The sequence below is a fragment of the Natator depressus genome, chromosome 26 (assembly GCF_965152275.1).
Source record: "Natator depressus isolate rNatDep1 chromosome 26, rNatDep2.hap1, whole genome shotgun sequence".
In the NCBI taxonomy this organism is placed as follows: Eukaryota; Metazoa; Chordata; order Testudines; family Cheloniidae; genus Natator; species Natator depressus.
The window spans coordinates 3,031,485-3,175,663 of record NC_134259.1 but is presented as its reverse complement, the minus strand read 5'-3'; the positions used below and the strand labels follow the sequence as shown (position 1 = coordinate 3,175,663).

The 144,179-nt window shown below is 42.9% G+C and overlaps 1 protein-coding gene across 1 annotated transcript; it reads left to right on the top strand.

Moving 5' to 3' along the window:
- The first annotated feature begins 58,097 nt into the window (after positions 1 to 58,097).
- KCNU1 (potassium calcium-activated channel subfamily U member 1) lies at positions 58,098 to 135,387 on the top strand. The gene is given in 27 exon segments (XM_074939899.1): positions 58,098 to 58,169; positions 59,309 to 59,370; positions 62,946 to 63,036; positions 64,624 to 64,735; positions 66,224 to 66,299; positions 66,667 to 66,742; positions 67,735 to 67,905; positions 69,573 to 69,664; positions 71,394 to 71,504; positions 73,174 to 73,279; positions 73,723 to 73,805; positions 75,825 to 75,894; positions 76,947 to 77,102; positions 80,635 to 80,747; positions 81,115 to 81,183; positions 85,157 to 85,243; positions 85,380 to 85,480; positions 91,591 to 91,690; positions 107,281 to 107,386; positions 110,922 to 111,140; positions 111,750 to 111,927; positions 120,256 to 120,333; positions 127,544 to 127,674; positions 132,351 to 132,545; positions 133,807 to 133,913; positions 135,230 to 135,346; positions 135,348 to 135,387. Coding segments are annotated over 27 exon segments (2,886 nt in total). The 5' UTR covers positions 58,098 to 58,130.
- The last annotated feature ends 8,792 nt before the right edge of the window (positions 135,388 to 144,179 follow it).

Here is a 144,179-nt window from a genome sequence, read left to right as displayed (position 1 = left end):
CCATAACCTGAATTACAGGAAGGTCAAGCTCCGGAAAGTATCAAAGGGCTCAACAGGTCCCATTCTGTAGATTCTTGTGACGTGCACCCTGATTACAGGGTTGTCACGCTGAGTAGTGGGCCCGAGCATGGCATAATGCCAAACGAGCAAGTGTGTTAAGACCCTTACCCTAGTTACAGGGCGGTCAAATGGCTCAAATTACCAAACAACTCAACGTCCCTCGAAAGCGAGGGGAAGGTGACTTGCACCCTGATTACAGGGCAGTCACTCTCACTAGTCAGCTAACGGAGCATAATGTCAAAAGGACAAAACAGCACAGACCCAGACCCTGCTTACAGGGCGGTCATGCTGCTCAAGGTTTAAAAGGGCTTGAGATCCCCATACAGTGTCATTACATGACCTGTCCCCTGATTACAGGGAGGTCACTGCGTTTAGCCGAATAGCCGAGACCATAACCTGAATTACAGGAAGGTCAAGCTCCTGAAAGTATCAAAGGGCTCAATAGGTCCCATTCTGTAGATACTTGTGACGTGCACCCTGATTACAGGGTTGTCCCGCTGACTAGTGGGCCCGAGCACGGCGTAATGCCAAACGAGCAAGTGGGCAAAGACCCTTACCCTAGTTACAGGGCGGTCACACTGCTCAGGGTTCCACAGAGCTCAATATCTCCCAGAAGCCAGAGGGACACAAAGTCTCCCCTAATTACAGGGTCAGGACTCAAACCAACCGGCTGAAGTAGCGTGGTGGCAAGAGATTGAAAGGCAGAGACCTGAACCCTCAATACAGGGTGGTTATGCTGCCCAAGTACTAGGGAACACTGCTCCACCTGTGAGTCACAGGCACGTGACTTAAAGTGCCCTCCTTAAAGGCCAGTCTTTGCCATCAGCCCACGAAAAGGAGCTCAACCTCAACAGAGCAGAAGGGGAGAGACCAGATCCCTGTTTACAGGGCGGTCACTCTGTATGAGGCAGTAAAAGATGATGTCTGAGCCCTTACTCTTCCCTTTTGTGGGGAGGAGGAGGATAAATACATTAATACACTTTGAGCTCTTTTTCTGATTCTGAGAAGAGTAAAGAAAAAGCGCTGCAGCGATTTAACTTAAAAAAATAAAAATAAGTAAATAAAGAATAAAAAGCTTGCACACCCACAGTTATCACGTGCTCTCACAAACGCATCTGTACAAAACAAAGGGGGACTTCCCAGAACAGAAAGAGAGCTCATCACAACAGGTCACTCGACCCGCAGTGTTAAACTCGACCAACCTTCCTCCCCTCAAAAAAACAAAGGGAAAAGGGACAAGACCTGCACCCTGATTACAGGGTGGGGTCCAAGTGACTAGCCCAACAACCCAAAGGAGCCAAAGGGGAAAGGACCTGAACCCTTCTTACAGGGCGGTCCCTCGGGCTAGCCGATTAATGGAAAATACATCACAAGAAAGAGAAAAGGAGGAGACCCTGAACCCTACTTACAGGGTGGTCACTCAGCCCAAAGCACTAAGGGGACCCTAGTCCTCCCTAAATAAGAGGTGCATGACCTGCACCCTAATTACAGGGCAGTCAAACCGACCAGGTAGAGAACAGGACACAATCCCAGAAGAGCAAAGGACAGAGACCTGAACCCTAGTTACAGGGAGGTCACACGGCTCAAGTAACAAAGATATCAGTAGCTCCCATAAGCAAGGGGAAGGTGACTCTCACCCTGATTACAAGGTGGTCACTCTGACTAGCTGAATTAAGGAGCATAATCACAGAAGACAACTTTAGACCGGAACCCCAATTACAGGGTGATCAAGCTTGTAAGGGCCCTAAAATAACCCTAATCCCTGATAAATGAGAGGGATTTGACCTGCACCCTAATTACAGGGTGGTCACTCTGATTAGAATGATAAAGGTGTATAAAGCCAGGGAGCAAAAGGGCAGAGACCTGTCCCCGAATTACAGGGAGGTCACGCTCTGCAAGATATCAAAGGGCTAAGTGTTTCCCATATTACAGAATGGTGTGACATGCACCCCAATTACAGGTGGTCACACTGACTAGATTGCCGGCAGGGCATGATACCGAAACAGCAAGAGGGCAGAGACCTGACCCCGAATTACAGGGAGGTGAGTCAAACTGCTCAGGGTTCCAAAGAGCTCAGTATCACCCAAAAGCAAAAGGAATATGACTTGCACCCCGATTACAGGGCTGTCATCCTGATTAGAGGCATAATGCCAAGGCATAATGCCAAAAGAGCAAATGGGCAAAGACGCAGACCCTAGTTACAGGGTGGTCACATAGCACAAGTTACCAAAGAGCTCAATGTCTCTCGAAAGCGAGGGGAAGGTGACTTGCACCCTGATTACAGGGCAGTCACTCTCACTACTCAGCTAACGGAGCATAATATCAAAAGGACAAAACAGCACAAACCCGGACCCTGCTTACAGGGCGGTCACCTGCTCAAGGTATGAAAAGGCTCGAGATCCCCATATAGTGTCATTACATGACCTGTCCCCTGATTACAAGGGGGTCACTGGGATTAGCCAAATAGCAGAGACCATAACCTGAATTACAGGAAGGTCAAGCTCCGGAAAGTATCAAAGGGCTCAACAGGTCCCATTCTGTAGATACTTATGACATGCACCCTGATTACAGGGTTGTCACGTTGACTAGTGGGCCCGAGCACGGCGTAATGCCAAACGAGCAAGTGGGCAAAGACCCTTACCCTAGTTACAGGGCGGTCAAATGGCTCAAATTACCAAACAACTCAACATCCCTCGAAAGCGAGGAGAAGGTGACTTGCACCCTGATTACAGGGCAGTCACTCTCACTAGTCAGCTAATGGAGCATAATGTCTAAAGGACAAAAAAAGCACAGACCCGGACCCTCCTTACAGGGCGGTCGTGCTGCTCAAGGTATGAAAGGGCTCGAGATCCCCATACAGTGTCATTACATGACCTGTCCCCTGATTACAGGGAGGTCACTCCATTTAGCCGAATAGCCGAGACCATAACCTACATTACAGGAAGGTCAAGCTCCTGAAAGTATCAAAGGGCTCAATAGGTCCCATTCTGTAGATACTTGTGACGTGCACCCTGATTACAGGGTTGTCCCGCTGACTAGTGGGCCCGAGCACGGCGTAATGCCAAACGAGCAAGTGGGCAAAGACCCTTACCCTAGTTACAGGGCGGTCAAATGGCTCAAATTACCAAACAACTCAACGTCCCTTGAAAGCGAGGGGAAGGTGACTTGCACCCTGATTACAGGGCAGTCACTCTCACTAGTCAGCTAAAGGAGCATAATGTCAAAAGGACAAAACAGCACAGACCCGGACCCTCCTTACAGGGCGGTCACGCTGCTCAAGGTATGAAAAGGCTCGAGATCCCCATACAGTGTCATTACATGACCTGAGGCCTCTTTACAGGGAGGTTACTGTGCCCAGAGTCCCTTTCCTTCTCCTCAATCTTCAGTGACATGTCTTCTTTTCTCTTCTTTGGTTGACATTCCTGACACTCCCTTCTTGTCCACCTGTGCTCGGAGTTGCCTGAAAGAGAGAGAGAGCGAGCGAGAGCACACAGGAGTGTGTAAGTCAGACGCCCTTACTGCAGCCCTATGTCCCTGATGCAACCTGAGTGTAAAGTAAGGACACAGTGTGGTTTTCTGGGTCTGCAGAGAGCCTGGATATTCAGCTCCAAGACTGTTCTCTGAGGTCCTCAGACACTTCTGTAAGGACTGGCCCTTCCTCCCCAGCCCCACTGGGTGAGAAGAGTACCAAACCCATCCAACTCCAGAGCCACAATCTCCGGATTTCCCCGTGACAACTATTACTCCAGGCTGTCTCTATACAGAATCAAGAACAACTCGATGATTAAGGGCAGTATGGAATTAACTGACAAGTATTCCAAAATCAATGTCACGAGGTATACTGCCTGGATTGACTTAGTCCAAAATTGTAACAGGACCCTCCCTTGGAGCTTACCAGCAACACCAGCAGGATGTCGGTCTTCAAGAGCACACTATATGGCGAAGAAAGCAGGAGACTTGGCAGAAGGAATTCCAGGCAAGTTGGAAGTGTCGTGCGAAGGGCCAGGACTCTGGACACAGTTACAAGGGGAACCAGAAAGAGGGTCTGATGAGACCTGTACCCTGTTTACAGGGTGCTCATTAAGACCAGCTGGCTGCACGTGTCCTAGTGACAAGAGACTAGAGCGCAAAGACCAGATCCCTGATTACAGGGGGCTCACTGGGATTAGCCAAATAGCAGAGACCATAACCTGAATTACAGGAAGGTCAAGCTCCGGAAAGTATCAAAGGGCTCAACAGGTCCCATTCTGTAGATTCTTGTGACGTGCACCCTGATTACAGGGTTGTCACGCTGAGTAGTGGGCCCGAGCATGGCATAATGCCAAACGAGCAAGTGGGTTAAGACCCTTACCCTAGTTACAGGGCGGTCAAATGGCTCAAATTACCAAACAACTCAACGTCCCTCGAAAGCGAGGGGAAGGTGACTTGCACCCTGATTACAGGGCAGTCACTCTCACTAGTCAGCTAACGGAGCATAATGTCAAAAGGACAAAACAGCACAGACCCAGACCCTGCTTACAGGGCGGTCGCGCTGCTCAAGGTATAAAAGGGCTTGAGATCCCCATACAGTGTCATTACATGACCTGTCCCCTGATTACAGGGAGGTCACTGCGTTTAGCCGAATAGCCGAGACCATAACCTGAATTACAGGAAGGTCAAGCTCCTGAAAGTATCAAAGGGCTCAATAGGTCCCATTCTGTAGATACTTGTGACGTGCACCCTGATTACAGGGTTGTCCCGCTGACTAGTGGGCCCGAGCACGGCGTAATGCCAAACGAGCAAGTGGGCAAAGACCCTTACCCTAGTTACAGGGCGGTCACACTGCTCAGGGTTCCACAGAGCTCAATATCTCCCAGAAGCCAGAGGGACACAAAGTCTCCCCTAATTACAGGGTCAGGACTCAAACCAACCGGCTGAAGTAGCGTGGTGGCAAGAGATTGAAAGGCAGAGACCTGAACCCTCAATACAGGGTGGTTATGCTGCCCAAGTACTAGGGAACACTGCTCCACCTGTGAGTCACAGGCACGTGACTTAAAGTGCCCTCCTTAAAGGCCAGTCTTTGCCATCAGCCCACGAAAAGGAGCTCAACCTCAACAGAGCAGAAGGGGAGAGACCAGATCCCTGTTTACAGGGCGGTCACTCTGTATGAGGCAGTAAAAGATGATGTCTGAGCCCTTACTCTTCCCTTTTGTGGGGAGGAGGAGGATAAATACATTAATACACTTTGAGCTCTTTTTCTGATTCTGAGAAGAGTAAAGAAAAAGCGCTGCAGCGATTTAACTTAAAAAAATAAAAATAAGTAAATAAAGAATAAAAAGCTTGCACACCCACAGTTATCACGTGCTCTCACAAACGCATCTGTACAAAACAAAGGGGGACTTCCCAGAACAGAAAGAGAGCTCATCACAACAGGTCACTCGACCCGCAGTGTTAAACTCGACCAACCTTCCTCCCCTCAAAAAAACAAAGGGAAAAGGGACAAGACCTGCACCCTGATTACAGGGTGGGGTCCAAGTGACTAGCCCAACAACCCAAAGGAGCCAAAGGGGAAAGGACCTGAACCCTTCTTACAGGGCGGTCCCTCGGGCTAGCCGATTAATGGAAAATACATCACAAGAAAGAGAAAAGGAGGAGACCCTGAACCCTACTTACAGGGTGGTCACTCAGCCCAAAGCACTAAGGGGACCCTAGTCCTCCCTAAATAAGAGGTGCATGACCTGCACCCTAATTACAGGGCAGTCAAACCGACCAGGTAGAGAACAGGACACAATCCCAGAAGAGCAAAGGACAGAGACCTGAACCCTAGTTACAGGGAGGTCACACGGCTCAAGTAACAAAGATATCAGTAGCTCCCATAAGCAAGGGGAAGGTGACTCTCACCCTGATTACAAGGTGGTCACTCTGACTAGCTGAATTAAGGAGCATAATCACAGAAGACAACTTTAGACCGGAACCCCAATTACAGGGTGATCAAGCTCGTAAGGGCCCTAAAATAACCCTAATCCCTGATAAATGAGAGGGATTTGACCTGCACCCTAATTACAGGGTGGTCACTCTGATTAGAATGATAAAGGTGTATAAAGCCAGGGAGCAAAAGGGCAGAGACCTGTCCCCGAATTACAGGGAGGTCACGCTCTGCAAGATATCAAAGGGCTAAGTGTTTCCCATATTACAGAATGGTGTGACATGCACCCCAATTACAGGTGGTCACACTGACTAGATTGCCGGCAGGGCATGATACCGAAACAGCAAGAGGGCAGAGACCTGACCCCGAATTACAGGGAGGTGAGTCAAACTGCTCAGGGTTCCAAAGAGCTCAGTATCACCCAAAAGCAAAAGGAATATGACTTGCACCCCGATTACAGGGCTGTCATCCTGATTAGAGGCATAATGCCAAGGCATAATGCCAAAAGAGCAAATGGGCAAAGACGCAGACCCTAGTTACAGGGTGGTCACATAGCACAAGTTACCAAAGAGCTCAATGTCTCTCGAAAGCGAGGGGAAGGTGACTTGCACCCTGATTACAGGGCAGTCACTCTCACTACTCAGCTAACGGAGCATAATATCAAAAGGACAAAACAGCACAAACCCGGACCCTGCTTGCAGGGCGGTCACCTGCTCAAGGTATGAAAAGGCTCGAGATCCCCATATAGTGTCATTACATGACCTGTCCCCTGATTACAAGGGGGTCACTGGGATTAGCCAAATAGCAGAGACCATAACCTGAATTATAGGAAGGTCAAGCTCTGGAAAGTATCAAAGGGCTCAACAGGTCCCATTCTGTAGATACTTATGACATGCACCCTGATTACAGGGTTGTCCCGCTGACTAGTGGGCCCGAGCACGGCGTAATGCCAAACGAGGAAGTGGGCAAAGACCCTTACCCTAGTTACAGGGCGGTCAAATGGCTCAAATTACCAAACAACTCAACGTCCCTTGAAAGCGAGGGGAAGGTGACTTGCACCCTGATTACAGGGCAGTCACTCTCACTAGTCAGCTAACGGAGCATAATGTCAAAAGGACAAAACAGCGCAGACCCGGACCCTCCTTACAGGGCGGTCACGCTGCTCAAGGTATGAAAAGGCTCGAGATCCCCATACAGTGTCATTACATGACCTGAGGCCTCTTTACAAGGAGGATACTGTGCCCAGAGTCCCTTTCCTTCTCCTCAATCTTCAGTGACATGTCTTCTTTTCTCTTCTTTGGTTGACATTCCTGACACTCCCTTCTTGTCCACCTGTGCTCGGAGTTGCCTGAAAGAGAGAGAGAGAGAGCGAGAGCACACAGGAATGTGTAAGTCGGAAGCCCTTACTGCAGCCCTATGTCCCTGATGCAACCTGAGTGTAAAGTAAGGACACAGTGTGGTTTTCTGGGTCTGCAGAGAGCCTGGATATTCAGCTCCAAGACTGTTCTCTGGGGTCCTCAGACACTTCTATCAGGACTGGCGCTTCCTCCCCACCCCCACTGGGTGAGAAACGTACCAAACCCATCCAACTCCAGAGCCACAATCTCCGGATTTCCCAGTGACAACTATCACCCCAGGCTGTCTCTATACAGAATCAAGAACAACTCGATGATTAAGGGCAGTATGGAATTAACTGACAAGTATTCCAAAATCAATGTCACAAGGTATACTGCCTGGATTGATTTAGTCCAAAACTGTAACAGGACCCTCCCTTGGAGCTTACCAGCAACACCAACAGGATGTCGGTCTCCAAGAGCACAGTACGTGGTGAAGAAAGCAGGAGACTTGGCAGAAGGAATTCCAGGCAAGTTGGAAGTGTCGTGCGAAGGGCCAGGACTCTGGACACAGTTACAAGGGGAACCAGAAAGAGGGTCTGATGAGACCTGTACCCTGTTTACAGGGTGCTCCTTAAGACCAGCTGGCTGCACGTGTCCTAGTGACAAGAGACTAGAGCGCAAAGACCAGATCCCTGATTACAGGGTGGTCCCTCGCCTCAGGCTGTGAAGAAAGCACAGTTCCAAGAGACCTAAGGGCCTCAGAGACTCAAACCCTGGTTACAGGGAAGTCAAGCTGCCCATGTTACACAAATGGTTCTAATCCTCCAGATTTCAAAAGACAGATGCAACCTGTCCCCTGCTTACAGGGGGGTCACTGGGATTAGCCAAATAGCAGAGACCATATCCTGAATTACAGGAAAGTCAAGCTCCGGAAAGTATCAAAGGACCCACTAGGTCCCATTCTGTAGACTCTTGTGACATGCACCCTCAATACAGGGTTGTCACCCTGACTAGTGGGCCCGAGCACGGCGTAATGCCAAACGAGCAAGTGGGCAAAGACCCTCATCCTAGTTACAGGGCGGTCAAATGGCTCAAATTACCAAACAACTCAACTTCCCTCGAAAGCGAGGAGAAGGTGACTTGCACCCTGATTACAGGGCAGTCACTCTCACTAATCAGCTAACGGAGCATAATGTCAAAAGGACAAAACAGCACAGACCCGGACCCTGCTTACAGGGCGGTCACGCTGCTCAAGGTATGAAAAGGCTTGAGATCCCCATACAGTGTCATTACATGACCTGAGACCTGTTTACCGTAGGTTATTGTGCCCAGAGTTCCTTTCCTTCTTATCCATCTTCAGTAATTTGTTTTCCTTCCGATTCTTTGCTTGACACTTCTCAGACACTTTGTTCTTCTTGTGTTCAGAAGTGCTGGAAATAGACTGATATAGTAGAATAAAGACATAAGAACAAGTCCAAAGTTCTCCCAGCAAAAATCATGTGTTCATTTTATCATTATTTTTGTTAAAAACCTTTTATTGTACCATTTATTAGGTAAAGCTGTGTTTATTTAATTATTCTAAGAGTCTCATAGGAACTGACACATTTTATTTTTCTTAACATCAGTGCAGATTCTCTTCACTCCTGGTAAGTTATGAAAAAACATGAGCATTTCCACAGTGTTTAGACTACCCTTTTTCGGTATCTCCTCAGCGTTTTCCACGAGGTACTAAGCCCCCTCCTCCATCCTCACCTCAGCGTTTCCCGCCCACACCCTGAGTCTCTTCTTCTGTGTCACTTCAGCCTTCCCCGCCCAGACCCTGAGTCTCTTCTCCTGTGTCACTTCAGCCTTCCCCGCCCAGACCCTGAATCTCTCCTCCGGCATCACCTCAGCCTTTCCCATCCAGACCCTGAGTCTCTCCTCTGGCATCACCTCAGTCTTTCCCGCCCAGGCCCTGAGCCCTCCTCCGGCATCACCTCAGCCTTTCCCGCCCAGACCCTGAGTCTCTCCTCCAGCATCACCTCAGCCTTTCCCGCCCAGGCTCTGAACCCTCCTCCAGCCTCACCTCAGCCTTTCCCTCCCAGACCCTGAGTCTCTCCTCCAGCCTCACCTCAGCCTTTCCCGCCCAGACCCTGAGCCGTCCTCCAGCCTCACCTCAGCCTTTCCCGCCCAGACCCTGAGCCCCTCCTCCAGCCTCACCTCAGCCTTTCCCGCCCAGACCCTGAGCCCTCCTCCAGCCTCACCTCAGCCTTTCCCGCCCAGACCCTGAGCCCTCCCCCAGCCTCACCTCAGCCTTTCCCGCCCAGACCCTGAGTCTCTCCTCCAGCATCACCTCAGCCTTTCCCGCCCAGGCTCTGAACCCTCCTCCAGCCTCACCTCAGCCTTTCCCTCCCAGACCCTGAGTCTCTCCTCCAGCCTCACCTCAGCCTTTCCCGCCCAGACCCTGAGCCGTCCTCCAGCCTCACCTCAGCCTTTCCCGCCCAGACCCTGAGCCCCTCCTCCAGCCTCACCTCAGCCTTTCCCGCCCAGACCCTGAGCCCTCCTCCAGCCTCACCTCAGCCTTTCCCGCCCAGACCCTGAGCCCTCCCCCAGCCTCACCTCAGCCTTTCCCGCCCAGACCCTGAGCCCTCCTCCAGCCTCACCTCAGCCTTCCCCGCCCAGACCCTGAGCCCCTCCTCCAGCCTCACCTCAGCCTTTCCCGCCCAGACCCTGAGCCCCTCCTCCAGCCTCACCTCAGCCTTTCCCGCCCAGACCCTGAGCCCCTCCTCCAGCCTCACCTCAGCCTTTCCCGCCCAGACCCTGAGCCCTCCTCCAGCCTCACCTCAGCCTTTCCCGCCCAGACCCTGAGCCCCTCCTCCAGCATCACCTCAGCCTTCCCCGCCCAGACCCTGAGCCCTCCTCCAGCCTCACCTCAGCCTTTCCCGCCCAGACCCTGAGCCCTCCTCCAGCCTCACCTCAGCCTTTCCCGCCCAGACCCTGAGCCCTCCTCCAGCCTCACCTCAGCCTTTCCCGCCCAGACCCTGAGCCCTTCTCCAGCATCACCTCAGCCTTTCCCGCCCAGACCCTGAGCCCTCCTCCAGCCTCACCTCAGCCTTTCCCGCCCAGACCCTGAGCCCTCCTCCAGCCTCACCTCAGCCTTTCCCGCCCAGACCCTGAGCCCTCCTCCAGCATCACCTCAGCCTTTCCCGCCCAGGCTCTGAGCCGTCCTCCATCCTCACCTCAGCCTTTCCCGCCCAGACCCTGAGCCCTCCTCCATCCTCACCTCAGCCTTTCCCACCCACTTCATCTACCTCAGATCTTTCCTGCCTCAGCTTGAGCCCCATCCCCGAACTCGTGCCACCTCAGGTCTTTGCCCAGCCTGCTGCCTCGAATCACCTTCCTCTCCCCCTCCAGTGACATCAGCATTTTCCGCCTGCTGGCAGCTCCGAGTGCTGGGGCAGCCTCCCTCTGCCACTTCTCCCCATTGGGCTCCCCCTTCCCTGAGGGCCTGGAGCAGCGTCAGCGCTTCAAAGACCTGGGCCCCTGCTTGGGCTCGTGCCGCCACAGCGGTTCTCTCTCAGTGTCACCTCACAGTCGGCGCCCGCCATCCTCTAAGGCTAAGCCCCGGCCCAGGCTTGAGCTGACTCAGCCTCCCTCATGCCAAATGCCCTCCCTCTCCAACCCGTTCCAGCACGGCCCGAGCCCTGCCGCTGGGTGGCCCCCTGTGGGCTCCGTCCAGCCCTTGTGCCCGGGGCTGTTTTGGTGCCTGGTCCCGTGGTGGCAGCAGGGTCAGAGCTGAGCAGAGCTGGCCCCGGAGGTGCAAGGGACAGAGCTCACCTCTCAGACCATCTCCCACTGGCCTCTTCCTATGGGGAGAGGGGACCAAACCATCCCCTGCTGTCCCTCAGCAGCTCACAGAGCCTGCCTGCACCTGCTTCCCCACAGCGCCACGCCTGGCCCCATCCCTGCTGCCCAGGCTCTCACACCAAGCCCACCCTGGCTTCCCTCGTCCCCAGCACCACGGTGCCACCCCAGGCACTTTGGCAGAGCCCATCACCAGCCCAAGGAGGAGTTGGGCCTCTCCCAGCTTTAGGCAGCGATTTCCCATTTGCACAGCCGGACTCCACTGATGGGAAAGAGAAGCCAAGAGACAGCGGCGCAGATCCTCAGAGATATTTAGGCCCCTCACTCCCATAATGGCTAAACACCTTTGAGGATCTGGGGCTGTATGGCCAAAAGATTCAGCAAAAGTTTCTAGTGTAAATAGATATCCCCTGCATGGGCATCAGAAAGGGAATTACCTGCTCACTGAAATGTGCTGAGGTGCTATTAACACATCAGTGTAGTGTGTTCTCAAGGTTATTATTTTTATCCATAGAGGTTTAAATGAATCTTCTAGGCAAAAAACTTTCAACCTTGATTTAATTATATGGATGTGTTTTATTGTATACAAAAATAAAGAGCTTACAGTTTTACAATTATATCTGCAAAAGACAAAATGTCATAATCCAGTACCTTTAATTTTAGACCATGCTAGAGTTATGTGGAAATGCTGTTCTTTATTCCCCCTTAATAAATAGAATATATACGGTTTGTGTGTGTATGTGAATCTTTAGTGATAACACAAAATACTATCATAATAATCCCAATAGATAGCAGGGAATAAGTGTTTACAGACTTGATTTGTTTAAAAAATCACATTCAAAATGGTTTGCAAACTTTGACCTTCCTATTTCAAGTAGTAGTCCTGCCTGAAGTACAGTGGAAAATAGGGTTAGAAAACCGCAGCTGAATACACAGCCACAGGTGCTGCTTTGAATTTCTTCAGTTTATCTCAGAATGCCTGTCATGTTTAGGTCACCTACTCTGCAATTATATTATCAAGCAGAATTCAGCTTGAACTATAGATAATGGGTTGATAGTGTAATTTATTTGTCCTGTTGGTAGTTAATAATGGATTTATGGAATGACTTATTATGCTAGCCTTCAGTATTAAAATTGCATGATATCAGAAGGACCTGTTTTCTTATTCCTGTCCAAATGGCAATCCTTTGAATTCCCTTCTGTTCCCTTCCAGCCTAACCCAAGGGATCACTTCCACGGCCCTGATTTACTTTTGCACCTTTCGTAGGTATGTTGATGAAGGTAACAGCCTGACAAGGAGAAGGAAATAAAGACACTTATCACAGTGCATATTGTGTGTTGCACAATCTGAGACATGTTAAGGCTTCAAGGATGTTTTTTGGTCCAAGGTAAATTATAGCCATTTACATTTGTATTGCAACCAGGCTCAAGTACATTTTGCTTTTCTCCCTTGGATGATAAAAAATGAAAATGACAGTTGACCTTTGGGAAATGAGATAGAAGGTCCTAGTCCACTTCCTCATTGACAGGTGTCCAGATCACGGAAGTCATAATTGAATTTGGCATTAATTAGTATTTTTGTTAGCAGTTCCTGAAATACATTTACCTGTGTGGTGAAACATGACAACTATTTAAGCTAATGTATAGAGCTGAGTGGAGAACAGTTATTTTGCAGAGGATTTTACTATTTCAAAATCAGATTTCATTCTGGTTCAGAATGATAACCAAAATTTTTGAAATTCTCTGTGAAATGAAATTACTGATCTCCACCGAGCTCTAAAGCAGCCTGGAGGGCTGCCCCAGAGCTGGAGAACCTGGGAGCCTTTGAAGCCCTAGATCCACAGTAGTACAACCTGGTGGGCTTTGCTGGAGTCAGGGACCCTAACAGCCCTGTCTGGTGAGGAATCATGAGCCTGGGAGCGGGGGCTCCTGCAAATTCCAGGCTCCCAGCTTCCCATCAGCCCACCAGGCAGGCAGCTGAGGAGCTGGGAGCCTGGAGCCTGGTTCCGCGCATCCTGCCAGATGGTCTGCCAAGGAGCCAGTCAGGTGAGTTGTCAGGAAGCCAAGCAGATTTCTGATGGAATCCTGCCTGGCAGGCAAAGTTCCATTGGAAACATGCTTGGTTTCTTTTGGGATTTTGTCATGTGTGGTTGGTTTATATCAGTGTAGCTGATTTGATCCAGTGGAACTAATCACTTGAGTAATGTAAGCATGATTTGGCTCAGTGTATTGGACAACTAGCTCCTACTTTTATTTGTTTTATATATATATAAAAACCCTAAAATGGTTTAATTTGGGGTCCCTAATGAGATTAAATGATAATGGAGACTAGGATGATGGATTTTTGAGATTCTCCTTTGTTGGCTGCCCTCTGGGGTGAAACATGGTAGCTATTTAACAGTGCACTTAAAAATCAAAATATCTTTTGAAAATTGAATTAGCAGCTCCTGAGGGGAGGAGAGGTTGTGTGTGTGTGTGTGCACGTGCACGTACCCACGCACAATATATCTAGTACTTAGAGCTGGGAGTCAGGGCATCTGAGTTCTTTTTCTGGCTCTCTAACTTGGACAAGTTTCTTGCCTTTTCTGTGCCTAAATTTACTGTAAATATGTTTTACATATTTCCCTGCCAAATGGGGATATTGTGAGGCTAACTTAATTGTGTTCCTTCAGATTAAAGGTGCTATATAACTGCAAAATATTATCATTATTTGATATTCTGATGAATTAAGTTCTTAGTTCAAGTTTTAAAAAGTTGAGGGAAATAATTCTAGATTTATTGTGTTTGTGGGGGGAGGGGTGTAATTCATTGCAATTAACTTTTAGCCTTTAACAAGCAACAAATTATTGTAACATAATGGTATTAAACTAATATTTTTGGCTTTGAAATTTCACTTTGTTTGAAACTTTATAAATATAAGTAACTTTTCATGAAGTATTAATACTCCCTCTCCCAGATCAGGAAAAACAGGAGTAATGGGTAAGTAAGGGAGAACCAGACAATATTTGTGCTTCCATGCTCTTAAAAAGGGGAAAACCCATTAAAAAAAAAGAAATAATTGTCAGGACTTTTTAAAAATATAGACACAATTCTATTAAATAACATAAAATCTCAGCCATCACAACACCAAGAATTATTCACTGTGGGTGGGATTCTCCACTTGTTCACTTATATCACTCTTACACTAGGGTACTTTTGGTTTACATCAATGAGTAAGAGAAGAGAATCAGGCCCTATCATTCTTCTCTTCTCTTTCATATATACACACAGAGAGACAAGGTGGGTGAGGTAATATCTTTTAATGGACCGACTTCTGGTGGTGAGAGAGACAAGCTTTTGAGCTTACCCAAAGTTTTTCAGGTCTGGGAAATATACTCAATAAAGGTGTAAATCTGTGTTATATATGTACAACAAAAGGCATTACACATTTTTTTTTTCTAGCACTGGTAACAGCCCTGCAAGTCAGGCCCTACGTTTAAAATAGCCCTGGGCAAATTACAAATTATCACAGATATTTTAATAATTCTCTGTAGCCCATATCTTAATGATACCTATCTGTATTTTCATTTGAGAGGCTCAGGAGAGAAATTAGGACATCAAACTCATTATAAATTAGCATGAAAAAATAAGAGAGACCTCATGTGAGACTGAAGACCTAGAAACTCAGAGAATGGAGAATGTTACTCCAGATAGAAAAAAATCTGCCTAATTTAATGATGAAATTATTGCATATTAATGACGCTGAAATGACCAGGTCTAAAAATCTTCCAACACAAGGCATGGGAGACAGACATTAACATTTGTTCCCTATATGGTTAATTATTGAACAGGTGACTTGTTCTGAGAGACCAATTCTGAGTGAATTACTACAGCAAAAGTGTTTGACCCTGTTTCTTCTCCGCCACATCCTGGATTTACTTTGGATGAAATCCTCCTTGACTTCAGCTACTTCTGATTTACATATATGTGAGAGGAGAATAAGAGCATGTGAGTTAATGTTGCATGCATCTTTCATTTTAAAGGATGAATGTGAATCTGAATATTGGCAGAGTCAAGCTATGGGAATACATTGGTACAGAAGAAACTTGGATTTAGAGCCTGATCCAAAAGTCATTCAAGTCAACAGGAGTCCTTCCATTCACTTCAGTGAGGTTTGGATTAGACCTATAATCTGTTCCTTTCAAACAGCTACATATAGTGTTTAATTTAAATGCTTGTCTTCATTGTGTCCGTGTTTTTTTCTGTATAGAACCGGGAACAGGAATCCAGGATTTCTGCCACGCATTTGCTGTATGATTTGGGCAAGTCACTTCCGCTCCATGTTTACTTCAGTTTACTGATCTGTAAAGTAGGGATAACGTTACTTACCACTTACAGTTATTAATTAATTACAGGTTTTATAAAGTGCTTTTACTCATGTAAATAGCACAAGTTGGAGACAATAGCACAGCTTCCTTGTAGCACCCTGTGAATTTATTGCAGCATTTGGAAAAGTCTGACAAAGGAAGTTCTTTATTAGGGTACAGCAGCCCATATCACATATGGCAGTCCTTACACACATCTCCTTCCAAATCCAGATTTGGTTTCAGTAAGTCATGTAAATGGTATGGTTTGTGTCCTTTGAGGTTTTTGCTCTGTGGCTACAGCAGCCCTCACATTGCTTCTACAGCCTATACTGTTCTTCTCCAACTCCTCTGGGGCAATTCCTTCATACAGGGCCACCAGGAAGGAGTCACGAGGGACTGCTACACAGAGCACACTATACTGCTCACAAGGTAAACCCATCAGATGAACATTTCAGTGTCAAGGTGAGGAGTCAATTCAGGATGCCTCTAATATCACCTCCAAAGAGGCTTCAGTTCTTTACTTCTTCTCCTGACTCTCTCTTCTCTCCTGACTTACCTCCTGCATCCTCTCTGCTCTTCCCAGCTCCCCTCCCGCATATCACCCCCCTGTCAGGGCTCATCTCTCACATTCCTCTCCTGACTTGCCCCTTACTTCACTTCTGATCATAATGGTCTCATCATGCATAATTTCTGACCCCAGAGGGCTCCTAAAACAATTGTCGGTGGGAAAGAAAAGTCATCTACACCTTTCACACCTTTATCACAGTTTGGAGGAAGTGTGATGGAGGAGGAGAGAAGATTTTGGTTGAGTTCTGGCCCAAGGTTCAGCTTGCGTCTTATTTTATATGACCTGGTTTTCCCCCAAGCATGGAAAGAAGAACAGCTGATATCAGAAACTAACAGAACTAGAGGTTTTCAAGCTTGAATGCACAGCCTGGCTAACACTAAACAGAGCTGGAAACAATGCAGTAATAATGCTCAATTTTCAAACAGCAGATTTGATTAGAAGGAAGAAATCTGTTCTGCAGATAACAGCATTTCCCAGTTCCATGTCAAACAAGGACTAAATAGCATGAGTTAATGAGCATGAAAAAAGGAGCATGAAATCAGGAAAGAACGTTATCCGGTAGGGAGGAAGCATAGCGGGAGAAGGAAAACAAGGTCCTGTGTGACATCGCAGAAGGAGATTGTTTGCTATAGCACTCCCGATGATAAGTATGCAGGTAAAGGATTCCTGGAGTACCATGTGTTTGTTGTCATTATTGTTATTTAATAAATATTTAGCCTACCATAGAATCAGGATCAAGGGCCTGTAATTAGAGTACAGAGCATGCACATGGTTGGTTCCCATCCAAAGAGCTTACATGTGTAGCCCCCCCTCCTGTCCACTGGCCCAATATGAGGTTGCTCAAGATAGGGTAAGTGTGCCTTATGGCTTTTTACACAACTTTGAGAACTTGGGCCTGAGGTTCCTCTGTATGCTCTGCGTGGTATGTCAGTGTGTATTCACCTCAGACCAGATCCACTCAGACAAACCACCAAGGACAGTTTTATTCTGCCTCCCCTGGCACTGCCACATCTGCCAGAATTTGGGGGGACAAGTTTTTGCTTCATTATGCTCATGCAGGTTCTGTGGCAGCTGGGGAGGCGGTATTTGCTACTCAGCTTCCTGGGTTCATCAGTAATCTCTCTGGAGTCCAGGGAGATTTACTGATGACCCAGGAAACTGAATAGCACATACCACCTCCTCAGACACCCCAGAACTTGCATGGGGCATATCAAAAGCTTCTTTGCGAGAGTGAGAGCTTTTCCCCAGGGCTTGGGGTCTGGGGAGGGGAGGCACGGCTGGTCCATGGCAGGGGGTCTCGGGGCTCTGGCTGCGGGGAGGAGGAGAGGGAGCATGAGAGGAATTGGCGGAGCCAGGGGCTAGCTTCCCAGAAGAGTGTCTCCACCCGCCGTCCATGAGAACAGGATCACAATCCAGCGGCCTCCTCTCTGCTTGCTGGCCTTGTGCTCCCAGCTTCGGTCAGTGCTGAAACTTCCTGCTGGGAGGGCAGAGCGTACTTTCTGGCAGGAACCAGGAAGTTCTCCCAACATGCTGCAGTTTGTAGGTCTACCACTTATAGGTCCCACGACTGCTGTTGAAGCACACTGGACCTTGGGCTACACGTGCTAAGAAGTTCCTGGTGCCACACTTCAGTGCAAATATCTGTGATGTGTGACAGGGTATTTACTTGAGGTGCTCAGGAAAAATAAACACACAAGAACAATCACAAAGAAAAATTAACTTATTTCATGGGTTATAGTTATGCTGACTCACTATGAGTGAGAAGTAGCCATACAATCATGGAGCCTTAAAATTTCACGTGTCTTGCAGTGTGACTGCCATTGAATTTCACTGAGTTTTTGTAAAAAAGAGATAGTCAGTAATAAAGAGGTAGAATTTGTGAGCTTTTGAATAGTCATTCAAATCAGCAGAGATAATTTCTGCAGTATCTGGTGCTGGGCACTCTAGGAGACAGCATTCTGGACTAGATGGACCTTGTGTCTGATCCAGTCAAGAATTCTTCAGTTCATTCATGTTAATACCTCCTCCTGATCTGGAGAAAATGCTGATGCTGATTGAGAAATACTGATTGGTCCCTACCCAAATAGCACTCTCTTTCTTTGATTTGAGACCCCCAGGAATGACATACTGCTGGGCATTTATTAGGCCACCCACATATAGCACTCACTGATGTCAAAGTGCCTCTCATCTGTCCTGAAGGATCCGCCATGAACCATGCCTTGACTTCTCTGATGGTAGTGCCAGAACCAGTGACAACACTTACAGTTCTGATTACGGGGTTTTCTTTGCAGACAATTCTCTGGGAAGAAACTGACCTGAGAACCCCAATTGAAACAATTTACCAAATTTTGCGATGGATTGTCAATCACTGATAATGTTGAAATCAAAATTGGAACTGTTTCTAAACTATCTGCACTAGTTCAAATAGGAATAATTTTGGGGAAGTTCTCTGGCCTGTGTTATGCAGGAGGTCAGAACAAATTATTGCAGTGGTCCTTTCTAGCCTTGGAATCTATGAATCTATGAATTCATTTCACACAGGTCAGCAAAGAATTAATCTTTTGATACACAAGCTCTTGGTCTGAAAGGATTCCTTTTATATGCCTTGGCATAAAGGCAAAGATACATTCTGTGAGATCCTCCGTGTACACCTATTTACCATGATTTGCATTGACAGATTGCAGGGAGTTACACTATAACATAGGAGACAGAATGAATCCTCACAGGCTGCTGGATAGTGAAGGAATCTCACAATGAAGCAGATGAGACCGGGGATGGGGAGAAAGTGGCTTCTGCGTATATTGTATATTAGGATACCATAAATAAAGTAAAATAATAATAATAACAGTACTGTGTATTACTATACTATATATATATGAATATACACACACACATACATACATACAAACACACACGTAATAATAACAGTATACACACACACACACATCCCTGAAACAATATGGTTCAGTGGATAGCACACTGTACTGGAAGTCAGGAGATTTGCCTTCTATTTCCTGCTCTACCACCAACCTGCTGTATAATCTTGATATCTAAGATATTTGGGGCACAGACTGTTTCTTACTGTGTGTATGTACGGCACCTAGCACAATGAGGCCTGGTTTTCTATGGGGACTTTAGGTGCTACTGGAATATTATTAATAATAATCCACACAAACCTTCATGCGGAGGCATGCAGGTTTATACATGTAGACAGGTAGTTGTATAGGCTAATAGAGTACGTAAATATTGCATAGACATATTTTCGTGCAGTATTTTACCCCGCTTTCACATTCAGCTACCTATCTTCTTCACTACATTCATTCATTCTGAGCATAAGTTAAATCCAGAGATGTGGAACGCAAGATATCTCTTGAACACACTGCATCTATATTTTGGAGCTGTATGTCATGTGCTCAGTGTGTCTCTTTCATTCACTCCTTGTTGCACATCCATCCATTTTTTTCTATTATTTGCACTGCTGCTTTTGATACAGACAACAAGCACCTTGTACATTGTCAGAACAGAAGGCCATTCTGATTCCAGCCTCTGACTCACTGCTGGCTTCTCTAGCAAGCCAGGTCGCTAAGTGTTTATATGATTACTATGAAAGGAGAGGTTGATGGCTTTCGTCATTCATTTGTCTCAAACATTCTACCATCCGCCTACAGTTGGCATTTCTTAATTATGTTTGATAAAAGCTGAGGCAGAGACAATATCTGTCCAATTAGGGGTATATCCTTGAACATACACATAAGCTTTTTGGGGACAGCAACTGTCTCTCTGTCACAATGGTGCTCTGGCCTATATTTACAGTAATGAAAATAATAATTATTATTAATAATAATAATAACAATAAATAATTTATCTTGTACTTATTACTTCTTTTTGCAATGGTAACATGAGTGAAAGGCACCAGATGGATCCTTTATTTACCCACAGGACTTGTGCAGGCCTAATTTTCCAAAGAGCCCAGGACCAGATTTCCATGTGCTCAGCATGCACAATTGGGACAATCTACAAAAGAGCTCAGCTCCCATTTATGCACATAAATAAGGGTTATTTTTTCAAATGGGTACTGAGTTTGTTTGAAAATTCTGGCCTTACAAGGCAGAGTACCAGTTCTCTCCACACTGTCCTGCTTATGTGCCTCAGCCCAGTCCTAGAGGGAACATTGCTAGAAGTGAAATAAATAAACCTAGCCATGTGCGGAGCTGGACTATGTTAGCACATGGTCTCATTGCTGCTACCGTCATCCTTCCTAACCCTGTTAATGCTCTAAGCCACCACAAGTTCTTTCCCCACACTGATAGGAGCATCTTTGCTGGCTTCCATTGTACATATTAAAATCCCAAGCACATTTAGTAAGCGGAGGACAAGCCATTTGCTAAAACACCATCATAGTAACAACAGCTGGTTTTTAAACTTGTTCTTTTAGAAAAAATAATAAATTAAAAAGTCTTTTTTAAAACATTCCTGGCAGACTTGCCATCTCCTCAATCCAAGTGACAAGTCAGTTCTACAACGGGGCTTCACAAAGTTCAAACCATATTGCATGGCAGATGCTCTGATAATATTATTCCATAACTCTATATAGACTCCCCTCTGTCATCTCCTTCCCTTGAGGCAATTTATGACCTGCTCTCTGTTTGCAGCATTACATTATGGTTGCATTAATTGTAAAGATGCATTAACCTTACCTCTGGCTTAACCATTTGTTTTCTGATTTTCACATCATACCCCCTCACGCCATGTCCTTGCAGTTGGCTTGTTCTACACTATATTTTCTTATTAGCTCTAAAGTAATTCGTTTGATATATTCTCAAAAATTTACCCCCTTAATTCATTAGTTCTGGTCCTTTCAGATTTAGCTTTCCCATAAATCCCACAGCAGCAGAGTCTTAGAAGATAACAATCCTGCACCTTTTCCCATTTTATCTTGTTTCCCAGTCCATCTCACCTTAAAATTAACATTGGTTGGCACTTCACATGGCCTCCATTCTACATAAAATACCAGATGTTGTCCATCATCCTATAACAAATCTTTGGAATTAGTGAGTCTTTTTTTTTTTTTTTTGAAGTCAGCTGTGATCTAAGGGGTTGAACATGGACCTAGAAGAAAGATGCTCTGGATTTGATTCCCAATTCTGCCAATGACCCACATAGTTTGGATAAGTCACTCAGCTATCCCATCTATAATATGAGGATGATAATAATGCTAATCTACCTTTCCAAAGCATTTTGAGATCTACAAGTGAAAAGTGCTGTATAAGTGGAGAATGAATTTATTATTTATGATTCATTCTTATTGTTATATATTTTGATTAATATTGAAAATCTGCCCTTGATATACAGTATCTGTATAAGTCAGGTCCATTTCTTCTGTACAACAGTGAATGGTAAATTAGACATAAAGAAGGCCCATTCGGTCATTTATTATTTGTGTTGGTAGCACTGAGGAGACTCAGTAACAGACCAGCAACCTATTGTTCTAGGTGCTGTATAAACAAGAGACAGTCCCTCTCCAAAGTGTTTGCAATCTAAGTAGTCATCTGGCCTTTCCTCTTTAGCCAGTGCAGGATTTTTCCTTATAATATATTATTGTATTTATTCTACCTATAAAGTTGTAACGTCCATTCAGGGTGCTGGGGAGGGGGGGTAATAGGGGGAAGGGGGAATGTGAGGGAAGGCGCGTCAGATGGTTGGGTTGGAGCAGAAAGTCTCTTGTGATGTTTTTTTTTTCACAAGTTGACTTGAAACCAGACTGCCCATAGAGGGATATCACCTGAATTCATCTAAACAGGATGCCCTTGACCCACTACAGAAAATGCACTTTGGCCTGTCGTTCCAAAGGGCAGAACATCTGCTGACTGTCCCAGAGGGTGGAAAACCTGCTGGGTCACTGCTGTCCCAGTAAGTATTAAGCTGCCAAGTCTGTTGCAGTGGTCCCAGCACAACTTCGTGCAAAAGAATGGAAGGTCTTTAGCTGTTTCGAAAAAGAGCAACAGCAACAATTTGACTGTTGCCCTTTGAGCCTAGAAAACCTTTTCTGTCCCAGTGCCCCAGCTCCCACCTGTCAGGAACTCAGCTGACTCTGGGCTCAGCAGCCTAGCAACCCAATGATCTGGCAGGACCCAATAAACCCTCACTAATTGACTGTGCTACCTGATTGGTCAGAAGGGCCAACAGATCCCCAATTAGGCTTTGTAGCAACGGTAGCACAGTGAGTGTTCAATGTGTTCCATATCTGCAGCTGTGCCAATCCTGCTTCCTGCACTGGTCCTTGCTCCAGGCCTAGTTCCTACCATCCCCTGAACACCTGGCTCCAACCATTGGCTTGTCCCCTGACCGCACCTCTGGTTCTTCCCTGTGATTCTGCACTGGCCAATAGGCAAGACTCATGTTCTGCCCACTAGATTGCAGCACCTATATTCTGGTGTGCGATACCATGCAACTGCCTCTGGGTCTGCCACTGTGGTTTGATTTGAGTATCTATGTAGACCAAAGGGCTGGAGTGAGGCTTTGCCATATACGCAGTGCCTACTTTATGACACACCTCTGAGATGCACAATTCCTTCCCGCTTGCCTCCTTGCTCTTGAGGGAGGGGAAGGAAGTAATAATTTGCTGGCATGTTGGGAGTGGAAGGGGTGGAGCAGGGGGCGGTAGCAATTGTACTGCAGCCATTTACTCCTCTGTGCTGTACCGAGGTTTATATCATGGAGGTTTCTGCTACCTCCTTGAGCTCCGGTCAGGAGTGCAAGCCTAAAGGCATTCTAAGCCTGAGCTGTTTGGGGCAGCCACTTTGTCTTCTTCTGTGCTTTATGCTCAGCAATATGCTATTAACAATAATAATTGGGTGGGGCAGTGGCAGGAGTGGGGGGAATACGGATCAATAATTACCATACTGTGCTGGGGCTAGGAACGTGAGTTCCCAAAAGAAGACAAGTACCAGCAAAAACCCCACAAATATTAAGTGGTTAGGCAAGTACCACATACAGATATCTGCCTCCAGTATCTCCAAAATCTTGTCTCTTCTGAGATAAATGAAGGTTGATCTATTATTTACGATGACTGGGCTAACATTTCTAAAACAAGCTTATTAACATTTATCTTTGGCAGTTCTTTGTTTCAGTTTTAGCTTTTTGAGCTTTTTTTTTACAAAAGATTGAAGAACTCTTGTAATTTTCTACAAAGCAATGGGTAGGAAATATGATTAAGGTACTAGGATAGGATGCATAAAGATCTATCACTTACCTCCGATATAATGCTTGTCATCCATAGATCTCAATGTGCTTTATAATGGACGTCAGCATCCTTACCCCATTTGACAAATGAGGAAACTGAGGCACAGGGACAGAAGTGACTGCCCCAGTTCATCCAGCAAAGCACTGGCAGAAGCTGGAGTTCAGCTCAAGTCTCTTGAGTGGTAGTCTAGCGCCCAAGCTACTATGCCACACTGCCGGTGTGGGTTAAGTTGTTTAGGGCCAGATTGTCAAGTGTTAAGAACCCAAAACTGGGTCCAAACTTTTTTTAAAAAGCACATCTCCCAGTTAGGTACCTAAATAAGTGCCAGATTTTCAAAAATGCTCAGCACCCAGAAGCTCCCCTTGTGAAACGTATAGTCAGATTTTCGAAAGATGACAACACTCAACATGCTGAGCTCTTTTGAAAATCTAATCACTTATTTCGGAGCGTAAATGGGAACTCAACTGTTGAAAATCTGTCCCCTTGCATCTCTGGTGCCTTAATTCTCCATCTGCAAAATTGGGACACCACCATTCTGTTTGTCTGTTTCATCTGTTTAGACTGTAAGTTTTTTGGGTTAGACTGTGTGTGTGTACAGTACCTAGTGCAATGGGATTTTGTTTGAGGCCTTTATTAAACACTACTGAAATACAAATAATAATAAAGAATTCTGAGAACTTACTTCAGAAACATATCCAAACACTTTGGGTCAGCAAAACTGAACTGTATTTCTTAGAGATGAAGTGATGCTGGTGCATTTCAGCCCATCCCACATTCAGTCGTGAACAGAAGCAAGAAGCAAAAATGAGAAAATAAATTTCTTCAAACTTTTTGGAAGTTTTGACTGAAGTTTCCCTGGAGTTTCCATAGAAGCTTCGTATTGGTTATGATTGTCTCTGCACTGCTTCAACCATTCCTAATCGAATCTCTCTGAACCAACCATTAAACTTGAAATTTAACATGCCGCCCTCCAGTTGATCTCAAGAATGGTATTATCCCATCAATTTCCTATCAAATTATAGTGCTTTGCAGGAATGCATTAAACTATCAGATCTTTCTCATAATGGATTTCTCATAGGGCTTTTAGTTCCAAATGAGCTTTGAGCCCAACTAAATCTCTAATGAAGCCGCTTCTCTCTCCCACTGCACAAAATGAAAAGTGCTGTAATCTGGAGACTGAGCAGCTTTTGTAAAGTTAGGCAGCTGTAGGTACAGGTTACTACATCTCAGTGAGTAACTGAGATGGAAAGACACAGTTAGCATTGCTAAATAGTGAGTTGGGTAGGAATCCGGAGGCCTGCTGATATGATAAAAATATTGAACTAGTATATGCTTAATATTTTCTTTCTCTCCTTCTTCTTCACGATCACCCCGAGGGGAATTCTATAGATATTTCTGGAAGCCTGGAGCTTTTGCCAGGTAATTATTGGGATTGGTAGCTAACGTAAATACTCCCGTTCCAGAGGGGACGTGAATCTTTCCCAGTCAGCTCCTGGCACCTTTAAGATTTTGGAAGTATTTAAAATGTAAGAAGTCCCAAATTGACAATGCAGATTGATTTAGAGTCCACTTTAAATATCTGCTCCAGCTAGCGGTGTTAGCTTTATTGCTTAAAAATAACAGCTATTTCAAAATGTGCAGCTATGGAACCATTGCAAATTTGCTGGGGCGGGGGGGGAGAATGGAACCCACTCTAGGATCCTGCTGGTCCATGCAAATTACAGGTTGCGCAGGTCCTCACATTTCATCTTCACTGGCAGCTTACAGCACAAGAGCTGCATATTTGTGGGAGCTGCAAAACTAAGAGAGACAAAGAAAGAGGGGGCTGTCTGCAAGATGGATGTTGCATTTGCTCTGGGCCTGATCCTGCATGGTGCTGAGCACCCACTGAAGCCAGTGGAAGCTGAGGGGGATCAGTATGTCTCAGGAGGTGCCTAGCACCTCAGAGGATCAGGCACATTGTTTTGTTCTTATAGTAATGATGACGGTGCTTAGTGGGCTACGTCCTCAGAGGGGCCAAGCACCTGCAAATCACATGGGCTTAAGGGTTGTGCCCAACACTTTTCAGGATTTGGTCCAAAGTGCTGTATATTTCTACAGTGCTGCACAAGCATTTAAGGCTTTATTGTACCTTTTAAGGCACAGCCCAGTGGTAGGGGCAGTGCAACAGAGGCAGAATTCCTCCCTGAGCTCTTGGGTATGCAAGAGGAGCACACCATTGTTAAAAGGGGGCTCAGCACACTCCCTACTCTACACCCAGCCAGCTTTGCCATGACCTGATCTCCTCATAGATTCATAGAATCCTAGAATATCAGGGTTGGAAGGGACCTCAGGAGGTCATCTAGTCCAGCCCCCTGCTCAAAGCAGGACCAATCCCCAACTAAATCATCCCAGCCAGGGCTTTGTCAAGCCTGACTTTAAAAACATCAAAGGAAGGAGATTCCACCATCTCCCTAGGTAACCCATTCCAGTGCTTCACCACCCTCCTAGTGAAAAAGTTTTTCCTAATATCCAACCTAAACCTACCCCACTGCAACTTGAGACCATTACTCCTCGTTCTGTCATCTGGTACCATTGAGAACAGTCTAGATCCATCCTCTTTGGAACCCCCTTTCAGCTAGTTGAAAGCAGCTATCAAATCCCCCCTCATTCTTCTCTTCTGCAGACTAAATAATCCCAGTTCCCTCAGCCTCTCCTCATAAATCATGTGCTCCAGCCCCCTAATAATTTTTGTTGCTCTTCGATGGACTCTTTCCAATTTTTCCACATCCTTCTTGTAGTGTGGGGCCCAAAACTGGACACAGTACTCCAGATGAGGCCTCACCAAAGCTGAATAGAGGGGAATGATCATGTCCTTCGATCTGCTGGCAATGCTCCTACTTATACAGCCCAAAATACTGTTAACCTTCTTGGCAACAAGGGCACACTGTTGACTCATATCCAGCTTCTCACCCACTGTAATCCCCAGGTCCTTTTCTGCTCCCCTATTCTCTGGAGACTGCATTTGTGCAAAGGGTACCACTCTGTATGCCTTTCCCCTTTGTGCACATGGGGTCATCAGGGCACAATTTGGACCTAGCTACCCTCAAAAAACTCCAGAGAGGGAGCAAAGGAGGGGAAACTTAGACACAGAGAAGTTAATGCTTCAGGACTACACAGCTAGTCAGTGCCAGAAGAGATTAGAACTCAGGAATTCCTGGGTCCCAGTCCCATGCTCTATCCAGTCAGCATTCGCTAATGTATGCATAGGGCAGGTAGACTGTACTCTGTACAGTGTGCAAATACTCCATACTCCTACGTGTGCACAGGCACAGGTGGTAGACACAAGTACATTTACACATTTATTCTCAAAGTGAATGTAATGTGTAATAAGGGGAGCAGTGATGTCCAGTGGCTGGGGTACAGTCTGGAAATTCAAGGGATCTGGATTCTAACCCCAGCTCTGTCCCTGACTTGCTTTAAAGTGCTTTCATTTAAACTCTCAAGGGGAGATTTTCAAAGGCACAACTGAGAGTCAGGTGACCTTTCATTGAGCGCGGGGAGCTTCAGGGCCCTTTGTGCCTTTGGAGTCTCCTCCTGCATTGCAGCCTCCCCCTCGGCTAGATGGGGATAATGAAGAGCACTTTGCAATCCATAGTGACTAGCCCAATAGAACTGCTAAGCATTATTATTAGTATGAAATGATATATTTGATGGATAATGTGATCTAGAATATGTGCATTACATGAAATATGCAGTGTGTGGCAATACAATCATGGGTAATGGGTGTCTCACTTTTTATGGGTCCATTCAACAGACTACATCTCCCCTTACTGTGAGCTAGATAACAATCCTGCATTATACCAGCTCTGGTAACAGACACGCAAGATGGGATGATTTAAATCACTCTCCATGAAATCTCCCCAAGGTTTTCAACTGGTTTAAATGAAAAAAACACAAGAAAAAGCAATAACAATTTAAAAACTTTTAAGTCAAAGCCATAAATTCCCCTCAGCTTGTTAAATTTGCAGAGGCATTGTGCTGTGAAAAGGGACCAAATTAAAGAGTTCAGCAGCCAGACGAATCTAAGCAGGGTCACCTATTAAAATATCTCTTAACTGTGTAGAGAGCAGCACACACTTGACTCTTGAGAGAGGCATGAGGGGAGCATGCTGCTCTGATTTCCTTTCTGGCTGATGCTCAAAAGCATTCTCCACCAGCCATTCTCTGATATCATGAAGCAGGGACGTTACATCCTTGGGAGGAATAAGTGCAACAGCAATCCTCTGGATCATCACTGGGGAATGGATGCAGGCTCTCCAAAGCTACACACAGAAGTTCTATATGTTGAATTTAAACTGGTTTAGTTAAACCAGCACAACTTCTCTGCGTAGACTTTCTTATATTGGTTTAAAACTGGTTATGTCAGTTTAGCTTGCAGCTGTAAATATAGCAAAGTAAACTAAGCTGCTATAAGCCAAATTGAAATCAGCATAAAAGCATTCACCACAACATTGCACAAGTTTAACTACATTAGTATTCAGTCACTCCTTTAGTTAAAATGGCACAACTTTGTGAGTAGACTGAGCTTTAAGAGCTAAAAAACCAGCTCCCTAGTTATCAGTTGTAGCAGACTCATATCCTCTGTCTATCAGGCACAGGGACATGAGCAACACACACTGAGCAATGGTTTACATAAAGATGGGGAAATTGTGCAGTACCCCTCAATACAGACAAGAAAAAAAACATACCCTTTGTCCTCTTTTAAGAGCTTTATCCAGGGAGGTCAAAGCACTTTTCAAACTTTGAGAAGCACAATCGCCCAGTGGATGAGGCATTCAACTTTGTTTCAAAAGGACCTGGATTCTGTTCATAGTTATGTCACTGGCTTGCAGTGCTGGGTGACCTTGGGAAAGTCACTTCCCCTCGATGTCTTTAGTTTCCCTGTGAGTAAAATGGGCAGAATGATACTCCCCCCCACTTTAAGAGCTATGGATGAAAAGTACTATATGAAAGCTTGGTATAGTTGCGTAAGCCTTGTAACAGTGCCCTGTAAGGTGGGCATCACTCCCACTTTACATACTGGAAAGTGAGGTGCTTTAGAGGCCAAGATTTTCAAAAGTGACTAGTAATTCTGGGCACCTCCATTTTTGGGTGCCCAACTGGAGACACCATAAAAGCACCTGATTTTCAGGAAGTGCTGATCCCCCACCATCTGAAAATCAGGCCTTTTTAAGGGGTCTCCAGTTGGGCATCCAAAAATAAGGCACTGTAAATCAATAATAACTTCTTGAAAATACTCCCAAAGAGGGAGATTTCCAAAAAACAGAAATTACAGTTAGGTGCTTATTTCCCATTTACTTGGGCTGTGTTCACTTCAACTTGATTTTCTCTAGGAGTTAGGTACTAACTGCCATTTGTGACTTAGACAATCCCCCCCAATGGACTGGCACTTGTGGGAGTGGAACCCAATTATCCTGACTGTGCAGTGCCATGCTCCAGCTGCTAGACTGCTCCCCACTGTGTCAATGCAGTTTGATTCTTTCCTTGCATGAATCTGAAGGGACTGGCTCGTAGTGCCTGATGTGATGGGTCAAATCATTAGGAAACAAGGTTGCGGTGTGCAAAGCTCAGCAAGTTGGTTACATCTACGTGGGGTGCAGACACGTCGACTCTAGGATCAACAGCACTGGCACTTCATTACTCCTCTGCTGCATATGCCTGTGCGCTGCAGGTATGATCCCCTCACTCAAAAAAGCCAGAACCTGTACTGAACACTGCCTGCCCTTATATCACAGGATGCCTTAAGCCTAGACACATCAACAGACTCTCTACACATATTCCAGGAAGTTGTTAGTAGAGTCGAGCACAGATGCAAGACATTCTCACGATATAACGTGACACTGAGTTGACCAAAGTCACAACAAAGTTTTCTTGCAACCATTAAACATGTAACATTGTCACCCAAACAGAAAAGGCAAACAAGAGTAGAGAACAACTCTGTAGACTGTGCACTCCGGCTCCCACCAATTGAGCACCTCGCATCCGGTGCAGATCAGCCATGGACTACAAGGCATTGCCTTAATCAATACTGCACTGGAGTTGGCTAGCTTAGAGATGCGATGATCAATACCTGTGACTGTTGCGAAATATGAAGCATGCCTGTGATGCAGCTGCTTGAGCGTGAATGCTCTTCCAGTGACCTGGCAAAGTGCAGTGATAAGGCAGTCGTATGTGCACAAATGTGGCAGGAAGCAGTATGAAGACACAACAAGAAGTGTGCAAAATTCCAACTTAGTTGACCTGCATGTTATAAATTAAGCATCTGTTCCTCAAACTGCTTTTCATAACATCAGCTGCTTGGTACAGACACTGAGATCTTTCATTCTGCTGGTCCGTTCATCAAGCTGACAGGCCCACTCATCACCGAGGTGATGCTCACCAGAATCAGGCACTCCAGACAGGTTTCATCTGCTCCATATTACAACAGGCTGCACTCACCTTAAGGTTCAAAGATTTGTGCCATGCTGTCACCCTATGGGAATTGAGGGGGACCTCTAAACACAGGCCACAGGGCACTGGTACCTTGTAATCACTATGGAAAGCTTTGTGGACTCTTTAACTACAAGAGAGTTAAGTAGCACAGTGCCTGTTCTGCAGCTTCGCACATACCCAGAATGGATTGTGCTTTGCTCCTCTCAGTCAGGACACAGTAGCAGGTGGGCTCTGCATAAACTGGAAATGGAACCAGGTACCATGAAGAGCTAGTGTGGGCATTCAGGCATCATTCAGTGTGTAAGCAGCTGACAGGTCTTCTGGGGTTCATAGCCTGTGTAATCACTGAGCAGTTTGCTTGACAGTAATGCTTGGTGCAATATCCCATATATAACACTGGTTTGAGTCGGTCTAAGGGGCTGTTTAATTGCAGAGTAGACATTTGGGCTCAGACTGGAGCCCACCATGAGTGGGGAGGATCCCAGAGCTCAGGCTCCAGCCCAAGCCCAAACAGCTGCACTGCAATTAAACAGCCCTTTAGCCTGAGCCCTGCAAGCCAAGGTCACCTGAGACGGGCCATCCATTGGTGTTTAACTGCAGTGTAGACATATCCTTAGTTTTCTTCCAGAAACTGAGGCAGCCTAAATCAATGTCCCCTTTGGAAAAGTTTGCTTTTACTCATTCAAGTATCAACCCACCACAGTACCTTTAAACAAACCTACAGTATTGGACCCTAATTGACAACAGTACTGTCTGGGCTAGTGAATGGATCCGGGGAGTCAGATACTACAGGATGAGGGCCACATGATTGGATGGAGGGATAGATGGAGAAACAGACCACATGGCCTTTTCCCAGGTGACAATGTTATTGCTGGTATTTGTTTCAAGTAAAGACCAGAAACTGAATCCCAATGACTTTGTTTAATTTTACATGCAACCTACTTAGATTTGCATTCTGTTTGAGCACTGGAGAAGGTTCAACCCTTTGATGGTTTGATAAGATCTTTTTATAAAGTTAACCTGCAAAAGCAGATACGGTATCTGGCTTTATGGTAATTAGCTTTACAACTTAATTAAAAATAGTTCTGTTAAAAAAAAATCAAGCACCTCCTGGTTTCTAAATTCCACCTTGAAAAGCCTCCTCATTCCTTCCTTCCCCGGGCTGCAATTGTATTGTAAAGACAAGCTTTTTAAAATCTAAAAGCAGGGACAGAAGTGAGCAGAATGCAAAGTCTTCCTTTCTGGAGCTAGCTGAAGAGATTGATGAAATAACAGATAGTCTTTAACAAAATAGCAAGTCTACCTGACAGGAACCACACATCCATTCAAAGGGTAGAACAGCAAGAGTGATGCATTTTAAACATACTCCCAACTGGTCTGTCAGTAACAAATTAGACTTGTCACATTCTCCAAACAGATTTAGTGAGAACATTAACAATGTTAATGAACTGTGGTCTCAGCAGGAGAAAGAGGTATGAGTAGTTCCAGGAAGGTGCAGAATGGATCACAATTGTTTTGTTGTTGAGGTTGTAGGGTTTTTTTAAAAAAAATTAAGCAATTTCTTGGTTTGGAAACTTAGTGTAATTGGAAATAATCATCGTTGCTGAAATCCTACAAACACTTAAGCATGTGTATAACTTTATTCACCGTGGCAGGCCACATTTTCAAAAGAAGGCAACTCCCTACTAAGCACTTAAGTATGAGTCAGATTTTCAAAAGTTCTCACCACCCAATTCTGGATTCTGAGCTCTTTTGAAAAAATCTGGCCAGTGTGTATTTTTTTTAAAGTGCAGAGCAGGGGCAGAGTGGCGTGTGTGTGTGTGTTGGTCAGTTTGGATTCATGTGGGTTCCTACCAAGTTTTCAAGGAGGAGATGAAACAAATATATCATGGGTTGATTTTACACATGCAGAGATTCTTCAAAATACGTTTGGGCTAATAACAATAGGCTAAATATGTTCAGGGCATCTAGTGTTATATTGCTAATACTGATTATAAAGATTTGTATAAGTGTGGTCTCATTAACAGACCAGTGGCTAGTAATCACAGTTTAGACACAACAAATCCTGCATCTTGGCAGGGGGTGAGACTAGATGACCTTGTTGTCCCTTCTAAACCTATGATTCTATGATTTCTGGTTTGTGGCTCTGACTTGACATTGATTTGCCATGTCATTTTGAGCAGGTCACATAAAATTATTGTGCCTCAGTTTCCCTATCTGTAATGAAGTTTAGTAACACTTAGCATATGGTTGTAAAATACTTTGAGATTCTCAGATGAATAGGACTACATGTGCTAAGTCTCTGAATCAGGAGGGCATCCCAATGCAGCACTTAGTCAAGTATATACTTAACTTTAAACATATGCTTATTGAAGTCAATGGGACTTAAGCACATAGTGAAAAATAAGTACATGCTCAAGTTCTGTCCTGAACAGGAATAGATTTAGGCATGTGCTTAAGTGCTTTCCCAAACTGAGGCCTACATGCAGGATGTAAATTTTATTTGCATAACTTTACAAAGCACCATTTGTCCTTGAAATGTGTGTCTCTCACCGATCACATTTAATTTACACAAGGAGCACTCTAAGGCTAAGTTGGAATGTACTTGTGGCTGGAAAGAATGAAACCTACACTAGTGTCCTTTTGTCCTGATGTGGCCATGAACTCCATACAAGCAGAGGGATCTTGCCTCATGGTCCTCCCTGCAGCACTGGGGCTCAAGACTACAAGCTCTTTGGGGCAGAGATTTTTTCATAAGTGTTCCTACAGCACCTAGTACAATAGGCCCTGATTCTTGATTGAGGCTCTACAATAATAACATACTAAGAATAATAGTAGACAATAATAACAATAATCTCTCACATATTTTTTCCCATACCTGAGTCAACAGACCTCAAAATATTTGAATAGCAGTTAGTAGATAAATGTTCTGTATAACCTTCCAAGCTGCTTAAAGCCTACCTTAAAAAAGAGATATTTTGCCTTTCTTCTTTTAACAATCTTATTACATAACATTTCTTGCCCAAGGATCTAATTCCAGCTGGAGTCTTTTATAAGAAAATATGTTTATTGTCAAATAAAGTAGACCACACACACACAAATCTACCTTTTCCTTCTAATCTCCGGTAATTATTGCAATGATCTGGACGTAGAACTCATAGCTAGGGGAAGGAGAGAAGAGGCTGGAATGATGATTTTTTCAGATTGAAGTCGGTTGGTAATTAATTCTGCAAAACAAATGCTGTAATTGCTAAAAAGTAATAAAACTTTATATTACATTAAAGAGTATAATAGGTTTTCTAAGAGGATTCTATTACATTTAGCGCTCTGGAAATATGCTATTTATAAAAGCGAGTCTTGCAAAATGTCAATAGTTTGGTATTTACCTAGGATATTTGGCAACTACATAAAAAAATTAATAATTATATTAAAAAACACATTTAGAGATTCTCTCATTAGTTAAATTAATTACTTAATCTTAATAGCGTGGGTGGTACATAATGGGTCTGATTTCTGAAGCTCTGAAAAATAAAAAGTGATCAAGGGAAAATGGGAACAAAAAAATGACAAGCTCTTTCCACCTGCTCATTTCACTTTTTAAAAAACTTGTGCTTGTTAATTTAGTTTTCAGTTCTGCTCCTAATGAAAGAAACAGCAACACTCCCACTGGGGTTGCAGAATCAGGGCCTAGGAAACAGTGAAAGGTGTCCACCTATGTGACCTGAGTAGAGGAAAACAGAAGAGGCTCCTGAAGTAGGGCATGCCTTGGTACAACAACTGCCATCCCCTTAATTAGAAGGCAGGGGTCAAAAAGCATTGGGGGCATCAACTGAGTTCCAAGGTTGTGAGCAGTCATTAGGAGAGTGCCAATGAGGGACACCAAAATGACAACCCCGGGGTGAAAGACTGACAGCCTGTCTCCACAAAGCAAATATAGAGCAGTCTCCATGCCCATTCCGTCTTGGGACTCTCTGCTGAGGCTAAATATCAGGGGGTAACCGTGTTAGTCTGTATCCACAAAAACAAAGAGGAGTCCGGTGTCACCTTAAAGACTAACAGATCTTCTGAGACTGAGAGTCAAAGAGTGTGTTAATTGTGGTGGGCAGTAATTTGTGTAACAGGGGCACTTGTTCACTAGGAATAGGATTGAGACCCAATCACATGGGCCACCACGCACTTATATAATAAAATATTTTGGTCACCACTAATCCTAGCCTAAATCCATCAGCCTAGTGGAAAAAGACTCTATAATTCATTACTGGCCCTTGGGGCTTTGCCTTCATTACCAAAAGGGGTGTGTTTTTACATCCAGATAGCTAACTCGAGTAGGCTATCTTGATGTAAACCACTGGAAACAAGGCACAGGTAGTTTTACTTCTATGTAGCTAATTGAGGTCAACCCTACATCACCATGTGGAGTTTACCTTGACTACCTGCGACAAGGTAAAATCTACAGTACCTTGTTTCCACTATAATTTTATATGAAGAAAGCTGTCTCGAGTGAGCTATCTCTATGTAAAAAACACACCTAGATTTTGCAATGGAGAAATAGCCCAAGCTATCCAATACGACACATGTGTAACTTTGCTAGTCTGTTTGCATTCTAGTTTTGGGTAATCGTTCATTTCTAACAGGGCTTGCATTGTGCTTCACTTTGAAAACCACAACAGAGGAGGAGACAAAGGAAAGCCAAAAATAATAATAATACAAATATACGAACAGTTACCTAGCTGTACTCACTGAGTCTTCAGGATAACACCACTGTCACTTTGATTCCTGCACTTCTGAAGTGCTCTGTAGAACTAGCCAAGGAAGCTGAATTTCTGCAGGGCACACTTCAGCTGGCTTGTCTCTCTCTCTCTCTCTCTCTCTCGCTGCTTGTGCTTTTGTTTTTGTTTTAATAGCTGTCATTTCTAACCAAACATTGTTAGTAAAAAGATGTTTAAGTTCAGTGAAGTGTCTCTTGTGGGGATGCTGGCCTATGTTAGTTTTAAATGTGGTCAAGCACATCCCTCAAACATGACAAAACCCAAAGCAAGCTATTTGACTGATATGTGCCGAGTTGTTCACTGAGGCCAGGAGAATGCTGGCTTGTGACAAGGTAAATCAGCCAGGAAAGGATGAAGGGCTACCTGCCTGTCATGTAACCAATAGGGGATTTAAAGGGAGAGCTGAGAGAGGCCGGGGTAAAGCAACTGACAAATTGTTCTGTTTTATGTTATTCAGGAGTATTCTGTTTAACCAGTAAATTGTGTCCTGAAGCAAGCAGCTGAAACAGACTTTGTCTTAGCATTTGTTCCTTCCTGAACTGGTGAGAGAGCTCACCAACTGACATGGCTCCACCCTCTTCATTATATATTCACTGATTCTGATTAGTCACCATGCCTGACCAAGCCCCCTCGTCACTTGCACATCGTAAGGTCCTGGTTTAGCACAGCGCTTACACACACGCTGAAGGGAGAGATATTCAAAAGCAGAAAAGGCAGTTAGGTAAAGAACTAGTTAAACATTTTCCATCAAAATTTGTTCTTTATTTTCATGAGAAATGTCTTTAGGACAAAATGAAAATATTCATGAAAAAAATCCATTTTTGGGGAAAATTCTCATTGAAAAATGTTCAGGTTTTGTTGTTTTGATGAAAACCTGAAAAATGTAGGTGGAGAAAATGTTGTGTCATCATTTCTTGCAGGAAAAAAAATAAACAATTTCCCTCCCGGCTCTAGTGAGGGAGCCAATTTCCCATGCTCAGTCATGAGTTGTGGACCTAGCTCCCCCTTGAGTCTTTGCAAATCTTCCTCTAATTTCTGTGATGAATTGGGGCCTCCAGGCTAGATCTTTAGATCACTGGGTAGGCAGCCAAGTTTCTTAGCTTCTTTTGTCTTGAGTTTTGTTACTGTATTACTTGTCATGTAGCCATTGATGACCTTGTGAGGAACTCAGGTTCGAATTGATTGCCATTTGTGGGGTTGAGAAGGTATGTTCCCCTGGGTCAGTTTGGGTGACTTGTGTTTTGGTTTGGGTTTTTTTTTTTTTTTACCTTTCTCTGTAGCACGTGAGTTTGGGTCACTTGCCATATTATCTTGCTATTTTTCACTGAATCATTTCCATTTCTATTGCAGGGGCCTAGGGCACCTCAATTCCTCCTATACACTATCTGTGGCATATAATAATTTAGTTTCCTATGGGCTGTGATACTTTGGTCTAATTTTGGTTGTTGGATTTAGCGTGAAGGTGCTGGGTGTTGTTGGTGGCCTGTGATATACAGGAGGTAAGTCCAGATGGTCTGATGATCCCTTCTGGACATATACTCTATGACTAAACATGAGCAGGGACAAACCATGATGAAGAATCAAAGTCCAGGCCAGCTACACACATACACAAACATATACACACAAAGCCATTGCATTAAATACAACAACAATACCTTCTCCCAAGAAACTACAGGCACTTGCCTAAAATGAGAGTAGTGGAACCAAATGGAACCTTGATCCACTTTCTGCTTAAGATTGTCTGTTTCCCCTTCCCTCATGGACAGGAAGTTGGGTCATATGGGAAAAAAGAAAAGGAAAGAGAGTGATGTCAATTAAATTAAAGATTTAAATTAAAGATACTTCCAGCATGGAGTGAAGTCAGGTGAACTATACCAATTTACACTGGCTGAAGATCTGGCCCCATGTCCCTGCTGTCCAAGAGCATTACAGCATTCACTGGAAATCCACATTTTTACCACTGATGCCTTATAAAGTTTCCAGGTTTGTGACAGGTAAGAATACGAGGGATCCAAGTGGATTGTGTTAGCCTGTTAGGGCCTGATCCAAAGCCCACTAAAGTCAATAGAAAGACTCCCACTGACTTCAACAGGCTTTTGATCAGGGTGTTAACGAGTCTGGCTATATATTTTTCAGGTTGCAGGATCTATCTATCTATCTAAAACCTATATACAAACAAATTGCTTTGCCAATAATTGCCCCATGTGCATAGAGATCAAATAATGTACCAGTGCCTGCTATTTACGAAGAAATGCAGAAAACTGAGATGCCAAGTCTGTTAGGAAGGCTAAATATATTCACGGGCTGCATAGTCATTTGTTCTGGGAACAAGTCCATTGCTTCCTTTGCAGGTGTGTGAAGGAGCTTCCAGAAAATATCCGAAGTGCATCTGATTATTAGTTGTTTAATTTGATTTTTTTATATTTCCAACCAGTCATAACTTTAGGGAATGCAAATGCTTTTGTTGTTTATTGCAGGCGTGAGCAAGTATGTCAGTCCTGCACATGAGCTACCAACTCCATTGCTGTTGATCAGTTAGCTTGCTATGTTGTATTAAAGATGCAGCCTAGGTATTAGGGGGCAGATTCTACTAGTCTTTGTCCCTATTCACCCAACATAAACACCTTGCCAGAAAGGGAAGATGGAGGGAAAATGTTCTGCTTTGTTCACTGATCGCATAAAATCCATGCTAGGACATAGGGCAAACCCCATCATTGATCCCATACCTAGGTTCATTTCCTTGTTTGTGGCACAGAACTGACATGCTAAGTTGCAAAATGTACCCCGAGTGGGTGTAGCAATACACAAAAAAGCTAGTCATCAAAGCTACTTGGGTTTCCTTTATAACAATACTTTACACTTGTACAGCACCTTTTATCGGAAGCTTTACAACTATTTACAAACATTAATTAGTTTTAACTTCAAAACATCCCTGTATGGTAGGTAGGATCTCTTCGCCTACAACTACAGTGCAGCTACCTTTGGTACTGGGCAGGGCAGCTGTTTAGCCGAGTGAAACAATACCATGAAACACTTTAGGACAGGAAATGAATAATACTCTATCCACTTTGAAAGTACAGCAGCAGGGGGTAGGAGATGTCAAGGAAGAAGATTACAGTTATCTAGAGAGGATTTAGACTGGCACACTGAGGCAAACCCTCTATTCTTCCAAAAAGTGCCAGGGGATGTTTAATAACTTAAGGTGGCCAGAGTCTCAGTTTTATGTCTATGTAAAGGACAACACTTCCAGCAGGACAGTGTCTCCTTGCACCATTGCTAAAATGCTTACACAGAGAGAAGAATGACACACATACAGTAAATCAACACCAGTACCCAGAGGTGCTTTGGAAGTCCCCTGTGTTCAGAGTCCTAGTCCCATTCTGCTTAGGCCCTTATTCAGTAAAGCACCTAGAATCAGATTTTCAATGTGCTGAGTGAACTCTTTTGGAAAATCTGGTTTATGCCACCCTAATCCAACACCCTTGGATGCCAGTGGGAGTCTTTCCATTGATTTCAGTGGTAGTTGGATCATTGGAGCCAGTGGGACATCTCACATGCTTAAAGACATACATATGCTTAAGTGCTTTAATTTATAAGGGCCTTAGTTTTGGGGACTAGATGGAGAGGAGCATCATCTGGCATAGCTGCAAGAGAGAAAAAACATCAGACACTTATGAGTTTAAGGAGTGTGTGTGGGTGTGAGTGTGTGTGTAAACACGTAGAAGCAGAGCAGGAGGAGTGATTTACTATTTCTCTGATTAGGCTTGGAAGGGGGAAAAAAGAGCAGAGAGTCCTTGTAATACTGGAGAAAAGCAGAAAGAGGAGGCTGAGGAAGGAAAATTATAAACCACAGAACCCCATTCTGAGCAAACATATCATCCAAGTAGAATACCTTGTAGTTCTTGCTCAGAGACAATAAATGTTACAGCTTTAGCACTGAGGAGAAATGAGAACTGCCATTCCCAAAGGATACAGAATACATCTCCACATATGACAAGCAGTTAACATTATGGATAGCATCTGCCTGGGCTTTTATCATGATTTAAATTTGTTTTCCATTCACCAGGCTGAATTGCAGGAAATTATATTGAAATGTGTACAAACCACCGGTTACAAATTTTATTATAGCCTCTGAGGTGATCCTACTGCAGGGAGAGAAGTTTATGAGTGAACATGAGTGCAGGGTACTTAGTCACCTCTGGTATTTGCAGTCCGGATTGGAAGGTGTAATTGATTTTCTAATAACAGGGAGAATTCTTGGCTAGAAGCATAGTATTGTGGTTTAGCCAGTGTCTAAGTGATGTAATCCTCATGATATAGTCACTGAACTGCTTTATAGTGACTGGCTTGCAGGATTATTTGCTAACAGTCTTTCAGATGATATGTGATGCCAGGGGCCTCCCAGCCATCAGGGTCATTAAAGAGTCCATGTTATTTTTCATAGGGACAAGGCTGTCAGGCCCTTTGAAAAATGCCACAGCCCTGGTGGGCAACTGTCTTACCGGGTAAATTCCAGAGAATATCACTGAGTCCCTATATCATTAAGAAGGCACCCATTCCTTCAGGGCATACAGCCTGATTCTCCTCTCCTTCACAAGGGTGGCCTGAATTCTCATTCACACGAAGGCCCTCTTATCCCACTTCTGGGGTGAAATCGGCACCTACTGATGTCAATGGGAGTTTTGCCATTGACTCGAGCGGGCCCAGGTTTACACCTGGCAATGGAAAGGGGCATTAGAATGGGTGTAAGTGCAAGAAAAAGGCTTTAGTGGAACTGAGGCTTGAGCATGCTGTTGGTGTCAGTGGTGTGACTCCTGATTTACACTGATGTGAGCAAAGAACTGGGCCCCTTGTCAAGTAAATATGAGCCTTTACTTCATCCCACTGAAGTCCGTAGACAGCCAGGCACTGTACCTGAAAAAGAAGGGGTAAATACAATGCATGGTGAGAAATAAATAGGAGTAGAGAAGGTTGCACATTCTGGATTGGTTTTGTTTCTAGTTTCTACAGATAAACAATCCCCCCCCCCCCTTCTTTTAGAGTGACTGTTTGGGTCTGGGTGAAAGTTGCATGACTGACAATGCTGGAGAAGGACGCTGGTTCCTTTTGTTGACTGATTGATTGATTTCAGTTTCAGTAGCACCAATCTCAAACGCCAGACAACTTGCAAAATTTAAAAACCAGCACTATTTGTACATATCAAGAACTGACATTTCACTCTACAGAGAAATAAATGCAGCTCAATCAAATGATTTTCAAAAGACAGACTGTGAAGAGTCTTCCCATGGATTTTAACGAGCTTTGGATCAGACCCTATATAGACTGCTGCCCTAAATGCAGCCAGTGGATCAATATTTGCATGTTCACATTTGGTCAAAATGCTCTTATTAATATGTTACACATTTACTATAATTCTGCTGTTGGCTAACTCACACAAACAGGAGTCAGGACTCCTGGGTTCTGCACCTGGCTCTGCTACAGACTTGGCCGTGCAACTGTTTGCAGGAGTGGGAGTGGAGGGTGCGGGGTGGGGATGGGGTGTCTATCTGTATGTACTTAACTTAGCACAATGGAATTCTGATCCTATTTGGGGGTCTTAAGTACAATAATAGTGCATGCTATTTTCTTCCCTTTCCAGCTATACATAGACAATTGACTCTCACAATTTGGCCTCTTAGGCTCTGATCTTGCAAGTGATTCCATGCAGGGATGTGCCTGTGCAGTCACTTGCAGCTTCTGGCCACCACTGAGTTCCTCTAACACAGCGAACCTCAGCAGAGACAAACTCTTCAGTACAGCTTTTCAGCCTTCCTTTGGGCTTCTTCCTTTATAGTCTAATTTTTTATTGCCAGCAATGGTCAGGAAGTTGATAATGAAACAAACAAACACTCTTTCCTTCCCCCCTACCCGCCCGCCCAGTGATTAACTGGCAATGAGGACCCAGGGGAAGAGGGCAGGAGAGAAAAAGCAGAAAGCATTCAAACACCTTAATATAAATTCATGGCATCCAATTAGGTTGTGCTCTGAGGGGCAGCTGTTAACCGAGCTGCATCTAATGGGTATGTCTACACTGCAATTAGACACCTGCCACTGGCCCATGCCACCTGACGTGTGCTTGTGGGGCTCAGGCTAAGGGGCTGTTTAATTGCTGTGTAGACTTCTGGGCTCAGGCTGGAGCCTGGGGTCTAGGACCTTGCGAGGTGGAGGAGAACACCTTTCCACCCACTCCTGCTGGCTTTGCTTTGTGGGGCCTAAAGAGAAACTGGCTGGATGGAGACTCTGCCTTCCAAAAAGGCTTCCTTATGGAAAGCAGCAGCTTCATATGGCCTCTCCCAGTACATATGCCTTTGTCTTCTTAGCCTTGGGCTCCTTATGAGCTCCTCCGAGCAACCCACAGTATGTGGTATGGGCTTCAGTTAAAGTTATCTATCTAAGTTTTTAATTGTATCTGAGCATAAGCCAGAGTGATGAGTTTACCACAAAAGGTTCATGAGTTAGGTCTGTATAAAGCATCCAGAACATCTTTGACTGAAAAATCAAAGCTAGAATAATCGTGTGTGGATAGTTTTATATTTTGGCTTTGATGGCACACGTTCATATCATCCAGGGACGGTGATAATCCCAAGAGCATCTTGAGCGGATGACCAGATATGGTATGTTGGCTTCTCGTCTTAGCTGAAAACAGAAGTGCAGACATAAGTACAACCAAAATTTTAATAAAAGTAACCAATTTCTTTCAAACCTCAGACAAAGGTTCTCTGAGCCACTTGGTCTGTGACCAATATCTTTGGGCACTGAGTAGAGTCGAGGCTGTGGGGTTCTGTGGTGTCAGGGCTATATAATTCTTTTGAGTCATTGGGTTTATAACAAGCAACCAAGCAGCTCTGCACCAGTAGCTCCCTGAACCCACATGTAGCCCCATAGCTTTTAGATTTGGTTGCTGCTGATGGAAATTTCTCTTTGAGCACCACCTCCAATTGTTTATGTCTGAGTACAAGGCTCTGTGAAAAATTGCAGAAAAATTATACAACCCAGTCACACCCTCCCCACTATGCCTCTTCCTAATCCAGCTCTGCAAAACCTTCCATTCTTAGGGAAAGAGCTGTGGTTGCAGTATGAAACTGACAGCCAGGACCCCAGGCTGACATTTGTACTGGCTTCACCACCACATGCCTCTTTCCCTCTCTGTATAATGGCATAACAAGATATTGTCAGGGTGAATTATTTAAGGCCCAGTTGCTGTTGGTAAGCACTAATATGAGGAGTCCACAGTGAAGGAGGGACTATCCTAAGCATTTGCAAAGTGCTTGAAGGGATTCTTAGATGAAAGGCCTAGATAAGGGGGAAATGTTATCATTAGAAATTGCATTGAACTGGGTTTCTGTGATGGTTTTCTATAACTTGCTGGATTCACACTGGTGCAGAGAATGAGGTCTACACTTGGATTTCCTGGCCCCATCCACACCCAGATATGGGTTCTCATCAGTATTCCTGCTACACGAGTTGGTATCAATATGGTTCTCATTCCCTGAGCTTAAAAACCTCCCTGTTTCGTCTGCTGACAGCTTTATGCAAGCCGCTGTAAAGTTTTTTTCCAGTGCTCATCTTACCTGCATCAGTGAACCTGCATCTCCTGCTACAGAAAGATGGATAGTGGGCTATTTTTATATTTTGAGCCAGATTTATGCATGCCTCAGAACTGCATGAAGCCAACCACGTAATAAAAACATGTATCAACGAACGTGAGAAATGTTATGCCAAGTCTTTTCTGAACCTCTCCATGTATATTTCTGATATTTCAGGTTTTAACCTTAAACTCATAATGGGCAGTTATCAGTGTCATGAATGTGGAAGGCATGAAATAAATCATGTCTCAAGTGAATTATACATAAACATATACACACGTATATATGGATGTAGCCACATGTATACATACACACACACATTCAAATGCACATACACTCATGCATAAATATATGCACATACACACATAAACATATATATGTGTGTGTATACAGGTGCATCCATGTAACACATGTATATGTACAGATATACACACAAATACATATACATACATGCACAAATATGAGCATTTGTAAACATAAAATGTATGCATGTGTATACATGAGCATTTATATATACACATACATATTCTTACAAATATAAATATATATTCACATATTGATTGAAACTGATCTGAGCCATTCTCAATGAAATATAAAGTAGTTAGGGGGAGAATATCTTTAACAAAAAGGTTGCTTTTCATAACCAGTTTAAAACTCTGTCAGTAACTCTAGCATTAGTGCCAAATAAAAAAGAGAAAAATAAGATTAGGTTGCAGGGTGTAGAGAAGAAAAGTTTCTCTTTTCCCCCCAGCATTAATCAGAAAAGGCTGAAATGCAGAATATCATTTCTCTTGAATAAAATTGACAGAATATAAATCACTCTTAATACCTCCAATCCACAAAAAAAAAAAAAAAAAATCCAAACCACAACCTGAACCAGGGAATAACATCTTCTCTGCTTTGCCCACACTTTGTATGCTCCAAAGCCTCTCGCCTTGTCTAGCGATTCTGAATAATACAAGAAGCTGAGGCGTGTATATGAAACCTGGATTAATGCGTGAGATTTAATCTGTGGTTTGCAAGTACCTGGCAAATTCTGGGGAAATCAAGTCTAAAAATTGCTCCCAAACAGGAACCAGGTATCAGATCTAGCCATAATATGTTGTTCATGACACATTCCTTCTTCCAGGCCATTGTTTTCATTCTTCACTGAATTTAGGGTAGTGAAAGGTGGCAGGTGGGCACTTTAGAGTACTATGTAGACCAAGGTCTTAAATTTATCAGCACAACAAATATTAATCTTATGATGGAAGCTCCTAAAGGCTCCACTGGGGAAATCAGGATGGTATTGTGCCAGGCACTGTACCCAGGTAATGAAAAGACCCAAACAGCTTACAGCCTCTCCAAGAGATATGACTGACCATCACAGGAGATTAAAAGAAATAAATGGGCAGGAGGTGAGGGACAAAGTAAACAGTGGAAAGCTTTTTGTTGGCTTAATAAAAAGAAGTGTCATCAGAACAACTGCATAGCCACTGTTGAGTGATTTGCAGGCATCTCTAGAGATGTGAATTTTAAGGGAGGGATGTGAAAAAGATACAATGCAGCAACTGCTTGGGGTTTTTTTTTTGTTTTTTTTTTACAGGGAGATCCCTCTATGTCTGAGTAGAGGGCAGCACAGGTGTGAGCATGAAGGTGCTTGAAAGAAAACTGGAATGAGGAGGAATGATCTTCAATTGCCACTCTCTCCGCAGTCATTGATGAACTGTTACGTGCTCTTGTTAGCCAAGAGGAGGAATGGACCCCTGGACTCAGTCTCATGAAAATCCCCGTAGCTCTGACATTTAGCTGTGGTTAGGCAGATCCTAGAGCTGACTGGAAATTTTCCAAGAAGTTAAACTTGATGCAAATCTGTGAAAAAAACATTATGTGTGTGTGTGTTCCTCATTTCTGATCAACTTTTCCACACCCCGATTTCAGGGGAGACCTGTTGACAAGAGTACAGTAGCCAGAGAGGACAGGTTTTGTACCACGCTTCTGGGGTACAAAGCTTACCCTAGAAAAATTATTATTCTTCAAAGTTCCCCAAGAAACAAGCGTTTAAGGTGTTTAATGATTAAAAACCTGATGCCCTTGAATATAAAAGTCAGATAAAGGAACTGCCAGGGACCCTAATGCAGCTGAAATGATAAACATAGAGGGGGCAATAATGAGTCAGCCTGAGGTGATTACATTCTCTAATTAGAACACATGTATCATTTAGGCATGTTAATCTTTGTCTGTCTAATGCAGTTTGGTTAGACTAACCTCTATGCACTGTAAGTTGTTTTTCTTTTTATTAGCATAGCAGTATATGTAGCAGGCCAAACCATTACATGTATGGATGTTCTTCCAAACCACTCTGTTCTAAGTGAACAGCAAGACCAACAAAAACATAATGGAGGAGGTTTTCAGAAGGGACTAAAGTGATTTAGGAGCCTAACTCCCATTGCATTTCAGTGACATATGAGCAGCTGACTACATTAGTCTCCTTTGAAACCCCACACCAGTATCTCTGGAGCAGGGAAAGGGGTTTGATTAAAAAGAAGGACTGACCCAAACTTTCATCCCAAACCTCAAACTGAACGTGATGTAAAACTTGTGCTCTTTAAACATTTCAGGTCACTCTGTGTAAAAGTAGGGCTACAGAACTGGAAGCTCAGCTGGTGTAAATCAGGGTAGCTCCACAGGTATAGCTTTGTTGAAATTAATGGTGCTGCACCATTTACACTGGCTGAAGTCCAGCCTGCTGTCCCAGTTCTATGAGGGTCCTGACAGAAGACTGCTGTTGAATTACCAGCATTGCTTTCTACAACACCTAGATGCTCCTTGGTGGTTTCTTAGGCTAGTACTCAGGAGGCAGGATCCTGCTTAGCCAAATACTTGTGACTGAATAACACAGACTCAGGTATGTAAAAGCCAAAGCTTGCAGGTGCCTCTGCAGGTATTACAGTACTAGACAGAATATCAGCAAGCCCCTCTTCTGGATTGTAACATTAGCATTACTGAAGACGAAGGCCTGATCATTTTTACAGTCTGTACTGCTTTGAAGCCATGTTATTTAACAAACTGCTTGCCAGTTGGCCTGGTGAGATCAGAGATTGGCCTGGCAAAAGTAATAGAGATCCCACTAATAACATTCAGCACCATTCCAGGCTACTTTAGGACTTTCATGCAAATGCTGGTAGAGTCTGGTTCTCACCAGCACTCTTGTAAATATTATTTACCCATTCTCCCCTGTTCCCCCCATGCTGTAATGACACTCACTCATTTAATTTTGACTGCTGAGCAGTTTGAAAATGAGCTGATTCACTCTTATTTCTTTGGGATATTTAAATGTGGGTCCATGTGAACTTTGGGGCATTTTTTGGATGCAGAAGGATAAGAAGGACCCTGCACCCTTTGGTTCCTACTTTTAACACTTGTAGCCGTACCATCCTCCTCTTCTCCTGCAATAGATAACTATGCCTTATCTGCTGAAGGTACTATTAACATAATGGCTTCTCTCATAGGTCATCAGCAGTGTTTGAACTCTCAGCACCAAAGCTCAAATGGTAGGGAAGAGTGCTAACAGTTACTGTGCTGTTACCTAGTAGCAGGAGTATGTTGTTATCTTCTATATGAACTAGCCATGTGAGGAAGGCACACAAACACTTGACATCAGCTCCTTGGAGGCCTCACTGCATGTTTGGTTTAGATAGAGTTTTATTGGAGCACAGTGGGGATTTCCCATTGGGAAATCTGGTTCACTTCAAAAGAGAAGTAAGAAAGTCAAAGTTGTAATAAATAGCTTTTAATTGTTCCCTGCCAGCCCAGTTCATAGAGTAACTAGAAGATACAGTATATTGTTCCCCAAATCCAACTGTGCTCCTTGTCCATGGAACAGTGCCCCTCTTCTTGTGCACCAAGGAGTAAATTCTACCTAAACCCACAATCACAGAGGGTCCTGTGCCACTGAAACTATTGTGAGTCTGCTATGAAGAAGTGGAGAGGGAAGGAGAGGGGGTTGTCAAAGCAGATGTCTCTGAGCCTGATTCTCCCTTGCCTTTCTGTTTGTTTGCTCATTCACACCCGTGCTCAGAGAGTGCCAGATGCTACTGGATCAGAATGGTCATGTTTTGACTCTCTGCCCCGATGTCAATAATATCACAAAGTACAAAGTGATGGAGAACTGGGCCTGGGGGTTTAGGACTTCTGGGTTCCATTACCAGCTCTGCTGCAAACTCACTGCATAGGCTTGAGAAATTCTCTTCACCTTTTTATGCCTCAGTTTCCCCATCTGTAAAAGGGGGAAAACAATACCTCACAGCAGCATTGCTAGTCAGTGTTAGTAAAGTGCTTTGAGATACTTGTACTAAAGGTGCTATTTTTCGTAATAAAGTTAGGAATAATCAAAGGGATATTAATATATTAATATCACTTTATCCATGAACTCCTGGTACTGTATGCATATGAAGGCTCTAGACCCTGTAGACTTAAGACAGAGCCAGCAAGGTCCAACTGAAGACTAAATGAGCAAGAGGAGAGAGAGATTGAAACTGCCTCCTGGAGAGCCTGAGAAGGCTCACAGGGTTTAATTTGAAGCTTTGATGCCTCAGTGGATATGTGGAATGTAATCATAGCTCTGAGTATACACCAGCCCCATGCAATGAACATATAGTAATGTGGTAATCAAGCAAGCAGGGATCTGGATTGACACTGACACTGGAGGTAGAAACCCCATAAAACTCAAAGGTGAAGGCAAAAATGGTGATACATGTAGAAGCCTGTTAGGTGAGTTTGATGAGAAGAGTCAAATTGTCACCCAACGGGGTAGTAAGGATGCTCGTGGGGACAGAGCACTAGTCTGGAATTCAAGAGACATGGGTTTAATTCCACTCACCCACAGATTTCCTTTGTGACATCAGAAAAATCACTTAATCCACCCTGTGCTTCAGTTCCCCATTTGTAAAATGAGAGAAATAGCACTGCCCTAGCTTGCAGGAAAACCTAATGATTGTAAGGTGCTCAGATACTACACTGACAAGGGCCCTATAAACAGCTAGATGGAGGCTTCTCTTCTAGCCTGTTTCATCCCTGTGCCATCCTTTGCAAGGTTCTTTTCTTGAAATGTCCCTGTCCTACAGATGCAGGCTCTGGCATCTGTGTGTCTGCCCAAACTTTGTGTTTCCTATTGCCAGAACCCCTAAGGGGCTTGCAACAGGCAGGAATTGCCCCAGTGCATGTCCACCCCACCCACACCCCTATTTCCCCCCGGTATGCCTACATGCAGCGGAGAAGTCCTGGAGACAACACAGAGCTGGCTCTGTGCAGGGCAGATGGTTTGGGCTTTATGCCAGGGGGACTCCACCAAGAAGGTCATGTGACCTATTTGCACCAGTGTAGCTGGCAGGAAGCAGCTGGAGCATGGGGGGTGAATGTCCTACCGGCCCAACTTTTGCCTCTCCCCCTTCTAGTGTAGAAAGGTGAATTTTCAATGTCTGCATAATACAGAGATTGGCACCTTGGTCATGAGCCAAACCACATGCATGCAGCCTGGGGGCTTAGAATATAGGAGCTTTGGCTCCAGAAACACAGGGCCCTGTAAAGGAAGGAAAGAGACTTTCCCTCAGATGCTCCCCAGGTTGCCTGCACCTGGCAGTTAAAGGCAGCGGGAGGATGTGGGCCACATTCTGGAATCGCACAGGATGCTGCCAGGCTCTAGCACAGGGGTTCTCAAACATCATTGCACCACAACCCCCTTCTGACCATAATAATTACTACATGACCCCGGGAGGGAGGACTGAAACCTCAGCCTGCCTGAGCCCCTCTGCCCCAGGTGGGGAGGCCAAAGACGAAGCCCAAGGGCTCCAGTCCCAGGCCAGGGGGAACACCTGTAACCTGAGCCCCACTGCGCGGGGCTGAAGCTCAATCAGGCCTGGGTGGTGGGGCTCAGGCTTCGGCCCTGGGCTCCAGCACGTCTAACCCCCCTCCTTGGTGATCCCATAAAAATGGGGTTGTGACTCACTCCGGGGTCCCGACCCACAGTTTGAGAACCGCTGCTCTAGCAAATAGCTTGTACTTTTCCTGGCTTTCAGAGGTGCCATGCAACGGTCTTTAAAGCACCACTTTCCCCAGTCCAGTCTCTTTCTTCGAGAGCCCTTCTCAATGCTGCCAGAAAAGGGCTGCTAATTGTGAGCTGTGTCTGTCACGGTCTCTTATGCACTAAGTCTCCTCTTATCCCAACATTTTTTGTACCCTCATGAGTTTTAAGAGGCCCCCGTCAGATAAAAAACAATTTCCAAATCAGCATGATTGAGCCAATCAAGTAGGTTGCATAAGGCTGTTAAAACCCTTCATTAGTCTCAAGTATCCCTTTGTAATGACTGCCGAAGTTGAGAAAGCTTTGAAGACCAGTTGAAAGGAGATTGTCAAGGCCAGAGATTGGTGGACGGGGCTCAAGATGCTCCTGGAGGAGGAACAGATCATCCTGAGACAGGCCATTGAGAACACTGAAGAATCAAGCAGATGGCATGTCCGGGAGCTGCCATTTTCGGGATGAGACACAAGACTGAGGTCCTGACCCTATATGCTCATTAAAGGGCCTGGGAGCTATCTGCAACATTTGTGGAGTTTGCTGTTTTCGCTTTTTTTAATGAAAATATAAGACTGAAATGTTCAAAAGCCATCTTGGGGATTTGGATGTGATTACAAATAATCCAAATCAGGGGTCCCTTAGAAAGCTTTGAGAGGATCTTAAGGCTTACCAGTGGTCTCCAAGGTCATCCTGCCCATCCAACAGGTCATGGTAACAACCAGAAGAGGACTCAGAACCTGCTGTTCCTTAAAGCACAGGCCTCAACCAGCTAAGCTAAGAGACAACATCCATTAGCAGTTAGCAATATAAGGCCTATGACATCCAATAGAGCAATTCAGATTCCTTCCGGTAGAGGGCTGTGGCTTGTTTACAAATTGGTCACTCTGGAACAGTGTTACCACATCCCTCCTTAGAAGACACTCTTCTTGCTTAGTGTCCGTAATACATTCCGCAGCAGAGGCAGCTGTGTCCCAGCAGTAGGTGCATCAATTGCCAGCTGCTCATTCAGACAGAGCCTACAAAGCTGCTGGCGGCTGCCTCTGGCAGAGAAGCAGCACTGCAGGAACATGAAGGATTATTATTATCATCAAGAGAAAATGAGAAATGATCTCATTCCTAAAAAATATGCCGCACTGAATATTCTCCACGCAAACGCGCTTGATCCTCCATCACATCGGGCAAGTTTCTCATATTAGGCAGAATAATGGCCTTTCTGAAGAGATATTAGTGGGTTATTTTCCTTTTGGTGCAGGTGGTGCTAAGATGAGAGGCCCTGGCTATTGCATTGTCAATTTGTTTAATGATTATTAGAGGAGCAGGTGATTTCTATTAAAGGGAAGTGACAGACTGTTCATTAGGTGTAGATGCATGTTTATTAAATTGGAAGCCTAGAGCAAGCAGCCGGGCTCATTCACATCCAAATTCCAGACCGATCCGTTTTATTTTGCACCTGGAAGGTTCATAGCACAGCTAAAGCAGAAGCCATTCACCAGGCGGGGGATGGCGAAAGTGTCACGTTCATGCACAGACGTCTCTTCTCTGCAAAATGGAGACTGAGCTGGAGCCTCTGCAGCAAGTTCCCCCATTTAATTTCACAGCATCCTAACTGGAGAGGTTTGGGAATGGAGGGAGGGCACAAAGACGACATGAGGATTTTGTCTCTCAGTCCAGACCTTCTGCTGCTGCTGTCAGGGTGTGTCCTGGCTCTTGACCTAATAGAAACATAGGATTTATTTTATGGATCCATCTAGTTCAGCATCCTGTCTCTAACAGTAGCCAGCACTGACAAGAATTGTGCATGCGATGGACAGTTATACCATAACCGGCCCATAGGAGAAGATTCTTCCCAGCCTCCATCAGTTAGTGCTTCATTTGTGCCCCTGGAGCATCAGAATTTATATCCCCTTTTTTCTTTTATCCACTCTAAAGTAACTGTGGATGTTCTCATTATCCAAACAGAAGTTTAATCCCTATCAGTCCTGGCACCCAGTACCACAACTTTCATTCTTCCCAGTCCAACACCAATTAATGCATTCCAAAATTAATGCTTTCCCTTTCAAGCATCTAGTTTATTAATAAGCTTACAGCTTGATCCATTAGCATTAGTGACATCATTGATAGACGGATGTGTCTGGTTCTGGTGTCAGCACTTCAAATAAGATGTTGAACTATTGGAAAGGGTTCAGAAAAGAGCCAGATGAATGATTCAAGGTCTGGAAAACTTGCCTTATCATGACAGATTTAAGGAACTCAACCTATGTAATCTATCAAAGGAAAGATTAAGAGGTGACTTGATCAGAGTCTGCGAGAACCTGCATGGAAAGAGAATTCTGGTAGTAGAGGGCTCTTAAATCTAGCAGACAATGGTAAAATAAGATCCAATGGCCAAAAGCTGAAGCTAAATAAACTTGGGCCAGAAATAAGGTGCAAATTTTTAACACAGAGGGTAATTAGACATTGGAACAGTTTATCAAGGGAAGTGGTAGATTCTCCATCACCAGAAACCTTTAAATCAAGACTGGATGCTATATCCCAAACAGAAGTTATGGGGTTGATACAGAAATTACTGGGTGAGGTACTCTAGCCTGTGTTATACAGGAGATTGGACTAGATGATCATAATGGTCCTTCTGCCATTAAAATCTATGGACCATTGAAAACCAGCCAGCCAGCCCTCTCTTCAGGGTTTAACAATTCACCCAGCTCTTGCTCCAGGTTCTAGTCCTGACGCTTTCTGCTCCCTGCAGATCTCTCACTGTGTGAAAGGCAGCCCTTCCAATAGTAGGTACCACTTCTAGGCTACCATTGTGTGATCCTGATTCATGTGCAGGTCAGAGTTTGGCCTCAGTTCCTTACATACCCCTCTCACTCTGTGACCTATTACTTTTTTCTGAATCTTGCTAAGCTTCTGGCTCCAGGAATACATTGCAGCAATGAGTTCCACATGCTAATCAGCATTTTGCACGTCTGATCCTAGGAGTCAAACTTTCTCTGCTGTGTTGCACTGGTGCTTAGATACTTCCATGATGAAGTCCATGCAAGTAGCTAGATAGAGCTTTACCAATAGCCCCAATGACTAGCAAGAAACAAGAAAGCATATAAGCTCTGCTTATGGTTGGCCAGGCTTCATGTAAAAAAGAGTAGTACTGGTTTTAAAAAAAATGCATTTTTAATTTCCGTTTTCCCAAAACTGCTGGGAAAAAGGAGCCAATGTTTTTAAACTTAATGTTTTATAAAGAAATGTTTGTTCCTTTCTAATGTCCTCTTTAGGAATGGAGGATTGTGATGAACTCTGTGTCTGTCTGTGTATACTAATCTCTTAATTGGATGAATCAGATATGCTCAGGTGTGCGTCACAGGTTCTATATTGTTAGTACCTAATGGAGTTTCTCCTCTAGCCCAAGTGGTAAGGCTTTGTGCTTTTGGCTGGGATCTATCCTCACTGCTGTTATTGAAGTTCTGAGTGACCCTATGTTGTGGCATGGTGACAATCATCAAGTCCTGTACAGCCACACAGATTTGTTACAGCAGAGATCACCTGACCATGGGAAATATGGTTCTGTGACTTAAGCACAAGCCTGGGAGTGAGGGAGTCATGAGCAAATCTGGTCAGGAATTTTTCAACAAATGTTTTTTTTTTCATTGGAAAATGCCAATTTGTCAACATTTAAATGTTTTGTGTGAAATGGTCAATTTCGATAAATGTTCCAACTCCATATTATTATTATTTTTTAAATAAACCTAGTTTCCAAATGGTCAAAACATTTTTGTTTTCACATTATCTAAACAAAATGTCTGGCTTTCCTGTTCAAAACAACTTTTTGTTTAGAACTTTTAGCTAATTATAGTAGAGAAAAAATGTAATGATCAAAATCAGAAGAAAATATTTTGAGTGATCTGAATGGAACCATTTTTTGTTTTGTGAAAATTTTTCAGAATTTGACTTTTCATCCTAATTTGGGATGGAAAATTTTTTCAGTGTCTCAGAAATGTTTTGTGATTCATTTGCAATTCAGCTGTGCTCCTAGGGGCTGATCCCAGCTCTCCCACTGACTCCTTGTGTGGCCTTGAGTCTCTTTTCCTCAGTTTCCCTAGTTGCAAAACGAGGAAAAAACTGAGTTATCTCCTAGCAGAGGAGGTTATGGAACTTAGATAATGTTTATATAGCACTTTGCACACAAATGCCATTCCCTCTCTGCTGGAAATGAGCTGCAGGACATCTCCCTGAGCATTTCCACTATGTATTTAATGTTGTGTGTCCACATCAGTGAAACATAAGCTACAATTTACTTAAATAAAATAAAATAAAACAAAAATCTGCTCTCTGGTAAACTCCCCTTCCTGGATTGTGTATCTGTCACTGTGAAGGCAGGACAGTGCCCTGCTGCATGCCAGTCAATCACTTTTTCTTTCCTTCTACAGCTCTGTACTGTTGCTGAGTGATTGTGATTTGTGAATGACTAAGTTCCTGCTCTGGGGACACTTGACTGAGAAAAGAGCTGGAGTTGTGTTTAGCCAGCCCTTCACCCGGCTGGATGCAAAAACATGCAAATGCTGCCACCCAGAGGACACACCTTTGGCAGCACAGCCTCTTAAGGCACGTCTACACTGCACACTTCTTTTGTTGGCATATAGAGTACATACACTGGTATCCTGCCCAGCACAGGTATAAACAGCAGTGTAGATGGTGGGGCAGTGCATAGGCAAATTCAGTAAAGACATGGCTGAGGCCATGTATGTACCCTGTCTACACTGCTATTTTTAGCAGCCTAGTGTCCTGTAGCCTATCCCTGCTGCAGGGAAAAACTCTGGCAGCAGGGAAAGGCTCTGGCACCTTCCTGCGACCAGAGTCTTTCCTCACCACAGTGCTCTGGCAGAAGGAAGCTGATGAAGTCTTTCCCCACTGCCTCCCCACCACCTTTCGCTCTTGCATGTAGCTATGCATACCGGCATGCAGTGTAGATGTAGCTTTAGAAACAGGGAGAGTGGTTTCAGAGCCAGAATAATATCATTTTACACCCCACAGATTATAAACACACAGGTATCACTTCGCTACTGAAATGCAGCTACCTCTGGAGTGGATGAAAGATCGGTTATCTCTGTTTTACAGACAGGAAACTGAAGCATAGGGTGATTAAGTGACTTACCCAGTGTCACATAGTAACCTGTGGCAAAGCCAGGAACTGAGTCCTAAACTGGTGCCTTAATCTCAGGACCATCCTCCCTCCCAAGTGTTCTGTTTTAGGTCACCTGGGAGTGCTTCTACCTACAGTCCTTGATGCTTCTGGATTGAAACTTAGCTGTGGTAATATGCAGGGGACATACACAGAAAATCTTGCCACCAGATGAGGTTATCCCTTAGAGAAATCCTGTTGGAGAGTTCTGGCAATGGTAGATCCCACACCTGGCAGTTCCAAGCAGGATCAGAACTTCAGACAATTTTGGGATTGCTTACTCCCTGTAACCTATGATTTCAAAACCCTTCCAGAAAAGCCAGGCACGGAGAGAGGTTGTGAATACACAGCCAAATTCAGCGTGTGTGAACAAAACACGCAAAACCAGGGGAAAGTTAGTCATTTTAGGACAATAGTCTTTTTATCTCCCTCTGGGAACTTATTTCAACAGCCTTCAATTCCTGGCTCAAGCATTTTGGAGTCTTAGATAGGTAGCTGATTGTAATTGTGGCGTGTCAAAGCGTAGAGGCACATACACAAATAACAATTCTGCCAGATGACAAACTGTCCAAGTACAGTCTTCACCATTCAAAACACGTCCCATTAGTTCCAATCACTCATAGTCCCCTTTGGCACTCAGATGGGGGAGGGAGTACTAAATAATGACTGTATTTAAAGGCCACAATAATACATTCTGTGCCCACCAGACGATGTTGCTAGGCTGTTATTTTGCCATTCGGTTTTCATGTGCACGCATTCCCCCATTCAGGAGAAATCATCACTTTCACACTCAGGGGCCTGATTGCATGAAGAAGAATCTGATTGCATTATTCATCTGAAAGCTTCATAAAAGACTTTAAAACTCTTGAGGAGCCCTAGAGCTTTTGATGAAATTATATTTCAGTGGGGTTAAAAAAAGTACTGAGTTAACTGGTTGCATCTGAACCCAACTGAGCAGCTGCAGATCTGATGGCTGGGCCTGAATGGAAGAAGATGGGCTGTTGTTTTTATTGAGCAATTTCTTGAATATGGCATATTGTGCTGCTCCTCTTCTGTTGTTGTCCCAAGGCCTGGCTATGACACCAGCCCTTCAAATAATCTTTCTTATATTGGAATGCCATAGCATGCCGGCTAATCGCTGAGGAAATACTGCCACCTATGGACAGAAAGGTAGAATGGCAACTTCTCCTGGAGAACAGCTGGGTGTAGATCACAAACTTATCTCTGTCTCGTCCAGCAACGGAAGTTGGCCCATTAAAAGATATTATCTCACCCGCCTTGTCTCTCTCATAGCCTAGCATCAAAACACCGCAAGAAACTTTTCTAGTGTCATTCAGATCTGCCTCCCATTCTTTTCTGGATGGTTGTGAAATTGAGGTCTAGAGAGGAACTTAGTTTTTCCTTAAAATATGTTGATGAAGAAGTTTAATAAACCAGTCTTCAGACAGAAGAGAAAGAGAGTCCCCTTTTTCAATTCTGCCATCTGAGCACCCTTTTCATTACCTCTTGTGTTAAAATACAAATGTCCCATTGTTTGTATTTCTCTTTGAACTGATGGACCCAGCCAAGAACTCTCAGCTAATCACCCCCGCCCCAAATGTTATGGATGACCCAAAGCTGAAGCTTTTCTGGATCCAAATTTGGTGAATAACCCCAATTTTTATGGCATTATTATTATGTATATTACAGTTGTGCCTGGAGCTCCAGACTGAGATGGTGCTGTACTGAGAAATAGTCCTTGCCCTAAGGGTTTACAATCTAAATAGACAAGATGAACAAGGAATGGAAGAAAGGAAGGATTTTTCTCCCTGTTTTGCAGATCGGAAACTGAGGCTCAGAGAGACCAAGTGAGATGCCTCTTTTTTTATACAGTGCAAGAGCCAGCAGTTGAACCCTGATTTACTGAGATCCAGTCTAGTTCTTTAATCCCAGACCCATATTTTCTCTCTGTACTAATATTTATTAAGAAGATCAGAGTTTGAGAGTAGAATTGTTTGAAAGGTTTTCAGTGAAAAAGCTAGTGGTTATTTGTGAAGTTAACAGTAATACAATGTGTTATGACTGATAAGAAAAATACATTGGTATCCCTAATAATAAGAGATGGCCCAAATTTAAAAAGCCGTGGATCCAGATACATCTTTTTTCATCTCCACCTCTTCTCTTTCTGTAACAGCAGTGACATCACACTGCTGCATGTTGATAATGATGTCACAATGATACTACAAAAGCATAGTTTGTCTTAGAATGTCACAGCTGAGCAGTGGAGGAAGCTGAGAAAGAAGCAGGCAGAGGGAAATGACTCCTACTAACCTGCCTGAGAACAGAACCTTCTGTGAAAAATACATGCAGTTGGCTTTTATCCTCTCCTCTTTGTCAATTTTCTTAGGAGGCCTGTTCCTCATAGTAGCTTCCAGGGTAGCCAAATATGTTTACAGGTTCATCTCAAAGTGCATTCTCAGCACAAAGGTAAATACAAAGTCTTCTTGAAGTAGTGCATGTTTGGGTGCTGACATGGGAAAATCTACGTTTTTGGAAGTCTTGGGCCTTTTAAATTTGGCTACAAAAGAACTTAGAATTCTTAGAATTATGCCCCAGAGCAGAAAATCTTTCTCTGACTAGATCTTCTGCTGTGTTGTACTGAGCAGAGCATGTGTCCAGGGAAAATTTGGCCATTTGGCATGAAAGATTCTACATTTTACTTGATTATTAGACTGAGAGATACACACAGCCAATCTGTTTCTCTCACACACGTGTGCACACGAGGTCAACTTTAAGTCAAAGGACTTAAGAGAAATTAGGTGTCTAATTCCTATTGAATTTCGGAGGGGTTTGGGCTCTTAACTCCCTTTGGAAAACCCAGCCCCAATCCGTCTCAATTACACTAGCACAGTTGCCCATAAAATGCATTAACGTGTATAATGAATGAATCTTAAGATGCTTGTGTTCATGTTACATACCCAGGTTGCTTAACTACATGATTTCAAATGACTCTATAACTTCTTACTTATGTCATACTATGCTATCTCCCACCATTGGGACGTGCCGCATCATTCTATCATTTAGAAGAGAGGATATGACATCAACCCACCTGGATTGCATGGGCAGAAAATGAAAGAAACACCTGTGGTGCTGGCAAGCCAGATGGTATCACTGTTTGCCAAAGAGTTAAAATAATGTCTGATTATCTTGTGTCTTTTTGGCTACTAGAGCAGATGTGGGGTTTAGTGTTGGCTTCCTACTGATGCTAGAGCCTGAGAAACTCTGAGTGTAAAAGACACTGGGATCAGCATATCTTCTGTAATGCACAGAGAACAGAAGCTCCAAAAATAGGTGATAAGGGAAAGGAAACGAATAGACAATCAGATCTAAAATGCAGGTGTCTGACTATTGTGGTGGGAGGAGATGCTCCCAGTTTTCTACCCACAGAATAAATCTGCATTGGGTATATGTTCTATTAATTAATAGGCATACCTATAGGACAAGAAAGAAGCCTGCAAAAGTGACAAACTAATCACAGTTAGCTGATGCTGCAAGGACAATGAAAGCCCCAGTCATGGGTCATGTTGGTCATGTCACATATAAGGGAAAAACAAAGGGGTGAATCCTGCAGGTCACATTAAAACAACAACCCAGAGCGGGGATATTCCAAGGCATCCGTGAGAGCAATGTTTAAATGATCCAAAGTTCATAGGTTGAATTCATTCCTGGTGCAAGCAGGAGAGACATCTCACAAACCCCTCAGAAGATGTGCTGGTTTGCACAAGGGTGAATTTGACCCAGTTTCCTCCAGTCCAAGGTTACAAAGGGCCATAACGTAAGGGTTGTTGACATACGTCATCCATGACAGCATAAAATACTCCATCCTCAGACAGGCCACTGGTCCAGGCAGTCCTGTATCCTATCCCAAACAGTGACCCAAACAGAAAGGCAAGCAAACCTAACATAATGGATGTGGTCAAATGCACAGTGCTATTCATAGGGGTAAAATGTCTTTTCCATTCCCTGCAGGCAGTCAACTGATATCTTGAATCATGAGGTTTGATTACTCTGGAATACTGTTTAACTCACATTTAAGTTGTACAGTTATACGGCTTATTGATGGTGATAAAGCTACATAGCTGTTTGCAGGAAAAATACTTTCACTGCTTTCTTTTCAAAATAGTGTGTGCGCATATGAGTATTTGTGGGTGTGTATGTGTGCTCTGTGTTTGCACTCAGGTGAATATTTGTGGGTTTGGGTTTGTGTGTTGTGGGGTTGGTTTGGGGAGGTTGATTTTCTTCTGATAATTTGTTTTCATTAGACTCCAAACCGTTATTAATTGACTATGCAGTCACGTGACTACCATGTGGCGGAGGAGAAATTAACCTTGATGCTGTTGTGATGTGACGGTGGGAGTCTATCCAGAATGACCTCTAGCAACGTGAAGCTCAACACAGCTCCTGCCAGCTCATCCAAGGGAATTCTTCCTGCTAGCTCACCTGGGAGAGCTGCAGACTAGGAACCATATAGGTTTTCTTTCTAGTCTGGCTATAGTATTGTACTAGATGCATGTAGCAGGACCCCATTCAGTGGCTTTCACTATCCTAGGAAGCCGTGTAAACTCTGGTACTTCCTAGGGTCCCAAACTATTTGTGTTGCTCTTAGGGGGAACACAAACAGCGTGCTCAGTGGCTGCCCAAAATACGGCAAATTTCAATTCGCTGGAAAGGAGCCTTCCTGGAGTCAGTGGAGATGATGCTGTCAGCTCAAACATGTATGGGGCGCGTGCTGGTAAGTGGATTGGTTGGCAGGGTTTCATTCCCTGCTAGGGATGATAAGGGTTGTCGAACAGGTCTTCTGAGACTCTTGTAGCAAAGTGAAAGCCCACTGGGGGTGCTCCAGCAAACCACACACAACAATTCACCCTGTTCCTCTAACGAGACATGACTGGGCTAGGAGGGGAATCTGAAAAGTCTCCCTAAGCAGAAGGAACGCAAAATGAAATGGTAGATATTCACAACCCCTGGGTCACTCCAGGTCAGGATGGAGGCAGATTGCTGGGTCAGGTTGCACAGTCACTCTATCTTGTGGACAATCAAAGGGACTCAGTCCTCATGACTCATTGGGTGCTTGCCCCCTTAACTGAGACTGCCAATACAGGGGCCAACTATGATGTCAATTTATTTATTTATTTAATGTCACTCTACTAGACTGAAAGTACCTTCTCCTTCCATCAAAAATCTTTCAAAGGGTAATGTTCTCTGTTCACTGATGCAGATGATGATGACTGCAGTAGAAATGTCTGTAAATGAGGTGGTCTAAAAGTTATTCTGAATTAATACACAGAGAAACTGGCATCTACCCAGTTTTTAATGTTCACAGATCCCCAGATGTACCTGGAACTTTAGTGCAGAGTGCTGTGTAGATGTGCATACTGCTTTGCATAAATATAAAATAAAACACATCTCCTTCCCAGGAAGCTTACAATCTCAGTTAAATAAACATTATGAACTAGACAAAATCAGTCACAAACCTGGACCATATAGTACTGGGAAGAAGATCCATCAACAGTCACCCTTCATTTCCCCAAGTGCTGAGTCAAATTACTGCCACTTGTCATCAGAACTTATTGCCTTACTTATCTGACCTTCCTCTGCATATTAGATATTGGTAAATTGGCATAATACATTAGACTTTACTGCAGCTATGTCGATTAACAACATTTGAGTATCTGTTGTGACTAATCCAAATTAAAACCCATTTCCCACCTTTGTCACAGAGCTCAGATAACTGATTATTTGTTTCCTGACTTTCTCCCCGAGGTCACAGATAAATGCCACAGGAGATGCTCTAGATGTATTTTTGGAATCTGTGTCAGTTTCAGACAGGCAAGTAACATGATATCTCATGCTTGATGCCTATGTTTTTAGGTGATACTGGTGTTCCTACTGAGTATTGGATCCCTCATCATTTACTTTATCAACTGTGACTTGTAAGTAGAATCTAGGCATTTATCCAAAATTTTATTGCTTCCTTATGCACGGGAACAAGCTTTAGAAGCCCAAAATGATATATGTTCTTAAAGGGTGGTCTTGTGGCTACAAACACGGGCAAAAGGAGCCTAAGAGAGTTGCATAGCCAGCTCCTGTTGAATTTCAATGGGAGCTGGCTGTCTAACTCCCTTAGGCTCATTTGGAAATGACAGCTTTATTTTAAGGAGGAAGTGGCGTTATTATTAAAACCCAAAAATGGGACCCAGGAATTCTGGGTTCAGTTGCCAAGTCTGCCAAAGACTCCCTTTGTGGTCTTTGCTGAGTCACTTAGGGCCAGATTTTCAAATCCATTCCCACCTAAGTAAAGGGGCCAGATTCTCCAAAGGAAAGTGCTCAGCAACCTGGAGCTCCCACCTAGTGATTTCTGGAAATCACTTCTGATCATCTGACCTCATTTCTGGGGACTGAGCATTTTTTTTAACCTCTGAGCCTGAAACTCTCTCTGCCTTAGTTCCCTTGCTGCAAAACAAGGATAGTGATATTTCCCTGCCTCACAGGGTTGTTGTAAGAATAAATTCATTAACACCTGTGAAGAGCTCAGATACTAAGGTGATGAGGGGCATATAAATAACTTGATAGACAATAGATTCTCTTATAGCAAACTCCAAATCGAGTTGGCTCCGATTAAGAGTTAAATGATCTTTTTTTTCCCAACTGCTGGTGCAGCAAAATCAAATAATATCAAGCTGACAAAATCCAGCTGCTTCTCACATCATCCACAGCAATAAAGAAGATAGCTGATGATTCTCCTGATGATGCATGAGGCAGAATAGAATCCATCTAATTCCTGCACAGCTGCATTTGATTGGAATTGCTAACAAGAGTGAATCCCATCTGTGTCCATAAAATCAACAGATCTGATGTTGAGAAAGAAGGGACTATGTTTACATACAGTTGCTGTTCTGAGGACATGACAGTATAGAAATGCAAACGTGTTCTTTGTGACATGCTCTGGTCTAAAAAGTCAGGTAGTGATAATATCCTCTTTGAGTTATCTCATTGAAACTGACCAATGAGAAGGTTATTCTTCTAAAGAAGACACACACAACAGAGAGCAGTAATTTAATCTGTCTGAATGGAAAAAATGAAATGACAAGTGAAAAGAGCTCTTGATGTTCCTGGGCAAAGGAGAAAGAAAATGGGCTATATTTTAAAATTAAATGTTTGTAATTACATTGTAGTTACACTGTAGTTACAATAACTAATTACCACTTATTCATGTCACCAGAAGTTAACTACATTACAGAATTACATTTTATCATCTCTTTGATTTCATACTTAATATGTGGATTTTTAGCTTTTAGGGACATTCATTATATTGTATTCACACTATAATCACCCACTCAGTCATATAGTTAAACTTCCAGTTTTGCAAATTTAGTAATGATTATAGGTGCAAGAAAGCGTAACTAAAATGTAATTACACTGTAATTGCAGTATAAATACACTCACTGAATTATATAATATAACCAGGAAAGGAAAACATCCCATGAACATTCTTCCGCTCAAATTTCCTTAAACTGAATTCTTTTTTCCTTTCCCCTGGTGGAGCTACATTTTTTTATTTTCCAAACGATCTTAGGGGCAGATCTCCATGTGCTCAACACCCACTACTGGGGCCAGATTTTTAAAAGAGCTCAGCACTCAGTAGCTCACATTCTGACACTTACGGCCAGATTTTCAACAGAGCTCAGGACCCAATATCCTGAGCTCTTTTGAAAATCTGGCCTCTTATTTTGGTGCCCAAATGGGAGTTGAAGTCTTTTTTGAAAATCTGGCCTTTGTAAACAATTTTACAGAAATAAAATGTGTAACTAGACTGAGTAGGAAACATATTGTGGCCTCCAGCAATCTTCACCCAAATACATATATCTCACAGGAAGAGCTCAGGGGTAAAAAATATATTAGTATGTAAAGCCTTGTGATCAATTTAATATGCCACAGCGGTGTTTATTTTCTCAACACTTTATTTAGACTGTTGCGCAACGCTCAGAAAATAAAATGGAATGTTAAAACAAAATAAATAAAATATAAAAGTTTTGGAACAAACTGAAGCGTGTTCAAATAGCAAGGGTAAACCTCAGAAGCAGAATTATACATCAAGTACAATCCAATATTGTGTTTAATCCCAAGACATCATAAACCTGCCAAACTGTTAGGAGTAGCTACAGAGGGAAAAGAGTTTCTTTACAAGACACATACAAGTACCTACTCTTATTTATATCCTAGTCTCTCCATGAGTAGGATGACATGCTAGAAAGTAAACTAAGTTTTTACACTGATTAACCTATAAGGCCAGGTTAGCTGACCAGATCTCTCCAGCTAAGAATGCCCCCATGTAAGAGTCTTCAACTGGTGCACAGCAAGCTCCTAAGGCAGCCCTCACAGCCAGCTCTGGCATAGACGGCATGCCAGAGATAGCAGGTGTGAGAATCTAGTGCTTACTCAGGGTGAAATCCTGGGTCCAATGAAGTCAATGACAGCTTTGCCATTGACTTCAGCGGGGCTATGATTTCACGCTAGGAGCATGTCTATACTGCATGTGAAGGTGTGATTGTATCATGCATAGGCATACCCCTGGCTAGCTTTAAGCTAGTTAGGGTGGGTAACAACTGGCAGTTCAGGCTTCAGCCCAGGCTAGCTGCCTAAATTTAAGTCTGTCGAGGAGCCAGGGTATGTATGCTAGCAAGCCCGCACTGAAGCCTGTGCTTCCATGTCTTCACAACTCCTCTTATCTGCACTAGCTAGATTAAAGCTAGCACATATATGCCTACTCATGACACAATCACACCTTTGCTTGCAGTGTAGACATACCCTACAGATAAGTGTCTAATAAAATGCTATATAAATACATGTCCAATAAATTTGCCTGATTCAAAAAACAATTTAATCTAACTCACTAATCTTAAGGCAAACCTGATATTAGTTTACACATCCTAATTCACTGAGAAAGCAGAGATTTAAATTATTTGGTGTGTTCTTAACCTATGGTTTGGGAAAATTCCACAATCAAAATAAAAGCCAGATCAATGTCCATTGCAAGTTTCTGTATTGGCTATAATGGCTGTTGGATCAGGACCTAAATGTGTAAATGGAACAATGACATCATAGAGGTACGTACGCATTTCAGCTTTGTTTGTGTTAGACTCTGCCAGTGCCTCTCTTATATGGTGGCACTACAGAACAGAGGAGTACGGATTAGAATAGGGGACTCGGAATCTTGGGTCCCATTCCCAGCTCTGCCACTGATTTCATGTGTGAACTTGGGCAAATCACTTAATCCTCCTGTGTCTCATTTTGGGTCTGATCCAAAGCCCACTGAGGTGAATGGAAAGACTCCCATTGACTTTAATATGCTTTGGATCAGGCTGTGAATCATCAAAAATATGGAGGAATAATCCCTAATTCATAGGCATTTTGCAAGAGTTTAATAAATTAGTTAGTCAAGCGTTTGGAGATTCTTGCATGAAAAGGGCAATGTCAATGCAAATGATGATGACTTTTCCTCCTGTAGCCCCATAGAGCACTACCAGTCCTTCGCAGACACCACCCTTGCTGTAGATATGAGCTTCAATGCATTCTTCCTCTTCTATTTCGGATTACGGGTAAGGGCACTTTACAATCAATCTGAGTTAAAATAATACATACTTGGAAATAATTTAACAGCATGAAGGAACATGATAGGAATATTTCTTCTCTCACCACAATATGAAGCAGGAATTAACTCAACTGAAATCAATGGGATTACACTAGTATGGAACTGGCATGAGATCAGAATCATGTCTCCAATTCCAATATGTAAGAGAGACTGGACATTTCTGATAGCAAGAGGGAATACATCCTAATACCAGGGCATCATTACAAAGGGCTAGGTTTTGATATCCTTCATCACATTGTATATGACATTACTCCACACTAACCCCAATAGTGAAGTAAGGTGTTATTTGCCATGAGCAAGGTTATCAGAATCTCTCCCCAGTGTTAACAACTATGGTGGAATGATGCTCTAACTATTATGTTACTGTACTGGGTCTCAGGATCTGGGTTCAATTCCCAACTTTGCCGGAGACTCCCTCAGTGAGCTTAGGCAAGTCATTTCACTTCTCTGTAGACGAGGCTAAAAATACTTCCCTACCTCCATGGGTGTTGCAAACCAAGCGTCATTAGAGTTTGTGAGGCTTGGATACCATGGTGTTGGGAAGGGGCCATATCAGTGCTAAGATAGATGTATCCCCTTTATGAACCATGTTGCTGCCAATTAGGAACATAGGATTTGCCATACTGGTTCCGACCATTGAAGGCAGTGAGCAAAACCTGATGTCTCAGATAAAAGTGAATAATTTCTTAATGAACAGTCAGTCTGGTACATTAAGGGAAACTTCCTTCCTACCCTGACAGCAATGTCTGTGCTCTGAAGCATGAGATCTGACTGCCTTAGCTTAGCTTTTGTAGCTCTGGTACAAGTGTTACCAAGGCTCATAAGCATTTTCTGTTTTTTAATCTGTCTTTTTCCTCAGCCTGATAAATTGTTAAGCCCTTTTGCAGCTCCCACTGTGAACAATGTGTTCCTCACCCCTAATCCTCAAATCATCTAGTCAATTAGCTAGATTTCACCTCCATTCTCCCTTGCATGGAGTGGATCATAGTGTGCATTTTTTAAGATACCATTGGCTGCACTGAGGTGAAATGCCCTTTTGTCTTAGTTTTTGGCATTAGAACTCTGGCAAAGTCTTTAGAAAATAGGCTTTTCCTTATGACAGATTTGGGTAATGATGGCTGTGGGTTTTGCCAACCATTGAATTTTCTAGTTCAGTGTCATCGGCACTTAGATACCATGAGGAAAAAAAGATGGGTAACTAGTTGTCAGTGGAGATAGAGAGTTCATCACAATGACTGTGAGATGGTGGATCAAAGCCTCCTGTTGTAACTCCATTCTCCACTGAAATCAGTGCAGTTCAGCTACACTAGGGAGTAATTTTCCCCAAGCTACCCTATTTTAAAACAAACTGGGAAACGTTCATTGGGTGCCCACAGGCTGAAGAGAGAAAGAGAGAGAGAGAGAGAGCGGAGCTAGCTGCATTCGGCAAAAGAAGCCTCCTCCTGGGCTTACTAACCAGTCTCTTTCTCTCTGCTCTGATGTGCTTCAATCTCACACTGTCCTCATGCTCTTTGACTTTGCCTGTTTTCTGTAGTTCATGGTAGCAAACAACAAGCTGAGTTTCTGGCTGGAGCTCAACTCCATTGTGGATTTTTTCACCATCCCTCCAGTTTGTGTTTCCTACTATTTAAAGAGGAACTGTCTTGGTAAGTAGGACTTGGAGATTTAGTTTCCCATCATTGTTTTTTCACATCTTGTTCTCAGGATTATTTTACTTCACAGAGGTGAAGGTATCTCCTTATCTTGAGTTTCCTGCACTATGGAAACTGCTCTTGTGTGAGTGGGGGCAGAATTAGGCCTTAAGGGTAACTGCAACCCCACCGCCTCCGTGAAGAGAATTGGCAGAAGCCTATGCACCACTTAAGTTCTGCTTCAGCCATGTTTATCTGTCTGTCTAGCTTTTAATACCATGCCCATCCCGCATCTGAGCCTTTGGATGTGGTGCTCCTCCCATGAGGCATTCAAATGGGAGAGTACAGTGCTTCCACTATGGACTGACTTCCATACCCATTCTGTGGTGAAAACCTCAAAGCCTGGGCCTCATTTACATCTCACTTAGGCCCTCATAATACATAAGAATATAAGAACAGCCATACTGGGTCAGTCCAATGGTCCAACTAACCCAATAACCTGCTGTCTGACGGTGGCCAATGCCAGGTGTGTCAGAGGGAATGAACAGACCAGGGTAATTTATCGAGTGATAAACCCTCTGCCAACCAGTCCTCCCTTTGTAGGGTTGCCAACCCTCCCGGATTGTCCTGGAATCTCAAGGAATTAAAGATAAATCTTTAATTAAAGATTATGTCATGTGATGAAACCTCCAGGAATACATCCTACCACCTACTTTTGAGATTGAAGGTTTATAGACACCCAGAGCATAGGGTTGCATCCCTAAAAACCTTGACTAATAGCCATTGATGGACCTATCCTCCATGAACATACCTAGTTCTTTTTTGAACCAGGATAAACTTTTGGCCTTCACAACATCCCCTGGCAATGAGTTCCACAGGTTGACTGTGTGTTGTATGAAGAAGTACTTTAATTTTGTTTGTTTTAAACCTGCTGCCTATTAATTTCATTAGGTGACCCTTAGTTTTTGTGTTAGGTAAAGGGGTAAATAACACTTCCTTAGTCACTTTTTTTCACACCATTCATGATTTTATAGGTCCTCTGTCCTATCCCCCCTCCACTGTTTCTTTTCCAAGCTGAACAGTCCCAGTCTTTTTAACCTCTCCTCATACGGAAGCTGTTCCATGCCCTTAAACATTTTTGTTGCCCTTCTCTGGACATTTTCCATTTCTAATGTATATTTTTTGAGATGGGGCAACTGGAACTTCACGCAGTATTCAAGATGTGGATGTACCATGGATTTATAGATACAGATATGGGAACTTCAGGCCTTATATTTTTGTATAATACAAGCCCTATCTTGAGGGCTTAAGTTGAACTCAAGAGGTGCATGGTCCTGGAGCCAAGTTTGATATGACATTGGCTACAGATAAAAACAGAAGTTTGCATATGTGTTTGCACGTGCGCGCACACACACACATGGTGCGCACGCACGCACACAGAGATGTGGTCTTGTTGCTAGACATTGCTTTTCTCTGTCTTCTTCCTTTGCTGTTTTCCTGCAGGTTTGCGGTTCTTGCGAGCACTCAGATTGTTAGAACTTCCCAAAATATTGCAGTTTCTCAGGATCACTAGGACGAGGTAAATCAAAGTCTGGTCAAGTGATGTCTGCCATTTATCATTATCTCCTGGCTCCTGTATTTTGGCTGGTTTAGGAAATGGAGAAAGTAAGTGTAATACACTGCTGGAAAATTCTGATCCAGTTTTTCATGTGGATCTGTATATTGCATCCGGCCTCTGACCCTGAATCTGAACTGTGCAAATTATTCCATATCCAACTTGTGGCTCCGGCTGATCTATTAAGAAGGAAAATCAAAAATAATATGCCCAGTTGGAGGTCTCTTGCAAGAGGCTGGGTGCAGTAGGCAGATGGAGTCATGCAGGTGGTTGAAATATTAACATAACTTATGCAATGTCTTTAATGAGCTTTTCCCCCTCCTGTCCTCAGTAATTCAATCAAGCTGTCCAGATTGTTAGCTGCAGTTCTCAGCACCTGGCTCACAGCTGCAGGATTTATTCACTTGGTATGTACAGTTAGTTCCACATCCTTCCTGGATAACCATAAAACAGTGCTAAGGCATATTCTCTGTGTATATTTTGCTGGGGAAATGTAGACTTTTACTGGGGAGAGATGGGACAGGAGTAGCTATTGGTATGAAAGACCACTGTAAGGGTATGTCTATACTACAGAGATTGTACCAGCATAGCTACAAAGCCATATCTATGCCAGCATAACCCCACAGGGTAGACAGCCTACATCAGTGGAAGGGTAGAAACACCGCCTCCCCAAATGATGGTAGCAACATTCATGGAATATAGAACAAACAGGGAAGCAGTTTCTTCTTCGCTGCACAGTGACAAGCTGTGCCTTGGCAGGGGACAAGGGTGAGGTAGATTCAGAAATTAGTCTCCCAAAGGAGTAGGAGACCTTTAGACATCAGCACAAATCCCTAATGCAGATGTGTTGTACCTGAGCAAAGCAGAATTTATACCAACACAACTTGCTTGGGTGTGTTACCAGATTAATCTGCACTGGGGCAAGCCCCATTTTGCACTGCTGTCGCATGTCTGCATCAGGGCGTTACAGGGGTTTAGCTATGTGGATGTAGCTACAACAGGGCAAATTTCATTTATGTTCTTTCTGGCAAAGAGGTTCCCCAACCCTAGCTCACGGAGCAGATGAAAGTGAGGGAGGTAAGCCCTATTATATATTTATATATTGGAACAGGGCAGCAGGCAACTCATCCAACTGGGATATCAATGGCAAAGGATTATTGTAACTCTTGCTAGGAAATAAGCAGCAGATCCTATAGCAACGAAAATGCTTGTTTCATTCATGGGAAAATAAAGAGAGAGAGACAGCAGCAAGATTTGCCACTCAACCAAATCTTTCCAAGAAGCATTGACTCTTTCAGATTGGGCTGAAATATATCCATGACACACTCATTAATTAGAGATGGACCTGAACTAAAATCTTGGATTCAAACCATTTCCTACCCTTTTATAATTCTGGCAGGTGGAGAATAGTGGAGATCCTTGGGTCCACCATCAAAATTCCCAGTCCCTGAGCTATTTTGACTGTTTATACTTGACAATGGTGACCATGTCCACAGTTGGCTTTGGAGATGTTGTAACTAAAACGTCCTTGGGTCGTATTTTCATGATTTTCTTCATCATCGGTGGTTTGGTAAGAAACCATTATCTCCTTTTCACAAGTGGCCAGTTCCCTGGAGTTTAACGCAATGACAAGATGTTAGTTAATTTGAATGCTGACACCAAAGCTCAGGGTCCAGCATTTCTACTGTGATAGATGTTGGCAGGGGACTAGCAGTAGATCAGGGAACTGCATTCACTTGCCTTTCTCACTGCACAAGAACCAGGGGACGTTCAATGAAATCCAAAGGTGGCAAATATAAAATGGCTAAAAATAAATATTTTTTTCTAACAATGAACAGTCAGTAGAAATTACTGCAACAAGGTATCATAGAGGTCATGATCTTAGGAGGATTCAAAACGGGATGGATACATATCTATTAACAAAGGATACCCCGGATTTTAATAGGAAAAAAATTGCAAGTGTTTAACATATTAATCCTCATGCTTCAGGGCACAAGCTTGGACTAATCAGAGTTAGGAAAATATCTTATCTATTTATACGTCACTCATCACTATTGTATCTGATCACCTCATAATCATTAATGAATTGAATCCTACAACAGACCTATGAGGTAAGGGACTATTATCCCCGTTTTAAAAATGAAGAATTGAGGCATAATGGTAGGTTAAGTGATTTGCTCAAGGTCACATAGGGATGTTATGGGTGAAGTGGGACTAGAACACAGGTCATCTGAATCCCAGTTATATACCTTATCCTCTAGATCATCCTTCCACCAGTATAGTAGGCATCTGGAGGGTGTATGTCTGTGTGGGGTGCATAGTGGGGGCGTGTGGAAGCTGCCCCCTCTCATAACTGCCTACTGCAGGGTTTCTTGTACTTCTCTTTGTAGCAGCTAGTCATGGCCATTGCCAGAGCTAGGATACTGAGCTAAATGGACCCCTGAAACCAGCAAGGCAATTCCTGTATCCCACATGTAACCAGTGGGCATTCCCTCAGTCTTTATGATGACTATAGGAATATCAAGCCTTATTGGGAGCTTCTATAATGACTCACAACTTAGGGTCTGAAATTTAACATGGGTGGGTAAGATGGGGTGTTCACTCCACACAACACCTGAAGGAGTTAACATGGCTCAGAAGAGGGCTAATTAACTTAGTAGGCTGCACATAGGGGGAGACTTAGACTTCCCTGACAAGCACTAATTGAAGATGGAGCCCATCTGGGCAGCAGTCGGTGGGGGCTTGTATAAAACCAGGAAGACAGAGCAGAAGGGGGTTGCAGTGGGGAGGTGTACAGTCACTCTCTGGACCTAGTGAGAAGAGAAGGAGGAAACCCAGGGGGAGCAGAAGCCCTGGGATTCTGAGCCTGACAGAAAAGTTTACCCAGAGGGGTGGTGGAGAAGGAAGCTGCAAAGGGAGGGCCGGGTTTTCTAGCCACTGGGAAAGTGGCACAGTCTTGAATCGGAAGAGTGCCTGGAATGGCAGCTGGTCTGGTGAGACTTTTGTTACCCAAGAATGGGAAAACTGTACAGTGATCTGGCCAGAGGGCCAAACCATGAAGTGGAAGCACTGCAACTGCTAGAGGGTAAGAGGGGTCATGGCGTGAGTGACCAAAGGAAGTGGGTGTCAGACTGGACAGAGCTAATCCCCAGACTCAGCCGCAAGGGGACGCAACCAGTACTGCCCTTGGACAATGGGAAATGGCTCTAAACAGTATTGTATTTCTTGACACTTTAGGTCTTGTTTGCAAATTTTATCCCTGAAATTGTGGATATCGTTGGTGGCAATCGACAATACCAAGAATCGTATGAGGTAGTGAGAGGGAGAAAGTAAGTGTGATTGTTTATATTGTCTTTGCAAAACAAAGAGCATCTTACTAATTAGGTTACAGATTAGATCAGAGGAAATAAGGAGTGATATGAATCTTCCCAAAATAACTTGAGCCAAAGCCTGAAACTTTCTATCTTTCTACCCATCCATCTTGGCCCTCATCACCAAAGTATCTCAGTACACATCTAGTCAACACCAGCTCTCTTCAGGATGAGTTTTGTTTCTCAGGATATGTCTGTAGATACAGCGCTGCAGCGTGCAGTTGTACCGGTACAGCTTCACTGCTGCAGTGTGCGTGGTGAAGATGCTCTATGCTCTTGGGAGAGAGCTCGCCTGTTGGCATAAAAAACCCACCTCCACAAGCGGAAGAAGCTACGTTGGTGGGAGAAGCTCTCTTGCCAACATAGCACTGGGCCCACAAGTTCTTATGTCAGTGTAACTTGTGTCACTCGGGCGTGGTTTATTCACACCCCTGAGCACTGTAAGTTGTGCCAACAGAGGCTGTAGTGTAGAAATAGCCTAAGAGGAGAGGAAGTATAAATTGCAGATAGATGAGTCCTATCATTTCAATTCCCTTTCAAACAAAGCAGGAGTGTTCCAGTATATTCTTCAGTGCTTAGTCCATTCTATTTTTCAGTAAAACCGGTTGAAATTTTTCAAATTACAATGAAAAATGTTATTGGCATTTAAATTATCAACAAAAACAAGGGGAGGGGGGGACTGTCAGTAGGTCAACATTTTTCAGAGTTTGGATTTTTTTTATTTTTAATTAAAAAATAAAAAGGAAATATGTCCATTAATTTGCCTTGACCTGTTTGTCAACCAGCTCTATTTTTCACTGACTCAAGTGATGGAACTCCCACTGTTTCCTTGGGGGAATATCGCACTGTATTAAAGAAATCACTTGTAGCATTTTCTCCCTGATACTCATTCTGAATTGTTTTTGGCTTAATTTTATCCCATCACTCCTAGTTATACATTCATAGACTGAGAGATTTTAATGCTAAAAGGGACCAGTGTGATCATCTACGCCTACCTCCAGCATGGCATAGAATTTTACCCCATAATCTTGCATCAAGCACATAACTTATGGTTGAACTAGATCATCTCTTTCAGAAAGACATCTCTTCTTGATTTAAAGGTTTGAATTGATGAGAGTCCACCATATCCTTTGGTAAATTGTTGCAATGATTAATTACCCTCACTGTTAAAAATTTGAATCTTATTTCCATTTCAGAATTGTCAAGCTTCAACTTCCAGTTATTTGGATTTTGTTATGCCTTTGTCTACTTGACTAAAAAAACCCTTTACTACCTGATATCTTGTTCCTGTGTAGGCACCTATAGACTCTGATTAAGTCACCTCTTAAACTTCTCTTCAGTATCCCCCAAACTCCTCCTAAATGTTTTCCTAAACGTTTTTCCTTTGGTGTCTACACCATTTGAATACTTGTAAAGGGTTATATCTCCCCCTTGTTTACCAAATAACCCTTCTAACCTACAGGATCATGATATATGGAATCATAATCACAACTACAGATACGAACAAAAAGATTTCCATACAACTTGAGTTCCAACTTTGTTGTCATATTTACCCAGGACCACACTCTGTTTGGAACTCTGTTTAGCACACAGAGACATCTAGTGGCTAATTAATTGTTACATACAATGTCATGTTTATAATAAGCACTCTACAGGTTCTAAACATGACAGAGAGTTCTTTCTGTAGGTACATTGTTGTCTGTGGTGATATCACTCTGAAGAGTGTGACAGCTTTCTTAAGAAACTTCCTGGCCCAGGACACAGGAGATGTTTGCACAGAGATTGTCTTTCTGGGAGAGTAAGTATTCCCACTAAACATTTCAAAGTCACTTCCTAAGCACAGCTGTTTGGGGGAGCTAGAGGATACTTTTATTGCCTGGTGGCTTTGGGCAAGGGAAGTCACATTGTATAACTAATTAATAGGAAAAAGCAGAGAGTCATATGAGACCTTCCCACCTTGGGAAGCTTTATGATAAAATCTTCTCTGTGCTAAATGTTTAATGAGAATAAAAATGTTCTCCTTTTTGAGTGTATCTTGCATTTTGGACTCACTCTATATGAGACTCTATGACCCACCCAAGGATCTCTTGGAGCTATCTGGCAGAGGGTACGGGGTAAAATAAGGGTTACAGGGTCTGGTATCTACTTATTGTCAGAGAATATCATTTAATTTCTGTAGTGAAAGCTTATGTCACACTGCTCATCATAATCATAGATAAGTTTGTATGGAAAATATGTGAGGAGTTATGTATATACAATGAAATATGTTCTCTAGGTCTGTTAAGACAGGTCACCAAAAGGTGATCCATATACTCCTGTCTGTCGGGGGGAGGAGATATTTATCTCTCTCTGGCTGGCCACGTGCAAATTAAGTATTGCATGATTCACAATGGATTCCCATCTACAGTCTGAGCAAAATGAGTGGGAGTGGGGAGGTGATTTTGACTCTGGAGCACTGATGGGACTGGCGCTGGAGTAATGCGTGCAGTTCTGGCACCCACATTTTGCGGGGGATGTTGAAGAATCAAACAGGGTGTGGAAAAAACCCACAAAAATTATTAGAAGGCTGGAAAAAATGCCTTATAGTGAAAGACTTAAAGAGCTCAATCTGTTTAGTTTATCAAAAAGAAGATTGAGAGATGATTAGATTAGTGTACGTATATCTTCATGGGGAGCAAATACAGTGTACTAAAGGGGTCTTTAATCTAGTGGAGACAGGCATAATAAGAACCAGTGGCTGGAATTTAAAGCCAGACACATTCAAATTAGAAATGAGGCATAATTTTTTATAGTGAGGGTGATTAACCACTGGAACAAACTACTAAGGGAAGTGGTGGATTTTTCATCCCTTGTTTTCAAATCAAGACTGGATGCCTTTCTTGGCCTTAGCCAAACATAAATTATTGGCCTGAATACAGAGGTAATGGGGTGAAATTCTCTGGCTTGTGTTATACAGGATGATCTAGATGATCTAAACTTCCCTTCTGGTCTTAAAATCTATTATTCTACAAGGGAAGGTTGGGTCACGTCTCTTGTATTTGGAGTAATAGTCAATGACAGTGTGGAAATGAGTGAGGAAAATAACTGAGTTTTTAAGGGAAGGAAGTGACCTGAAGTCCACAGGGAGGAGAGAAACGGATCCATGGTTCCACCTGGATGCAGATTACAGGATCAGGGCCTTAGCAAGTCTTGCTTTCTGCTTCTCACGGAGTACCACCATGCTGCAAAGTGCGGCTGCACTCATTTTAGTGGAATAGTACTTCCTTAACTTCCATGACACTTAGGCTGTGTAAAACCTAAATTATGTGCCTTAGCTGGTCTGCTAGTGTCCCTTTTAATCAGATTTTTAAAACGGCACATAAACACACATTTTTTGGGGTGGGGGGCGGGAGGGCGGGGGAGTCAAGAACATTGTTATTAGGGGCTGATCAGCCTTTTCCTTCTGTTCTGAATTTTTTATCGTGTAGAACTCTTCCTAGTCTGGAGCTGGAAATTGTATTCAAATGCTATTCTGCCTATACCACTTTCTTCCATGGCTCTGCACTGAACTATAAAGATCTGAAGAGAGTTGTGGTAAGACCCCTTTTTTCCATCCACCATTGTCTTTTCAGGAGTCACAGTTTTGAAAATCCAGACTCCAGCCATGAGCTCCACCCACCAAATGGTGAGATTCTGCCACGACTAGCATTGATTAGAACCTTGCTTCAAGCACTCCCATGTATTTCAGTGAAACAGTTTGCAGAGTAAGGTGCAACTCAGTGTCAGCAAGGATGCAAGAATCTAATCCTAAATGTTTGAGTTTAATGGACTAAAACTTGGAAAGAAGGAAAATGAAAATAAATGACAAAACCGAATTGGGACCAATTGGCCTTAAAAGAAGCATATAAAATGGTTCTAAGAAATGTAGCATTTTTTGGAAAGTAGAGATTCTTGACAATAAGTCAGATAAGCACAGAGGATTATTGTACTCCATGTGGAATCAAACCCTGACTCTGCTTTTCTCTCCTGAGAAACAGATGGGATCTGCAGATGCTTGTCTGATCCTAGCAGATACTTGCTCTTCGGACCCTTATGTTGAAGACACTTCCAATATCATGAGGTAGGTTGAGATCCTCCAGCATTCTCTTTCTCTGTCTGGGTGATGTTAACACCTGCAAACACAATGAGCGGACACAGGCAGGAGCAGAATGTGTTTACACTGTCACAAGTTTCTCTGCAAGCAGAACCCTAACATCACCTTTTGTGTAAGAGAACCAAGAAGGTGGACAGCTCTCTAACCTCCCAAACCCCACAGTGGACGACGTTTTTGCACTCTCACCCTCATGAATACTGTTGCAGCTCTCAAGGGGAACGGTGCCTTTATCCTTAGGAAACAGTCATGCACTCTCAGGTGGACTACCTTGAGCAGTGATTGCATTAGCTCTCACACACTAAGCATGGTTAGGCTAAGTCAGTACTTGTATGTAAGACTCCTAGAGTGCATGTAGATGCTGTATTATCTGGTGCTGGTAGTTCAATCGGTGTGTTGCTCCTCTTCAGAATCATTACAGAAGTACTGTTCCGGCCCAAATTCCAAGCTAGATGATTGTTTACATTTTGTGTTTGTACAGTGCCTGGCACAGTGGGGTCCTGGTCCATGACTGGGGCTCCTAGGTGCAACTGCAATACAAATAAATCATAGAATACTTGCTGCCTCCTTGAATGCCCCTGCGGCTCTCAATGGATACAGATATGATCAGGGGTGCTGGAACTATGGGTGCTGGGGGTGTGGTAGCAGCCCCTGGCTTGAAGTGGTTCTCATCATATACAGGGTTTGCAGTTTTGTTCAATGGCTCTCAGCACCCCCTCTGGGTATGATTGTTCCAATGCCACTGGGTATGTTCTCCACTTCTTGTCTGATAACATTGTCAGGCACCCTTTCATTTCACACCAGAGGTGGCTGCATTTCAATAGGGAGTGAAGTGCCTTCCCTGCTATAGTTGGAATATCAATTTGTTACATTTGGAAAACATCATTTGTGGGAGAGGCACAATGGGAAAGTACTTTATAAATTATTGTTCTCCCTAAGCCCACCTTCTCTCCCAGCACCAGACAGAGGGGTGGGGAGGAAGCCTGGGGTTGGAAATATTTCTGCAGAAAAGGACCTAGGGGTTACAGTGGACGAGAAGCTGGATATGAGTCAACAGTGTGCCCTTGTTGCCAAGAAGGCCAAGGGCATTTTGGGATGTATACGTAGGGGCATTGCCAGCAGATCGAGGGACGTGATCGTTCCCCTCTATTCAACATTGGTGAGGCCTCATCTGGAGTACTGTGTCCAGTTTTGGGCCCCACATTACAAGAAGGATGTGGATAAATTGGAGAGAGTCCAGCGAAGGGCAACAAAAATGATTAGGGGTCTGGAACACATGACCTATGAGGAGAGGCCGAGGGAACTGGGATTGTTTAGTCTGCGGAAGAGAAGAATGAGGGGGGATTTGATAGCTGCTTTCAACTACCTGAGAGGTGGTTCCAAAGAGGATGGTTCTAGACTATTCTCAGTGGTAGAAGATGACAGGACAAGGAGTAATGGTCTCAAGTTGCAGTGGGGGAGGTTTAGGTTGGATATTAGGAAAAACTTTTTCACTAGGAGAGTGGTGAAACACTGGAATGCGTTACCTAGGGAGGTGGTGGAATCTCCTTTCTTTGAGGTTTTTAAGGTCAGGCTTGACAAATCCCTGGCTGGGATGATTTAGTTGGGGATTGGTCCTGCTTTGAGCAGGGGGTTGGACTAGATGACCTCCTGAGGTCCCTTCCAACCCTCATATTCTATGATTCTATGATTCCTTTGCAGAATTATAGAACTTTATTTTCAGATAACAATTTTGCACACACAAAAATCAGAAAGTGACGGTCATTTCGCTGGAGGGTCCCCCACAGTTGTCCCCACCCCACAACAATGGGATCCAGCTCTGGATTTCATAATGTCCAACTGCTTCCACTGCTGTGGTCAGCTGCTACATCCCGTATCCCTGGCAGGTCTCCATTCCCTTCTCACTGTGCTGTGCAGTAAAGGCTTTGAAACCTGAGGGCACTTCGCCCAATCAAGGCACACTAACCAACAGGTATATTTTTCATGCAGGGCGCTGTCTGTCAAGAATCACTATCCAAAGACGAGAGTCATTATACAGATAATCCAGTCTCATAAAAAGGTAGCCCAGTAGCTCTGTCAGTCTAATCTTATTCCTTTAGTGCTGATCATCATGGGTGAAAGACTGGCCCCACTAAAATCAATGGCTAAGTTCCTACTGAATTCTATAAGACCAGGATTTCACCCCATAGATCTTGCTCCTTCCATTACTACCACATCAAGTGTGTCTATTAATGGATATTAGGACAAACTTTTTCACTAGGAGGGTGGTGAAGCATTGGAATGGGTTACCTAGGGAGGTGGTGGAATCTCCTTTCTTTGAGGTTTTTAAGGTCAGGCTTGACAAATCCCTGGCTGGGATGATTTAGTTGGGGATTGGTCCTGCTTTGAGCAGGGGGTTGGACTAGATGACCTCCTGAGGTCCCTTCCAACCCTCATATTCTATGATGATTCTATGTTACTAAATGATAATAACTGAATCTTCTTCTCTCATGCACATTGTGTGCCATCACAGGGGCATTGTTCTATTTTGTTTTAAAAATATATGTTTAGAGTTTAACTCTGCATTGTGTGCTGTCCCCATCAGAAGCATTGCTCAGCTGGCAGAGATTTATTTTTGCTTTCCAGCAAAGCTTCAAGTATTGGTCATAGCAAGATATGGGTGATCAACTAGAGGGATAGTTAGTCTGATCCACTATGCCAAGGTGTGGGATCCCTACTGGGGTAGATTTCAGAACGGTAGGAGCTAGGCCAGGATTTTTTAAAAAAAGTGATTTTTGGTGCCTCAGTGTTTTGGTGGCCAATGTGAGACCTCTTAAAGCAGCCTGATTTTCAGAAAGTGCTTAGCTCCTTTAAGGTGTTTCAAGTAGGGCACCTAAACCAAGTGGCACCCAAAATCACTAGCTCCTTTTAAAAACTTTGGCCTAGAGCTGTTCACAATTTTCATTGCTGGTTTTGTAAACATTTTTAGAATATTGTTATTTTGAAAATTTCAGTAACTATTTTTTCAAAATCAAAAAAGGGAGACAGAAAAGACAGTTTTTATTTTATAGGAACGTCATGTACCTGCCTGTCTTGACCCTCACCTGTATTCATTATCGTATCCTGAGACAGGTATACCTGGCAAACATCCCCAACTGGGACTGGAGGAGAGGAGACAGCATCATCTGTTTTGCTGAACTAAAACTAGGCTTCATAGCACAGAGTTGCTTGGTTCCAGGCTTGTCCACACTCCTAAGAAGCCTGTTCATTAGGCAAAAGAGTACCAAGGTAAGCCCTTCACTTGTCCAAATAATGTGAATGGCCATTACAGGATCTTATCTGACAAGCGTGTGTTCCTTGTTTTAGTGGAAGCTTGGGTATTTTCAGGATCATCTTGATCAAACTGGGACTTAATTTGGCAGGGGAGACTAAATAACCTAATAGGCTGTTTTTATTTAACACTTGAATGTAGTACCACAGGTTTGCAATAATGCTTTACAGCCTGATTAAAGGTATGGATTCTGATTCTCCTTTCAAGCCAATGTAGCTTTGCTGACTTCAGTGGAATTACTCCTGATTTGAACTGATTGATGTAAATAAGGTGAGAGTCAGTCCCAGGGTAGCTTTTCCATCCTGTGTAGTTAATACCCTGCTTCTCACAGTTTAGGATTGCTCTGTGCAAATTAATTTCCTGTCTTTGTTTAATTCTTACAGACTTAGGCTATGTCTACTCTATGGGTGCTATAAAAACACCCTGTAGTTATTCCACTGTCTTGCCATAGTAAAGCTTCCTGCAGTGTTGGAAGGGGTTTTTCCATTGCTATAGGTAATTCTCCTCTCCAAGTGAAGGCAACTAAGTTGATGGGAGTATTGTTCCATTGACCTAGTTGTGTCTACACTCTGTGTTAGGATCAGCATAGCTACGGTGCTTAGGAGTGTGAACTTTTCATACCCCTGAGCACTGTAGCTATGTGTTTTAAGTGTGTTTTATGTGTTTTCACTGTTGACCAAGGCTTAGGGCTTGTCTACACAGCCCTGCAGTTCAGATAACAGGGGAATGAAAAGCAGCGTGCACCAAAGAACTCTGGTGTAACTCCTCCAATTGCACACTGTGGGTGTGAACTAAAAGGTAAACAGGACTACATTCATGTGAAGTAGGAATCTTTTAGTTTGTGCCTGCAGCATCCACAAGGGGGAGATATGGTGCAACACTTCGGTGCACACTGCAATTCATACCCCTGCAGTGTGAGCTGCTGGACAATGTAGGCATAGCCTTAGATTCAGCCTTTACAGAGGGACAGAACAAGGCCACTGAACCACTTACACCCTCCAAATAGAATTTAATTGGGGCTTAGGTGTGCAAAGGATTTAAGCACTGTCCTTCTGCAAAAGAGTAAATACTAATATACTCTCCCTTTCTTGATCTGTCCCGATTGAAGAAAAATCAACAAGTAAGGTATTAACTTTTCAGTACACAAAATTGCTCTCAATTCTTACAGCCAATGCTGGAAGATGTAATAAAAAGAAATAACTGTCAGGCATTAAGTTGTCTGGAGAAGCCTCATGTTTCCTTGTGCTGCAATGGATATGTTTTTACTATCACCTAGTGGCCATTTGAGATGCCTTCCATAAGTGGCTTCTATGCTAATTGAATTTCCCTGTATTCTGGTTTAGAACAGTGGCAAGAGAATTATGCTAGCATTTCTGACTTCTGATACTTTTCATTCACAGGTTTTGCTTATACAGATTAAGTGAATGGAATATGAAATAAATACATGTCTCATTCATATACAAAAATTGTACCTAAAACTTGTTGGAAGATTTTTGACTGAACATATTTTCATCAAAATATTCTGTGTTATCAAAGCCAAAATGTTTTGAAGAAATGTATGCATTTTTGAGAAAATTTTTAACGAGAAGTTTCCTGATGTGCAGGGTTCTCTGCTGACCAGAGAAAAAGAGAGACCCACATTGAAAACCTGATGCTTTGCATTTAAAAACAGGTGTTTTGACACAATTCCATTTCACAAAACGTTGAGAAGGTTTTCGTTTTGTTACGATGTGGAACAAAACCAAATTCTGATAGCTCATGTTGCAAAATAGAATTGTCGTCCTGTGGCCTGCTTTAGTTCTTCAGCTTTAATGATCCCAGTATAGTTAAATAGATACAACATCTCTAGCATGGATGCTGTTGTATTGGTATAAAAGTGCTTATACCAGCATACCTAAGGAAACATTTTTTTTATTTGCTTATATATGGCATGAATAAACACAGATTTACAGGTCCTAGTGTTCAAATTTATCACCTTATATAACACATTAAATTGCACATCAAAGTTGTGAAATGAGCTAAAAATGCAATAAAAAATAAGGGATTCAAAAAATTAATAAATGGAAGGAGTGGGATGCCGAAGACGCTCCTGGCCTGGGGCACCATTTGGCTTAGGGCTGGCCCCGTGCTGAGCCATTTCAACTCCCACTTTCTTCAATGGAATTTTTGGTGCTCTGCACTTCTCAAAACCAGGCCCAAGGTTTCTCTAATCGAGCACCCCAGTACAGAAGCACTCACAGTTAGTAGCCACTCTTAAAAATCTGGAGTCTACATAAAATAAATTCTGTTAGTGTTCAGCAACATGGAATGTACATAAGCTAGTAAGTCAAGTGCATGGCGCCTGGATGTAATACAGGTATCTTTTCTACTAGTCACCTTTTTAAAATTATTTTTGCCTTTTCCTTCCAAGAAAAAATCGTATATGTGATTTTTTCAAGTGACAATGGAATTCAGGTGAGAAATAAGGAAATTGTCCATTATCAAACAGTAATTATGACCACGGAATACATTGCCCAAGATATTAGTTAACTATTATGAATTGTTCGAGCTGGTTAGGAAATTTTCTTTCCTGCAAAATTTTTCAGGTGTTTAGTTTCTGACCAAAATTTCTGTTTTTCTGGTTGCCAGAAAAACAAAAATCAAAAAACCTTTTTTTTTTTTCGTTTGATGAAACCCTGAAAATCTTTGACCATTGGCATTTTTTGGCCAAAATTTCCATTTTGTCAACAAAGCCATTTTCCATTTAAAAACAAAAAACAAAACCTTTTCAACAGAGAATTTTCAAACAGCTCCATTAATTGTTTTTCATGGCAGGCACTAAGATACCACGATGATGGGTGGCAGTATAAAACCCTAAGGACTTGTCTGCACTAGAAAATGTTGCTATTTTAACTATACCGATATATTTAAAGCAGCAATGCCCCTAGGATGGACACAGTTATACTGGTTCAAAGAGCCTATGCTGGTATAGCTTATTCCAACTGAAGAACCAAAATAAGCAATACTGATTATACCAGTATAATTGCCCCTACACTATGGCTTTTACCAATATAACCATGCCAGCAAAAAATCACACACCTAACCAACATACTTACATCACTACAGCTCTTAAGAGAAGATCAGCCTTACAATAGATAGGTAGACAGAGTAATTGTTATTGCAAAGTAAAGGAAATTTTGCTCAAAATTATCTGACTCTGGGACTCCTTTGTATGTTTTCGTCATTATGTGACTTTCTCCATTTTTAGTCCTGCTAAACATGCAGCCTCAATTGATGTATGAGTGTGAAGTGTCCAGATCTCTTATGGTTTAACTTGGCCCATTATTCTAAGGGCTGCTTATGTGGCTGCTGCAGTAGCCAATGGGTGCCACTGCATTCTAGTAGCTGTCAGGGATGCTGCACCAGTATATAATCATGTGGCCAGAGGCAGCCCATTGTTACACTAGAGCTTTCGCAAAACAACATTTGGTCCATGGTTATTTGTCTTAGGTGAAGAGAAAAGGCCCGTGGAACAGGAACCTTTTTGAAGGCAATGACTACAAAGTGATGACTGACTGGCTCTCCAATGATTTTGTGAACATGACTTTTCCAGACGTTTGCCGGTAGGTAGAACAGAATTCAGTGTTACTTCCCTGCTTCCCTCTTAGGGTTTGTCTACACATGAAAGTCAATCCAGAATAAGGTAGGGTGTGAATTTAAAGCGAATTAACTATTCCTGATTAACTTCATGTGCTGGAAGCTCTTATTTCAGAACCAGAACATCACCCATGGAATTAATCAGGAATAGCTATTCTGGAATAATTCCCTATGTAGACGAGCTATTCGGGCCTTAATTTGATTTCACTCAATTCATTTCTAAAGTGAATTAAGATCGACTGAATAAAGACACTCTAATTCTGAATAAAAGTATTCACACAGGGACTTAATGCAGTTTAACCAATCCACTTCAGGCCTATTTTCTTTCCCCAGGTTCTGCTTTGTTAAGTTGGATCTTGTGCTGCTCGCAGTTGAATTCAGAACTGGCATTCATGAAAACAGGTGACGAGAGAAGCTGCTGATCCATTTCTTTTAACAAGAACTTGTCTATGTAGTAACCATTCCCAAGCCCCTTTGGATGAAATTTGTCCCTGGGCAGAGAGCTAGCACAAGGTCTTTGCATAGCATACACCCCACTTCAGCCCTATTTTGAAGACATAAGTGAGATTAGTCTTTGGGCCGGTCAAATGCAAAGGGATGAATTTCACCCCATATGATTAGTTTCCTCTTCACCTCCAGGATGATCAGCAGAAGAGGCAAATGAACTACTGTTTGCATTGTCCACTCCTGTACTGAAGTGACTGCCCATTCCCCAAGAAGAATGGATCCCGCTGACTCTCTTCCCCATCACCCTCTCAGTTCTAATAATTGATAGCATATCACCATTTTATACAGCATTTTTCATCCACAGATCTCAAAACACTTTATGACAGAGGTCAGGGTCATTATCCATATTTTATGGATGGGTAAACTGAGGCAGAGATGTGAAGTGACATGCTCAAGGTTACTCTGCAGGCCAGTAGCAGAGCCGGGAATAGAACCCAGATCACCTCAGTCCTAGCCTTGTACTCAAGCTACGAGGCCACACTGTATTGCATGTTACATGATATTACAGACTGGGGAGGAAGTGGCTCTAAAAGCCTCTGAACAGTTCAAACTCAGGGAGCCCTCAGTGGAAGACACAGCATTTCCTGCAAAGTGCTGAGTAGGACAGGTTGAAAAATTTTCAAAGAATTTTTTTTGTTCAGAGAAAAACACTATTTTGTTGAAAATGAATGTTTTACTAAAATGTATTGGTTTTGGCAGAAATGTTTCTCAGGCCCAGGATGGAATATAAGAGAGGGACCTTCCTGAGAGCAGGCAATAGCTCAGAGTTAGCTAACTCACCTGACTTGTTCACCTGCTGATTCATTGCTTTTAACAAGGACTCAGCTAAGAAATATCATTCCCAAACTACTTTGGATTAAATTTGCCTCTGGACGGAGAGCTAGCACAAGGCCTATGAACTACTTAGGATACGTCTATAATGCAAAAAAACACCCATGGCAAAAAGCTCAGGTCTACAGACTTGGACTTGTGGAGCTTGCACTTTAGTGTTAAAAGTAGCCAAGTAGGTGTTTCTGGTCGGGCTGGAGCCTGAACTTGGAAACATGACGAGGGGGTTGGATCTGAGAGCCTGAGCTCTAGCCCAAAAGGGAACATGGCTATCTTTAGAGACATCACATCAGCCCAAGTTTATAGAGCCAGCCTCTGAGTCTTGCTGCCATGGGTTGGTTTTTTTCAGTGTAGATGTATCCTTCAATCCCACTTAAGCTATGTTGCAAGACTTAAATGAGACTCACTTGGGATATGACCCGGGCTCAAGTTCCTGATCTACAATTAGGGTGACCAGACAGCAACTGTAAAAAATCAGGACATGGGGTGGGGGGTCAGAGGCTCCTATATAAGACAAAGCCCCAAATATCGGGACTGTCCCTATAAAATCGGGACATCTGGTCACCCTATCTACAATAGGGATTAGAACTGGGATCCACATCCCAGTTGAGTGTGCTGGCTATTCTGGGACAGGTCTCTCTTTTTCTTTTTCTTTTTCTTTTTCTTTTTTTCCTGTTTTTGCAAAGAATTGCAAAAGATTTTGGTTTCACTCCACGTTGGAATGAAAACAAATTTTGTAACCTCTGGATTTTTTGCAGCCAGCCCTGCTACTGAGCACTCTCATCTCCAGCTGGATTTATAGCAGGTGACGGCAGGCAGCACTTCTTAGGTTCAGGCACAAGGAGAGTTGTGGTTTTCTTTGTGTTGAGGGAGGAGGGAAGGTCCCCTGAATCAATATGTGACTTCCTCTCTGTAGCACAATTATACAATAATGACTGGTAGAGTGGCCCTTTTCCCAGCCAGTACAAGACCACGGTACCAAAGACATGACAATGATGACCATGGACAGAGACGGGCTCATGAAAACAGGAAGTGTTCAGCAGTTTAGGCCTCACTTCATGGTCTTAACTGGAATCTTATGTGTAAACTGCAGATGTTTCACCTTGATTTCAGGTGACCCAGCTCAATCTAAGCCCATTTCTTTCCATGACTAATAGAAACACTTCCCTAGGTTTTAACCTCAGAAATTGCCAAGGTCCCTCACCTCCATGAAGTTTGGTCACAAAGGTATAGTCTGTCAGTGCTGAAAGCAGAATCTGCTAAAATCTGAAGCTGATCTGGGTCAGAGCCAGATAGTAGTCCCTAACTGCTCTAACGATGAAATGCAAGACACCTTAATGGGGATGCTGGAACTGGCTGAGAAAAGGAGAATGAGCCAATGCTACAGATTTGAGAAAACATTACAAAATTATCCAGAAAACAGCAGTTTATTAAGTGCAATTACTTTTTTCTGCCTTTGTAAATGAAGTGTCTGCCTGTTTTGGGGAGACTGCTGAGAACATGAAAAGAAACACTAACAACAAAACAAAGGGATAGAGGAGAGAGAAAACTGCTAGAGATACCACAGGGCTGATTTCCAGAGGTGCTGGATGCTCACAGCTGTGAAGTCACTGAATGTTGTGGGTGATCAGCTCCACTGCAAGTCAGTCCCTGGGTGAATCTGGTGCTTCTGGCATCTGTAGGGAAATAATGGGAATGAGAAAGAGATGGCAAGGGGGAAAACTCTTTGGGGCAGAGACCATCTTTCTGTTCTGTGTTGGTACAGAACCTACCACAATGGGGGCCTTGGTCCATGGCTGAGGCTTCTAGATGCTGCCACAATAATAATAATAAGGAATATTTTTTTCTTCTGCATCAATTGTTTGTTCATTAGTAACTGAGTAACTAAAGAGGAGAAGCTATGGGGAGGTGTCCTCTTCCTTTCTGGGTGGGAAGTGAAAAGATGAATCCTTACATGGCTGTTCCCTGCTCCAGCTGCACTGCCAAGACCCATTAAAACTGTGTTGAAATCAGTAGGATGTTAGGATGTCACTGATACATCCAGCAGCTGGGCAGCTCTGCCTAACTGTATCTGATAAATTTAGTAACACTGCGGGGGATTCTACCTAGCTGTACCTAGTACTTACAGCAGCACAGCAGGTACATGCTCTCTGAATGTGCCTGGGATGTTCAGGTGTCTTTTTCCGGGATGTAATAGTACGTTTAGCAGTGCAGCAGGTGCATTGAACCTGCACATCCCTTAGACATTTAACGGCACAACAAGCATGCTTTAATGGGAAGTACTTGGCATTCTCAGCTACACAGTGGGTGCACCTGGATCTACCTGGAATATTCAGCAACTGCGGCTAGACTATGAATTTATCCATTACATTAAAATAAATGTTTTTAAATTGTTTTGAGAATGAAAAGAGTCAGTTTCCTATAAACTTAACCATCTAACAAACATTTAAAAACATTTTAATTTTTTTTTTAAAACAGTTATTATATTGCGGTAAGTCTGTGAAGATTGGTCTTGTCATTAAGATATTAGATTGGGACTCAGGAGACTGGGGTTAGAGTCGTGGCTCTTCCGCAGACTCCCCATGTGCCCACAGGCAAGTCAATCTCTCTGCCTCAGTTCCCCATCTGTAAAATGGGGCGAATAACACGTCACTTAATGACGGGGGTATTGTGAAACTTGAACACAACAATGATAGTGGGGTGGTGTATAAGTGCCTCGTACACTGTAAGGTAAGAAGGAACCATTATGACCATCTACTCTGACTCCTTGCAGAACACAGGCCAAAAAACCTCACCCAATAGATGCAGATGATCAGAACAATTTACCAAAGCTTGTGGTAGATTCTCCATCATGGAGAATTTTTAAATCAAGATTGGCTGATTTTTCCAAAAGATCCACTCTAGGAATTATTTTGGGAAGTGCTATGGCCTGTGTGATACAGGAAGTCAGATTAGATAATCAAAATGATCCCTTTTGGCCTTGGAATCTGTGAATGGTAATTTGCCTTTGTTTGTTTGTTTCCAAACTGTTTTCCAATAGCCTCCTGGTCAACCCATCTGCACAGATAAAGCTCCATCGAAACACAATGGGCTTTTTTATTGCCAAATCCAAAGTGGAAGTCAAAAGGTAACTTTCTGTACTATCCTACAGTAAAAAAGTTCTAGATGAGTAGAGCTTTCAAGAGTTAACAAATGCATTTGGACCTATTCCTCCACTCCGCTAAATTTAATCCAATTTCTCCTGATTTGCTTTTGTTGCCCAGGGCTCATTTTTACTGTAAAGCCTGCCATAGTGATATTGATAATCCGGAGCTGATTAAAATATGTCACTGCAGAAGGAAATCTTGGACAAGATCCTTTTCAGGTAATGTTCTGTTCAGACTGGGTTTCAGTTAGAGGAAATAGGAAGCAGCTAGCTAGTCCCTACCTGATTCTTAGGTTACTGAATCATCCTCTTCTTTATTCTGTCTGTGAAAACATAGGTTTGAACATAACCCTTTATCCTTCTGAAAGATTGAAACTGAATTGCACACAATTTATTGAGTGCAGATCTTTCAGACAAGTTCTCAGAAGACCTTTAGATCCCATCTACTCTGACTGGACAGTAAAGGTTCCTGCTGCATTTTTATAAGAGCCACATCTCCTTGGCCAGAATTTCCCCTATGCTCATTGTCATGCTTGCATGGGCTGCTGCTCTTTAACTTCAGAACTGGAGTCTGGGGCAATTGCATCTCATTGGTGCTGTATGCGTATAGTTTGTGAGGTGCTTTGGTGTGAAAGGTGCTACAGGATAAACCCAGAAGTCCTTACTCAGTTTGTACTCAATTCCTGCTCAGGCAAAACTCTCATTAAAGTCCGTGGGAATTACCCTAAATAAAGGTTGAGTATGACAGTGAGTAAGGATGTCAGGATATTACTCTCTATATAAGATATTATCATCATAAGACTAGGAAATAATAATAATGAAGGCAGAAAAGATGTATTTGAGGTTGAGCAAGGATGTATTATAAGATTTAAGGAGTTTAGGCTAAAAATTGGGAAAGCATAGATTGGATGGGAAAAACTCCTATTCACGATAATGTCAATGCAACTGTGGAATGGCTCATTCCCATCCTACCCCAAATTCCCTGGGACTGGAAATGGGACCTACAGCCTTTCAGTACTAAGTCGCCTGCTGAAATCTACCCCAGGTAGTAAGTGCAAATTCCTTCAGTCCATTGGTTCTTCATTGGCTTACATGAATGACTTGATGGATCTCAGTTCATTCCTTAGTGGATACATGTCCACACCAAAATGTACATCACTTTGGTCATTACTAATTAACATCCTTCTTGCTTCATAGATTCATGGAGTTCAAGACTAGAAAGTACCATTACATCATCTAATCTGACCTTCTGTACATAACTGGCCATTAAAATTCACCCACTTATCTCTATATTGAGCTCAATAACTTGTGTTTGACTAGAGCACAACTTGTGTTATACCAGCATGAACAGAAAGGCCATGGAACTGTGATACGCTCCTATTCCCATAAAGTGTTCTCCTCAGAATAATGTTGAGGTCCGTTGTGGTGGCCCGCTGGAGCACCATGCCCGGCAGCTACAAATACTGGCTGAAATTTTCAAAAGCAGTCTAATGGAAGAGTTGTGTCTAAATCTCCTAGTTTTACTGAAGAATGTGTATTTAAATCTAGACTGTTTTGAAATTCTCAGGCACTGTGTCTGTGCCCTGGATATAGGACTTTTGCTGTACAAAGCTGTCAGTCAGGTATCTTTCATCAGCACTCAGCAAATTCTCACACACAAAATATATATTTTAAATTAAATCTCCTTTCAGCAGTAGATGGCAGCCGAGCCCCATTATTAAATATCTGGCTGAAGTACACAGGGCTGAGATAAAGGAAAAACTCATTCATAGAGAATGCTCAGCAAAACAGGCCATGTGAACAAACACAAGCATGCTGACACCTGGAGGATTCCATGTAGGAATGTCATTTATAAAGAGAAATCATAGCCCATTTTTCAGTTCCACATACTTATTAAAATAGATGCAACTAAGGTCCCACAAAACCAGTTGATTCCCAGAACAGAGGTTTCCGTATAATACAAAGACATCTCAAAAAGAGTCATCAAGAGACACATGGACAGACATTGACACTGTAAGAGCTCTCACACCTGATGGCTTTACCTTTTCCTTCCTATGCAATTTAAGGTGGTTGGATGAAAAGGCAAGGTGGGATTTTAATATAAATGTAGCCTGATAAAAAACAATTGTTTACAGTTCTTCACCAGATAGACTGCAGGGAAACAGTTGCTTCAGAGGGATCAAAAGTATTGCCAGATGTAAGAACTTGCTGTCAGTTCTCCCTAGCATTTTGGATGTATCAGAGCAAAACACTGCATAAAAAGAAGTGCTTTGGTCTGTGACAAAAGAAGTAATACAGCTTAATCAGTACATAATGTCCTGGCTGCCTCTAGTTCCACTGTCAGCTGAAGTGAGATAAGGAATCGTGAGCCAGATCCCCAGCTGGTGTAAAATCAGCCTCTCTCTGTTGTTTTCAATGAAATTAGGCTGATTTTACACCAGCTAAGGATCTGATTCATTTTCATTAATCCCCAAACTAATGCAGAAGCCTAAGAGAATTGAACGTCAGTTAAAGCAGCCAAAAGCTTTCCCACTGTGCATCACATACAGTATCAGCATTTAACTGGAGTACGCATGGCCGTGAAAAGCCAGGGCAATCTGTTAAAATCAGAGACAAGGGCTATTCCTGCCCTAGCCCCAAAATACCTAAATCTTGCCAATAGCTATTGGTAATAAAACATAACCTTTCCCCATCTGGGGCTGCCATGGTATTTTTAAGAAGGGAGCCAGCCTGAAGCCTCTATCTAGAGACCATGTACATCTCAAGCGGTTGTGAGACCTGGTCCACGCTAGAAAGTTTTACTGGAATAGCTATGTTGGCATAGCTAGGGATGTGAAAAAAATAGCATGCCAACCAACATAGCAATGCTGGCAAAATCCCCAGTGTAAACAGTTATGTTGACAAGAGTCCTTTTTCTGGTATAGCTTATTCCATTTGGAGAACTAGTTTAAGTTGTCCCAGCAAACAAATTATTTTGCTGGTATAAGCTTTGTCTCCACTGGGAGGTGTGGTCAATATAGATCTACTAGTATATCTATGCTGGCAAACCCTCCTAAATTTAGACAAGGCCTGAGATTTTCAAACATGCCTAAAGCTTGTCTACACCAGGAAATTTATCAGCATTGCAATAATTATCTCACTATAGTTGAATCTACAGCTATAGGTTTCAGAGAGGTAGCATGTTAGTCTGTATCAGTAAAAACAATAAGGAGTCCCTGTGGCACCTTAGAGACTAACAAATTTATTTGGGCATAAACTTGGGTTCTAGCCCACGAAAGCTTATGTCCAAATAAATTTGTTAGTCTCTAAGGTGCCACAAGGACTCCTCATTGTTTCTACAGCTATAGTTATACTTGTATGTACCAGTAAATTTCCACATGTAGGTAATCCCTAAGTAACTTAAGCTAATGGGTCTTGTGCTCATAAACTACTTAGGACCAGATTTTTAGGTGCATTTTGTCACCTGCAGATGTAGATGGGCACCTGATGAGATTTTCAAAAATCCCTTGGTGCCTAAGGGAGGCCTTCAGGCATTTTTGAAAATCGCAGCTCAAACTCTTAGATGACAAAATTCAGCCTTAGCACCTTGAAAGTCAAGGGCCCTGATTTATCTCAGTTGAGAATCTGGCCTTATGTGAATTACATGGGGAGTCTGTGGCAAAGCCAGCAATTTAACCCAGATCACCTGATTTACAGTCAAATGCCTTAACCTGAAGACCATCCTTCCTCAAACTCAGAGGTTTCTCAGATGATTGTTTCTCCTGAAGCTAGTTAGGCTGGTTTTACATTTTATATACGATATCTGTCTTGGCTTACCATACTTTTATTAAGCCTGATCTCCTGTAAAGGCTGACAGCTGCATGCTGTGCCCTCAGAGAGCTGTTTTCTTTCCCACCCACCTCCCGGAGAACAAATCCCCAGATAAGGAAACATCAGTCACTTGGATAAACTGAGACAGGACACTGTAAGTAAATAGAGGCTGGTAGAATGGCAGGTAGAGCTATCTTGTTACCAGGAGTAAATGCACCTGCTTCTAACACACCTGTGTGGTCAATTGCTGCTTATTAAAGTTGACAAATGGCCCATGCAAAAAGATGTCCCTTTTCTGCCAGGTGTATGTTTCAACTCATGAGACCTTTTAGCTGGATTAGAAGAGTCTGGGAAGAGTTACAACATCCAAGGGAGATAAAGGGTGTGATAGGTTTCCCCTGTCAGACTGTGCGATGAAGAGATATGTGGGTCTGAATGCTTCTCCAGTCCAAGTTCCACCCACATACACACATGTGTGGACATGTTTGGACACATGTAATGTAGAGATCTTTGCTGAGCCTCCTGTCAGGCTCCGACAGTGATAGGAATGCAGAGTGGAAAGGCAGATGGCAAGACAGAGAATCTGAGAATCAGTGGGCCAAATCCTGAGACCTTTGCACAGTTGTTACTCAACAGGAAGGATGTCAGAATTTGGCCAAGAGAGGATTAGATGGAACATCAGTTTATTCAGAGAAATGATATTACAGTGGTTAGGGTGCTAGTCTGTGACTTGAGAGGCCTAGGTTCATTTCCCTGATCAGCTGCCGACTCCCTGTGTGACACTGGGCAATTCACTTGCTCTCTCGGTGCCTCACTTCTCCATCTGTAAAATGGACATAATAGCACTTCCCTTTTTCACAGAGTGCTCTGAGGATAAAAAGGTTCAAGATTGTGAGATTTTCAGACAGTTGAGTCAGTAATGGGGTCCATTTAAGTACCTAAGACAGATTCACTCTTCCCTCTATGACTTTTATTTCTAATCATGTGGAAGAGATTGTCTAGAGCTCTTTCTCTAATCTAAGCATAACTCACATAAAGAGCATCCCCCACTCTCTTTCCACAAAATGCAATTGAACACCAAGGCATAACAGGCTGTGCAAGTGTGTGTTATACCATAGGACCTAAGGACTTGTCTACATGGGGACAGTGAAGATATGTCTACACAGAGATTATATTGGCCTAATTTAAGTTTTTTCTGCTGGTGCAAATGAAGTTAGCTGTGCTGACGGAAGTCATCTTTCATAGAGATAGTTGTGTTTACAATGCGAATTATGTTGGTATAGCGATGTCAGTCTGGGGTGTGGTTTTTTTCACACCCCTGACCGATATAACTATGCAGGTATAACTTTTTAGTGTAGAGCAGGCCTCAAGAAAGTTAATCCGAATTAATTTGTAAAATGGAAAAGTTGAACTAAATCTAAACCTAAATTAAATCCATGTGGACAGTCTGAATCAGAATGATAAAGTGGCCTTAAATTGGTTGATTTTATTTCACCTTGGAAGTGAATTAAACTAAACTGAGCAGGCTATGTCTACACAGCTCCTGAGTGTGACTTGCAGGGGTATGAATGGCAGAGTGCACTGACGAGCTGTGCGCTAAGCGGTCCAGGTGGATACAGTTGGGGCGAACTGAACGGTACCTTGTTCGTGTTAATGTAGTCCTCCTTCAAACTATGCTATAGCGTATAGTATGCACACGACAGCCATCTCCGTGGCCAATATCCCCTAGCTACCAGTTAATGCAGTCCTCTTTCGGACAGGACTTTATTATCACAAACAATGTGCCTTTTAGTTCACATCAGCAGCATTCACATGAAGCAGTTGGAGTGCAACACTTTGGTGTGTTCTGCAGTTCATACTCCTACCATTCACACTGAGTTACGGTATAGACAAGCACTGAGTTAAGGCCCCTTTAATTCTGAACGAGCACGTCCACACAGGGTTTAACAAATCCACTTTAAATTCACACCTTTGTTAATTTGGGTTACTTTTCCTGAGTGTCCCCACGCAAGTTAGTGCATGGTAAAGGTATTCACCTTTCACTGAATAAGACAAGTACCAAAGACACTGGAAAAGTCTGATTTAACCCAATGGTATATAGCTTGGAGTTTGCATTACCAAAGGATAAATGGGAGGGTCACCTGTTTTGGGGGGGCAAAAGTTGGCAGTTTTGAGTGAGTTTTACTTTTATTTTTTTGGTTTATCTGAGTCCTCTAAAAACCACAAACAAAAAGATTTATTTGAACAGCCCTTTGGAATGAAACCATGAGTCATATGTAGTATTAGTCATGTATAAGGCTATCATGTACATACTTTACATATGCACCATAATATAATACTGTGCTTTATTAGCTGTGTGATTGTTTGGCTAAGCAATTACCTAAAGCCCCATTGTCAAGCATTTTTTAAGCCCCTGCAGAACTCTCCTATGGCACGGTGGCCACTTGCAATCCGCATAGAAATAGAACCAAAGGATATATAAAGAAAGGCAAGTTCCTTTTCACTACCTTTGTTTTCAGAGAAGCTGAAGATTCCTCAAGAAACACTGTACCTTCCAGACCAAGAGCCAGCAAAGTCGAAGTCTCTTGGGGTTCTTCCTGTTACAGGTATCACTGCCAGGTAAGAAGTTCAGAACTCTTCTTGGTCTTGCAGCTGCAGTGAATATTTGTGTGAGAGATGAGAATGGCAGGGTGTTTTCTTTCAGGATGCAATTAAAAACCCTTTGCACATACTACTTCTTGTGGCATTGCTACTGGTTTTGATTGCAATGGATGGTTTAATGGCTCCTCCCTGCCTTGATTAATTGAATGGCCTCATAGAAGCTCAATTCAACCTTACACACATCCAGCTTCTCAGTCCATCAACCCATACTCTCCTCGAAGGGCTCAATTCTGCAAGATGCGAGGCATTGTGAACTCAGCACCTGACAAAAAGGTGCTCAGCACCTTGCATGCCTGGAAGGTTTAGCAAATCTGGACTATAGTGCAGCATGGGAAAAGGATGATATAAAGTTGAATGGCCTTGAATCCCAGAGAACCCCCTGACAGCAGTCCCACTTGTCTAACCTAAGGGCCAACCTAAATCAGTCTGCTGACCAAAGTGATGGCAGTACCACCAGGGGAGACCTTCCCAGGTTTCACAATCTAAATTCCTCCAGCTGTCTCCACTGGATATATGGTCATCAGAAGAGTTTGAACCTGGGCGCCACACTAGAGACCTCTCCTACAGGGACTAAAGGAGTCACTCCATTTAAGATAGATACTCTTATTCACATTGAATAGTACTTACCTTCACAAGCAGCCTTACTGACCTTCAGTGGGACTGCTTATGGTGTAAGGTGCTACTCAGCCAAGTAAGGGGAATCACTATCTGATACTTAGCTGGCAGCAGTAGTAGGCTGTTATACTGTGATGAATCATGCACTAGAGGGGGATGAAGCACATATTGGCCAGAGCTGTTATACAAGGACTTGTGGGGAGTACACAAGATCCTGGCTGGGGAGGAACACACAACCAACATGTGACGTTATCTTATTAAAATATGACCATGTAGATCATTATTGTTACCACTGTTATATAATTGCAACAAATCTTATATAAAGTGTGTCAAGTAAGGTGTCAATAGAAAAGTTATGATTTGCTGAATATGATTATGCAATGATTATGCATGTATCATTTTTGTATCTGAAATTATGAGCATTGGCTCTATACCTGTATTTCAGTTGTTTGCTTCTGGGTAGCACCCACAAGGTATTTAGCCAGCACATTGTGAAGGAACTATTCAAGTGAATGTCCCATTAAAGAACACTTAACTCACAATGGAAGACGCCCATCTACACTTAATGGACTTTCCAGCTATGACTAAGAAAAATCATGCATGGACATGTGACTTGCCCATGTGACTCCAAACACCATCTTGTCACCTGCAATTTTCCACAGTGAGAACAATGGGTTTTCCTTCACTTGAGAGAAGCTATAAAAGGCCCTGGAAACACCTCCATTTTGCCTCTTTCCTGCTCAAACCTCTGGACTATGGACTTACACTAATGGGAGCATTCTAACCAAGGGATCAAGGACCTTCCAATGATTTGGAAGCACTGAGAGACTTAACAAACCAGCAGTTTATTCCATCACTGCTACAAGCCTGAACCAAGAACTTTGCAATTACTGTATGTATTTGATTCCTTTACCCAATTTCAACTCTTTTTCTTTCTTTCTTTCTTTCTTTCTTTCTTTCTTTCTTTCTTTCTTTCTTTCTTTCTTTCTTTCTTTCTTTCTTTCTTTTATAAATAAACCTTTAGATTTTAGATACTAAAAGATTGGCAACAGTGTGATTATTGGGAAAGATCTTAGTTATATATTGACCTGGATATGTGGCTGGTCCTTTGGGATCAGAAGAATCCTTTTGTTTGATGAAACAAATAACCATGCATCTTTAAGTCTAGTGTCTGGATGTTGAATCCAGGACTGGAATGCCTAAGGAGACTGCTTTCCTGACTTCTTGTTAGCCAGTGTGGTGAAACAGAAGTTTACTTTTGTTGCTGGTTTGGTATATCTGATGGGAGAATAACCACCAGTTTTGGGGTGTGTCTATCCTATTTCTCAGCAGCTTGTCCTGAATTTGGTATTCTTCGTTGTGACCCTGAGAGACGCACGGTGACACTATAATAATTTTCAGCAAATCATAACTTTTCTGCTGACACCTTAATAGACACACTTTGTATAAGATCTGTTGCAATTATATAACAGTGGTAGCAACAATGATCTACATGGTCATATTTTAATCAGATATCGTCACATGTTTGTCACCTTCCTTCTACAAAGGCTTGAGATCTAAGTCTGTTAAGAGCTCATGAACAACACAATCCTTTTCTCTGTTTTGACAGCAAAGACAAGCATTGGCATAACAAAAACTCCAAGGTCTCCTCTGGGTAGCTTTGCAGCTCAGCAGCTGTCCTCAGCACTTACATAGGATCAGAACGATAAAACGTTGTTCATTGCTCCTGTTCTGCCACCGGTTAGGTCAGTTGTAAATATTGGAGCTGCATAGTAAACACATACACACGCGCCATTAGACTGTGCTGACTCGTTAAATATAAATGAAAACACAATTAATTTATAACATGTCTCTTTTCCCCTTACATCCCACAACATAATTTACACACACAAAAAGAGCCCTCACCACCTGCTGAAATATCATTATTAAAATGTGCATGAAAAGTCAATTATGCCAGAGGGAGGTATTCAAGAGAAGTGAGTTTCCATATTCTGGCATTACACCTTGGGGATTAGGTATTTCTTATTTATTTATTTTTCCCTGAGATCTTTGCTGCCGCTTAACAAAAAGGAACACAAATGTTACTAGCAGATGTACTGTAATTCCCTGAAGATGCAGCCAAATACGCAAATACATAATTCCCTTCCCCATCAGGGTTCTCCCTCACCATCAAATCACAAAAGAGGCAATGATGTCCCTTCTAGCCAAGGCATCACTGTACCCTACACAAGGTTTTCGGATGTCTAGATTTAAATGCCACCAGGGATTGGACTTCCACTGCTTCCCAGGGGAGGACATTTTATAATGTTACGGATAGTAGTAGTAGTACTTATTAGGGGCATTATAATAGTGCCTAGAGACTCCTATTGAGATCAGGAGGCACTGTGTACACACACAGTAAGAGACAGTCCCTTTCTAAAAGAGCTCACAGTCTAAAGGGAGAAGACAGCCAAAGTCTCAGACTATGCGACAAAGTTTTGCTGGCATAGCTATGTCATCTGTGAATGGGAAAAAAGCATACCCCTAGCCAACAGAGCAATGCTGACAAAACCGCTGGTGTAAACACAGCTATGTCAACAGAAGAGTGCTTCTGACACCTTAGCTAATGTTGTTCTGGGAGGTGGTGTCGTCATGCTGGGAGAAGAACTTCTTCTGTCTGCTTAAGCTGCGTCTTCACTAGCGGGATCTGCTGGCATAGCTATGCCAGCGAAGGCTCTGTAGTGAAGACAAGCCCAAAGGAAGGGGCGCACAGAGCGGGGAAGTGATGGGCCCAAGCTCACAAAGCGAAGACACACTCTCCTAGATGGAGTTGTCAGGAGCACAACAATTCCGTGCTCCGGTAACTTTCTTCTCTCCTTCTTTGGTTCACGTCCGTATTCTCAGCAATAACAATGGGGCCAAATGAAGTCTTTTCTATTCTTCATTCAGTTTCTATTATCTAATATTGCACACGTGTTTGACCCTGACTCCTTGGAGGGCCAGGCATGCCCTTCTCTAGCGGTTGCCACCACTGACTCCTCTCACTAGGTTCAGCATGCCAGCTGAGGTAAAGTATCAGGGTGTGACACTGCAGTGTACATGCAGCTACTTGGAGCCACTAGTGAGAGCTGAGTGAGTGGCCAGGACCAACTGCAAGCAAACCACCCCCTACAGGTGTGGCTGCCTCCTGTGCAGGGGCACTACCAGGTGAACTCACCCCGGACATCCTTAAAGTCTCTTTCCAGGTTTCAGAATTTGGTTTTTTTCTGCACTGAAATGAAACAAAACCTTGTGAATGTCTTTGCAACAGTGGAATTGAGTGAACACGCCTGAGCGTTTCCATCCTGGGCTGTCTAGTGAAAGGATGACTATCACACTCCATAGCACAGAGGTTAGGTTAGAGCAGTGGCCTGCAATGTGCACAGCCCATGTTTATATCCCTGCTCTGCACCCGAAATGCAGCAAAGCAAGGATTTAAGCATGGGTCTCCCACATCCCAGGCCATTGCCTTGATTACTAAGCAGTAGAATTTGTCTCCCTGGCTTGAGCCCTGGACCAAAACCCTTCCTGACAAATTGAAATGTCATTGAACTAGGGACCCTTTGCACCTCCGTTGGGATTTTAAAAGAGGATCTATGGAAATTTAGGAGCCCTTGTGTTCATGCACAGAAGTGCTCCAAAGTTTTCCATACTGGCTTAATACCATTTGGAGTATGCTCTGCTGCTGCAGCATTAGAAGCGACTTCCTCTAGAACCATTGCAGTACATATAGGGACACAGATGAACTGCATTGATTCACATTGTGTACCAGAGACTGTTCAAAATCTTCAAGAAGCACCTCTTCTGGGAGCTATGGTGAGAACTTTAGGATAGATGCCAAGAGAGCATTGCAGTTGAAATGATTTAGGGACAGTGCTGTTGTGGATGAAGGAATATGCAAAGGGTCTTACACCAATTCATTCTAGTTAGTGTAGATCTACTTAACTGTTCATGCTTAAACCAGTTCAGTTACAAATGGCTCTATTCCCTACTGTAGACAAGAACTTAGAGATCACATGATCCCTTGTTTAGGAAGGTTGCAGGAACTTGGGGACTTTTAAGGCACATAGTTTTAAGCATCCCATAAAAAAAGGTGCTCATATACCACTGAAATAGACTCCAGCTAAGGAGTGAGTGAGAGAGAGAGAGAGAGAAGGTAGAGTAGGTACGAAAAAAAAAATTAGGAATTTTCAAAATATTTTAATAGTGTTTCAGAACTTTTGAAATGTCAAAATCAGCAAACTTTTTCACTGCTTGAAAAGTTTTCACTAGCTCTATATTTATTCGGGAGAGGGTTCTTTGTCAAAAAATGTATTTTCAATTTAAAATTTTATCAAGACCTGAAATTCAGAAAATTTCAAGGAGGTCCAGTTGGAGGGAAATGGGCAGGGTTACTAGACTTCAAACACCCACCAGGCCCAGGTCTTGCATAGATTTTTGGCTGCATGCAAAGCTCTGATTAAAGATTTCTTCTCTCAAACTACACGTACAAAACTCAAATACGCACACATTTTTTCACCCAAAATTGATCACCAAGAAGTGGGTCTTTATATCCAGGAAATTGACTTAACTGGTACCATTTCACAAAAGAAATTCTATAAAGCTGGGCTATAAGTAAAAGACTAAAAACCTGTTAGGATCCTGAGACACTTATGAGTCTTTCCATCAATACATTTCCTTTACTAGACATGGTTTTTCCACATGTTCTTGCCTATAGGCATGACAAATTTAATGGTGTATTTTTTGCTGAGTTGTTGACTCTTGTTTTTCATTCCTGCTTTGTTTCTAGATTGGTACTAAAGAATGTTTGTGCGTAAGATCCCACATTGATGCTTGACTGTGCTGTCTCGGACTCCTTTTTGTCCTGGATGAGAGATCGTTTAGCCAAACAAAGGATTAATAAAAACTGAATTAGATGAAAGGGAAAACCAGGTTAAAGAACAAAATTTTAGTTCCTCTTTAACTGAAACTTATCTAGCATCTGGATAATTGTTCATAAATACCTGCTGAGTTGCAAAGCCTACGTTAGGGCTTGTCAGTTTTTAATAAATCTTAAAGACATAAGATCTTATTCTTTGATGCTACCCATCACATCTCAATCCAAAGGCAAGGCAAAACAAAGCAATAATGCTAAGCACTCCAGCATTCAGCTAATCTGGCAGAATGCATCACGATCTTTATGAATGTGTGTGAGGGGCTGTGCAGGAGCTCGTGAAAAGGTCATTGGTATTTTTGGAGCAATAAATCACATAGGGGAAAGATTTGCATTTTGGCTGTATAACATCCAGGGCCGGATTAGAGAGAGAATACTTTGAAGTAATATTTCTCTGCTGACTTGTTTTATTAGCTTCCTTTAAACATGTTACATTATTGCTTATAGAATTTCATTTACTTGGATTGGCAGCTTGATAAATATGTCTATTGGCGATGATTTGGATTGCTCTGGGCATTAATATTATTAAAACCTGTCACATGGAAATGTCTGAAAGATGACTTACTGTAAAGATTACAGCATGAAATAAATCATACAATGGTATTTGTTACCGTTTATGGCCTCTTGGAGCCGAGTCAATCCCTTTTTATGTTGCATTATTTTTCAAGTTTTTATAGCCTTACATTATATATCGCTGTCAGAAATGAACAGATGGGGTGTCAAACACAAGCCTTCTGAATAATTCTCACCCTCGGGTTATTTGTATGAAGGACAAGTGTAAAACTGTGTTCTCAAGAAAAGGGAGATAGATAGAGGTGGAGAAAGTGTTGTTACAATAAGCAAGATCCTTTTTGTCAGCTTGCACTGTGTGCTTTTGATCCCTACCTGGCATTTGCCCTGAAGGAGCGGGGGTTCTGGGAAAGTTTAGCTGCCTGTGTTTCAGTCAGGGGGAAAACTTAACTTACAAGTTAAACAAGTTTCACTTTCCCTTTGTTTTTCTGTTGATGGAAGTATCAGGGGGTGTTTAAAGCCATAGCACAACCGAAGAGGGTTTGGATAAACAAGAAAAGTTTGGATGCTTCTCCGTGCCCCTTTTGTCTAGGAAAAGTCATCATGAACTGTGAAGTTGAATTTTTTTTGTTTCAAAAATGTCAAAAACTGGACTTTTCAACAATTTTTCTAAACTTTTTTTCCCAAAAAATTTTCTAGTCAAGAAATTAATCAAAACAAACCGTTTCCCACAAACAGTTTCAGTTCTGATGAATCAACATATTCTGATGCAAAAACAGTTTGCCAAAAAATTCCCAGCCAGCTTTAGTACCATTTCAACCCCTGCTGTCTGCTGACTTCCTTGTTTATTCATGGTTTTCACAGTCCAGTACAAATCTCCCTTCCTTGTTTTTAAAGATGCTTATGAACTTATTCCAGCTAACCTCACAGACTTCATCTCTCTCAGCTCCGTTTGCCACTCTCTTCGCTCTGTTTCTTTCTCTCCAGCTTGCCACTGTTGGCGAGAGAGCCTTCTTCTCTGCAACTTCTGCTACTCCCTTCATTTTTCTACCTCTTTTCAAATCTCATGTGAAATCACAGTCTTTCTCTCTCCCCTACGCCTCTTCATTCCCTTCTCTCATGTCCATTATCAAGCTTTCCAAAGGGTTTGGGGCATATGCTTACTTTGCAAAATGAAGTTGCATTGCACTGTGTAATGAGAGTTGTTCCCACCCATATACTGCTCACTCCATTTCACATTGTACAATAGTATTATCGCTTTAAGACTGTGCATGACTGACTGTGTGAGTTCTGAATGCATAAGGATAAGTTTCGTAATTAGCTTTCTCTGTGAACTTGTGCAAACCAATCTATTTCTAATTTGGTCATCTCCTGATTTTTAATGAGGGTGCTGAGAGTGACTGAAGTCTCTGGCAGCATGCACGTTGTATTTTAATTACCTACAGTAATTCTGACAATTACGCAAATGTCATAAATCACATTGTAATGATCCATTAAAAAAAACTATTTAATTACTGCATGGGGATTTGAGTTAAACAGGTATGCAGTGGATTAACAAAGAACTTGAGCTCTTTGGAGTACAAGGCAGCCATATTTTGTTGGTTGAACTGGTGCGCGAGCATGTGAGAAATACTGGTGGAAATCTTTTTGACAGGGCCGAGTCCTGAATTCCTTAATCTGCCTGGGTGGAATTCGCTCTTTGCAGAGGGCTAGCCACAAGGCCTATGCACCACTGAAGAACTCAAAATAGGGCTTAAACAGGACTTAAATGGTGCATAGGCCTTGTGTGAGGTGAATTTCACCTTCTGTGCTCAATCCTCGCTCAACAAAACTCCTCTTTGTTTCACTGAGTCCAAAGACCCATTACTCCACCAGGTACATCTCCCTAAGAGAGTATCAAGTATCAGAGGGGTAGCCATGTTAGTCTGTATCCACAAAAACAACAAGGAGTCTGGTGGCACCTTAAAGACTAACAGATTTATTTGGGCATAAGCTTTTGTGAGAGAGTATGATTGTTTTGCATTGGATTAAATCCACCCCAGTGCAGAAAGCCAGCTCCAGAGCTGCATGCGACTTGTAGAGGACTCAGAGAAGTCTGTCTCACATGCTAGAAATTCAGTTCATCTAAAAATCACATGGTATGTTGCTATGTAACTGGGTACCAGCTTTTACTGGATATTGGTCTTAGTGAAAAATCACTCCTATCATCAAAGATCTTGACTAACCCAAGTTCTGTTTTTTAGATTATTTTGCTATTAATAATGTCATGATAAGTGGCGGGGAAGTAGCTGATGGCACTGAGTCACAAATGATCCCAAATGTTCCCAGTGACTCTTCTCCTGCAAACTTTGACAGGTTGGAAGTGATTAGTACAATATTGCAACACTCAACATGTGTTTACAAGACCGTGATCTGTTCCACGATGGCTTCCAGATGTGTGAGTGTGTGCAATTCCATAATTCAAGAACAGATTCTGTTGCCCTCCACAGATCCCCCATCAGGCTGTTCAGAAACACTGCTGATAATTAAATTAACCTGCTAACTAGCCATGCAAATTCTGATAAGCAGTGACCAAAAAAAAAAAAAAGGGAACTCTTGAGAAGCTCTCAGTAAAATGACAAGGTTGTCACTGGAGATTATTCATCATGACCAGATTTGCTTTTTCCTGTTTGCCAAGTTCAACATTGTTCCTTCATACACATCACGTGCTTTGGGGTTTTAATTAAATAATTAGGGGCCAAATTCTGCCACCCGTGCTCAAGCTGAGTAGTGCCTGACTCTCTAATCAGTCTGACTGTCACCGAGAAAAGCCACTGCTGAAAGTGTGAGTAACAGAATCAGGCCCTACTTTTAAAGTTAGCATCTGCCCCATTCTGATTGACAATGGGCTTGAATCCAGAACTTTGCACTGTAAATATCTGTGTTCATTTTCCATCAGTACAGCTGTGTGTAAAGTTCTCTTGTAGCATAAAACCAGCCAAATGTGGGCTTTTCACCAATTTCCACCATAAGGCAAACCACATCTCTTCTTCAGCAGTGTACCTTGAGAAGTTTGTGCTGTCAGTGAAAGGCATTTTCTCCCACCTCGATGAGAATGGTTAAATTTAAATCAGTGGTACAGTGACATGAAATAAGTTGGAATGCAGGGAGGGTGGGAAGGAACCATGAGCAGGACACCTACAGGGAACAGTAGTTTTGACACAGTGTCATGTCAGGACAATACCCCTTCATTGTGATGTTCTGGCAATCGCAGGTGATGTCACAGCTGGTGAATTGAGTGTGTGTGGGGTGTGTGTGGGGGGGTCAGAACCCAGACTAAACTAGTTAGGGGCTGCCAGAGTCCTGAAGCTGATGCTACTCTGAGTCAGTGGTTTGCAATTTTAAACCATCTCTCAGTTGCAATACGTTATACGTAGGTGTGGGCGGGACTGCATTTTTAATGGCCCTACAGTAACCCTTGGGAACTTCAGCAGAGATCTCAAAATGGACACCACTCATAATGAGCTATTGTTTTCTGGTAAAACAATTCGCGGATACACAAATTCAATCTGCAACCGGGGCGTCTGGCTTTCTTGTGATAATGGTGCTGTTATTAAACACATCAGCGATGGAGTTATGGCACCTGGCTTTTATCTGTGTGCTGCACAATGTGTCCTTGTACATTAAAGTGTTAGCAACCTTTCCGAGGAAGCTAATTAGACTGGAGGGCAGAGAGGGGACATACAGATCAGATGACAGGCTTACTAAAGAAGGTCAAACAGCTTCATAGTGTTTAGAGATGGAAAGGACCCATGAGAGCACCTAGGCCATCTCCCCAACAGTGCAGCATTGTTACCTATTGTACATTTGCACCCATATTTTGTTCACAGAGTAGCTAACTCATGATTTTATCACAAATCTGGGTGCTATTTGGTGTTTTTATTAAAGCCCTGGCTCCTGCAGTCATGTTATTACATGAGACTCCTGGCTTTCATTTAAAACAAAAGTTGCTAACCTTGTGGCTGCAGAGAACTTTATTCTTGTAGCTGAACACAAAGCAGCTGGCACAATGCTGCTGCTGTCTCAGGCTATGTCTATACTACAGCCTATGCTGGCAAAACTTATGTTGCATGCGGGTGTGAATATTCCAGACCCCTGAGCAATATAAATTACACCAGCATAAGTGTTTGTGTGCATAGTTTATGCCGTTTGCGGAGGTGTTTTTTTTATGCCGACGGGAAAGCTCTCTCCCATCGCCATGGAGCGTCTTGACCAGAGCGTCTGGTACAGCTGTGCCGTGCCGCTGCAGCACGATATGTCTCAATGTGGCCTTGCTGTGGTTTAATGGATGATGCATTAGAATGGAAGTCAGAAAATCTGGGTTCTAATCTCAGCCCTTCTATCCACCTAGTGTGTGACAGCAGGCAAATCACTTTCCATCCTTTCTCTGTCTTGTCAGTTCATATTGAAAGCTTTTTGGAGTAGGGACTGTCCCTTACACTGTGCGGGCAAAGCACCTAGTATAATAAGGCCCTGAACTCAGCTGTGGCCTTTAGGTGTTACTGTACTATAAATAAAATTGTTTGTTGCAACTTTAGTGATACCCATGTAACTCCACTCACTTCACTGGGGGTTGCATGTACATTGTTAAGGAACTGTTTGGTTCAGTGGATATAATTACAATCCTTTTTTCTAAAATGCTGGGTTTACGTGTTGCCCGATGTGTTTGTTAACAGTTTGTTGGAATACTATAAATAATGATACTTTGCAATTATGCACAGCTCCTCTGCATGCATCAATTAATTACGCCTCACAGTTCCATGCGAAGTAGGCAAACCACTTTGATCCATTATGATTGAAGTAATGTACATTAATCTGTGATGATGAGTAAGCAGTATTCTCACAATGCAGCCATGGCCATTAACGGGAGACTGTTTAGCAACCTGCCTGGGCACAGGCAATTTTGCTTTGTGTGTGAAGCCCTACTCCTCCTTGAAGTATAAGACTAACATATGTGCAGTGCAATATCTGGGAGTGATTAAAAAAACAATAAAGAGGATTCCCAAATGGGATGTGAACTGAATAGCCTACATTCCATGCCTTAAATCATTCACAAGCCTCAACATGCAGAAGACAATGGAATGATGTCCAGGCTGGTGGGATGCGGACTTTCCAAGCTCCAGCTGTTGAATCAACTTGCCTGCTTCATTTAGGTACCCAGAGATTTCTTCTTTCTGAAATCTTCTGCAATGGCAGCTCAGGTATTTACTGTGTGTGTTGGTTGTTCAGGCATAATCAAGAAATTCTTCCATCCACAGCTAATGGTAGGATGCTTTGCACTCAGTCTTATGTCCTTTTCCTCTCTTCATTACAACACTGGGAGACAGAAGGCAGTATTGTGTCCAAAGGATTTGCAAAGGTTTTCGGCTTGCTGAAGCCAAGGGAATACCAGTAAGCAAAGAACTCAGCAAACACCAAAAAGTCTGAAACCAAGACTCACTTCAAGCACATTCTCCTATGTGAGACTGAAACATCCAAGGTCAGAATGCTGCAGGCTGGGGATTCAAAAAAGATTTCAGAGCTTTGCAAAGACATTGTGAAGGATTTAAAGATAGCTTATCAGCAGGACGTTATTGGCAGCTGAAGATACGATAAAAGGGCTTCCATTCCTGTCTTGGAATGCTATAAACAACTGTTAATCACTTATGCTAGTTCAAAATTCTCAGGTGATGTTTGAAACATAATGGATCTATCTATCTGTCTTCTAGCATACCTCAGAGCTGAGGTACTGATCCAGTGTTCACTAAGACGTGACTGATGGGTTTCTGTTACAGTTCTGACTATGAGTTGATATGGGAAAAGAACAAACTTCACCATTAAACTGTGGTTATCTGTCTACCTATCATTTCAACTCTAGAGCACCTGTGATGGCTGCCATCCTGGCTGACACACAGGGGATTAAACTGGGGACCTCTAGAGCTGAAAGCACAAGCCTTTCTATGGCTTGGTTAAACAGCCAAGCATTGTCAGGTGAGGCTATAAAAGATTCATATCTTGGGTGGATCAGGCACAGAGTGGGACCTGGAAACACACCCACACCCCCCACATCCCTACGCACCAATCCACAAGTGGGATATGCCCCTATCTCCAGATTTTCAAACATTTAGCCCTCACAATTGTGGCCAGATTTTCAAAGAGCTCAGCTCCCATTCAGACATCTAAATAAGGCCCAGTTTTTCCAAAGCACTTGCCATGCAGCCGCTCTTATTCTGACACCGAAAGCCACATTTTCAAAAAAGCCCAGCGCCCAACATGCTCAGCCCTTTTGAGAAATTTGGTCCCAACAGCAAGTGACAAGCTCTTGAAAAGCTGGCCCTGAACTCTTTTGATAATCTGGCCCTAAGCATCTATATACCAGTAAGACGTTTTTCCCCACTTTCAAATTCCTAAGATCTCGGTGTAGGCTGATTTATTCCTCTCCCAAGGAAAGCAGATTTCTGCAAGGATCATGTCATTTGCAGAACATATGGCAGAAGGGAACCTTAGTTAAAGAATGGTGAGCTAAATCACAATCCCCTTTGCTTTGGCAAGGACATCGGGTGGATGCCTTTATGATTAAGTGGGTTTCTTGCAGTCTTTTTTTTTTTTTCCCATCTCGGAGTTCCAACAGGTGTTTCCTCCAAGGCATATATGTTTCCTATAATATTGGAATGAAGGGAGATGTCACCCATGACGGCTTGTGTATATAGATGATGGTTTTATTATGATAGAAAACGTGTGCACTGATTGATTGGTAGAGCTGAGTAGAGTAAAAAGGACTTGTGAGAAGACTGTCTCCAACTTGCCAAAATACCATTTAATCACTGGCTGGGACATTCATTATCTGGGCGGCAGGGAAGAGGCCTTGTATACTGGGGAGGAGCCGTAGGGCTAATGGACAAAACTGTCTCTATTTGGCATCGGACTGTACGGATACACTGGAGAGGTTTAATGGGAGGCAGGTTTATTTATTCCCCCAGATATATCAATTACTGTAGACAGTTCTATTTAGAGAACAAGTTTAGACTTTCTCACTGTCTCATAACACTAGAACAAAGGGAGAACAAATAAAATTGGAAAGTGAAAAATTCAAAACTGATAAAAGGAATTTTTTTCATGCAACCTGTAATTAGACAGTGGAACTCACTGCCACAGGATGTCATTAAGGCCAAGAATTTTGCAAGACTCAAAGAGGGACTAGACATTTACATGGTAGCAATAATATCTAGAGTTTTAATAGTTAATACTAATTAAATTTGGAAGAGATATAAGACCTTATGGTTCAGTGTTTAAGCCAGTCTCTAAAGTGAGACCATCATTGAGGGCAGATTATCCCATATCTGCCACAGGTGAGGGTTCTTGCACTTTCCTCTGAAACATCTGGTGCTGGTCCCTGCTGGACTGTGCTAGCTAAGGGAGAACAGGGTTAGGAAGGCATTGCAGTTCTGCAATGGAGCCAGCTTTCTGACTTCTGATTAAAATTAAACCCAGCACATGTTCTAATGTCTTGAACATGTCACAGAGAAGGTTCGCGGGCTGCTTGCCAAGCTGCAATCATTACAGTTTTGCTCAGTGCCATTAATGGACCCTCTGTGGCTTTTATATTTTGTGTTGGGCTCGTGATGGGTGAATGTTTATAAAACCTGGAAACATGTTAATTTAAGAAGAACAAGGCAACCCATTCTAACGAGGACACCCTGGGGCTTCATTATTACTTCCTTAGACTATGGTTGGTGAGCTAGCAGCAGCCAGCTGGAACTTCCAGCCTGGTCTTTGATGAGGTCTCCTGTGGAAAGAAACAGCCTCAGAAAGGCCCTCAGAAAGGAATGTCACCCTTTCCCTTCACACCTCCCTCGTGCCCCTGCAACATCCTCCCATTCAGTGAACCTGGCCTTGCTCATTCTGTTTGTGCCAGGTGAGAGATTACTGAGGTGTGGTCTACACCAGCAGGGTATGTCGGTATAACTGCATTGCTCACCATGAATGATGTAGTGATACCAACCTAATTCCTTGTGTAGGCTGCGCTATATCAATGGGGAGGTGGGAATTCTCCTGTCGACATAGCTACCGCTTCTTGGGGAGGTGGAGTATCTACGCCAGTAGGAGAAGCCCTTCCATCGGCATCGGTAGCGTCTTCACTGAAGCACTACAGCAACACTGCTGCATTTTAAGATTAGACAAGCCCTAAGACACGTAAAATATGAAGGGCTAGTACCTTGGCTGGTGCAGGCTCATGTAGTTCTATGGAAGCAGTGGAGCTATGCCAGTTTACGACAGCAGAAGATCTAATCCCCTGGGTGGGTTTTTTTAATTCCCCCATTATTGTGGTCATTACAGTCATAGGGTGATCAAGTCGATTTTGTACCTGACTTGGTAAATGTTCTTGACAATTGTTCAAGGTTGATTTTACCCCAACTTCAGAACGGGAGAAAATCGTTCTGAGTGAATTATTTATTCAACACATTTCACCTCTTTTTTCTGTTCAAGAGTTGGCTGAGATCAGATAGTGATTTTCTCATAGTTATCCGCCATTCAAAAGTATTCTCTGAACAATTCTTGAGGTCACGAACAGTAACATCACAACAATTTGGCATTCAGAATTTAACCTGATTGGATATGTAAGGCACATGGTGTTCTTTCGGCTCCCTGATTAGATGAATATAACACTTTGAAGCACAACTACATATTTGAAATTTACTTTCTGTCAATACTCTGCAACATCGTCCTGATCCTAAACTCATCGAGTCAATGGAAAGGTTCCTGCTGATTTCATTGGGTTTGGGGGCTAGACAGGGGTTGCATAAAAATCGCTCTTTCCACGAACATCCCTGCTGATGAACTCGGTGGTTGGAGTATTCAGGGGAAGCAAGCATGAAACAGCCACTAGAACCATCCATATAATAATTCAAAGAAATATTTGATGAATGTGTTTTCCCTGCATTTGCTTGGCTCTACACGGCACATTAACAAGATGACAGGTTTCAGAGTAGCAGCCGTGTTAGTCTGTATTCACAGAAAGAAAAGGAGGACTTGTGGCACCTTAGAGACGAACAAATTTATTTGAGCATAAGCTTTTGTGAGATACATGCATGCATCCGATGAAGTGAGCTGTAGCTCACGAAAGCTTATGCTCTAATAAATTTGTTCGTCTCTAAGGTGCCACAAGTCCTCCTTTTCTTTTTGCACATTAACAAGAGAATTCAACTAAATAATCCCCTTTAGTGTTTTCTTTAAATTGCTGCACCATCACTGCAACTATGTACCAGCCAGGACAAGACAGATCTCTTGTATGTAATGTACAGCTCCATACAACCGATCTGCCTTGCTGCATGGGACAGACTAGCCACGAGTCAGACAAAGATGGGTTCTTGCGAACCGGTACAAAGGTCATTTCCATGTGGCTAAACTGTCACCATGGCTGCGACGTAGCTGATCAGTTGCTCTATCTCTTTAGGGTTGCGGCTGCCGTGGCAGAAGAGGAGAACCAGGCTCTGCTGGATTCCACAGGGATGTTCCACTGGTGCAAGGCTGTCCCGCTGGAACAGGCTCTCCTGGTAGGTGTGGTGTAATCAGCCAGGCTGTATGGAACTCTTATGACTGCTTCTGGGGATGCCTCTCTAAGTATCTAAGGGCTCTGCTGTCTGCAGAGGTTGGCACCCACTGTGTACTCAGTGCCGAGGACACACTCACCCCTGCGCGGTTCACTCACTCACTTGACTTGTGTTCTTTCTTCTTCTCTTAGGGATACACTGTGACACTGATCTATGCTATGAGACCCTGAGGGAAGCTCAGAGAGGGGTTGAGCCTCAGGGACAGGTGGGAATGGGAGTGTCTAGAAGCAGTAGCATCCTTGAGGGTGGATCCATCTGCTCCTGCTGGTTATTATTATTAGTATGACAGTAGCACCTAGAGGCTCCAATCAAGACAAAGACCCCATCATGTTAGGCACTGTAAATGCACACATTAGGAGACTGTCCCTCTCCCAAAGAACATATACTCTACATGCAGAAGACTGGCATAGGACTGTTATCCCCACTTTAAAGATGGGTATCTGAGGCTGAGAGAGGCTAAGTGACTTGCCCAAGGTCATACAAGGTGTCTGTGGCTGAGCTGGGAATTGAACCCCAACCTTACTAGGGCTATATGGGGTGCACAGAGAGGGGGCTCTTTTTAATATATCTCTAATATAATACATAATACCTCCCCAGCAAGGCCTTTCCTATGCAGCAAGACTTGGGGGTGGGGAAGCAGCTGGTTCACTAGAGGGTCCTGGCAAGTAGGCAAAGAGGAAACAGATTTAAAAAAAAAAATTTTTTTAAATGATTTAATTGCAAATTTCAAGACTTTCTGTGTTCTGATTTTACCAGTCTGGGAATCTTTAAACTCTTTTTTTTTTTTTTTTTCCCCTTTTAGCTCATTTATTTACTATAAGTGTTAATCTTTTAAAAGAACAAAATTCCATTTAGAAATGGCAGGTGGTGCTCTGAGCTGCCAGGATTCTGAGAGGAGGCAACCAAATCTTGCAGTGAGGGGAACAAAGACTTCATCAGAAGTACAGAATGTTCAATCTGTTCCGCCAGCTGGGAGGCTTGCAGCAGGTTGGAATTCATGCTGCTTGAAATGCAGCATCCTCCTTCTGAGCATGTAAAAGGATCCTAGAAGCCATCAACATCCAAAGTAGAAAGGGATAAATATCCGAAAGGCCTGGAGGCTCAGCTCAGATAACCCAACGGTAGCATTTTCAAAAGCACCTAAGTCACATTTTCAAATCCTTAGCGTATGTCTACACTTGGGGCTGGGGATTGTTAGCTTGAGAAATCGCATCAGCGCTAGGTCTGATCAAGCCTGTGTGCTAAAAATAGAGTGTAGCCACAGCAGTGCAAGCAGCCTGAAGTGCTAGCCAACCCAGCTACGTACCTAGCATCTCAGATGGACATGTACTGGGGTGGTGAGCCGCTCCCATTACTCATGCTAGGCTATTTTTAGTGCACAAGCACTATCAGAGCTAGCACCGGTGTGATTCTTCAAGCTGGGAATTACACCTCAAGCTTGTAGACTTGTTTCTCCAAAATAACATGTCTGTCCCTGTTGCTCGCTTATTATATCAAACTTTCTCCTGTTGATCTAGCAACTGCATATTTCCTTCTGTAGATTCCAGCAGTCATCGTTTTTCCAGTTGTTCCTATAAAATACACTATATAATAGATTGCATTTTTTAATTGTTTAGCTCCATTCAACAAACTAATCATTGGACTTAAGGCATGTTGCATTAAATACAGCTGAAGGTTTCATTATTCAATATAAACTAAACCGATTAGTTAGAGACAATCATTTAATTTAGTTATGATTGTAATCTCTCATCAGGAAAGTTTCCTCTGCCATAATGCTTTTGTTTCTCTGGAAAGAAAAGTGGCTGGGGAAAGAATGTTACGAGGACTTACTAATTTGACACCTCATTGCCTAAGGTGGATACACATCATGTACATTGACAGCTCTCAACTGGTTAATGTGGACACATACCATGTACCAATCAAGTAAGGCTTCCTCAGTTAGATCTCATTATTTGGAACCTCATCATGCAGAGAGGATGACACAAACAATGGCATAGTGTGTCACAAGGAAACATGACATCACAGGACCAGAAATGCAAAACCCAAATATACATCTGGTCAAAAAATAAGGAAACAAATTCCCTAACATGATTGCTCTGCCTCTCCCCTGATCTCTGTGGTTTAAATGAGATGGCACGCTCCTTGAGACAAGGACTAACCATGTCTTCCTGTGCATTTGTACTTTGCCTTGCACAATGGGGCCCCAACCCTGAAATTAACAACAAATACATAACTGGATAAATACGATCCTATGTAAATAACAAATTGGCCAAAGTTGTTGTTATTATTAATCATATTTACTGCAGTAGTGCCTAAGGACCAAGCAAGAAGGGGGCTCATGGACAAACACAGGGTAGCGGACACAGCATGGGGAACATGGTATAAAACACAAGCAGAGAGAACAGTGTGCAGGCAGCAGGGGTCATGTTAGTGCTACAATTTAATTTATGTATATATTTATTTGGGGGGGGGCAGGTTTGGTTGGGAGGAGATCGGATAAATGGACAGACAAGAAAGGGAGTGAGGAAATTGAAGGGAAGGCGTATGAGGGGGACACAGATGAGAGGGGCCGCAAAGATGAGGTGAAGAGACTGTGAGGGAGAGGAACGAAGAGGGTTTTAAATTGTCTATGTGCACCACTGCTCTCTACTGGAAGGACTAAGAACTGCTCCACTGTGTGTTGTAGGACCTATACTGCTAATAGCTTGCTCCAAGCGATACTGCTCTGTGCTTCTGGAGCAAGATGATTGGAGTTCTAATCCCACCATTGCAGTGAAGTTCTGATTAGCCATGATACGGAACACACTAAAAACCTTAGCACAGTAGGAGCAGCCAGTGCAGAAAGGGTGGGGAGCATCCCTTTAAAATCCCTGACTCTGGCTGAGCACAGCAGAGGAAGGGGTTCTAATCTGGTGTCTGGGTAAAATTCTTCTGTTTGCAGCAATCAGCTTGTGTTTTCTGAAGGGAAGTTGCAAGCTTCATGGAATTTACTGCTCATATGTACTGAGGCGAGCACACTTCACAACAATGTGTGTGTAGGGGGAAAAGATTTTGACCACAACTTCAAGGGGAACTTCTAACCCTTAGTGAAAAAGTGCCTTGTATCAGTAATGTCCATGCAGAGCTAACAGTACCTTACTTTTTAAAGGCTCACCTGAAAGACTCATAAACACAACACTGCCTGATATTTATTTTACTGTTTTAGAAGACTGTAGGGCTCAGCAGATACTGTTGGGATTTGAACATGTAGTTCTCCTCACCATTGTAAGCTATCTTCTCTGCTATGTTGTATTCCTGCTACCGAAACTTTAGGGGAGTGAGTTTGGAGTAAAAGAACTTATGAGGAATTGTTTCATTTTATACAACGTCTGATTCTATGGCAGGAGTGTTATCCAGTAAGGAAATGGCCCAAGTCTTCCTGACGTTGAGGAAAAATGTAAAAAACTAGCAGCTTGGGGTCTGTTCTGTTTTAATTTAGAAGCAGCAGAGACAAACTACTTCACCTCTGCATGATCATATCGTCGTTTGTGTCTTTGGAGATGCTAATTCAACATTGATTGGGCTGCGGAACTTTGTGATGCCTTTAAGAGCCAGTAACTTCACTTACCAGGAGCTGAAAGACATTGTCTTTCTCGGGTCTCTGGAATATATGAAAAGAGAGTGGAAATTTATCCAGAATTTCCCAAAGCTGCTATTATTCCCGGTAAGAATTTCTCTCTTCAGTCTCTCTCTCTCTCTCTCTCTCTCTCTCTCTCTCTCTCTCTCTCTCTCTCTCACACACACACACACACACCATTTTTAGACAGTTTTAAAGTTCAATATGTTTTTAGTAACCATGTACAACACTCCAAATTTGACACTTTTCCCTTATGATGGGAGTTTGCTTCTTTTGTCTTCCACTGGATTTTCCTTCTGCAATTCTGTATTCTCATCAGAGATGGACAAATCTGTTCAGATCCAACAAGAACTTAATTGATCCTCTGCCCCAAACTTGAACCTGAACCCAAAACTTTCTTGACAAATTTTCACTTCTCCAAAGTTTGTTTTCTTTTATGGGTGCTTCTTCACTCTCTGGTTTCCTACAGAAGCACAGAAAACCTGCTCCCCACAAGAAGTGGGAAAGTATCCAAAATTTGACAAGAGAAGTTCAAAGTTTTTGCAGTTTCTACTTCTGTTTCTGGACCTTTGCTGGTGAGAGGAACATTGGAGAAGTTTCTGAAATTTGTTTGCTTATCTGAACCAAACCTATGACCCTTTAATGTTCACCCTTCTCTGAGTCTCATACTCCAACTGTCTGTCCTTTTTTTACCAGGGCAGCGCCCTCTCCCGTGCAGACCTGAGGGCAGTTAACATAAGGTACTGCACCATGTGTACCATCCTGTCTTCTCACGTGAGGGCTTCCACCAATCCAACTCTGGTGGACACAGAAAACATCTTAGCCACTCTTAACATCCGGTCTATGCAGTTTAAGAGCAGCTCAACTGCTGGAGGTAAGAACTTCTCAGTTATGTAGATGAGCATTTTGATGTGATGAGGCAGGGGAAAATAGAATAATCTCTGTAGCCTTTCTCAAGCAGCAGCATTAGAAGAGGAATATTTCAGTTTACTTCTGCATAAACCTTGGCAGAGGACAAATTGAAACTAATCTTTCATTGAGAGTGGTCACGACTTTGCACTAACACCATCCACGATGGTAACATGCACTTTGGTCGGCAATTTTGAGGTTCTTCAAGGCCCCACCAGTGATGGATTGTAGGTTGGGACTCTTGCCACAAGCCCTGTCCTGCTTTGTCCAACATGAAGAAGTAAAAAATGCAGCCACTGCCCTCTCTCTGGCTTAGTACTGGTGTCAGATTTGGTAGGAATTAGGGGACACAGGGTGGCAGTTCCCACTCTCTTGCAGCTTTGAGGTGAGGGGCACCAAGTAAGAGCAACTCCTTGGCAAGGGTCAGGGAGAATAGGAAGCCAGCTACTCTCACCAATGGGCAGCATGTATTGCGAAATATACCCACTACCACTGCCAGGAACAACCATAGGGGCCCCACAGTCCATCCTTTGGTTGCTAGGAAACCCCTGGCATAAAATAATTGTAAAAAAAATTAAAAACAGAGAAAGCTTAAGTAATGAGGTGAGTCAGGGAGTGGGGAAGGAAACTTTTTTCTGCTTGACAAACAGGTGTTTAATGGAAAGGAAAACCAGTAGGTCTCTGGGACTTATTCTCCATGTGCTCAGAGAGCTACCCAGTGTGCTATAGCAAAACATGACTGAGTCAAATTGAAAAATTTGATGAGGAATCATCTGTGTCCTTTCTTTCTCTCCACCACCCCTTTAGACCACTGGGCATTGCCCCCTCATTTACCACTGCTCTGGTCACTGGGTATCCCTCCGAAAGATAAATACATCAATGACTCTTCCAAATTCAGAGCAATACTTTGGGTTTCCACCTTCTGAGGATGGGGAAGGGGTGGGGGTGCATCCATGCTTACTTCTGAAGCTCCAGTTTTGTTTGCAAAAGCCCATGTGAATGGAGCTAATGGGCAGTGGTAGATGGCAGATGAATTGCACACTCCCTAACCTTCAACACAGGTAAGAGATTTGTATGTTTCCCCATGGGGGCTTGGGGTGGGGTGGGGGGCTGCTGTTTTAATCTAAACAGCATTTGTAGCACAGAACTGCCATGGAAGCAAAACAACTCCAGTCCAGCAGAATATTTATTGCATCTCTCTTCCTCCCTTCATTTGGCAAAGGAGCCAAGATTTGTCCTCCTCTTGGGAAAGGAGAAGTATTAATTAACTGAAAACAGGCTGAGAAATATATGGCTCTCCTAAGTGTTTTCCCCATACTTTATTATCATTCACAAGGCTTTTAAAACAATGGCTGTGCCAAAGGAAAGATTAGAGTAAGGCAGAGACACGTTTTTAAATAATAAATTGACAAAACAATATGAATATAGGATTAGAAAAGAAGAAAAAGTGACTAATAAGGGATGTTTGAGTAAGAGGTACATGTAGCTGAAACAGATTAATTAGTTAAGAAGCGATCTGTACATAAAGATATAAAGTTAGATCTATAGTTATAGATCTATATATTGATCACATAGATAGATACAGATACCGTGTGTGTGTATATGTATATATATATATATATGTCTAAATCTCTCTATCCATAGTAGACAGATATAGCTACTGTACATACATATGGAGATAGATAGATAGATCTATCTACAGGAATAAAAAGACATTTCTTTCTATCAATCACTGGCTGTCTTCTCTTCAGCATTTTTGCCTTTATCACCAGAACTTGTGATAAGCAGAATCCAAACCCCTTAGCTGCAATAACAATAATAGAGAAAAATAGAAAAACAACCCTTCCCACCCCATCTGGGTAGTTTCCTCAAGTACATTTTTATCCACTTCTCTTGGAAATACTTCTATAGCTTTATCCATCAGAAGATTTCAGAGCCCTTTACAAACTTTAATTAACCCCAACAAGCTCCCAGGCTTTTCCCCAGGGTATTATCAATGTTTTACAGTTCTTTAAACTGAGGCACAAAGAAGTTAGGCAACATGGCCCAGGTCCTCAAGGGTATTCAGGCATTGTGGGCCAAATACCTTTGTTGATCTGAGCCCATACCAATGGTCGCACATCCTGTCAGCAACAAGGCAGGAATAGATCTCAGATCCTCAGTCCTGGGGTTTAACTACAAGACTATCCTTCTTCACACCATGTAGCTTTCCAACAATTCTGTTGGGAGATGGACAGATGACAAGACAATTTGTTCCACGGAAGCAGAGCATGTGGAATAAGATGCCTCTGATTTCCTCATTCATTAAAATGACCAAGAGGGATGGGGAAAAAAATCTTATATCATGGATAATGGAAAAGCTTGGCCAATGCTCGGCCCCAGAATAGGAGAAGCAGGGACACTGACAAGCATATAAGGAATCAGATTACTTCTCTGGAGAAGGAAAAAAAGGCTAGTAGTTAGAGCATAAGAGTGAGAGCCAGGACCCCCAGATTATGTTTCAGGGAGGGAGTCTAGTGTACTGGTTAGAGATGGCACGATTAAAAATCAGGGCTCCTGGGTTCTCTTCCTGACTCATGGATAGAGTGTGGGCTAGTGGTTAGGGCAGGGAACTGAGCGTCAGAGCTCCTGGGTTCTATTTATGGGTTTGGGAAGGAGTGGTATCTAGTGGTTAGAGTAAGAATCCTGGCATCAAGTCTATTCTCATCCTTACCACTGACTTGCTGTGTGTCCTTGGGCAACTACCTAGTCGTTCTGCACCCCAATTGTACACCTGTGTAATAATAGTTATAGGATTGTTGTGAAGCCAAATTAATTAAAGTTTGCAACATGCGTTGAGATCTTTGGCTGAGAGGCAATGTGGAAATGCAAATTATTCTTGTTTTTATTACTCACTACTGTGATCAGTTCTTGTTAAAAGAATTATTTCAATAAATGGAAAGAGATTCTGTCACCACTGACTCGAGCAGCTTTGACATCTTCTGACAAAAGACAGAGTTCCCCAACATGATCCCTTTCTATTTAGTCTAGGTTTTTCACTCAGGTATTTATAAGGTGCCTCTCTCCTAACTCACTTTTTAGTGAGTTCTGGAACCCTAAAGTAACTACAATCCCAATTTCATAAATCCTTGGCTACTCAGTTAAGGCCATTTCTCAGATTTACACTGTTTTCTGGGGACAGAAAAGTAGTATTCACTTAAAGGACATTATCATCAATAAATAAAACCCCTTTTTCCTGAGCCAGCCATTAAATCTGTTTAGTGATTCACCTTCTGAGTATAAATTAGCTCTTTCCTCTTTCTAGGTTCATTAGATGTGTTGTTAAAATAGCCAACCCACTTTCTGCTTTGCTGCTGTAATTATTTTTAATTATAGGCCCAGATCCTGCAGCTGGGTCCACCTATAGGAAGTCTCTGCTGATCCAACAAAAGATTGAGGCCATATTTTACACTCCTATGGGGCTTTTCATATGAAGATCTCAAAACCGTCTTATAGACATTCACCCCCTAGGAAGAAGTAAACTATTATTACACCCCATTTGCGAATGGCTAAATCAAGTCACAGAGAGGTTATATGGTTAGCCAGCAGGTTATGAACTAAGGTGGGGAGAAGTTGGAATAGTACCCAGGTGTCCCAGCTCCCACTGCTATAACCACTAGATTCACTTTTTCCTCGTAATTATTTTGTATTAGTCCACCTCTAAACACCACTTCTAGAAACCAAAATCGTGGTCAGTAAAAGCATCAGTGGTTAAAGGCAGGAGACACCATAAAAATATGTTACTTTTTTTGAATCACTATTTCTTTTTAATAACCTCACATATAAAAACAAAAATTCCCAGCCTTGCTAGATCAGATAGTCCTGTACTCGAAAGCTGCCTTTAGGCTGTCGGAAGGGTCTAAGGGCCCGAATTTTCAAGGGGTCTAAGGCCCAGAAAGGTGCCTACTAGGACTTTAAACACCTGCTAAGCAGGTTAGGTGTCCAACTCCCATTGATTTCAGTGGAAGTAGGGGTGCAATGCATGAGTAGCTAAGGTACCTACGAGTTAGGTATCTAAATCCCCAGGTGTGGCACCAAATCTCCTGCTTGGCTGCCACCTAACTTTGTAGGCACCTAAATTCACTCAGGGTGCCTAGCTTTCCTCTGTAAAAATTCCCTAAGTGCCTAAGCTTTAGACCCTGGAACGCACTCACTGCTGCTCTATTCTCTGGGACGTGCCACCTATCTCCCACCCAAGCCTCGGAGTGACTCCAGAACTGGGAGAAGATAGGCATTCAGCTGCCTAAGTCATGTGCAGAGCACAATCCGGTAGGCTGCCTCGGAGCAAATCTACAGGATTGGGTCCCATTCAAAAGCCAGCTGGAGGAGGAGGTAGTGGTACCCACTTTATAACTTTTAACTCATGTGTGAGACCCAGGTTTAATTCCCCCGTCTGTCAGCAGGGAGAAAGGATTTGAATACAGCATGTCCCACCACACAGGAGCTGGGTCTAATCACTGAGCTATGGGATATTCTGATGTGGGGCTCCTTCAATGTCTTCTGCTGAAGCTGTTCCATTGTGGATAAATAACAAGTGATTGGAGTAGGGGGATGGGTCCTCTCCCACCTTCCAGGTGGATCCCTAACCACTATACTATAGGCTGGTCTGTGGGAGGAGCGGGGCTTGGCACACACCCACTCCCATCAGCTAGCTTGGGGGGCTCCCTGCCTCGCATGCTGGCTTTTGTGGATCACATTCTGAGGCACCTCTCTTTCCCTGTGCATTGTTAGTAGGGACTCTAGATGCCTAATTTGGCTTTATGGATCACAGTGTTGTTCCTGTGATTTTCTAGGCACTTAAAAGTTAAGTGTTATGACATTCAGCACTGCAATGCCTAAGTCCCTTCGTGGATCCTACCCTACATGGCTAACTTGCTTAGCCACTTTTGAATTTCCCAGTAGGTGCCTATTTGCATATTTAGATACCTAAATACCTTTGACAATCTGGCCTCAAGTGCAAATTAGGGTTGATCTTTCCTTTCTCTACTAGCATTATTACAGCAGGGCCACTGTGTGTGGTGCTGAAATAGGGTCACTACTCAGGTGGCATTAACTGAGGGGAATACTTCCAGGTGAAACAGTTGAATAATGCTAGCAGCTAAGGAACCTGATGAGGTCAGCTGATGATCCAAATATAATAAGGAAGAGGTTTTCTATTCTCTGTCTCCATTTTGGTGGGGGCAAGGGGGGAAAGAGATGAGCTTGTTTACTTGATTTAAGCCAAGTAAAAGAACTAGAAAGGGGTGGGGGAGAAAAGAGCCCACAGAGACAGAGGATGTCCAAACAGTTTGCCAAACTCAGCTGGTATGAGGCTGGCAAAACCATTCATGGAGGGGCTCTGTCTCAAAAGATCCCTGATCGCAAACACTCAGACACATGTTTAAGTTTAAGAATGCAGATAGTCCTATTGACTTTGTTGGGACCACTATGTTAAAGTTAATAGGTGGTTGGCCCAGACGAGGGAAATTTGCACCCGTCTATATACAACACTATGGTTGCTCTACAACAAACCCCTAATACAGCTCCTTTTTCCCCCTTTTATAAGGCTTTGGAGAAAGGAGCGGATGTATTTATAGGCAGCCATTTTCTTATTCAGTGATTTTTAATGTGTGGAGTAGGTGCCCACAGCACAGGATAGACACCTATAGTTCTGTTTTCATCTTAAGCTTCGAAAATATGAATGTACACCTGTTCCCCGGTAGAAGCAAATTAGGGCTTCTACTGTTGCAACCCACTATGGGAACTCACTGGGATAAATTGCACTAGCGTGTACAAGCTCCGTTCTATACCAGTGCAGCACATCCACACTGGGGGTTTCACTGGCATAGCTTTACAGTTGCAAGACAAAATTTAAAAAAAAAAACCCACAATGTAAACAGAGCCTAACTGTTCACAGAATTGGGGTCAGGGAGGAGACATGTAGAAGATGTCCAATAAATAGTCCAAATTAGTCCATCTGAAATAAGTGGGATTGCAGCACATCCATGAATGCAGGATTCCTTTTTTAGGGGGTGTGGAGTTCATACCAGAGAACCAATGACTGATGAAGACCTGCTGCTGGTATGACCCAGACTGATCTTGGAGACCAAGAGTAGAAAAGCATTGGCTGACAGTAACTATTGGTTTGGGAAATAGGAGGAGAGAGCATAGATTATGAAGATCATTCTTTAACATCATAATAATCTGAGGAGCTAGCAAGTACAGAAGGGACCGATTTAAAATACCTGTTTATGTATGATATGAAGCAGCAAACCTAGTTTTAAAAAAGATGGTTAAAAGCTGGACTTTTCTGTGCAATATTTATCAGTTGCTGATGGACCATTCAATTACTTGGCTGGACATCCAGCCACCTTACTGATCCTGATTCTCCATCATCCTAAACTTTGCAGCTGTAAATGAAACCACCCCATTTCACATCCGCAACCTTGCAAAAGTTGGACATTTGTCATGATTTTGAGGCAGAAGTCCTAGGTTCCTCAGAAGTTAAGTGAACATTGCAGCTATATGAGCCGAGTCTGGAGGTTTCTGTGGTTGTGTCTTGTGGTTTTGGATTTCATCATAAACATTTCAGAGAGCTCTATCCGAGCCCAGCACATCTCTTCCACACATTACCTGTCTCCGGGGTATGCAACTGAAGAGATCTTAGTGAGCCAGACCCCCCTAGAGGTCAACATTACTTACAGCCACAGGAATGACCGTTTGTTAGGGTCATTTTGAATGCCAAGGTCTCCTAGTCTTTCCCATGGAAACTTTTAGGTTTTCCAGTAATGCTGTAATGATCACCCTGTCATGTCACTAAGTGAACAGGTTGGCAAACCTAGGTACTGAACTAAATAATCTGTGGCATAATCTAAATATATAACAGTAATTAAGTCTGACAACTTAATATGCTATTGAAATTCAAATGTACAGTAGTAATCTACAATTAAGTAATCTTTTGTAATAGCACCCTGCCAGTTTGTAAGATTTCAGGTACAGTGCTGTGTACTGTTTGGTAGCAAAAATATTGACATAAGGAAAATGCATCCAGGCAATGATCTGACATACATTCAAATCAGCTACTGTAATACGTGGAAAGGTAGAAAAAGGGCAATAATTCATTTTCAGGCATTTAGCTGATGTCACCAGCCGATGTTCAGAAATGCCAGTGCATGCCCAGGAGGTGCTTTTTGTGCTGCTTCTGTGCCCCACATTTCAAATGTTTTTGGGCATTTCTGTCACCTGAATTTAGTAATTGTCAGAAGAGATTAGACCAGTGACCCATCTAGGACCATATTAGTGTCTAGACAGAAAGAAGGTTCAATGAATTTTACTTTCAGACTCAGATAAATCTTCTGTTATCCCTGTTTGTTCAGCCACTTTCTATAGGATTTGTAAGAGAGACGATCCACTATCCAATATCCTGTCTCTGACTGAGATGAGACCCTGCTTTTAGTCAGAGTCCCTAGTGCAGTTTGGATTCTGCCATCTTTACTTTGAATAATGCCTTACTCAATGATTAGTCCAATTAATAGTCACCTACTCAGATATTACAGTGATGGGCACTAATATAAGTACTTAGATGTTGATTGATGGAACATAAGTAAGAGAGACCGAATCAAATCCTATCCAAACAAGAGATGGGGAAAGCAGACAATCTAACACAGTCTCTGAAAACTGTCTTTAAATAAAATGGGTCTGGTTTTCCCACTGATGTAAATCAGAAATAACTCCTTGAAGGCACCCAGAAAGTAAGGGGAGAATCAGGACTAATGTTTTCCAGGAGGCCTTCACATGTCTCTCTTAAACCACTGGCTTATGTCTTGAGTTCCAAAATGCAGGCCATTTTGCTTTCCCCTTCACTTTTGCTGCACATGTCCTATCCCATTTCTTTACAGCCTCCTTCAAGGGAAAAAAAAAACACCCTTGGAGTGCAAATTGGCTTACTAGGGGCTTTGTGCCTAACAACACTATTACCAGCCCCGCTGCTCCACAGAGAGTAATTATATTTTAGTTATGATGTCAATAAGCGGCTCCCAGGAGAGCTTTTCTTTCTTAATCCTTTGAAACTCTGAGTGAATAAAATGCAGCATGGAAAAGCAAACCAAGGCAAGAAACTTTCTATTTATAGGAAGTGCTTTGGGATTTTTACATGACAATGACATTTTTTTAGGCTCAGGTAAGTGCCTTTCTGCTTGTGTCAGTCTCTGAACCATTGTCTTCCTGCCTTTACCTCTCTCTTCTCTCCCCATGTTGTTGTTGATTGTTTCTGCAGAGGCAGTTGGCAGAGTGAGAACACTGGAGAATGAATCAGAGCCAAGTTATAAAAGGATCCCCATCATCACAGAGCTGAGTACGTTATTCTTTGGGAACAAATTTCACAGAAGCGATAAGCGTACTGCATTATTTATTTACCCCCGGCCCCCTTTAAAATTCACAGACAGAAAACAACAAGCACTGCATGTCCAAGGAGCATTAAAAGGGTTGACTTAAATATTAATTTGGTGGCTTTGAAGAAGTCAGGGGGAAAAAACCTATAACAGTGTTACAAAATCCCCAGTGAATAGTGAGTCTGTTTAGGAGAGAAAGGATACCCTTAGGGCTATGCAACTGATCTGCACATCAGGAGATCCGGGTTCAGTACCTGGTTCTGCTGCAGACTCCCTCTGGGATCTGGGCAAGTCCCTTAATCTCTCTGTGCCTCAGTTCTCAGTCTGTAAAATTAGGGCTAGTACCACTTCCCTCTTTCATCTCATTTGTACTACACTGTCATCTAGAGGCCTCAGCCCACTCTCCAGAAAGACAATCCCTGTACCAAAGAGCATGCAATCTAAGTACCACCTGCCTCACAGAGGTGTGCTGTGAAGATCATTCAGAATGATGGTGAGCGATTCAGACATTACTGTGATGGGTCCATATTAGTTTGGAGACAGCTCAAGAGCTCAACGCATTTTAGTATCAGATCCAGTGAATACGTCCGTCCTTCACATCCCATATTGTTCAGCCACTCTGGATTTCATTTATAACAGAGACAACCCACAATGCTTTTTCATGCTACTCTTGGCTGTTTCATCTTCATCCCCTGGTGATTACATACTAAATCCATTAATTAGAAACATGTGCAATGATTAACTGATTACTAGTAACATAGCAGGCAGTGTGACACCAGAGTGGTATGGCTGGGCTGCTAGTCTCCAGGGATGCGGATGTTTAGTTCCATTTAGAGTGCTGACACAAGGCAGTACTCATCAAATTAGCATAGTGTGTCGCTAGGCGTTCTGACTGGACCCTGACTCCATCAGCCACTGTTTTTTTGTTTGGCATGATCCTTAGAAGTGCCATGTGCACTGAACAACTCAGTGACAGTTCTGTCAATTCCAGAACCACCCTCCATTCATAACTGAGCCAGAACCAATGACCTGCCCTTCCTTCTTGTCCATATGTAACCATCTCTCAGGATCATCACAGCACAGCTTATGGTAACTCTTTCAAAGCTCGATCCCCTGAGGCGGCGGTAGGAATGGCTGAGGTGGTTTGAATAGGAGGTTTACTTGTTTGTCTGAGGTTTGACAATGTTATTTTATTCATTTATTTATTTATTTTATTGTTTCTCCTATTTCCATGATTTTCTGTGCTTCCCAGTTCCAGCTGGGGCAGGAAGTAACAGTACTGAAAAGTTTCAGAGTAGCAGTTGTGTTAGTCTGTATTCGCAAAAGAAAAGGAGTATTTGTGGCACCTTAGAGACTAACAAATTTATTTGAGCATAAGCTTTCATGAGCTACAGCTCACTTCATCAGATGCATTCAGTGGAAAATACAGTGGGGAGATTTATATACATAGAGAACATGAAACAATGGGTGTTACCATACACACTGTAACGAGAGTGATCACTTAAGGTGAGCTATTACCAGCAGGAAAGCGGGGGTGGGGGGGGGGACGACACGACTTTTTGTAGTGATAATCAAGGTGGGCCATTTCCAGCAGTTGACAAGAACGTCTGAGGAACAGTGGGGGTGGGGGTGGGGGAAATAAACAAGGGGAAATAGTTTTACTTTGTGTAATGACCCATCCACTCCCAGTCTCTCTTCAAGCCTAAGTTAATTGTATCCAGTTTGCAAATTACTGAAAAGTTGTGGTGATGGAGCTTGTGGCTGGGTAGTCATTACACTTGGAGTAACTGTTAATGGAGAATCCAGAGACACATTAGAAAAATAATCACATTTCTACTGGGAGATTCTATTTGGCTGAGCTAATTGAAACTGCACCAGTTGGAGAGAAAGAAAAATGTAGCTCTCCACAGAAACCTCATTTTCACCAAAGCTGCCCAAGGTCCAGTGGCTGTACATTCTACCCATGTAGGTCTCCATCCCTATAGTATATGAGCAGCTCACGTCCCTTAATGAATTTACCATCGCAGCACCCCATGAAGTAGGGATGTATGACTACCTCATCTTACAGAGGTAAATGAATGAATAAATGAGTAAATGAATTCTTTGCATCAGTCTTCACTGCAGAGGATGTGAGGAAGATTCCCTCACCTGAGCCATTTCTTTTAGGTGACAAATCTGAGGAACTGTCCCAGATTGAGGTGTCTATAGAGGAGATTTTGGAACAAATTGGTAAATTAAACAATAATCAGTCATCAGGGCCAGATGGCATTCACTCAAGAGTTCTGAAAATATGAAATTGTAGAACTGCTAACTGTGGTATGTAACCTATCACTTAAACCAGCGTTTGTACCAGATGACTGGAGGATAGCTAATATGACACCACTTTTAAAAATGGCTCCAGAGGTGATCCTGGCAATTACAGGCCAATAACCCTCACTTCAGTTCCAGGCAAATTGGTTGAAACTATAATAAAGAACAGAATTATCAGACACATGGATGAACACAATTTGTTGGGGAAGAGTCAACATGGCTTTTATAAAGGGAAATCATGCCTCACCAATCTATTAGAATTCTTTGATGGGGTCAACAAAATTAGAATTCTTTGATGAGGTCAACAGACAAGTGGATAAGGGTGATCCAGTGGCTATAGTGTACTTGGACTTTCAGAAAGCCTATCACAAAGTCCCTCACCAAAGGCTCTTAAGCAAAGTCAGGAGTCATGGGATAAGAGGGAAGGTCCTCTCATGGATCAGTAACTGGTTGAAAGACCGGAAACAAAGGGCAGGAATAAATGGTCAGTTTTCAGAACGGAGAGGCGTAAATAGTGGTATCTCTAGAAGTTTGCAGATGATACAAATTACTCAAATTAGTTAAATCCAAAGCTGACTGCGAAGAGTTACAAAGGGATCTCACAAAACTGGGTGACTGGGCAACAAAATGGCAGGTGGAATTCAGTGTTGATAAATGCAAAGTGATGCACCTTGGAAAACATAATCCCAACTATACATACAAAATGGTGGATGTGCAGTGGCAGTCAAAAAAGCGAACAGAATGTTGGGAGCCATTAGGAAGGAGAGAGATAATAAGGCAGGAAATATCATAATGCCACTATATAAATCTATAGTACCTCCACACCTGGAATACTGTGTGCAGTTCTGGTCGTCCCATCTCAAAAAAGATATATTAGAATTGGAAAAGGTACAGAGAAAGGCAACAAAAATGATTAAGCTTCCATGTAGGAGAGATTAAGAAGACTGGGACTGTTCAGCTTGGAAAAGAGAAATTAAGGGGAGATATGATAGAGGTCTATAAAATCATGAGTGGTATGGAGAAAGTGAATAAGGAAGCACTATTTAACCCTTCAAATAACACACAAACCAAGGGTCACCAATGAAATTAATAGGCATCAGGTTTAAAACTAACAAAAGGAAGTACAATGCAGAGTCAACCTGTTGAACTCATTGCCAGGGGATGTTGTGAAGGCCAAAAGTATAACTGCATTCAAAAAAGAATTAGTTAAGTTCCCAGGGGATAGCTTCATCAATGGCTATGAGCCAAGATGGTCAAGAATGCAACCCCATGATCTGGATGTCCCTAAGCCTCTGACTGCCAGATGCTGGGACTGGATGACGGGATGGATCTCTTGATAATTTCCCAGTTCTGTTCATTTCCTTTGAAATATCTGGCATTAGACACTGTTGGAAGATAGGATATTGGGCTAGATGGACCATTGGTCTGGCCCAGTATGGCTGTTCTTCTGTTATGTACAGAAGGAGACTTGAGGTATAGAGAGATCTCATGACTTGCTCAAGGTCATATAGGGGATCTGGGGCAGAACCAGAAATTGCCCCCAGCTCTTCTGAGTCCTAATCCAGTGCCTTAGCCACAAGACCATCCTTATTTACATCCTCAAAACAACATTTTACTGACTGATCGTACCCTATGGTCCTGATGCTGCCTTATCACAGCTTAATTTCCCATAGGTGCCAGGAAGCAGCAGAAATCATGAAAGAAGGTTGTGCTCTGAGGGTTCCAGCCTGATTTCATTAGTGTTCTGTCACATGTCTTGGTACTGATAGTTTGGAAGGGATTACAAAGCTTAGGTTTAGGACATGATGCCTCACTTAGATTGTGAGCTCTTTGGGGCATTGACCATCTTTTTGTACAGCACCTAGCACCATAGGGTACCATCCATGACTGGGATTTCTAGCCAATATTGCAATAGAAATAATAATCAAATAACACCTGTCCTACCACCATCTCAGACCTATGGGCCACTCTGACACTTGAATTTCCCATAGTCATGCTTTGATATTCACTTGTGCTGTGGTCTGTGCTTTTATTTCTCTTGCCTCCCAGCATCTCAGAATGTTTTGAGCCAGCTGTTATGATCCAGCCCCACTGAGGAGAGAATGTGCCGTCAAGCTGATGGCTTGAGACAGGCAATGGACCAAGTGCGCAATTTCCTCCTGGATTCCATGTGGCAGTGGAGGGGAAAACACCTGAAATCAGTTGACATGGCTTTGCATTTTAGTCATGTTAGATCTTTGACAAAGTAATGAATTTGGGCCAGTCCCTTAGCACATGCTTCCCTGCCCCCACTGTGGCCTAGAACAGAAATGGGAATCTGTTTGCAGACTCAGGGGTAAGGTAGGAAGGCAAATGCCCTCACGAGTTTAAGACTTGAAAGCACAAAAACAGCTGTCTTGCAAAAAGTCCCTCATATAGCCCCTAGGCCAGCGAAGCACTTATGTCTGTGCCTACCTTCCAAGCCAATGGAGGAATTACTTGCGTGCTTAAATTTAGCCATATGCATACGTGCTTTGCTGGATCAGGTCTGTGGCTAACCTCTGGTCACTGCTGGGTACTACATATCAATGTCAGCAATAAGACATCCATTATCAATGTTGCCATCTACCAAAGGCATCTTCTGAATATCAGTCACACACTGCTCAAAACCTGCCAAAAGAAGCATCTTAGTATCCCTTAATATCTTAGATCCTTAGTATCTTTGGGTGAAATCCTGGGCCAACTGAAGTCAGTGGGAGTTTTGATGTTCATCTCCATGGGGATAGGATTTCATCCTGTGTCTTTTAGATTGCCATCTATTCTGGGCAAGGATTGGCCTTTGCTATATGTTTGTACAACACTTAGCACAGTGGAGTCCTGACCGTGATGGCCTCTAGGAGCTGCCACAATATAACTGGTAAATAGTAAATTCCTACGAGCTCCTCAATTGCCACCTACCGAAGGAAACCCATTACAGACTCCCAGCTCCCACAGAAGCATAAGAAGGCATCAGCAGACCCAATTTCTACATTAAAAAGAGCTCTCCAGGAACTCAGACCCATTGTATTAAAAGCAGCCAAGCTGTTTCCTCCGGATTCTCATCAGCAATATGATATCTCAATTGAATCAGCATTGCCAAGGTTGGCTGGCCTCTGCTGTAATTACTGTGAGATCATGATGATATCCCAGTGAAGTACAAAGCTTACCCTGGCCCCTGAGGCCATGCCATCTCCTGGCACTTGCTGAGCCATGAGGCATGATAGACCGAAACACGGGCTTTTCAGTGCCAGCATAGATCCTGAGTGCCCATGAAGGAAATAGACATGGATATAGCTGTTGGAGCATTATTCCCACATCTGGAGAGTTGTTTTACTGCCCTTATACTCTGATAGGCTGCTGCTTTCCCCTTACTTATGGGGACATGAGGAGGAGTATTCAAGGAAGGGAATTAGCCAAACCAGCCACCTCCCATCAGGCTGATCTAAAGCCCATTGAAGTCAATAGAATGTCTCATTGGGCGCAGTGGGCTTTTGTTTAGCCCAGGGAACTGGTTGGCAGGGTTTGGATTTCCAATGCAACAAACTTCTGATTTGCTCGGCTACTCCCTCGAACGCAGGGTGAATGGACATTCCTCTGGAGTTACGGCTGCTAGATACCCCTGGCACAAGAGGCCAATAAGTGAAACAAATAACTTAGAAACAATAACAAACCCCCCTAAACAGGAAAGAATGGGAAAAAAACAAAACAGGTTATTTCAATCTGTGCTAGTATGTCCAGGGTTTTTATACCCAGATTCTTAAGGGCCAATCAATGGAGCAATACTGATTTATACCATTTGAAGGTCTGACCCCCAAAATGTAGGTTGGTTAAATTTTTGTGTACAGAATACATTGCTGAATGATAACCAGTGTGACTGGGTATCAGAAGTCTTTCAACAGCAATGTGAAACTGGCCAATTTTAGTTACCTTCTTTAAGCATCTGTTCAAATGCCTCCTAGCTTTGCAGGGCACAAACTACATTAATCAGTAATCACAGAAAGGTTACTTGTTAAGGTTTTATTTTTAATGGAAAAAATGGGTTCTTGGTCTTAATTCCGTTGCTCATTCTGTCCCACTCCAGCTGTGTTGCTGTCATTCATCAAGATTCTCACTGGCATAGCTCGAATACGAGCATATACCTAGTACATTCAGCAGCACAGCAGGTGCCTTCTGCCTGGACGGATTTACACAGTCTATTAAAAACAGAAAAGAAAGTTAAACCAATGCCATTTTTTATTATGAGGATTTCTTCAAGAACTATATGTTGGCTCTTAAATGTGGGCAAGACTGAGAGACTGCCTGATATCCCATAACTTAAGAATTGGTGTGTGTGGCGGGGGGAGGGGGTTTCAAAAAATTAACTAAGCAAATTTAAACAGCAATTTTTTTTCTTTTTTATGATTGTATAATTAACCAGTGGAACTCACTGCTACAGGATGCTGAGGCATTATGGGTAAAAGTTTCCAAAACATTTAAGTGACTGAGAAGCCAAAGTCTCATTTTCAAAAAGTGACTTGGGAACTTAGGAATCTAAGTCTTAAGTCATTTTTGAAAATGTGGCTTTAGTTCCTAAGTCATTTGGGTGCTTTGGAAACTTTTACCCCATGTCACTAAGGTCTGGGTTCTTGGTGTGATAAGCTTTTGCCCCAGTGCACAACTGGTCAGGTACATTAAACGCTTTTTTCCCCTTCTTCCTCTAAAGCAATAGGTTCTGGCTAGTGCCGGAGACAGGATAATGGGCTAGGCTAATGAATCATTGTTCTGTTCTCATCCTGTATGGTAACTACAGTGTTTTTAAGATCTTTAGTGTTCCTTCTTTGATTGATTGATTGATTGATTCTACAGACACTACATCGAATGTCCAGTTCATTGATCACCACATTAGCAGCGACTCTCAGATCCCAGAACAAGAGCTGTATCTCAGCTCCACTGGTGGTATCTTCTCAGATAGCTTTTTGGATTCTCTCTTGTCCACTGTAAGTACATCACTGACTCCTGTAACTGGTTGCCTCATAAACAACCATTCGCTAGGACAGGGACAACCGATCGAGCAACATAACAATTTCCATTTGGGATAAATCCACTAAGTCTCCCATCCTGTCTCCAAAAACAGCCAATATCACCTGCTTGAGAGCAAGGTGCAAGAAACCCTGCAGTAGGCAATGATGGGGTTAGTTAGAGGTTGGCTTATTCCCTAATGTAGGAGAGTTTATAGCTCTTCCAAAACTCTTGTATATTTTTAATCCTTTAAATTTTATAGCTCTAGATATTCCTGTTATCCAGAGAAATGTTTACTCCTTTTTTGAATCCTGCTTTTGGCCTCAATGATATCTTGTGGCAGTGAGTTCCACAGGGTTATGCGAATCTGGAGAACCATCAGTTCCAAGAGACATCTCATTCAGTGCACACCATTGTCAGCTCTCTCATTCTCTGTGCCAGGGGTTCTCAGACGTTATTGCACCGCAACCCCCTGCTGACAACAAAAATTACTACACGACCCCAGGAGGAGGGACCGAAGCCTGAGCCCACCTGAGCCCCACTACCCTGGGTGGGGGCGGGCAGGCCCAAAACCTGAGTCCCATCACCCCAGGTGGGGAGGGCCAAATCCAAATCCCAAGGGCTTTAGCCCCAGGCGGGGGCCTGTAATCTGATCCCTGCCATCCAGGGCTGAAGCCCTCAGACTTCGACTTCTGCCCTGGGAAGTGGTGCTCGAGCTTTGCTTTGGCCCCAGGCCCCAGCAAAGCTAATGCCAGCCTTGGCGGCGCCATTAAAACAGGTTGTCCCGACCCACAGTTTGAGAACCGCTTCTCTACGCTGTATAAATAAGTTAGCTGGAGTTATTTTATAGTGTTTTCATTACAGGTTTTTTTTTTTTAAAGAATCCTTACTTGCTGTAAAAGATATTTAGGATAAGTCTGACTGTTTTTTAGCATGATTTAGATCAGGAGCAAGCTGTTCCTCTGAAGGGAAATGTATTCGTTCAAACCATCATTACCTTTGACACCAATTGGACCCTTTGTTGGAAATCACAATAGTAGTGCCAATAACTGAATGGCCCATGAAGACTCAAACTTCTTGGGAGTGGAGTGGGAGAAGGTACCTCCAGGTCCGGCTTGAGGTGCATTGGTGAGCTGAAGTGTGGAGGGACATTTGCACGACCACTACCCTGCTATAACTGATGTGGGGATAAACAAAACACTTCATTCTCCAGGGATGTCTGTCTGGCATCAGCATGGAAATTCAATTGGGCTGGATTGCAAAGCGAAGTCAATGGGAGTAGTATGTTTTCTACAAAGAGATTTAGGCGTACAACTAATTCTACACGTGTTGCCACAATCATAGACCCGATATGGTCCAGATGTCTGCAAGCCCCATCAGATTAGGACCCTTACAAAAGATGGAAAGGTTTGAATCTGCAAAATTTTTTGGCAATGGCTCTGTATAACATTTGTATCTTTAAGTGTGTGTTTAACATGGTACATGGGATTGAAAATGTAAGGAGAGCAGAGAGAACATGACAGTTCCCCACCCCCATAACATATTCATGTCAGATCGCTGACAGAAGTGAGTGATACTGATGGTAATGACGCGGATGAGGGAAAGTGTGGGGCAGTTAAGCCAACATTTTGTCAGGAAGACAGCAGCTCAATTCATAATAAGCCTGCATCTCCCAAACTGGCTGCCCTTCTTTCTTAACTGTGCCACCTCCCATCCCCCATGACCTTTGGTGCTGCAGTCAAGTTACACGTGACTTGCCTTGGATTCAGGTGTAACAAGATACTGCTTGGGCGGCAGTTTTAAAGAAATTGAATAAATACACCACAAACCTCTTGAAGGGATAAGCAGTCCAAAAAAAAAAAAAGAAGAGTGTCAAGTCCAGTTATGCTTTCCTGAGAAGACTCCAGTGTTAGGGAAAGTATTATATGGCTGCTAGTCACTGATATGTCAGTCAGCCTGACTGTAATTAAGGATCGCTGGTGTCAAGTGTAAAAGTAACTTGAGATCTAGCATGACCTGTCTTAAAGGATAAAATTTCACTCAGGCTTCAGATCCCAAGTCAGTCCAGGAATGATCAACTCTTAGGTCTAATTTTTCAGCAGGAGAATGTCTTTGGTCAGATTCAGCTAGTCATTAAATGTAGGGAAGAAGGAAAAGAGACATGATATTGTTTAGTCAGGCAGAGGGTTGGGAAAAGCAAAGCAAGCGAATGAGAACAAAGAATAGAGGAAAGCATTCAGCTGTTAAATATCCTCTCTGCTTTCCCATCATTGTGAAGATCTGCTGAAAGTTCCTGGGTTTTTGAGCTGCCTGAGAGCCAGTTTGTTGTTTTCCTGTAACGGGAAAGGACGGTGCTAGAGAGGCCAGTGTGGAGGAAAAGCAATGACAGTAGATTCCATCAAGTGAAGCATAACCCCCCTCGGAAGTCGGAAGTAGAAATGGCTCTCGCGCTAACCTGATACTTGATGGCTAGCGGGGCAGAAAGGAGCTATATAGTGCAAGAAGAGAGAGAGGATGGTTTTGTGGTTAAGGCACTGAAAAGAGTTCAATTAATGGCTCTGCCATAGGTTTCCTGTATGATGGGGGGCAACTCATGCAGGGCCAGGTTTGCAAATGCTCAGCACTTACAATTGGTCTGGATTTTCCATCATGCTCAGCAGCCAATATAGAGTTGATGGGACTAACTGGGTAACTGCTCAATAATGTGAGAAGAGGGTTCACAGCCTGTCCTGTCATATGCAGTGGCATTCCAAGGGCATCCACGCTCTTCAGGCTGTAACCAAATAACAGATGGAGAAGTCAGTAGGGTCTCCCCCTTTCATCACAAGAACTTGGCTCCTTTACAGTGAGCTTGGAGATTCATTTTAAGCATACTGAAACTTGCCTGCGTGCATATACTCTTACACATCTCTTTACTTGTTTTGCCCCTTTCAAACTTCTACAGTATAGCTAGGCAAAGAAAGTACAGAATGAGGGTGACATGCAAATCCTATTAATTCACCCAAGTATGGAAATACAATTCTTTTGATGTCAAAAAGTACAGCAACGATATGTTAAATAGCTCAGCGCTCTTCAGTTAAATATGTAAAATGCAGATTCCTCTGGAGCAGTATCACTTCAGAATAACCCCAGACTACAGCTCCTTACTTTAAAAGGCTGATAATTACTCTAACAGCATTATAGCCTTTTGCCCAACAATGTGTTCATATGTTATTAAGCGGATTTGAGTTTAGCTCGGATTTAGTAACACCATTCCTTCTCCACAGCTTGTTTAGTTTTTCCTCCTGAGAGTGCAGGTGACAGATTCCATAAGATTGCTACATGTGGGAAATTAGTTTTTGAGAAAGAGTAGAAATTAAATTATTTGATGCATTGAGATTATGGACAGAGGAAATCGGTTCAAATAAACATAAGAAAAATGCTTTTTTTTTTTGCCCCAAATTTGAATTTGAACCACACACTTTTTTTTCAGGTTTGCAAAAGCTCAGTTGTCTTTTTCCCCCTACTTCTGTCTTGTAATGTTTCAGGGTGTGCTTTACAGTTTCTCCAGAGAGCCTCCTTATCTAGCTTAAACGGCTGGCACGGATTCTCCTTGTGGAGTTACTTACATTGTTAAGAGTGTGTTTCAGAAAGTATCTTTCTGAGTTGCTAGCATTTTTTGCCGACTATTATTGGTATAAATGAATTCACAAAGTGCAGGACAATAGAGGATTAGGCCCACTGTGTCCTGCAGAGTTTGGGCTGTACACTTAATGAGTATTCTGTTTTGTCAGTCTGGGGGGATATTTTGAAAGCTCAGTGTGTTAGTTCTGTCTTCACCAGTCTTCTTCCAAAACAGAGGGCCCATGAAGCTAAAGCGCCCTGCATAACTTTAAAAAAATATAGCCACAGAATTAGGGTGCTAGAATCAGAAGACCTGAGCTTTCTTTCCATCCCTATCACTGACGTCTGTGTGACCTTGGGCAAGCCTTTTCGCTACTTGCTGCCTCTGTTTCCCCTTTCACCCCTTGTCTGACTTGGTCTATTTAGACTGCAATCAGAGACAGATGGAAATTTGTCAACGAAATATTTTTGCATTGGAAAATACAGATTCATCAAAACCAAAACTTTTCTCAGGAAAGGGTTGGTTTCAATGAATTTCCTGTTTTGAAAAACTTTTGAAAATAGAAGTTTCAAAATTGCCAGAATGTCCCCTTTTTTGACATTTTCTCAGTGAAGAGTTCCATTTTTTGACTCCAAACAACTTTTTGTTTAGAAATTTAAGATAAGTTATTGCAAAAAGCATTTAAGAAAATAAGAAGCTCAAAATCAAAACGAAATGTTTCTGTTGGCCCAATTCAATTTCACACACACCTCTCCTAGATTTCTGGTTCATTAAGATTGTTGAGATTTTTTTCACGTTTCGTCCTGATTCAGGACAGGAATTCTTTTTCGTTTTAATCTAATTGCGGGGGGGGGGAGGAGAAGTCCCATTTTCTGACCAGGTCTAGTCAAAACACTGGCGCACACTGCGGAGAATAATCCTGCACCAGCAGGGATTGCTGTACTAGAGGTGACGGATAGGTAATTTCCATCTTAAAGTGATAGGGTGATCGCTTTTGTCAGCCTGATATAAACCGGAGGTTTCTGTGTCTGCTGTGACCTTCCTTTCCAGACCTACCGTGACCACCACGTCTTGGCTCTGCTCCAGACTCTGGTGACGGGTGGGACAAGTCCTGAACTGGAGGAACAGCTGGCAGAGAAGAATGTGCTGTGTGGCAGTTTCATGAACATAGCATATGTGGCCCCCAGAGCTAGGTGCAAACTTGCGCTTATGCCTCTGTCCAAGAGGCTGTTAACGGATTCCCAGGTGAGTTATAGCACCATCTTGGTAGCGTTGCCCTTTATGAGCTTGGTTCTGATCTCACACTGGTGTAAATTAGAAGTAACTCCCCTGAAGTCAATGGAAACCCAGTGTTGAGAGTATAATCAGATCCCATATCACTATTCAGTGCAGCAGTGTGAACGTCCTAACCTGTGTATATGGCATGTCCTGTATCTCAGTGTTTTATGGGGTAAATATGTCATGACCTCGCACTGATTAGTGAGTTGGTTACCAAGTGCAGTCAGTAAATATCTCCTCCCTTATCCAGCCTCACCACCTATGCAGTCTGCGAGTAGCCAGTGGTGACTGTCTCAACAATATCCTGTCCATTCTGAAGCCTCCTTTATTTTTACAGCAAAAGATTTTGGAACTTTCATAAGAATATGACCAGGCACAAAATATCCCAAGATTCACTTGTGTAGCTGGGATATTGGCTGTCCTAATATAATATTGACACTCTGGCCTGCTGCAAATCTCAGAGTAAAATATCACCTGAATCACCCTCTATCAACTTATCCTCTTCTTGTTCTCTAACCAAAATGCTGGTGACTACTGACCAGGGCCTGGCCTAGATGTGTCTCTTTCTCTTCCAAAGATACCTGGCTTCCTTTGTCCCTGATTGCTGTCCACGGTCATCTCTCCAGTGGTCATTATTGTCTCCTTCATACAAATCCACAGGGACCAATGGGAAGGGGGTTGGAATCCTGGCATGTACCATGTACCAAGGCAAGTGAGTGTGACTCTCAAGGCTAGGCATTGCTCATCCTTATTAAGCATTTTGAAAACCACTCTCCAAATGAAGGCCCTGATTCAGCAAAGCACTTCAGTCAATGGGACTTAAGCAAGTGCTTAAAGTTAAGAACGTGCTTACATGCTTTGCTGAATCAGGGTTTGTCTTTTCTCTGGCTGCTGAGTGTGAAACACAACCATGCGCACATGCCCTAGCGGAGACATAAGACTAAGCTGACATATGTAAAATTCAGGTTCATTAAATTGGATCTGAATCTGTGGCTAAGGGTGTCAGATGTCCTTTCTTAATATTACTCAGATTGTAAACTCTGTAGGGCAGGGTCCTTTTTTTATTCTGTGCTTCTACAGCATCAAGCACTGTGGGGTCCATGACTGGGGCTCCTCGGTGCTACTGAAATACCAATAATAAATAATAATAAATCTGCTAATGGACTGATCTCACCAGAGGGCTGAATGACCATTCCAGCTAAGAGTACTTTTTGTTCTCTCACTGCAGGATTCCTTTGGAGACATTTACTGCAAAGCATTAGACTTGTTTGGAATCCTTTGCTTTGGACTCTACCGTCTGACAGAAGAGCCCAATCCATACAGGAATAGGGGAGTGCATTTTATTTGAAACTGTGTTTTATATTTACTTCAGTTTGAGCTGGGCAAGAAAGATCCAAAAAAATCTGTTTAATCAATCATAATCTTAATGCTGCAATTATTTTAGATGGTGGGCAAGGAGATACAATCAATTTTGGAGTGCTCATGAAAACAAAGGAGTCACAGATTTGCTAATTACATGTGCAGTGCAGGCAGATGAAGCCTTCACATGGCTCTAACAAGACACCTCAGTCTTGACTTGAAGCTCAGATGCTAACCTAAATCTTAAACTAGAGCAGCCCCAGCTGTTCCAGTGCTGTGCCTCCATGATATCATAATCCTGGTCCCTTCCCCAGTCTGAGTCAAGATTTGCACCCTTGTTATGGCTCTGGGTATCCCCTGAACAGAGACCTTTAGATATATCTACTTTTGTGGCGGTTACGGTGCCTACTATGGGGTAGCATGAGAGACAACGATGCTTATTTAATATCTGATTATTCTTTACATGTGAACACTGGCCTTCAGCGAGAGGCCAGAGTGTGATGTTAGTGGGGTTGTCCAAGTTCATAGATTCCACGGATTTTAAAGTCAGAAGAGAGCACAATGATCATCTAATCTGATCTCCAGCATGACCAAGGCCAGAGAATCCCACCCAGTGATTCCTGCAATGAGCCAAAAATGTTGGTTGAACTAGAGCAACTCTCTTAAAAAGACACCCACTCTTCAAGGGATAAAGCATTTATCACATCCTTTGGCAATCTCTTCCAGTGATTAATTAACCCCAATTAAAAATTTATATCTTATTCCTAGGTATAAGTGAGTGCAGAAGAAAGCCCTATGAATGGTACACTATAGTATGCATCTTCTAATTCAGGGGTTGGTAACCTTCAGCACGCGGTCCATCAGGGTAATCCGCTGGCGGGCCGTGAGACATTTTGTTTACGTTGACCGTCCACAGGCATGGCCCCCTGCAGCTCCCAGTGGCTGTGGCCTATGGGAGCTGTGGGAAACAGCGGGCCGCAGGGACGTGCTGGCTGCCCCTTCCCACAACTCCCATTGGCCAGGAACGGCAAACCATGGCCACTGGGAGCTGCGGGAGGCTGTGCCTGCGGATGGTCAACATAAACAAAATGTCTCACGGCCCGCCAGTGGATTACCCTGATGGACCGCGTGCCAAAGGTTGCTGACCTCTGTTCTAATTATTCAAAAGGATTTTTCAAGTGCAGTTAAACATTGCAAAAAGATGCTATTCCCTAGCTATCCTGAGCATTACTTAGCAAAGGTCAAAGGACCCCACAGAGCTGTTGGATTCTCATGTTCTGGTGCTTTTCCAGGTATGCAATTGCTCGGCCCCCCAGTGATTTCAAGATGTTACCTACGGATATGGTGTTTTGCATTGTCCCATTCAGCACCACAGCAACTAGTGACCTGTCAGTTTGTGAGGAGGATCTTTCACCAAGGAGGCATCAGAGCCATACGGACAGTTCCATAAAGCAAAATTAAGTGAGATTGTGGAAATAAAAAAGAATGTATTGGTTACTAAGACCCCACAATGAGCTTTCTTGGTCATTTTTTCCTAGGGATGTAGCAGGCAGTTTGAAATGCTTAAACACTGATATGAGCAGCTGTGTAGCCACACAGGCTGGGATTTTCAAAAGTGCCTACAGAAGTTAGGCATCCATGTTAACCTTTTACCCATGACCTGAACTCAGATGATCAGGTAAATAATCATTTATATCTTAGCAAGCATCTTAACTCTTTCTAAATTAACACCAATGAAACTCAAGTTCTCATGCAAAATAGGAGTAACCAAAGAAATGTAAGGATTATTTTCAAATTGGTTTTGCAGTAGATCTGGGGCACAGTGCTTAGCTTGGGGCCTAGTAGTAGTAATTGTTAGCATGAGGCCACATTAGGCCTATTGTAAGTTAGCATACATAAGTAACCTTGGGTTAAAAGATTTAGCAGTATGTATCCTGTGATAGACTGTTAGACTGCAAAGGCTGTATTTAGCCCAGACTTCCTTAATGTCATTGAACAGAGAACCTTCTACCTGAGCAAATCCTTATGACAATAGTGGGAATACCCAAAATAGATAGCCTAAATGCCCAAGTATAGACAAAAAGGTCAAGATGTAATCAAATATGGTCTCAGAAGTAGGCGGGTGTGGGAATAGGTGCGTAAAGGGGTATTGAACCTGAGCCTTGGCAAGAATTCAGGATGACAGGATGGTGTCAACCTTAATGCTTTTCTCTCCTTAAGGGGAACCCACAGCCCCATGGATTCATGAGTATACAAGATGTGGATTCTGCTGCTGTTTGTGTTTTTCTAATTCTGTGATTTTGCTTATACTGATCGTGGTATTAATAAAATTCATGAAATCTCTTTATATGTCTCACCAATCATCTTCTTCATAATTAATCTCTAAGTAGCCACCAAAGAAAGAGGCTGTTATTAGTGACAAGTGCATTTTGCACCTCAAAATAATCATCAGGCTACACCCCGCTCGCAGAGAAGTTCAATGGAAGTTGGGCTCCCAGTTCCCAACTCTACCTTTGAAAGTAACCCATCTGCCCCCAATTAGCATTACCCACTTTTCACTGACAAGGTATCTCCCTTGGTTCTCAGGCCACACACACAGCTAAGGCATGTAACAGTTTTCTCTTCTAGACAGAAACAGGGATAGAAGAGGGGCAGAGCCAAGTGTAGCTATCTGCTGCCTTTGTACGGAAGATGGCGTGGAGAGCTTGGCCTTGTGCCTGTTAAGTCAGTGGCAAAACTCCCATTGACTTCAATGGAGCAGCAGACCCAGAGGGAGCACCCCAGTGCATTCCTAATTGTGAAATACATGTTTCTGATTTGTCTCTCTTCCATTCTGTCTTTCCCTCTAATCTTTCGTTTACCATCTCATTTCCCCCTTTCCCTTTATTTTTGAGCCTTCTCCCAAGTAAATATAGGATATCGATTCTTTGAAACATACCATGTGGGGTTAGACTATCTGTCCTTCAAGCCCAGTGTTCTGCCTATGGCCAATACCTGATACTTCAGAGAAGGTAATCCCCACATCCATCTTATAGGAGCCAGTTGTGCCAAGGGAGAAAAGCTTCCTTGCCTGGCTAGCTGCTCTTCTCAAGTGTAAAACAACAACAGCAACAAATGGGTCAGTTGGAGGGCTAAGGATCTGGGCAAAGGACAGTTGAACAAAGAAATTCAAAAAACGCATGACAGTTAGAGAGGCTCAGGAAAAAGGGCTAGAGGATCAGGCCGTTTCTCCCAGAAAATATTCCCAGTTCCTCAAAATTTGAAATTTCAAAATGTGATTTTTTAAAAAAAATAAAAAAACAAAATTCAAAAAAAGGCCAACCAACTCTAGAGTTGGTCCAAATGTGGGCATGTGGAGGGAATTGTTGTCATTTTTGTGTGGTTTTGCTTTACTTTTTGGGTGAAAGATGGATTTTGAAAATTAAATTGTTGTTGACATTTCAAGATGTTGACGAGCTCAAATGCTAATACCACACCTGGGTATTATGATGATATCTTTTCTCTAATAGGAGGCAGAAGATACTGGAATCTCTGCTGAGCAACGCATGGAACAACCATAATTAACTACTCTTGGGAGATTAGTGTCTCTTTACCATGCCGAGGGAGAAAGGACCTCACAGTTAACTGAAGATATTGCTATGAAATATAAAAACTCAAAAGGAACTTGTGGCATAAATTAGGCTCTGTCCTTACATTACAAAGTCAGCCAAGGGAAGGAGAAAGGGTGTTGTTTTTTTTCCCTCTTCCCCTAACGCTAATTAGGTTTGAAAGACTGCAGCTTGAGTCCAGCCACCGCATGCCGAGAAGAAAGGAACCCGAACAGCTGAAGCAGAGTTCAGACTAAACTAACTGCAAGCTCCCCAGGGACGTCACAAGGTAAACCTGATAGTCTCTGACATTTACAATCATTATCAGGCAGCCGACTCTCTGTAATTTTACTAGGGAGACAATTAACAGATCCCTGAAGCTCAGGAAGAAAGTCTTAGTCCTTTTTCTATTTTAAAGGGGAAAAAAAGGGTTGAATTAAATGAAGGAGTGTGCCAGTTCTCTCTGGCCTATGCAATGGACACATCCAAGCTTATACCGTTATTGAGAGGAAGGCTAAGGAACTGAACTGGGATTCAAGAGATATGGGCTCATTTCCCAGCTCTGCCACAAACACTCTGTGTGATCAGGGCAAATCACTTAATCTCTCTGATTTAATTCACCATCTGTAAATTAAGGATAATAATTGGCCCTGTGTCTATTTAGATTGTAAGCTCTTTTTGTAAGGGTCTATCTCTTACCATGTGTAGAGTCTAGCACAATGGGACCCAGATCTAGGATCCAAGTGCTACCATGAAACAAATAATAATAATAATAATAATAAGCATCTAGAGACAGGCTTGAACCAACAGTCCAGATGGACAGAAAATATCACAAGATAGAAAATACCATAATTTCACCATATAAATCCATAGTGCGCCCACACCTCAAATAATGCATGCAGTTCTGATCGCTCCATCTCACAAAAGATATATTAGAATTGGAAAAAATACAGAGAAGGGCAACAAAAATGATTAGGGGGATGGAACAGCTTCCATGTGAAGTGAGAGATTAAAAAGACCGGGACTGTTCAGTTTGGAAAAGAGACAAATGACGGGGATATGATAGAGGTCTATAAAATCATGACTGGTACGGAGAAAGTGAACAAAAAAGTGTTATTTACCCCTTCATATAACACATGAACTAGGGGTCACCCAATGAAATTAATAGGCAACAAGTTTAAAACAAACAAAAGGAAATGTTTCTTCACACAGCGCACAATCAAGTTGTGGAACTCATTGCCAGGGAATTTTGTGAAGGCCAAAAGTATAACTTGATTCAAAAAAGAATTAGATAAGTTGCTGGAGGATAGGTCCATCAACGGCTAATAACAAGCCAATGCTCTGGGTGTCCCTTCACCTCTGAGTGCTAGAAGCTGGGATTGGATGTCAGGGGATGGATCACTCAATAATTTGTCCTGGTCTGTTCATTCCCTCTGAAGCACCAGGCATTGGTCACTGTCATAAGACAGGCTTCTGGGCTATGTGGACCATTGATCTGATCTAGTATGGCCATTGTTATGTTCTTATGGGACCATTCCTGAACTTTGGGGAAGTCTTGGGTTTGGAGACAGATCTGAGCTTTATGACTCAGACTCAACTCTCTTGGAACAAACTAATCATCATGCATTTTCAGTTCAGGACAGATTGCAAGTAGGGATGGGAGAAACCTGCTCAGAGGAAACAAAATAACACAGGAAGCACCCATTTTCCTTGCCAGCTCTTTGTAGAATGAAACTTGACCAAGACTGTAGGCTGGTTTTTCGGTAGGAAAAAAACACCCACTATAGATATAGCCTCAAAGGCAAATCTGTACACTGGAACTTGCACACATCCCTAAAAATATAGAAATTGCTAGGCTACAGCATTTCAGTACTGCATCTAGTCCAGGATCCTGCCTCCAACAGAGAATGTCTCCTAGCCAATATAGAAAATGGAATTTATTTTACATAAACACATTTGGGTTCCCTTGGAATTTAAAAGTAGAGACCTAGGGTTCTTTATTATTATTATTATTTTATTTTATTATTGTTTTCAGTAGCACTGAGACCACAACTGAGATCAGGAACCCATTATATTAGACTCAGTACTGACAAAAAGTAACTCAATCCTTGCCCTGAAGAGCTTACAATCTAAATAGGCAAGACAGTCAAAAGATGGGAAGACGAGAATATTCTTCTCCCATTTCTACAGATGGAGGAATGAAACAGAGATATTAATTGGCATGCCCATAGTCACACAGTGAGTCTGTGGCAGAACTAAGAACCAACTCTATGTCTCCTGACTCCCAGTCCAGTCCCTTAACCACACAATCATCCTTCTGCAGCGTACTTCAAGCTACTCCTGTATTATTTTAACTAGCAGCAATTAGATCATTTGTTTTTAAAACTCCTTCAGTCTGCTCTAGTCGGGTCTGTTTGTGGAGCTGTTGTGGCTCATGATGTTTCCAGAGCAAGTTGGTGAAAAATCCCTCTCAGAAGGAGGGATGGGTAAGAAAACCAGCTGCACGCATGCATACACAAATCCCATGAGATTGCACTAATTACTGTGTAAGTGGCAGACTCTGAGGTGGAGTCTCACCTGCGGCAGGTGAGAATAAGGTGCTGACAGAAATTAAATGCAAAAGGTTTTTTGAAAAGGTACGTGAGTGTAACAGATCTAATCTCTGGGAGGGGGATGGAGATTCACAGGCAAACCTAGATAATCTGTCCTTCAGTGATTACAGCTCAATGGTTCCGCAACACACGCTGGGAATTTCCATCACTCAGTGATGTGGGTTTTTTTTAGGGTGTGTTTTGCTTGATCCGTTCATAGATTTTAAATCCAGAAGAGACCATTGTGATCATCTTGTCTGACCTCCTGCATAACACAGGTCTTAGAATTTCACTCAGTGATTCTTGCTATGGAACCAGCTAACTTATCATGAGATCCTCCACACAAACCCCTTTTGTGCAGCCCAAAATCAACATGGCTTCAATGGAGGATAGCAAAACTGCTCTCAGTGAAATTAGAACTACCATGAACTTTTTTGCCCAGATTCAGAAGGTCCAGTTAGTTTAGAGAAGGCACCTAACTTTTGGGCACTTAACTAAAACTTTTGTGTCATTGCTCTTTAAAAATAAATACATAAATCCCAGACTTATAATTTGAAGAGAAACTTTGCAAGCCTGTCACTGTGCAGCAGGGCCCCTTTGGTGGAGATAGGGCTGGACAGCAACTTCTTATACAGAGAAAAGAAGAAAACTCACCAAGATGGCATGGATTCTGCTTCCTTCCACAACAGACTAGCACAGCCCAATTATTTTCAAGCGCAAAAAGTGATTATCTTAATGTGTTAGTTACTCTTTAACATGGTCAATTGATTTCACATTGATTTTCACTGCGGCTCATGCATAAGTCTGAGAGAAGTAAATATTCAAAAAGAAGCCAAACCAAGGGACCTGGATGGCTCAGGGGGATGGCTGTTTGGCCGTTTGCCTTTAAGTCACAAGCTGGAATGCAGATCTATGGTATTGGGATATCTATAGTATCTGCTGGCTGGTCACTGGCCTATTTGAGTAGTACTGTTGACTGGTTCACTCATGAGCTGCACTGTTTGCTGAGATGGACTGGACAAACCCCATACTGTATCAGAGAAGGAAGAGTTTAATGTTCTCTCTTGGAGACAGCTTGCCCTTCCCCAAAACATCTGCCTTCAGTATAAAGCCTGGAGGGGAATAGAAAAGGAGAAAGCAGGTCTCAGGACAGAGCTCCCCTGAATGAGAGGTCTTGGGTCTTAAAGGATGGTCCCATGATTAGGGTCCTTCCCTGGGATTTGAGAGATCAGCACTTAGGTCCCTTCTCTGCCACACACTGCCTGTCTGACCTTGGGTAAATCACTTCACCTTTCTGTGCCTCAGTTCTCCATCTGCAATACGGGGATAATAGCACTTCCCTGCCTCACATTGGTGCTGTGAGGATAAGTACATTAAAAATTGCGAGGTTCTCAGATTCTATGATAACAGGGCCATTTAAGTATCATAAATAGGTAGCCTGAGGGCAAGGCTACACATTGGCACTACACTGGCACAGCTATATCGGTGCAGCTGTGCCACTGTAGCACGTCCGGTGAAGATGCGCTATGCCGATGGGAGAGTGCTCTCCCACAGTCATAATTCCTCCATCTCTGTGAGAGGCGGAAGCTGTGTCAGCAGGAGAGTGTCTCCCGCCAACATAGCGCTGGTGTGGACAGTACTTCGGTCACTGCCACTTGGGTCACTTAGGGGGGTGTCTTTCACACCCCTGAGCAATGAAAGTTTTATCAATTTAAGCAGTAGTGTAGACCTGCCCTAAGTGTAAGACAGAGAAGACCTAGGGAGTGGACTGAGAGGTCTTGAGGTAGGAACCCACGGAACAACTTAGATTGGGATGAATTCTTGGGCAGGACTTTGCGTTGTCTTTGTAAGTCAAACCCTAGTAAGGGGAAGGAGAGGCAGTAAATTCTGACTCTACATGTAGCCTGTGGACTCCTCGAACACAAAGCTCACTGCTAACCACCTACATTGTTGTTTGTCTGGATCCATTTTCAATGTCAGGAGCAGATTCCTCAGCCAAATCCAGGCACATATGAGGAATGGAAGCACCATTGTTTTTTCATTCATTATTGTTCTATTGCTTAAAAAGAAAAAAAACATTCACACAGGTATCTTATTTGCTTCTCTAACAGGCTACTGCACACTGAGAAGAGATTTTAACCAAAAGAACTCTGAAGAACATCAAAGTCTGCTCATTCAGAGGTTCCCCATGTTCAGGCCCCCTCAAAGCATGTGAGAAATTTAGACTTTTTCTTGCCAGCAGAGTTTCAACCTTCCTTTTGTCCCAAATCATCAGCCTTCCTTAGAATGGATGGATAAATATTGGAGGGGCTTCTTCATTATTGCAGTATCTACAGTTCTCAGAACTCTGTTTTATCCAGCTGCAAGACACATTAAACAATCCAGGCCTAATTTACCATGGGGTTACATTACATGGTGCAAAACTGGAATAACCCCAGGGTGAATCAGCCCTTTTTCTTTCTAGCTAAAAGAAAAGCCTGAAGCTAGTTTTGTTTGTTTGTTTATGTACTTTGCCTCCAAGTGCTCCTTAGTTGTGTGGGACTGTCAGTCACATTACAGTGGCTGTCAGTCATCAGCATGGCTGATGACAGGTGACAGATGCTCTATTTTCATACATTCATAAGATTTCTGGAAGATAAAGGGGTGATGTGGGAAGTGAAAAAGGAGTAAAGCCATCTCAAGTGAGAGAGCTTTCCCTCTGTGGCATATTTCCACCCACCTTACCTGACAGCTGCTACTTCTTATCCCTGGAAGGGTTCTTTTTCAGGAGGGGGGACTGGGTGGGTTTCCCATTGCTTACTCCAGCTTGTTATTTGGTTGGTTACTTATGTGCAAATGTATTTTTGCTTTGCAGGAGAGAAAGAAGGGGAGGGGGGGATTCTAAGAAAGGTAAAAGCGTTAATGGGTCAAGGGCTCCTTTGCATAAGTCCATTATCACCAGGAAGATTCTGCAATAATCATGTTAGGCATGTGCTGTGGAGCATCAGAGTAGCCTGTCTTACCTTGCTTTTGATGTTAGACAGGTTTAATGCTTTGTACAGATGAGGCGCCTCAGACAGCTGATCAAGACGGCATGTGCTGTTCAAGCAAAGCAGAGGACATTTTTTTTATGTCAACAAATGCTGCATTATTCCAGTGAGAAATAATCTCTGTTGTCACAAAACTGCAAGAAGCAAAGGTGTAGGAGAGGCTCTCTGTGTGTGTGCATGTGAGCTCTGAAGCTGTCGACTTTGATTCTTCAGCTCCAGGATCTTCTAATGCATTGGTCTGGTTTCTATTTATTTTAAGGGTTTTTTTATGGTTTCTATTTATTTTAAGGGTTTAGAGCCAGGGACAAAAGCCCTGGTGGGTGACTTCCATAAAGCAGACACAGGACAGACAATAGACGTCCAATCTCCCCACCCCTTGACTTTGCCCTGCTGATCTGGCTCTGCCCTAAGCTGCAAAGGTCACCTGTGTGGCTGAAAGACAGATTATTATTTTTAATTAGTACTGTAGCACCTCAAGGCCTCCAAAGGAGATCAGAAGTCCATTGTGCCAGGGGCTGTGCACGTACATAGCGAGGGGCAGTCCCTGCCCAGAAGAGCTGACAATCTAAACATGGGGAAAACAGAAAAACAGAAAAAGAATGGGAGAGGAACACATGTGATGTGACTTGCCAAGGCCACCCAAGAGAACCCACCTCTCCCAATGCCCAGTCTAATGCCCTATCCACTGGGCCATGCTGCCTCTCTCCCACTCAATTCTAAGCCTCTGATCTATGTGGAGAGTGCCTGATAATTCATTCCCCCCCAGAGACTGAGTAGGGGCTATTAAAGTCCTTAACCCCTGAGGGAGTATGGACTTCCTTGTTCCTCTCCCCAGGCACACATTTATAATATCCCTCTGGTGGAGAGCGCCCAGGGCTAAGAGCGCCATGCTGAAAGCAATGACGTTTTCAGAGCTGGCTGGCTGCCAGCGAGGGCACATTAATAAAATTACTGTGCAGCAATTTGCACACACAATGTCAAACCAATTTACAAAGGTGTGAGTGTCACCGTCCCCTTCATACGGAGGGTGGAGTT